This window comes from Lepidochelys kempii, chromosome 1 (genome assembly GCF_965140285.1).
Source record: "Lepidochelys kempii isolate rLepKem1 chromosome 1, rLepKem1.hap1, whole genome shotgun sequence".
Taxonomy (NCBI): Eukaryota; Metazoa; Chordata; order Testudines; family Cheloniidae; genus Lepidochelys; species Lepidochelys kempii.
The window spans coordinates 237,960,681-238,104,859 of record NC_136380.1 but is presented as its reverse complement, the minus strand read 5'-3'; the positions used below and the strand labels follow the sequence as shown (position 1 = coordinate 238,104,859).

Below are 144,179 nucleotides of genomic sequence, written 5' to 3'. Positions count from 1 at the left end.
ATGATTGGTGTAAAGAAAGTAGATAAGAAAGTGTTGTTTACTACTTCTCATAACACAAGAACTAGGGGTCACCAAATGAAATTAATAGGCAGCAGGTTTAAAACAAATAAAAGGAATTATTTCCTCACACAACGCGCAGTCAACCTATGGACCTCCTTGCTAGAGGATGTGGTGAAGGCCAAGACCATAACAGGGTTCAAACAAGAATTAGATAAATTCATGGAGGATAGGTCCATCAATGGCTATTAGCCAAGATGGGCAGAAATGGTTCCCTAGACTCTGTTTGCCAGAAGCTGGGAATGAGCGACGGGATGGATCGCTTGATGATCACCTGTTCTGTTCATTCCCTCTGGGGCACCTGGCACTGTCCACTGTCAGAAGACAGGATACTAGGCTAGATGGACCTTTGGTCTGATCCAACAGGGCCATTCTTATGTTCTTCTGATGCTTTTTCTTTCCTTTTTCCCAACTTTTTCTGACATTTTTACTATTGTGCTTTCTCCTGTTGTTTCCTCCTTGCTTCTCTTGCCAAATGTATTTTTAAAGCTATTATTTATTTGCCAACCCCAGTTCTTTCAAAAATTCCGTTGGTGTTTTTTACACAAGTATTGATTTCTAAGCATCCAAAAGATGAAGTGCAGCTGCCAGTTGCAATGTGTTTCTCTAGCTGCAGCAGTTCCTCCTTTTGAAATGGTTGACTGAGCAGGATATGACTCAGGACATGAACAAGAAGCAAATGATTTCCTTCTGTATGATTCTAAGGCTCAGCAAATACCAGGTGATTCTGCCAAAGGACCAAAGTACAAAGAACCAATTGGTTCATCTTTACACTTTCTCTGTCTCTGGGGTGGGATTTTGTCAGTGACACAGCAGTTGTTCAGCTACAGTCCCTAAGAAGTTACCAAAAATTATAGGTCAAGATCACATTTTCTTCTCTTACTATTTGAAGTCTGCTCTTAATGCCACTGTATCGGGTTGTATACTACAAATACAGGTAGGCATTTGGGGACCACTGAAGTCAATGGCCAAGCTCTCATTGAATTAATGGGAAGCAAAATGATCTCTCATATGCAAACAGTGAGTAAAATTTGTAGCAGTTTGGAGCAATATTTATTAATCACTTAGTTTGGGTGTAAGTCTATAGTCCTAACTAGTTCCAGCTAAGAAGGGGAAAACCTTTAAACCTAAAGGAGAATAAGCAAGGACTTCAATATAACTTCTGGTATATTTAAATTGTTACTAGGATATTTGATTTGGCCACAATTTATGGGTCTGTTTCTTTATTAGTGTATTTTCAACAGATTGTAAAAAGTGCCCAGAGCTTTGGATGAGTGCTCTTTAATTGTAGAATAATAAACACTCAAATAAATTAACCTGTATGTGCTGCAGTTCGACTAGGTAACATCCTCAATATTTACTACAAAAATCCCCTCAATAAAACCACATTCTTTAATATAGCCAATCACATAAAAAAGGTTTTTTTTTAAATGGTTTCCCAATTTCTAATTACATATCCCCCAAAGGCCTTGGGTTTCAACTCAAAGATCATATAACTTTCAAGAATCAGCATCCTCAACTTCTGCTCATTACTCCATTAGAACGAACTGTAGCTGCAAGGACACCAGGGTTCGGTAGCATTTTTCCATCTTACCACCTTACGATTACATAAAGAAAAACACAACGGACACATTAGCAATACATAAATCACTGCATTATGTGTCAGCCCTCCCTGGGTTGTATAATAGAATATTAATTTTATAACTGGCATCTTATTTATTTACCCTTGCCCAGAAAGTACAAACTGCTTGTAAACTCAAGGAAGTTCTTTTAATGATACATAACCTTTTAGATCTCTCCTTTGCCCAATATATTCTTCAAAGGAAGACTTGCATGTTCCTGGATTACTCTCAGACATATTGAAGAAAAGATAGAAAGTCTGTTGACCCAGAAATGAACCACATGTGCCCACTGATTTATGTACAGCCTACTCACACGCTAGTAGTCTTTAATAGAAACGGTTTTCCTGCCCCCCTTACTTTTTTGACACTTTGGACTTTTTTCATGTTCTAAATTGGAATGAAACTGAGACCTTTTGTCACTTTCACAAAACATGAGAGAGAAATCTATCTCAGGATAGCCAGATCATTAGGGCACTCACCTGAGATAGGGGCAAGCCTGATTCAAATTCCTGTTCTGCCTGATTTGGATCTGGGATTTGAATCCAGCTTTCCCACATTCCAATGGCATGCTCTAACCACTGAGCTATAGAGTCTGTCTTAATGAATATTTAATTATACAAAGTGGAACAGCTCCGGCTGGAAAGCTAGACAGACACCCATCCAGAATAGCTAATATCGTGGTCCTCTTTCATGCTCTCTCTCTCTCTCTCTCTCTCTCAATGCAAAATAGTCCACTCTGCTATCTGTGCCAGTCAGATGTTCAAATAAATCCATGTGCTTTCTTTTTGTTTAGATTGATTATTTTCTATTTTTTTCTCCTCTTTAATAAAAAAAATACATTCCAATACATTCTACGTTAATGCAACATATAAAGCCAGGTTGTGCAAATCCTATTCCTGTTGAGTCTTCTTCTCATATTCTCCCACCACAATCATAGGTTTTTCCAGGTCAATCAATCCTTCTTTGCACCTGTGGGAAGACATTCGGCAACATCAGTGTTTGATGAGCACATATTTATATGAGCTGTCCTATTAACCTTAATGGGTCTATTTGTGTAAATTCTCACCAACATGAGTAAGAGTTGCACAGTCAAGCCTTATAACTGAGATTTTGTTGCCCAAATGTGTAGAAATTCAGAGCTATGATTCCCACAGCAACCTTCATTGTGTCCTTGCTGTCATTTGCATGATAATATGACCTTAAATCCCATGATCACACAACAATTTGTGAGTTAATATGGCATAAGGCATTTCTGGAAAAGAATACAGTGTAATCATCTTATGCTTCTAAAGCACCTTGGAGCATGAAGGATCTCTACACACTTTTCCAACACACACACACACGCACACAAGAGGGAGGAGAGGGTTTATGTAGATAGATAGATAGATATGCACACAAGAGGGAGGAATATATAAATCTTCTCCTCCCTCTTGCATCACCCAGAAACAGGCACGTGCTCATCTCTTGCCTGAGTGCCTGATGTTCTTGAGGACAATGGAGATCCTGGGGATGTCCTTGTGGTAGTGCTGGATAGATGGAAATCTTCTATCCGTCCACCTGCAGCAGCTTTCTGCTCATATGAAAAAAGACAGTTGGCAGTGTCTCCACCTGGATATACACCATATACCTCTGTCAGGGTACCTTGGTTGCTTCCAGGAACAGCGCTGGCCTAAACCATGCATTGATCTAGCAAATATGGAAATATGATATTTATTGCTGTAAGGAAAGCATTACATACCCAAGGTGGAGCCAGGAACAGCTTTACTTCGAAGTAAAGGCATCTCTGAATTAGCAGAGGCAGACCAGTGAGACGCTTTTGTATAGAACAGGCTAAAACTGACCCAGCATTGTCTCATGATAATCCTGGTTCTAAAACAGCAGTTACCAACTCTAAGCCAGCAATTACTTTTCTTACAAGGACCCTGATCTTCACCCTGGCTACTTGTGATGGGTTATTGTCCCTAGCTCAAGGAATTTTACACCAGGCGACCCAGGGGACTGACAGGGTCTCTCCAAACAAGGATAGTCTCTGGGATACTCACTCTTTTCAATTCAATTGGAAGTAGTTGAAGTCCTTTGGAGCCAATACATAGTATATAGAGGCCTAATCAAAATACCCCGGCGAGGTTTGGAGGTCCCCCAAAATGGGAAAGGGCTATGTATACATGAGAATCACTGCTATGTATTTATGCACAGTACATCATATAGCTGGGTTGGCATATTGCAGATATTGGTCATTGACAGTGGGTTACAGTCATACTGATACCAGTGATTAAAAGGAGAGAGAATCACTCTTTTAGCTGCCCGGTTGGGAAACTCCCAACATAATATATTGGGTGACATTTTTTGTCCCTTTTTTCACTAGTAGAGAATTTGGCCCATTAGTTCTGTTGCTCTTTCTTCATGGTGATAAAGGTAGCAACAGTAGCAACATTGAGCTAGAAGACTTCAAACACCACATCAAAATTTACTTTCACAGCCAATACTGATAATAATATTGCACTACTAGATGATATTGCATCACTGTTAGATGTGCTATCCTTTGAATTAAACATTAAAGGGAGGTCCCTTCTTCCTGTCCCTGCTATCCATTAATCAGTTAAGAGTACCTATGACACTCCTTTAAAAGATTAAGGGATAATCCCCAATATCTTGGCCAACATTTCCTCTCTGTCAAACAGTTTTTGATTTCTTAAACTATGTATGATCTATTGCTGAGTGTATAACGACAGTCAAGTTTGCCAACACAATCACTGCACTACATTATCTAACTCATTGCTCAAAGTGCTTTGAGATACCTTGAGTATGAAAGGCCATATATCAAAACAAATTTTATTTTATTCTGTATGGTGCCTGACTTGTGCCAATACATATTCAAGAAGCTAGGTGGGGGGGGGGGACCTGTTAACTATAGTATACTAGTCTTTCTTTGTGTCTTCTCTGCACCTCTATTTTCTGATGTTTGACGTTCACACTCAGATTTGTTTCAGCAGAGTTATAACTCTGTAATGAAGCATGATAAGAAGCCACTTCGAGTTAATGACATTTAAAGACTGCCATCAAAATAACACACTGTTTAACTTTTGCACACTAATGATAAAACAAAGATTTTTATTATTATTATATTATTTTTGAAAAGACCTCCAGGACTTTTCAAGGATTATACTAATGGGTCATTTTTCAGCCCATTCTACCAGGATTACAAGTTCTTGGAGGAAAGGACCCCTTGTTGAGCTTTGGGACGTCATTGAAACATGTGATGTCATTGTAAAAAGAGTAGCACACCATGGCATTTCCTGTCTCACAACATTCAATCACTCGATCTGTATCTATCTGAACCTCATCACTGTAATGGCTTAGCAGTTTTGCCATAACATATGGATGTCTTGTTTGCAGAGGTAAGTATATTTCTTTAAATTTCATACATGCCTTTACGACCTGGTTGTACGTAAAGTTGTGAGCAAGGTAGGAATACTAATTATTTTACTTCTGTAACACTAGGTGGAGACTTTTATATTTAATGAAGTCTGTCTATATCTTGGCTAATGCTTTGTACAAGAAGGGCCAAATTCTGCTTTTAGACCCACAAATGTATTTCTCATTGGCTAGCTATACATATGTATCAAGGAGAAGAAATTCTCTCCCATTATGAAGGAGAATACTCTGATGTAAAGGAAAGAATATTTCTACATGCCATTTGATTTCGGGAAGGCTTTTGAAATATTGATAAAAGTTAGGGCTGTCAATTAATCCCAGTAAACTCATGAGAATAACGCAAAAAAATTTAACTGCAATTAAAATAATTAATCACGATTAACCACACTGTTAAACAATAGAATACCAGTTAAAATGTATTAAATATTTGTGGCTGTTTTTTCTACATTTTCAAATATATTGATTTATATTACAACACAGAATACAAAGTGTACCGTGCTTTATATTAAAAATTATTACAAATATTTGCACTGTAAAATGATAAACAAAAGAAATAGTATTTTTCAATTCACCTCATACAAGTACTGTAGTGCAATATCTTTATTGTGAAAGAGTGACTTACAAATGTAGATTTTTTTGTTACATAACTGCACTCAAAAACAAAACAATCTAAAACTTTAGACCCTACAAGTCCACTCAGTCCTACTTCTTGTTCAGTCAATTGCTAAGACAAACAAGTTTGTTTACATTTAAGGAAGATAATGCTGACTGCTTCTTATTTAAAATGTCACCTGAAAGCGAGAACAGATGTTCACATGTCACTTTTGTAGCCAGGGTCGCAAGGTATTTAGATGTCAGATATGCTAAACATTTGTATGCCTCTTCATGCTTCGGTCACCATTCCAGAAGACACGCTTCCTTGCTGATGATGCTCTTTAAAAAAATAATGCGTTAATTAAATTTGTGACTGAACCCCTTGGGGGAGAATTGTATGTCTCCTGTTCTGTTTTACCCACATTCTGCTATATATTTCATATTATAGCAGTCTCAGATGATGACCCAGCACATGTTCGTTTTAAGAACACTTTCACAGCAGATTTGACAAAACGCAAAGAAGGTACCAATGTGAGATTTCTAAGGCTAGCTACAGCACTTGACCCAAGGTTTAAGAATCTGAAGTGCCTTCCAAAATCTGAGAGGGACGAGGTGTGAAGAATGCTTTCAGGTGTCTTAAAAGAGCAACACTCTGATGCAGAAACTACAGAACCCGAACCACCAAAAAAAGAAAATCAACCTTCTGCTGCTGGCATCTGACTCAGATGATGAAAATGAACATGCGTCGGTCCGCTCTGCTTTGGATCATTATTGAGCAGAATCCATCATCAGCGTGGATGTGTGTCTTCTGGAATGGTGGTTGAAGCATGGAGGGACATATGAATCTTTAGAGCATCTGGCATATAAATATCTTGCAATGCCAGCTACAACAGTGCCATGCGAACGCTTGTTCTCACTTTCAGGTGACGTAAACAAGAAGCAGGCAACATTATCTCCTTGAAATTGTAACCAAACTTGTTTGTCTGAGTGCTTGGCTGATGTAGGACTGAGTGGACTTCTAGGTTCTAAAGTTTTACATTGTTTTATATTTGAGTGCAGTTATTTTTTGTACATAATTCTACATTTGTAAGTTCAACTTTCATTATAAAGAGATTGCACTACAGTACTTGTATGAGGTGAATTGAAAAAAACTATTTCTTTTTTTTTACAGTGCAAATATTTGTAATAAACAATAAAGTGAGCACTGTACACTTTGTATCCTGTGTTGTAATTGAAATCAATATATTTGAAAATGTAGAAATTTCCAAAAATATTTAAATAAATGGTATTCTATTAACAGTGCAATTAATCGTAATTAATTTTTTTAATCTCTTGACAGCCCTAATAAAAATTTGTGAAAGCCAGATTTGAGTCAATATTCCGAAATATGGATGATTATCCAAACCTTAGCCAAATAACATGACCCTCTTCAGGATGCAATACTGGACTGGAAAATTCTCAACAACTGGCTTTTTCATGGTATTTCAGCATATATTTTTCTGGCAATGCTGGAAGCAGGAGGGGAGAATTAAGCAAATAGGAAAATATACTGAAAAATGTAACCTTTTCAAACTTCAGGAAAAATATTTTAGCTTTAATTTGTTACAGAAGAAGGCCTCAAGCAACAAAATTCATATCCGGGTCAGATTTTGAACACCTCAAATTTTGGACAAGATTGAATTAGGGATAGGAGCAGTTTCAGTTTTTGATTTGGGTTTTGTAGTCTGCCAAACTTTGTGTGTGTTTGGATCAGAAGTCTTAGTTGGACCCATCTCGACATTTAAAACGTGTGCAAATGTCTAAGGCATTCCTGATTTTATCTGAACTAGTTCTCCCATCCCTACTTAAACTGAGGTACTGGTTTGTACTATTTGTAACAAAGGTTGTAGGAGACTTGTGTCATGTTTCTTCTACTTTCAGGTTGTCTCACTGGAAAAGGCAGACATCTATCTTGAGCTGTATTAATTGTAAGCTGAATGGATGGCCACACATCTCCAGTAACCTCTTTTTAATGTTGTCATGGGTGTCATCTCTTTTTTCCAGCTTTTTGGTTTTATTGCAGTTTTATTTTCTGTAATTTTCTTGAAATGAGAAAGATATAGTTCTGCTATGATAAATGAGATGTGAAAGCCATAGCTCAGGCACTAGTTTGTGCAAAGATTGACCACTGAATGTAAAGTATGTGGTGCTAAGAACAATTCTGATGTGATCCATTGTTGAATGTGCAATGATTCATTCTCTTTTCTTAAGCATGCTATCTTTGTCTTTGTTCATCTATCATTTGTCATGTTTCTCTATTAATGGGGAGCCAGAAAGACAAAAGCATGATCACCCACCCACCCTAAAGTTCAGTCCAGAATAAATGAAACAAATATACTGGACATAAAAATGCATACATGACAATGTACAACATAGACTACCAGCCTCCATGGTACATCAGAAAATTTTCTAGAAAGGTGATACTGAGATTGAGACCTGAACTTCACCACCGTTTGGGAGTATTTGGATCTGTGGGTTTGGTTCTGAGTCATCTTAATCATGTGTGTGTGTTTGTGTATGTATGGAAGTGTGTATCTCTATCTCTATCTATATGTAATCTTAAAGCCTGTTCATGCATTGTGTTAAGCCCTAATTGAACAAAACATTTAAACATGTGCTTTAGTCCATCCCTGGTCAGCAAATAATTTAAGCATATGCTTAAAATTAATCACTTGCTTACATTATTTGCTGAATTGTGTTCTTAGTGGTTTGGGATCTTAAGCATATGCGATAGTGGTCATATAATTATGGGCCACCCAGTTGACTAGGGCCAACTTGTTCGGGGGAACTTGTGTCTTTAGTACTGCAATTTACTGGAAACTGAAGATTCTGAAATGAAATTTTATCTATATCTATACAATGGCCCATTGAAGTAAAATTGAATTGCCATTTACTCTAATGTAAAGAAGGAGAGGGTATTGGTTATTCAGTTGATGACCCCACTGGATTAAAAACAAGACAGGTTGGTAGTGATACAGGGTAAGTGTTTTAGCCGAGGAAAAAAGGAACAGGTAAGCACATATGGGAGAGCAGCTGCTTTCAAATTTAGAAAATATCTTTGTTAATCCCTGCAGCTTTCTTGGCTTTTTTCTCTTAATTCTCTTTCTACGCAGAAAGCACTGTGAAAACCATTCTGGATTTTTTTCATTGTAATTTTCCCCAAATAGTAAATCACTTAAATTTCCACTGTAAAATGTTGGCTTTCAAAATAACCTAAATGCAGAAGCAAATAAATGTAGAGTAGTTAAACACAGTTTCAAATCATAACATGAAAAAAATCCTCCTACGTTGAAGAGATTCAGACGGTTTATTCTTTGTATGTTGATATATTTTTCCCATGTTCCCTATTGTTGCAGCAGAGTTGAAAGGAAATTTATATTCATCATCTTCGTCCCATTCCTAGTCCAAATCCAAGACCAATGTAAGGGCTTGTCTACTGTATCCACAGGATCGACGGGCAGTGATCGATCCAGAGGGTGTCGATTTATCACATCTACTTTCAACGGCCGAGAGCTCTCCCATCGACTCTGGTACTCCACCAGAGTGAGAGACACAGGCAAAGTTGACGGGGGAGAGTCAGCTGTTGACTTACCACAGTGAAGACATCGCGGTGAGTAGATCTAAGTACATCGACTTCAGCTATGTTATTCTCGTAGCTGAAGTTGCATAACCTAGATCAATTTCCCCCCCCAGTGTAGACCAGGCCTTAATGGTGTTTCTTCATCAACCTCAAGATAATCATTTTCCAATAAGAATTACTAGCATTTCTGAATAATCCGTTGTACTTTACATTTTTCAAATAATTTTACAGACATGAATTTATTAAGCTGCATAACACTTGTACAGCAGAAAACTAACCCCATTTTGAACTTCTGGCAAGTGAGTTGGAGAGGTTAAAAGAATTGCCCAAGACGGTAGAATGAGTCCACGGCAGATCCAAGGTTAGAAATTTAGAAGCTTCTTCTTTCCTAACTGTATTTTTAACCACTGATCCACATTTCATTCCTTCCTTTCTTTTTAATGGATCATAATTTTTAGGTTGAATTTACTGCAGGAGGCACTCATGAAGAAATGCCACAAGTAGCTCCCCTCTTAAGTAGCTACCATAAGGTTTATTTTGCTTTTAGTTTTTTTATGGCTTTGCAAATTAAAGTCTAGTGTCTTGCTTGAGGAATTATATCATTTTTCATTTTCATTTTAGAGTTTTTTATTACCCACTGGAATAATGAAGATAAGAGTGGTTTGAAATTTTTTACCAAAAATGGTTTTCAAAAACGGATACTTTTTTGTTTCAGTTTTTCAGTGAAAAACCAAATTTTCAGAAGAAATTTGGGGAAAATTGGATTGTTTTTCAAAATTTCTCAACATTTTTTATTTTATTATTTTATTTTATTAACACTTTCTGACCAGATTCTACTTAGAACTGATCAAAAAAACGTTCAAAACATTTTTTAACAAAAAATGGTTGTTCAACAATGTCTGTTAATGTTTCCAAAAACTGCTATTTTTGTTTGTTTTTTATTTTTTTTGCCAATTTTTTGAGGGAGGGGGTCTGTTTTTCAATGAAAAGCGAAAAAAAATCATGAAACAAAAGAATATCCTCACCAGGTCTAGCTCTAAGTAACATACCTGTTTCTGAACTGCTATAAGCAGCCCACAGAATAACCAGATGTGGGCTCATTGTTGATCTTCTTACTGAAATCCTTTTTCTTCTACATTAAAATATTTATCATGCATTACACCTTTTGTCTCTGAATAAGGAGTCATCACAGTCTTTATACTTCGCTAATTATATTCATTCTTGGCTTGTTGAGAAAACGAAAGCCTCTGACATTTCTATTTCTCTGAAGGAATGTTGCCAACTGAACATAATTTAACAGGCATTTTGAACTGTAAAGAGAATGATGGTCCAATCCTGTTCTTATGTAAGGCAACGGGACTTTTGCTATTGACTTACATGGGAGCGGGAGCAGGCACTTACATTTATTTTCCCAGGCTAAGGAATTAGCCTATAAATAAAGGCAGATTTCACATCTTATTTGCTTTCAAAGGCAGTATTTTGAGTATTTTTTTCAAAAGAGTTTAAGTAAGTTAGGAGTCTAAGTCCCATTTTCAAGGTGATTTAGACACTTAGAGTCACATTTTCAAAGGTATTTAGGTGCCAGAGATGCAGATAAGTCCTAGTGGGATTTACAAAAGCACCTAAGCAGGTTAGGTACCTAACACCCATTGATTTCAGAATTGACTGAACTCCAGTTGAATGATTGTAATCAATGGGAGTTAGACACGTAAGCTTTTGTAAAACCCACTAGGCACTTATCTGCATCTTCTGGTGCCTAAAGACCTTTACAAATACGCCCCCTAGGACTTATAGCACATCGGAATTCTTCAGGTGAGATGTGCTGTATTATATGTAAGATATTGATATCATAACATTGTGTTGTGTGGAAGAGAAGTAGTAAAACCAACTCTTTACAAACAAACAACTGCAAGCTAATTGCAAGGTTGTTGGGTTTGGAAGGGAAGGTGGGTTAGAGATTTTTGGGGGGAGAGGGGTAGGCTGTTAAGTGTTTTTAGTATAAAAGGAATCACTAATCTTGGCTTGACAGTTCAAATCTGTTTTGCAGGGCGGAAAAATCACTAGAGTTATGACTACATCTGCATTTGGCAGTTCAGTAGATCTGTATTTTTCCCTTTCTTTCAACACACAGGAGTTTAATAGCTTACCTGTAGGACAGGAAGTTTAGGTCAGGTCTTTGAAGACCTCTGTCCTATTCCAGAGAAGACCTCTATCATTATTCCAACTATGCTGACAACACAGAGCACACTGTCAAAGTCCTCTAGGTAAAACCCTTATTACATGTGTCATTAGAGGATGTTTGCCATATCTGCTTTAACACAGCAGACATTTTAAGTAGGTTACTCCATCACTTTGCCATTTTGATTATGACAACAAAATGACACCATATTGAAATGGATTTTGGAAAGAAAGGCTAACTGTCCAAAGAGGTCCATGCTCACTCTAATTAAAATTGGCTTAGGTGGCACAACCTTCATAATTCAGACTATGACTATGAAGGATATGCACGTTGAAAGTGCTCTTTGCTCATTAGTGCTATTTCTGTCAGACACTGCTATCTGCTCTTTTCTTAATGAATGCTAAGCCATCTCTTTAGAAGATTGCGCTGCTTCCCTGAACTGAAGGAACTGTCTTATTTCCTCCCAAGTTCGTTGAGAGTAAAATCAGGGAGTCACCTCTTTGACATTTCCCAACCTCTGTACTTATTTATCTCTTTGAGACCCTGTGCTCCAGAGATATCACTGTCTTAATTAAGAAGAAGGATGTGACCATGGTAAATTGACTGATTTCATTGATTAAGGACTAGCTGTACAAGTAACATTGATTTTAACAGTGGGTCTACATAAATGTAATTGTTCGAACATGGGGCTGCATAATTATGGTGATGTACAAGAATAGTTGGTTTGTCCTTTTCAACCTTCACTAACATTCTTTTGCATGATAATGCACCTCGTTCAATTAGCAGAAATCTTAAATGCTACAAAATGTCTTTTGTGAAGGCACACAGTAATCATTACAGTCTAATTTAATTTAACAGCATTGGACGGATACATCTCTTTCTTTTTCATTCTCTCATTCCATATTCTTTTCCTTTTTTCATGTCCACATAGAAACACACATGAGTACATATGAACAATCCAAGGGGAGGAGGGAAAGGCTTTTTAGCAGTGCTTACTGTGTACATGTACCTAAGTGTACATAGGTTGACCAAGATTTTCAAAAGTAACTTCTGATTTTCGACACTTCACTTTTTGGGTGCCTAACTTGAGACCCTTTAAAAGGCAGAACTCCATGAAGTCTGCAATATCTACAGCTCCAGGTTTTGCAGAAGAATTGGATCTCCCCACAAATGCTGACAAATTCTGGAGTTTGGCTGCTGAATTCACTCTTTTGTTGCAGGCAAGCCCCAACAATTTGTCTTCTGTCTTCATGCCCTTCTGGGACCTGCCTGCAGTTGCCTCTGGCTCTCCAGCATCCTCTGCAAGGAGGAATTAATTTGATTACAATAGTGATGTTGGCCTAAAGGCCCCGCACTGAACCAAGGTAGGGAGTAGAGCAATACTGAGCTAGGGAGGCCCCACCCCTGAACAGGTCAATGGAATCTTCCCAATTCAGGAAGAGGGAATGAGCTGTATGGGGCACTAAGAAGCAATGCTGATGCTGTGCTAGAAGTGGCAACAGCTTTGTGAAGGCTGCTCTAGCATCAGGGATTTGGATTCTCCCCCTCCCCCATCCTGCCTTTGGGAGTTGAAAGCCCTGACAGAGAGAGAAAGGGAGAGAGAGAGAGACTGAGAATGACTGACTGAACTGGACACTAAGAGACTAAGGTGCATTTGGGATAGCTCAGTGGTTTGAGCATTGGCCCGCTAAACCCAGGGTTGTGAGTTCAATCCTTGAGGGGGCCATTTAGGGATCTGGGGCAAAAATTGGGGATTGGTCCTGCTTTGAGCAGGGGGTTGGACTAGATGACCTCCTGAGGTCCCTTCCAACCCTGATATTATATATATATATATATATATTTGCTAAGCCAGGGACTATGCCCCAAACTGAGGAGCTCCAGATAGGTAGGAAGTGACCCAGGGTAAAATGTAATTTGTGGTAGCTCAGTAGCTGGGCTGGACACCTTGATAAACCCCTTAGGGCCTTGGGTTGGGACCCAGTGGAGTGGGTAGGCCCAGGTCCCCTATAGCCCCCCATTCCTTTGAAGTGTCTGAACTCTGGTGGGGAGCAGTCTGATTATGAGGGGATGATTGAAGCTGCAGCTGGATCCCCCTGTGGGATGACTAGATTGGCAGAAATCATATGGCCATGAGCTGACCACTCGGCAAGCTGGTCATCAAACTTTCCTGCCACAAAAGTGCACTGTTCCCTGGAGCCAAGCAACAAGAGTTTGGAGAGCCAGAGCTGGAAAGACGCTTATAGCGAGGAAGTTGGGGAGAGCATCCCAGGAACTGAGGCTCAGACAGCCAGGAATTAGAGCTGGGCCACCTGGAGCATATAACAAAAATACTCATGAATTAATATTACGTCTGTGTCAAAAATATTCATGGATGAAAAATTCATTCATGAATATTTTTGTCACTGCTTATTCTTGAGGATGGATTTTTTTTTTCTTGCAAAGTTCTCCAGGAAGTGCAGCTCCCAGGCCATTAGCTAGTAAGTAATTTGGAGCAGAGACCATCTTTTGTTCTATATTTGTACAGCCCCTAGCACAATGGGGTCCTGGTGCCTGACTGTGGTTCCTTGGTGCTATTGCAATCTAAATAAATAATGTGTCCAGGTGTCCTGGCTTAGAATCCTCTTCTTCCTTTATGTTACAGGAAAGGGGGCAGCTAGCAGCTAACTTCAGAGGCTCAGCTCTCCAGCTTTCTGAGTCACAGCTTCCATGGCGTTCTTCAGGCAATCCAGCTGGCCAGCCCACACTTCTGATTCTCTCAGCTACCTAGCTAGTTTAAGTAAACTCAGTGGATATATTTTTGTGGGTAGCAGGAAGGGCACTGTGGAGTGATAGCGGTTAACATTGCTTTGGAATTCAGGAACTTTTGCTATGGAGTTCCGTGCTGCTGTGCCACAGAACACCTGGGGCCTTGCTTAAATAGAGGAGACTTTGAGAGAGTGATGAGCACCCACCCTCTAAAATTCATTTGACTTTAAGGAGCCTCTAGTTGGGCACTCAAAAGACTGGGACACTCAAAGTTGCTAGTCACTCTTGATAGTCTTGGTTGTTGTAAAGTGGTTGCAATTAACAAAAGTTTATTTTATCTTTTTACCAGTGGGTAATGCCTCAACAGATGTTCCTTATAGTTCTAATGGGATATGCCCCTTGGAGAGGTAATCGTTCATGCTGTTAAAAGAAGTAAAATTGGTCCCAGAGCAGATGGGTTTCTGTATACCTATGATACGCGATACAGCCAAATGAGAATATGCACGCTTTAGCATTTTAGCATGTGCACAAGTGAAGTTAGGGGACACAAGGACACAAACTCCAGCACATAAACATGCATACACTCAAAAAATCATAGCCTGAATTTAGCAAGCTTGAAGACTAAACGCCCAAGAGGCTTAAATCTATAGAAATGCTCCTTCTGCTTTCTTGCATATTCATAAGTGAGTATTTCGGCAAGCAGATTGAGCAAACTAGTTTACAGAATTATTCGAGATTAGTGCTGATTCCTGTGTTCCACAACAGTGCTCTTGCAAAAAACAATGGCAAATATAAAAACCATACAACTGCGTTTACTGACCACTGCAGTATATTTTCCTGCTTTTGAGCCTTGTAAGGTAGTAAAGGTTGATGCTGGGTGCTCAGCAGGCCTGCCTCTTTGCGGTACAGATCACTCAGCTACAGAAAGACAAAAAGGTATTCAAAAAAGAAGGAGAGAATACACTTTTCATACTAGCAAGTTTCAAAGGAAATGAGCTTAATGCCAAGATTGCTCCACAACTTCAGGCAGTTCTGGTACCCCTCCCTGAGAGCTGGATCCAAAACCCTCCCATTGACTACAACGGGATTTGATTCAGGTCATAAGACACACCACAGAAGTTGCCCTAAATTTTTAATACCCGATTGCTGGAGCAATTGCAATATGCCAATTTGTTCCCTTCCACACATTCTTTCTTTTCTACAATTAACTCCTCTTTCGTGTCAGCTACTCTTGCCCTCATGTCAGCCTCTGTCTTCCTTCTTTGCCTCCATGCCATTATTTGTTCTCGTTTCTTGCAATTCTTTAGGTTTTATTGTGATTGTAAGCCCTTCAGGATGGGGACTTGTTTCCTTGAATCCTTTTGGCAGAGATTATGCACAGTTGCGGAGCTATAAAAATAATAATAGTTTACCCTGCTATTAGGGGGGGGAAAGATTTGTGGGAAGTGGACCTCTAACCTCAATCTACTGATATGAGATGGAAACATATTTTGAAAATAAGAATTTTTTAAAAAAAATTATAAATCCCATGAAAGCACTTTCCTGTTCATTAGAGCAGGGAGAAAGTTATCAGTCTGCCTTTGAGTACTGACACATAAAATATAGTCTTGTGTGTCTATGTACTAAGGCTAACCATATAGTTTTAGTTCAAAATTACTTATTTCACATTCAAGGAAACAAAAAGAAAGAACCAAAGTAAAGTCTCCATGAGAGAACAGTTTGTGTCTCTACTTTTGTACAGATACAGTAACTCTGAGGACAAAATTACCAGCCTCTCTGCAGACAGGCAGAGTTCTTAGACATTTGAAGGTGAAGGATATAGAAAACAACAGCATCACAAATTACAGCTATGCTCATACCTGTGAGTTTTCCAAGAGTCCTGTCTCACTCGGGGAGCAAACTGTGGCATTTTTATCAGCCTTTCGCAGTAGAAAAACAAAGGAGATGTTGACAGCTGGTCAAAACATTTTCAACTAAATGAAATTTCATGGAGTTGTGTTTGTTTTGACAAAGGTTTTGACTGAAAGAGCAACTCAAGCTCTGTGGCTTGGTGCTTAGGGCACTTATTAGATATGGTGGATCCAGGTTCAAATCCCTGCTCTGGAATGAAAAACTCTTCTCTCAATCCACTGAAACAAGAACTTGATCCTGAGTCTCTCACTTTCCAGGCTAGTGAGGTAACCACTAGTCCACCCCTCACCAAATGAAGGAGCCCATGTTTCAATCAGGAAATGGACATTTCAGCACAATTCTATTTTCATGAAACCGTTTGAAACATTGTTGCTCTGTAGGACATACTGTATATCAGAGAAAACTGTGAGGCTACTAATATTAAAGATTTAACCCCTATTCCCTTCAGAGTAAATTGCATTAATGGTTTAGTGGGTGGCCTTTCCTTCAGAGGAAGGAGACCAGACAGTCTGAATATAGTCTATCCACTGGAAATGTGGAACAACCATACAGCATTTCTAATGTCCCACTTCTGCTTCAATATCCTAAACCAGTTCTGTCTTTCACACCCAGAGGTGTGTTGGTACAATCACAGCAGCCAGTGGGGAATGAATAGGGTAGGGTAAGGAATAAGAATACACGGTCCATAATAGCAAAGAAAAAAATGCCTTTTTCCTTCTGGATAAATCAGCTGAAGCCAGGTAATACTGACTGGTAGCAATGAGGGATAAAGGGGAGAGCTCTCAATGCTCTCAAATGGAGATGCAGTCTATTAGGGGATAGGGTCAAACTTCAGATTGGTTTTACTTGTGACTATTACAGTTTCTAAGGGGCACATCTTAGTAGAATCTCCTTCCTTAGAGGTTTTTAAGGTCAGGCTTGACAAAGCCCTGGCTGGGATGATTTAACTGGGAATTGGTCCTGCTTCGAGCAGGGGGTTGGACTAGATGACCTTCAGGGGTCCCTTCCAACCCTGATATTCTATGATTCTATGATTGTTTTTGTTCTAATATAGAATGAAAGCCAATTTTGAACCCTCAAAAGTTGTTGTGAAATGGTATTGTCATCCTCCAGATAACTCTGGTGGCAGTTGATCCTTTAGACAAACTGTGAATTTGCCAGAGGTTAAATGAGTGATGAGCAATATAGAAACGATAACTTTTTGTCACCACTTTAATTTCTAATGTTATAACTACACCTGTAAAACCTACTTCAAGGCAACAATTAGGCAAGTTTCACTCAAACTTCCCCTCTTTGCTTTCTCTCAATGAACCAAGCCTGGTCATGTCATTGTGTGATGTAAGGAACAGAGGGACAGATGGTTATTGATCCTTGTAACAGCAGGAAAAAGGAGTAAGAAGTAAAGTAAGTTTTCAACCGTGGATCCAAACCTCACTTTCTCCTCACTATCTTCCCACCCCTCTGAGGCAGGGACATGTATGGATCCAGAAATTCCATTTGAAACTCTAGGATGAGATGTTTAGTGCTCATAGTTTGTGTAACGCTGCTCCCACTGAAATCCCACTGAAATGAAAGGCAAACAAACAACATGATTCCTAGTCTGAATTCTGTCTATTTAAGTGTCAGCCTAAATTTAATTTCTTCTGGCAGTTTACGGTTCTTTGACCCAACCCTAGTCCCCAAGCATAACTCCAACCTTTGGCCACGTCCCACAGGCCATAGGTTCTAGCATGTGAAGAAGTTGGAAATAGGATTATGAGAAGTATGTGATGATGACGCAGTGTTCATAATACTTCCAACCTGGGGGGGATTTATGGATCTGTAGCATATTATATTATTATTTCTACTAGACATGTTGGTTAATTAAAGGGAGATTGACAAATTTAAACCCCTTGTTAGTTTAAAAAAATCCTAATAATTCATTAAATTATTAAAACTCAAACTTGCTCATTTAAATTATGATTTCTGCCAGATTTTTGCACAACTTTGAGCTTTTAGTATGAGCTAGTATAATATGTGTCTGAAATGTTTAGTCTGTGTCTGAATTGCTAGATCTTTCAAGCAGAGACCAGTCCACCTTCTTATGGAATTTTGGTGTTGACTCCATAATTAAGGTTACTATTACAGTCGCTTTTAGATGCTATAGTTTGACCTTTCTACCCTTAACTTTATGAAAAAAACCCTTCTTTTCCCTGAAAATTTTTATGCTTATCTTTAGAACAAAAAACAATTTAAAGTGAAAGGGTAGCTTGCATAGGTAACTAAGATATTTTGGGATAATGGAACTTGAAAAAAACGGTAACTCTTTCTGAAAAGTCTTCAAACTTTTCTCTCAAAGTATATTTCAAAAATATGTTGGTACAAAAACTTCAAATATATAATATTTTTCAGTAAAAATAGTTCATAGGAAGATATTTATTGACTACCTTATTGGAAAATTCTGGATGTACTAGATACAAAAATTTTCATCTCTGGGAGTTATGTGAAGGTCTCAGAACATTATAACATCTAAGAGGACTTGCTGAAGTTACAAGCAACATGAAAGATGCTGCAGAGCATGTACATTCCATGAGGCAAACAGGGTAAGACAGTGAGAGTTTTCACTATAAGCTTGATATAATAATAATTATATAATATAAATTCACCTCTAGTTGTCTAAAAAAAAAATTCTCTCTGCACGAAAGTTGTTACCTGAGGTCTCTTGGCTGTGGAAAACTCTTGGGGAAAGTTTGATATAAAGAAGAAAACAAAGGATTTTCATTCTCCAAAAAGTCCTTTGATGATTTTTGTTTCTTTGTTTTGTAGTTTGTAATATTTTGGAACATCCTATCTCAAACTGAGACTCCACATTTGTTTTATTCATGAGATCTAGGTGGGGATTTTGAAAAGCACACAGCGTTGGCTTACCTCTGCTCCCGTTTCTAAATCCAAGTGTCAAACTATTTCATTACAACATAAGTAGGAGACACTTTGATCTAGATAGAACCACAGAAATGTGGGACTGGAAGGGACCTCAAGAGGTCATCTAGTCCAGTTCCCCACACTGAGGCAGGACTAAGTTTTATCTAGACTGTCCCTGATAGATATTTGTCTAATCTGTTCTTAAAAAATCTAGTGATAGAGATTCCACAACCTCCCTAGGTAATTTGATAATAAGATAAGATGTTTCAATATGCAGTAAGTACCAACAGCTCCCCTTAAAAAATTTTAAAATGAAAGAAAATGTAATAATAGAATATTTGGATTATTATCACATATCATACTATGGCATTGTTTGACATATTATGATATGTCCTATTATGCATTGCTACTATTGACATGTCATGTAATAATGTAATCATAATTTAAAAATTAGCACTGGACATAGATTTTTCGTTGGAAGTTTTTTTCCAAAGAAAAATCTTTTTTTTCACAAAACTAAAAATTTCACTTTTGCCAAAAACAAAAAACAACTTTCTGGATGGAAAAATTGAAATGACATCTCTCTGGCTGCTGCATGGTAGGACCCGGACCCTCTGATTCTTAGCTTTTCCCCCTCTGTGGTCCAGAGAGGCAGAGACCTGGAACTGAGTCTTCTGCCTAATCCATAGCCTGAAATGCTGAGCAGCCCTGCTCTCTTCGTCTTGGGCAGCTGGACAGGCAGGCTTCCAGTTGGCCAGCCTGGAAGCTGGAAACTTCTGTTTCTATTCTCCCGAAACATCATTTTTTAAAAAATCCTTTCTCATAAAAAATTTCACAGAATTGCCATTTCGTCCCAGTTTGGGATGACAATGTTTTCAGAAACACAGAATTTCATGCAGGAAAGAATTTCCATTTTCCAGCCAGCTCTCATATCAATGATAATTTAAAAAAATAAATTTCAAAACCAAAAATTTGGTTCTGATACAATATTTTGAAACAGAATTTTTTAAAGGGAATTATTTTTGAATGTCTGTTTCATGGGAAATTTCAAAAAATATTTGGTTTTATTCTGATGTGGAATAAAAACAAATTTTGAAATGTCAAAATGTCCTGCAAAACAGAAATTCTATATTTCAGCCAACTTTATTTGTAAGTAAGGAATGTGTTGAGAAAAATCTATTCTGCAGGGGAAGAAGAATTTGTCCTGTGGACTCATGTTGTTTTGATGGATGGAGGCTCTCTGTAGTTCTTATCCACACCTGAATGAGCCTGCAAAATAGTCAACCATGATTAGGCAGCAGGTGTGCTGTGAGCAATGTTTATGGTGCTGATCATAATTGTCTCTTTGTTACCCGATGCTGTCCCTGCCTGTTTGTTGTATCCATGTGTTGGCACTTGTTTTATACATTAGATTGTACCTCTTTGTGGTGGGGACTGTCTATCTGTTATATGTGTCTGCAGCCGCTATAATATGGCTCTGATCCCTGACTGGGGCTTTTAATCACTACTGCCGTACAGATAATAACAGGTAAAATGTTCTAATCATAATGATATTTTGCACTTACATACATAACAGTTTTCATTCATATAAAATTTTCATTTGTACAAAGCATGGTAAAGTACTGTATTATTATCTCCATTTTACAGCTGGCCAAACTGAAGCACAGAAAAAATTAAAGTGAGCTTGCCCAAGGTCCTACAGCAAGTGCAGTGGAAAGCCAGAAATGACCCATAGATCTCCTTACTCCCACTCCTGCTCTCTAATCACTGGCTCACAGGGGCTTTTTTGAGATTAGAGATAGACCTGGGCCAAGACGCTGGATCCTGAATTTTGAGGGAGTTTCAAATCTAAACTCTTAATTTTGCCAATGGCCTCTGTTTTACAAAACTAAAACCTCAGGGACAACATCTTCCCTCACACCACCCAGACCTGACCTTGAGAGTGGTAAGCTCCAGATCCAAACCCTGGACTCATCTCTAGTTGAGAGGTATTGGAACAAACTTGACCAATCTGTTTCAAAAATATTAGCCTGCAGTGGCTTGACAGCGAAACTCTCCATTACTATGGTAAAACAGCACAGTAATAGTAAAAGTAAAAATTTTGTTACACTGACAACTATTGAATTTCTTCCTGCACTTTAACATGTTCAATTACCAGTTTGTCCTCAAACCTACCCATATGGCAAAGGGATTTTAGACACCAGTGCTCCAGTGGGTCAACCCTGCATAATGAATCCAAGGCCAAATTGTAACCTTCATCCGACTACATGGGATTGGCAGTCAAAATCATAGATCAGGCAGAAGCCTCTGCATCAGAGATCATCAAGTAGAATTCACAGGAGGAGCTTTTTTCCTCCAATGAATAGAAAATAACAAAGACAATATGACACATTTGCAGAGACATGGCAACTCATGGGACTGTAATCATAGCGAGTGTTGATTAGGGCATTGATATTTGAAGGCTACAGCAGTGTGCTGCACATATAGTAAAAGTAAAACTCCTACAAGGGACAATGACTGTAGCTACATCCCCCACTTCTGACCCTTCCAAATGTAATTAGGTTTCCTACTGTTGTGTTTCTTATAAAACAAAGTCTTTGCTAGTTTTAAATGTAACCTATGGGCTTCTCAGATACTTATTTCCTTTGGCAGAATAGACCTGGCAAGGTGACTTTAGCGTAGTTGCATCGACCCACTGTATCCTGTGTTAAAGAATTCCCATCTATCTGCTATTGTCTAAATAAGATGCTGAGTCAGCATCTCAGTACACTATATTTATATTGACTATCGGACGTTGTTGTGATGGGGCAGGAAGGTGGGGGGTGGGTTGTCACATGCTTTTATAGTAAAGTGCAGTGGTCAAGGTTATATTGAGAAATACCTTGGGCCAAATCCTCAGCTGGTGTTAATCAATATAGCTCCATTGACTACACAAATTTATACCAACTGAGGATCTGCTTCTTTGTATTTCCTGTCTGGTCAACAATGGACTGGATTAAATTACCAGCATATCACCTGGCTTCCCTAAAAACAGGAGTGAAATCCTGGTGCCATTGAAGTCAATGGCAAAACTTCTATTGACTTCAGTAGGGGTAGGATTTTACCCAAAGTGTCTTAAATTAATGGAATTTTATGAGGCAAAACCATAGCTCTTTGTATTCTCGTTAAAAACCATGTTACGAAGAGGAAATGAAATGAAGAAGTTAAGATGTGGACCTAAACTTTTGTAAAGAGGGTTTGCTTTAAAGTAGTGTCTGGACTCAGCCCCATATTTGTACAAAATAGAGAAGATACTACGTTAAAAGGCACCCAACATTCATGTTTTGCTCTAAATATGCAGAAAGCCAGTAACTAACATTTTGATTCCTTTGGCCTCAGTAATATAACTATTGATTAAAGGTATTTCAGATAGCCTGCAAATCAAATGTGATGAATATAGGCAACAGTGGATATGAAAACAGAGTGCACTGGAATTCAGCTGCTTACATGGGCAGAACCATGGCCATAAATTGAATGAGTTTCTCCTGCCATGGCAGGATAACAATTTACTTCATTGTATCATATTGGGAAAAAAAAACCCAGAATCCTCACTGTGCTAATAAGAAATTAGAGAGCAGGTGGGCTTGTTTTGTGTTCAGGAACATAGTCCTTGCAGTATAACTAGAAAACCTTGTAGTTGGGGTGTCTTTCATCTTTTCTCCAAAACCGCTACTGAGTCAATAGTTACCACTGTAGGCATTCTGTTCAATGGTCTACATGAAAAGAGTTTGGTAGTATTAATTTAGTTCTTCATGGACAGGTGTCCACATCATAAAAGACAGTTACACATGGTGTGGGCTGATTCATTGGTGACCACCTACGGAGAGAGGTCAAGGACTGAATGGGCTATTGAGGCGAAACTGCCTTAGCACCAAAGCAGGTTTCAGGCATGTTGGCGCACTGGAGTGGGGAAGCCTGCACTGTCACTGTCCACAACATACTTGTACGGTTTAAAAACATTGGATTTCTATCACCAGGGCAGTCAACCCTTCATTTTCATCAGCAAGAAAATTCCTCGTCCGTTTTTAAAATCTTGTATGTTAATTGAATTCAGAGAGGATGATGAGATTTAGTGCCATCTATAAACACTTACTGGAAAAGACCTGGGCTCAGTTTCCATTGCCTGAAGGATGCCTGCCTGGATCAAATAACATCTCAAATGTCACTATTTCACAGTACCTGATTTTTCCCCCCTCCTCTTGCTTACTTTTTAGTTTATGGGCACGCATGCCTTCTGTGACTGTAATGTGATACTTAAGTATTCATTATGGTGAGCCTAAGGATTTTAATTTCCTTACTTGTAAATTGAGGGTCTTTTTGACTGACTGCGATGCTTTTTGAAATCTCACTTGCTAGAGTTTACTGTCATAGTGCTAGTTTTTGACATCATTATTTCCTTGATGTTGAATTTAATTTTGCCATCATTTGTATTACTTAGTGGTGTCGTGATGAGTGCCACAAGTTACTTCTTGAACCATCTTCTCTGTGTCACTTGAGATTAAGTCAAAAATAGTTTCTTGTATTCTCTAGAACTAACTGTTCCAGGAAGCAACGGTATAACAAATTGCTTCTTTAAACCTTGATCCCAAATTATATTCGACCACTTTTTAGACAGGCAGTTGGAATCACCAATTAGTTTTCATGCTAGACTTGATTGATCTCTCTCCACATGATAAACTTGATATCCTTTTTCTGATCAGGAAGATAGTAGTGTAACCCGATGACTATCTAAAATGGAAGAATTTTAGTCCTGCTATAGTCCAACACAACCTGAAATACAGAGTTGTTATGGAAGCCCCAAAAACATTTGTACTGCTATCAGTTGGGGTTTGTATCCATCCATATTCTACTAAATTGTATCTCATTAGATCAATTGTTGTTGCTTTATAATTTGTATTACAGTAGCACTTAGAAGACCCAGCCAAAATAGGTGCCACATTCTAAAAATATGGTACATACACATAGTGAAAGACAGTTCCTGCTCCAAAGAGCTCACAATAAGACAAACAACAAATGAAGAGTAAGAAAAAAAAGGTAAAACATGCAACTAAGTTCCTCTTCCCAAACAGATCCTCAGTATAGCCATTGGAAGTTGGCTAATTTCCCATAGGCTTCCCAGTATAGAGTAGTATATATACAAGTTTATCTTGAGGAGTGATTTGAAGGACAGGGAAGTGGCCTAGGAAGATCAGTTCAGAGCAGATTTTCTAGGTATAAGGGTCAGCATGGAAGGAAGCACAGAGACAGTTCTGAGAAGTGGTCAGATGGGCATCAAGACTAGATTCACTGGCAGAGTGAAGGGCCTGGTGCAGTGACACACTAAGAAAGTAAGGAGGGAGGGGCTGAGGTTTAAAGTCAAGATGGGGTGCATGCCCTCTGGCCCCACACTCATCTTGGTTTGATTATGGTGGAGAAGAGACCTTGCCAAAAAATGCCGCACCGGATATTACTCATATGCATCGAAGAACCTAGTCTTGGTAAGTGCCGAAGGGCCTCAACTCCCATTTAATTCAATGGGAGAACTTAGGGCATTGAGCCCTACCCCAGTGGGAAAACAATTGTATGGTATTTTAGTTAAGAAATAGTAAATGATCCTGTAACTGAAAACTCTGAACCAGATTCTCATCTCATTTAAAACATTTTAATCCAAAGAAACTGAGATCAGATACTGTCAGAAATAGATACACATGAGGGAACAAAGTTAAGGTTGTACATTCACCCTTGACTTCCAGGTTTCTTCACTTCAGAGCTTGTTTATTGGTAAATTTAATATTAGATTAACTAAATTTGTGTAGTTTATTATATTTATCCTACATCACACCCTGCATTATGGAGGAGGGTGGGGAGTTGGTGGAAATTGAGATAGAAAGGGTTCAGATCTAAGAAGAAGCCCTTTTTTTTTTTTTTTACATATTGCACTGTTTAAAAATAATCTATGCAGAACAAGGTTAAGAGCAGCAGGTACCTAAAAAACTGTCAAATAGCACTGTTAACTATAATAATTTATTCTATAATTTAATGTAGCCCTGACCCCGTCACAAGTTAATACACCATGAAGAACAGTGTGCAAAAACATGCTTATTAATGAATTGGAGAAATAATGTGACATTGTTTTTTGCCATGTTCCTATGAAATATCTTAATATTGGAGTTAGCAGAGCTTAGACAATTTTCACTATGTAATTATGTCTGTCCATATCATACTAACTTGTGCTGGGATTAAGGAGTTTTTAATTTTTAATTATGCTATCTGGAGGCAGTTATTTGATTTTAAGACAAAGATAATACTGGACATGAACTCTCTCTCTCTCTCTTTTTTTTTTAAAGTATTGCCAAATGAATCTTTTCATCTGGATTTCTTATATATATTACTGGTTAACAGGTAACAGATTGCACTGCTTTAACGGATTCTCTGGTTAATAGATTTGTATTTGTGAACCAACATCTGTAATTAAATTTAAATTAATTTTTTTTTAAATTAGGCTTAAAGGTTTAAAAAATAAGGGCTTTTGGTTATAAACATGCAATCCCACTGAGGCCAGTTCCTGCAATGATCTTAGAACAAAATTTGATGCAATTCTGTCTAGAATTGAATATCTTCCTTAGGTTCTTAGGAATGAGCAGAAATCCAAAGGTCTGGAGGTTCAATTCAATTCAGCTGAAGTGGAGTGACACGCATTCAAAAATGAACTGAAATTGTTTTGCTGGAGTTCCGCTTTCCAGAGAGCCAGATTGTGTGTGACACTGATTCTATAAGGAGATTGTAGATGGACAGACTGCATAACAAGGATGTGGCTGGTTGTTCCTATTGTACACGTTCACTAGCCATAGTCTTCATATACTGACATGCAGTGTGCCATTATTATAGTACACGGACTATGACAATGGCTGTGGACCAGATCTGAAGACGTGCCCATCACTAGCTTTGGGGAGCCCACCCCCATCCCTGTGTTTAAACCATGGATAAGAATTAAACTCTGGCTGCTCTGCTTTTCTCTTAGGTCTGCTAACCTGATCAGGAAATCTTGAGAAAACAATTTTTCTTCAGCTGTACATTAGTTCTTGCTTCTGATCAACTCAAAAACACAGCAACTGTACTTTGGAAAATACCTTTCCAGCCCGTACCAGAAACAGGAAGATCAGAGGAATGTGAAAATGAAAAATTAACTTTAAAATAAAATAAAATTTTCCAAACTGTTTCAGTCCACAAACAAGACTCTTTCTGGGTCAAGTTTCGGGTGAAGGAACGTAATCTTTTCTTACTGAACCTGAGTCAGTTTCACCATGTTTGAACCTCTTAGACCAAAAGAATTTTATAATTATTTTTGTAAGGGACAACCAGAGCCTTGTACCTTCATATTTCAAGAGTGACACTGTAATACTCTGTCTATGAGCATATTGTGTGTGGGTTCAGATGGCCTTCAGAATAACTCCACGATGACAGAATACATGACGAATCTACCGTATGGGCTTTACAAAAATAAAAACAAAACAAAACCACAAAAACCCAACCCCCCCAACCTTTAAATGTGATTGTATTCTAAAAAATCACTACATAAACATAGTAGTATATGGCTACATGTTAAATTCTTAGTGACTCTGTCATAAATATAAAGGGAAGGGTAAACCCCTTTGAAATCCCTCCTGGCCAGGGGAAAGCTCCTCTCACCTGTAAAGGGTTAAGAAGCTAAAGGTAACCTCGCTGGCACCTGACCAAAATGACCAATGAGGAGACAAGATACTTTCAAAAGCTGGGAGGAGGGAGAGAAACAAAGGGTCTGGGTCTGTCTGTAGTCGTCTTGGCCAGGGACAGAACAGGAATGGAGTCTTAGAACTTTTAGTAAGTAATCTAGCTAGGTATGTGTTAGATTATGATTTCTTTAAATGGCTGAGAAAAGAATTGTGCTGAATAGAATAACTATTTCTGTCTGTGTATCTTTTTTGTAACTTAAGGTTTTGCCTAGAGGGGTTCTCTATGTTTTTGAATCTAATTACCCTGTAAGATATCTACCATCCTGATTTTACAGGGGGGATTTCTTTATTTCTATTTACTTCTATTTTTTATTAAAAGTCTTCTTGTAAAACACTGAATGCTTTTTCATTGTTCTCAGATCCAAGGGTTTGGGTCTGTGGTCACCTATGCAAATTGGTGAGGCTTTTTATCCAACATTTCCCAGGAAAGGGGGGGTGCAAGTGTTGGGAGGATTGTTCATTGTTCTTAAGATCCAAGGGTCTGGGTCTGTAGTCACCTAAGCAAATTGGTGAGGCTTTTTACCAAACCTTGTCCAGGAAGTGGGGTGCAAGGTTTTGGGAAGTATTTTGGGGGGAAGGATGCGTCCAAACAGCTCTTCCCCAGTAACCAGTATTAGTTTGGTGGTGGTAGCGGCCAGTCCAAGGATAACGAGGGTAATATTTTGTACCTTGGGGAAGTTTTGACCTAAGCTGGTAAAGATAAGCTTAGGAGGTTTTTCATGCAGGTCCCCACATCTGTACCCTAGAGTTCAGAGTGGGGGAGGAACCGTGACATACTCCATTTTGAATTTCCTCATATTACAAATATTAGGAAAGTTTTGCTAATTGAGAGGCCTGAAAACTCAAGCCAAGATCTGAGAGTCAAGCTGTGTTCACTTGTGCATCATCATTCGTAATAAAGATTCCAGAGGCTAAGTTCTATCCAGTTACAGTTGTGCAACCACATTGTCTTCAGTGACAATGTACAGCTGTAACTGAGGTCAGAATTCGATCTTGCAGTTGGAATTTAATCAACAATTCTGCTGACAATGCAGTTAGCATCTCTCTCCATCTCCATTTCCATCGCTCTCTCTCTAAGTTATTTTGGCTCTGCAGTGCAGTGTGTTGTATAAATTTAAGTTTTTCAGTAAAGTCAGCATATTACACACTGATTACACACAAGTGGATCTGTTAAAAAGCTACCATTTTCAGATAGCTACTTTTCACAGTAGAAAAACACTTTATATTTGTAACTTTAGGTTTTCCACTTCCTGTTTACCTATCCCAGCATCATAGATATTAGTCTGTGGTCAATTCTGTCTAAAAATACTATCTCCCTCTCCTTATATTTCTATAAGTACAGAGTAAAACAACCATGGATATTGTACTCATTTTTATTATTTATTTTGCAAAAGCACCTTGTACTAGTCCCTTGTACTATTCCCTTGTACTAGTCATTGTGCAAATACATAATGAATATCAAAATCATTGAATCAAAGAGTTTGCAATAGTAAGGGGGAGATTTTCCAAAGTGCTTAAGGGATTTAGGAGCCTATATCCTACTGAAAGTCAATAGGACTTGTGCTTCTAAATTCCATGGGAGCTTTTGAAAATATCCACCTATGTTGTTATGTCTGCAAAGTTATTCTGGAAATCTTTCACAACCTTTGTAATCAGAATAGCACAGATTACCATTTTCTCAGATCCTGGATGTATATGTGCATTGTGGGAGCTTCAGTATAAGACAACACATATATGTGTGTGTATATATATATGAAAAAAAAAGGTAATTTCCAACAAACTTGAGAATTCCGTGTTTTGTCCTGCACTCAGATTGGAGCTGTAATCATTCCTGGAGTTCTACTCTGCATCGCCAAAGTGGACATCCGGCTGGGAAATCTCTGCCAAACAGGAGCTTTTGCTATGAGATCTCTGGACAACTGTGGAGTTGGTAAAACAGAGAGCCATTTCTGAACTTTTTTTTTCTCTTTAGAATTCTTTAGAAATATAGATCCTACTCATGGGAGAGGTTGTATGCATCCTCCGAGATGCTGAGTGCACTCAAATAGGAGGGATGATTTCACAGAATCGGGCCCTCAGAGAATAACTGAATAACCATTTTGTTGGCATGATTTTGGAATGGCTTCTTTACTCACGCAGTGCTTTATTACTCATGAGTTAATCATTCAAAACAAGTGCAGCCAAACACCGTTGTATTCAGTATAAGCCACATATTTGATAGAAAGCTCTTTTAGAAATGTTTATTTTACATAATACTTTCACGCTTTTGTTTTAAATGGACATTTCCAGCTTATTTTTCAAGAATTTCTCATTGCTCTTGGTAAGGCCAACGTCTGGATTTTGAACTCATTAAAACTTACTGAAATGTTTATAGATAAAACACAGTCCTGCAATCCCGTTCTCATCTAAATAATCCTTTCAAAATCTTTAGTTCTAGTCTCTCAAGTAAGGAATTCCAGAATTGAGCCCATAGTTTGCATAAAAAGAAGATAGTTTTTAAGCTTGTTGATGTGGTTTAAAAGTTTCCAGCAGACAGAAAGCATATTTTCTAAGAGCAGTTGGGGGAAATAATCTTTTCATTTCTAAGAGTGCCCTTTACAAGAATTTGCCCTTGCAGTCCTCAATTTAGAAGCTCACTCTATAAGTTTAACAATAACTTTTCAATGTGCTACTGCACTTTACAAAGTCACAATTTGCGTCTCTTTCTCTGTGGGTTTTAACATTTTAAAATACTATTAATGGAAATAAATTCTGAAACAGTCTTCATGGAATTAAATTGTTAAAAGTAAATGTAACTGCTTTTTACGACCTGAGACCTGAGTTCAGAGGCTTTTCCCCTTTAGCAGTTGATAATATCTCTAACAGGAGTGCAACAGGAAAGTGCACTCATGGCCCTACTAACATTTTTAAATAATCAGTTCCTGAAGGGGAAAGAGAGAAACCCAAACTTGGGCCTTGGGAGGTAAATAGATATCTCTGAAAATGCCTAGGTGGTATTACAGCTTGGGTAGAGATGAGTCATCTAGTTCAGTCCCCCGCACTCATGGCAGGACTAAGTATTATCTAGACCAGTGCTATTCAAAGTGGTGGTCCGCGGACCGGTGCCAGTCTGCGAGCCATTGGCTGCTGGTCTGCACGCACATTGGGGAAAAAAATGCCGGTCCCCCACATCAGACAGCTTGAGAAGCACTGATCTAGACTATCCCTTACAGTTGTTTGTCTAACCTGCTCATAAAAATCTCCATTATGGAGATTCCACAACCTCCCTAGGCAATTTATTCCAGTGCTTAACCACCCTGACAGTTAGGAAGTTTTTCCTAATGTGCAACCTAAACCACCCTTGCTGCAACTTAAACCCATGGCTTCTTGTCCTATCCTCAGAGGTTAAGAAGTACAATTTTTCTCCCTCCTCCTTGTAACAACTTCTTATGTACTTGAAAACTGTTATCATGTCCCCCCTCTGTCTTTTCTTCTCCAGATTAAACCTAACGTTTTCAGTCTTTCCGCATAGGTCATGTCTTCTAGACCTTTAATCTTTTCATTGCTTTTTTCTGAGCTTTTTCCAATTTGTTCACATCTTTCCTGAAATGTGGCACCCAGAACTGGACACGATAATCCAGTTGAGGCCTAATCAACATGGAGCAGAGCAGAAGAATTACTTCTCATGTCTTGCTTATAACACGCCAGCTAATACATCCCTGAATGATGTTTGCTTTTTTTTTTTTCTGCGCAACAGTTTTACACTGTTCATTCCTATTTAGTTTGCGATCAACTATGACCACGAGATCCCGTTCCGCAGCACTCCTTCCTAGGCAGTCATTTCCCATTTTGCATGTGTGCAACTGATTGTTCCTTTCTTAGTGGAGTACTTTGCATTTGTCCATGTTGAATTTCATCCTATTTACTTCAGACCATTTCTCCAGTTTGTCCAGATTATTTTGAATTTTAATCCTATCCTTCAAAGCACTTGCAACCCCTCCCAGTTTAGTATCATCCACAAACTTTATAAGCGTTTTCTCCATGACATTATCTTAATCAGTGCTTTGTTTAATAAGAATGGACTATTGAATTAAGGCCCTAAATTAAGTGGCTTGATTTTTCAGATTACTGGGCACCCATTGGGGCCAATGACAGCTGCAGGGTGTTTAGTGCTTTCAAAATTAGGCTTCTGGTTTAAGTGCCTAATTAGACTTGGAAGCCTAACTTTAGGCACCCATCTAGGAAAATCTTTCCTTGGTTTTCAAATACATTTACTTTTAACTTTTAGTTTAATCCTTTTGCTGGTGGCCTTTCGCTGGGTTTGTTGTGTGCCAATAACATTCCAGTGAGAACAGTGGACTGGGAAGATGCCTTAGTCCTTGTTACATTTGACTAGAGCAGCAGAAGTTTGCTGCCTGAACATTTCTGGAACATTTACCAGACCCCTTTCCACTGAAAGGGTTAACTGGCTTGTTGTCTGGAAGCTGGCACTGTATAGTGGGAGTTGACATTTTCACACTAATTAGAACAGACTGCGGCAGTCCCTGTGTACATGTAACTCATATTTAATTCAATGGAAATTTTGAGTGTGCATCAACTGCTGGATTGGGCCCAAAGTTTTCATTAGGCTGGATATTTTTGCTTTTGTGACATTCAGGAACAGACTTATTGAGCTGTTTAGTTTTTTCACAGCTTTAATAGAGAGAGTCTTTGGAAAGTTTTCATTAAATGCTGTATTAATATTCATGGGCCAACTTCTGAAGTCCTTAATCTGCCCATGCTCAGGCAAACCACCCACTGAGGTTGAGACTTGGCCCTATGGGCATGATCCAAAGGTCACTGACGTCTATTGAAATACTTCCATTGGTTGGAAGGGGATTTGAATAGGAGCCCATGTCATAAATATAAAGGGAAGGGTAAACCCCTTTGAAATCCCTCCTGGCCAGGGGAAAGCTCCTCTCACCTGTAAAGGGTTAAGAAGCTAAAGGTAACCTCGCTGGCACCTGACCAAAATGACCAATGAGGAGACAAGATACTTTCAAAAGCTGGGAGGAGGGAGAGAAACAAAGGGTCTGTGTCTGTCGGTAGTCGTCTTGGCCAGGGACAGAACAGGAATGGAGTCTTAGAACTTTTAGTAAGTAATCTAGCTAGGTATGTGTTAGATTATGATTTCTTTAAATGGCTGAGAAAAGAATTGTGCTGAATAGAATAACTATTTCTGTCTGTGTATCTTTTTTGTAACTTAAGGTTTTGCCTAGAGGGGTTCTCTATGTTTTTGAATCTAATTACCCTGTAAGATATCTACCATCCTGATTTTACAGGGGGGATTTCTTTATTTCTATTTACTTCTATTTTTTATTAAAAGTCTTCTTGTAAAACACTGAATGCTTTTTCATTGTTCTCAGATCCAAGGGTTTGGGTCTGTGGTCACCTATGCAAATTGGTGAGGCTTTTTATCCAACATTTCCCAGGAAAAGGGGGGTGCAAGTGTTGGGAGGATTGTTCAGTGTTCTTAAGATCCAAAGGTCTGGATCTGTAGTCACCTAAGCAAATTGGTGAGGCTTTTTACCAAACCTTGTCCAGGAAGTGGGGTGCAAGGTTTTGGGAAGTATTTTGGGGGGAAGGACGCGTCCAAACAGCTCTTCCCCAGTAACCAGTATTAGTTTGGTGGTGGTAGCGGCCAGTCCAAGGTGTAATATTTTGTACCTTGGGGAAGTTTTGACCTAAGCTGGTAAAGATAAGCTTAGGAGGTTTTTCATGCAGGTCCCCACATCTGTACCCTAGAGTTCAGAGTGGGGGAGGAACCGTGACAGCCCATGTGTCCAGGAATTCAGGGCATTTTAAAATATACCTTTGGATCATTTTAATTTCCCATCACAGTTAATATTCACAGGGCTCTTATGTATAAATACAACCTGTTTAAAAAAATATGATCACTATGAGCTAAATTCTGATGGTGAAGCACTGCTCACAGGCTTTTGAAAAGAAAATCATAGAGATGCTGTGGGGTGGAAAGTTGACTGCCCTTCCTGGCTTCCCTCAGACGAAGCAGAGTAGACATTTTAACATTATCCAAGGCAGGCATAGTACTTCATGGCTTGGCCTGTATGTGCATATAGTTTTGGCCCGATCCAGCTCCCACAGAAGTCAATAGAAATCTTTCTACTGACTTCACTGAAGCTGGATCAGGGTCATATGCCCTCCCCAAACAACTCCTCCTACTCTCACACCTATGTAAATTATTTGTTCTCTTAGGAGGAATAATCTATGTAGGGGGTAATTTATGTGGGATTGCTGCCAGGCAGAATAATGGTTCAATCAAGACTGTATTTTCAGGGTCTATGAGTGCCTGTTGTAGAGTCCAATTAGTCCATATTTGGAAGGAATCAAAAAGAAAAAGAAAAATATTTGTCCTTTCAGATGATTACATTTTAAATATAAAGAGATTGAGACGCTAAATAATCAGAGGGTGTCCTCTGCCCTAATTTCTGGAGGTTGTAAACATTCATTAATATGTGTGTTTGCTTCATTCAGCGCCCTGGAAGTGTAGAACTGCAGGCCTTACGTAGCGTTTCTTATATTTTGGTGAAAAGGTAGCTGTAGCTAACATAATGACTGTGGACTTTTATAGGGCCATAAAAATTCAAAGTGTCACTGTAAATCCCTGCTGCTGAAAATGTCGACATTTATGGCAACTTCCACAAGGGCATATTTTAAAATTATATTAAAACTTGATGCAGCAACTTTTATTTAGTGAAAAAAGCAAGATTATCAAGCAAAACATTTACTCTCAGAACAAAGGGCGTGGTGAAGGCTTTATAAAAAGGACAACAATTGAGTAGGTTTCTTTTTAAGGCAATCAGCCAGCTTTAGAAAGCACATGAGGCTCCTGTCCTGTTCATATGTAACCACTAATTGAAGAAAATCATTAATATTCACTTAAATTGCATTTAATTCAGAGTGTTAATAATTCTGCTTTGAGGGCTCAGTATCCATGTAATTGATTTGCATTGCGTCTTTATTTTTATGTGACTTCTAATGCCATAGGGCAAATGGATTGTCTGAATAGTGTTCATGTATCCATTGAGGGTCTGACCAGCTCTACGCCCCCTGTAGATTTCAACATTGCAATGGGATTCCCTTTACTTTGGTGGTTCTGCAAAAGGGGACTGCGTAGATCTGAACACAGCACCCTTCAGGTAGAGTTTGCCAACAAAGGGCAGTTACTTTCAAGAGGCCTCATCCAAAGCCCATTAGAGTCAATGGAAAGACTGCCTTTGATTTCAGTGGGCTTTGGATCAGGCCCAAAGTGTACCTCACAGGAGCTGGTGGAAGTCATTATGCAATGTGACAGAGCTGTATGATGGTATAAATCCAGGGTGTTCCTGATGATGCTCAAGATGCAGCAACTTTGGGGCTCAACACTACTTCATTTGAAGTCAATGGAAAAATGCCCATTGACTTCAGCAGGAGCTGTATCATAGGTCGGTATATCTCAAAAATCTGTGCAGAAAATATTGGGTGTTTGCTGAAAACCGTGACGCTTTTGTTTTTGCAGAGTATTAATATCAAGTGAGTTTAGGAATTGATCCTGTGCCCACTGAAGTCAATGGTAAAGCTCCCATTGATTTCACTGGGTCAGGATCAAACTCACAGGGAGTTAGGCTTTGAGGATTTGGGCCTTAGTACTGACGAAAGGTGCTGAGTTGGGAGCCCTGAAATTCTACCTGAATTCATGGGCTAAACATGGAGTGAGCACCCTGCCCTCCTTACTCTGACTTGTCCATGCTGCTGTGCCAGAGCACCTCCATCCTGAACTGGGCAATCATCTCTAGGTGTCAGAGAAGTTTAGCCTCTAGTGCTGTGCTTTTTTCATATGTAGTGAGCAGCCACATACTTTTGTTTTAGATTAAGGGAAAGAAGAAAATGAAAGCCATCCTGAGAGAGTACAGTGTGTGTCTCTCCTGCAATAGCAAGGGTGATATAAAGGAAATGGCACTTACATAGCACATATTCATATCATTCTTGGCTTTTCTGTTGGGACTGTCAACCAAGCTGCTCTGCCATTCAGTGTTAAGGGTGATGTTGCTGTGTGTGATGGTGTGATGGGGATGGTTGCTCATTGTGGTCTGGACTGAGACCACCAATTCATTGCACATAGGGCACCAAACAAACTTTAAGTAAGTAATGACTTTCAGTCCTAGGCTGCATTTGAAACAGAAGCCTCAAGATAAAATGCACCATATCCTATTCCCAGTACACTTCCCCCATCCTGTCTGACAGGCTCTCTCTACTCTTACATTATCACTAGGCATTAGCCTCTATAAACAGCTCTGGGGCTGCCCACAGAAGACAATCAATGACAGCTTATTTTATTTTCAAATACATTTTATTGAGAGTCTTGTCAGGTCAACAACACTTCTACAAGCCTATGGGGCTGATGCAAGAAGTGTCTCCAAGTCTCAGTTTTCACATGCTATGCTACGAATAATTAATTTCCATGCCCCAAAGAAAGAGCTACTGATGCATATGATCACTCAACAGTACTGGTTGCTCTAAGCCATCTTATTTCAGAGGGGAGCTTCTAAAAAGGCTGCAGGTGTGTAACAATGCCTAGTGGCATTAATACCTTGAGATACTCTAGATGGGATGTAGGAGAAGGATTTTTTTTTCTAGCAGTGGTCATAATTCGATGCATTTAAAAAAAACAGATAGCGAGAGCAAAAAGACACATGTGCCTGATACGGAATAAAAGGCCGTTTGCACCTAATATATTATAGAAAAGTTCAAAGACAGCTTAACCTTGTAAAAATGTTACCTCTGTAATGCTGCCAAGATAAGTGGCTGTATGAATTATTACTTTGACTTGCACACCTGACTTTTTCAGAAATTGTCTAACTTGTGCATTCATTAATTGGTGATTTTCATATGCCGGGCTCTTCCCTTTTCACTCAGACTCCCACTTATTAAAAACTTGTGTATCCTTCTGCCCTCAAATACATAGTATTCAGCTCTTCCATTGTCTGGTAAATGCTCCACGTTACTCATTATCTATCTTGTTGGATACACGTTACATGGAAAATGCAATGAGGGGTAGTTATGATAACCTTAAATCAGCCATTCCCAACAGGTGCTCCATGAACTACATGCTGATGGACCATGGAAAGCTCTCAGGTCACTTGTTACTGGCTCCTGTTACTTTCATTATCTTTAATAGGCCTCCAGATTTGCAAAGAACAACAGGAGGGCCTTAAAAATACAGAGGGAAACTAGAAAGAAGAGCAGCCTAGCTACTCCTGTAGGGGATGCTGCCACATTGAATGAAGTGACTACACAGGAGCCATCCTTAATGAGCGGACCACCAATAGGGGCTGGTCTTACTCAGGAGTGAGGTTCAGGGGATAAGCGAATGAGGTAACAACTCTATGTAGCTGTGGAAGCAGAGAAGCAGGTAGCCATGTGACAAACAAATTGTTGGGAACAGAATGGATGGGAAATGTAGATGAAAGAAAGAAGAAAAGGGAAGGACATAGCACTTATTGCAATAAAGAAATCTAAAAAGACCTAAATACATACCTCAATAGAGCTGAGTGAAAAATAACTGCAATCATTTTATGTTGGATGTTCCGGGCCTTAATTCAAAAAAGGCATGGCCAGTTTGTGTCAGAGTCCTACTCTCCCCGTCTCACCCCCCAACAAAAATAATTAACACTTAGCCTGAGACCAAGCATAACAATTTTCATGCAGGGTGAAGGAGATGTTGGAAAGTGGCAGCTATAATGAAAGCTAGGTTGCAACTCTGCTATAGGACGACAGTCATGGCTCCATAATAAGCTAGTCATCTCCTGCATGGTCTAAGAATTAAGATTTACTGGGTCATACCTATGGTCTGTCTAGATCGTTTTCCTGTCTGCAACAGTGGCCAGTACTAGATGCTTCAGAGGAAAGTGCAAGAAATTCTGCAGTAGACAGGCATAAGTTAATATATGCCCCACCCTCCCCTTATGGTATTATCCTAATCTCTAATAGCTAAAGTTGTCTTAAGGCTTGAGAGATAAAGTTTTATTTCCCTTCTGATACACTTTTTGTTAGCATCAGCTCTATAACTCTGGATATTCTTATAATTCATACAAACATCCAATCCTTCTTGCAATCTTGCTAAGATTCTGGACCACAACAATAGTCTATGGCAGTTTTTTCCACTGTCCAGTTATCCATTGTGCGTGAAAGTATCTATTTTTCTCAGGCTTGAATTTTCCACCTTTTAATTTAATTGAATGTCCACTTGTTTTGCGTCATCATACAGGAACAAAAGAAATCCTGATCTCCCTTCTCTTTACCATTTATTATTGTATATCCTTTTAGCACATCCCCTCTTATTTTTCCCTTTTCTGAGGTAAACAATCCTGTTCTTTTCAAATTCTCTCCATAGAAATGTTTTTTCCAATGCCCCTAATCATCCTTGTCAGCCTCCTATGAACCCTCTCTAATTCTGTTACATCACTTTAGGTGAAAGAAAAAAACATAAACCAAAGGTGAACAATTTTGCCACTGGTATAAGAAAGGAGAAGACAAACTAAAAAAGTGATAGCCCAATGGTAACATTCATCTATTATTTTAGATGCTGTCTTCTTTTCTTATATGTAATTGTTTTCAAAGAAAGACCACTCATGATATGATGGAATATAGTCACTAAGAGCCAAAGTAATTTCACTGTGGGAAGCTGCACAAGCTGATACTTTGAACATGAAATAAGAAGGCTTTGGAGAATTTGGAAAAACTGGAAGCTGATTAAATGATGAGTGGGCAATGGTTTATATCTTACCCCTTTTAGCAGTAATTCCTTGTAGCATCCCTTCACTGCAATTTGTAATTTCAGGTCCAGGTCCTGTGGTGCATTAGGGCACTTTTGCACTGCTCTGCTGGTGCAAAGCTGCCATAAAGCTGGCTTAATTGACACTAAGGATGATGCAGTGTGCAGGCATAGACGTCTAGTTGTGTACAGCTGCCATAGCGGTTCTTACACCATCACCCTCCTTTTGGCCTGTTTAGGAGGCATGGCTAAAGGAAAAGGATGTGGCCAGGGCATCCTTGCATTGTGGTGATTCCCAGCTGCCAGTACATCTCCTTGGGGGTCATTGACCCCCCCCCCCCCCCCGGTTCAAAAAGAGCGGCTTTGAGGCTCTTCAAACTTGCACTGAAGAACTGGCCCAGGATAGAGGACCCTGGGATGTAGGAAAGGGGGATGGGGCTATCAAAGGTGTCTCAAAGCCACTTTGCACTCCTCCTTAGGTCTGGTTTACACTAGAAAGTTCAGTCAATGTAAGATGCCTTACATCAACCTAGTTGTGCATGTGTCTCCACTCAAATTTGTCTCCTGCCGATATAAGCACCCTGTTACAGTGACATGGTAACATCACCTACCTGAAAGGCATTCAGCCATGGTCAACATACTGTGCTTGATGCAGTGCAAGTGTAGATGCTGCCTGACCTATCTTGACCCTAACAATCTTCCGGCAGTTGTCCCAGAATGCCCAACACTGACCACTCTGGTCACAGTTGTGAATTCTACTGCCCAGGAGTTGTGGAAACCGGAAGCCACTCTCTCCTTCCTTTAAAATACCCCATATTTTAGTGCCTTTTCCTGATTGCCCAGCTTGGAGAGCACACCTAACAACTCTCCGTTGTTGCATACAACTGCCCAGCTGATCATGCCATTTACACGTTCTAGACACTCTCCTGCCTGAAGCAGACAGGAAGTATTGGATCTCCTGGGCCTGTGAAGAGAAGAGGCTGTGCAGGCACAGCTATAGAGCAGTTATAGAAACTTGGACATCTACGAGCACAGATTTCATGGAGGATGCTGGAGAAGGGGTAAAGCAGGATCAGCAGCAGTGCTGTGTGAAAGTGAAGGAACTGCGGCAGGCATACTGAGGGCCAAGGAGTCAATCTAGTGCTGAGCAGCAGACTTGCCACTTTTGCAATGAGCTGCGTGCCATACTTGGAGGAGATCCCACCAGCACCCTGTACAGCACTGTGGATACTTCCAAGGAGCCTGAGATGCCGTGAATAGCAAAGAGGAGAATGGGGGACAAGAGACTGGGGATCCAGCTATGCTGCTAGCCAGGACTTGTTCAAGACTCCACTGCAGTCTAGCCAGTCCCAACAGCTGAGTACCAGCAAGCCCAATGCAGGGGAAGGAATCTTAGGGAAGTGTGTGGATGCCTTTTCCATTACAACATTTAAATATACAGATGGCACTTGACCCCACACTGAGAAGGACACAGCTATTGACTTCTCGTTAATTTATTCATACTAGAAGAGATAGTGGTACAATTAAAAAAGGTAGAGTTGTGCATGCAGAGCAGTTTGTTTAGGACATAGGGATGTCCTTTGACTCATCCTGAGAGATCTCAATGAAACTTCCAGGGAGGTACTCTGCAATATCTCCCTAAGGTTTCTGGGGATTGGAGTATTATTTCTTCCTCCACAGGAGGACACTTTCTCATGCCAGTCTGTGATGACGTCCGCAGACATCATTACAATAAACATGCTAGCGACATACAAGCTTTGGAGCATCTGTGTTAGCTGCTGGAGAAGCCCCATTATGTCCTGGTGCATCTTCCACTCCTTTTTCTGCTAGGACTTTCTCCTGTCCACTCTTTTTGTTTCCGTCCTGTCCAAAATATTCACCCTCCATGCCCTCTGTTCACAGTCCAATGCAGCACTGTCTTGCAGGATCTCTGAGAATTTGTCCTCCCTAGTCTTCTTCTTTCTCCCCCTTATCCTGGTCAGGTGTTCCACAGGTGTGGAGGGAAACCCCGCAACAACAGCAGCTACAGATAAACACACAGATGTATCATTGAATTTATAGGCTTCCATCAGCTGTATACCTCTGCACTGAGGTTTTTTTTTAATATTGCTTGTGTTTGGCTGTTCAAACTCAGCAGATAGCCACTCCACCTCCACCCTCCACTCTGGCAGCAACTCTTCCCTCTTAGTTTCACAGATGTTATGCATGACACAATAGGCAGCTATAACCATTAGGATATTTTTCTCACAGAGATCCAATCTTCTGAGTAAACAACACCAGCATCCCTTCAATCTACCAAAAGTACATTCAACTGCCATTCTGCACTTGCTGAGCGGATAGTTGACTCTTTCCTTAGTGCTGTTGAGGTGACCAGTGTACAGCTTCATGAGCCGGGGAGCAAGGAGTAGGCTGGGACCTCCAGGATCACTCCTGGATTTTGAAATCACTAATGGTAGTCCACCAGTCAGGAAAGAAAGTCCCTGGTTGCATCTTTCTGAACAGTCCTGTGTTTTTAAAAATGTGATCATCACGGACTTTCCCTGACCAGCCAACACTAATGTTGGTGAAGTGTCCCTGGTGATCCACCAATTCTTGCATAATGATAGGAAAGTAGCCATTTCTGCTGCTGGATTCTATGACAAGGTTGTCTGATGCCAAAATAGGGATGTGCATATCGCCTATAGCACCACTACACTTTGGGAACCCCTTTGCTGCAAATCCACCCACTGCATTCTGCACACTAATGAAAGTCATTGTCCTGCACAGCAGGAGATGATTAATAGTGTGATGTTGTCACCCAGACCAGTAAGGGGTTCTGCCACGGCCAGACTTATAACTTTGGGCCCCTTAATGCTATGCTGCTATGACACCAGTGGCCAGCCCATAAGCGTAAAGGTCTCACACTGACTTCCACCTGTCGAGTCCCTTACATGGTGACCTCAACAGCCCTTCTGGTCCCAAGTCTCCCCAGATCCATCCCCCAAGTTCTGAACTACCAGACACATGAGCTTTTCCCTTCTGGCTTGTCACTCCCAAAGGAGTGAAACCTGCCCCTCAGTTTCAGTCCACTCGGGGCTGCACACCCAACCCAAATTGCACAACAGAGACCAGATTAGGGTAAAAATTAACAAAGTTTATGTGATTGAAAAATCACAGATTCAAGGATAAAATAGTAAGAAAAAGCAAACGCAGACAAGTTACACATTAATTAAAACATAAAGACACAACCTCAGACTTTACACTTCTATATTAGCTAAATTCCCTTCTCTAATACAAGTTGCCTATTGCTTCTGAAGAGATCCCAGCTTCCCCTCTATCCTAAAGGGGATTCAGTGTTTCACGGACAGCACCCTGCTTAGCTACTGGTACTCGGTTTCTGGAGAGGTGTCACTTCAAATCCTGTCCCTTGTAACAGGGTTTGCAGTTCTTTTCTTTCTCTTAGACTATGGTAATTCATGGTGACCACAGAGCAGGGGAAAACACCCTATTGCCTTAGTTTCCCAAGAGCAGGGGTGTGGGGGGGGGAAGCGGGAGAGGGAGGTTTCTTTTCAGTTTCAGCGTCCTGTCCATCCATTAACTGTAATGGTCCATCATTGTCTTTCCCTGGGCTGTACAATGCATCCGATGAAGTGAGCTGTAGCTCACGAAAGCTTATGCTCAAATAAATTGGTTAGTCTCTAAGGTGCCACAAGTACTCCTTTTCTTTTTGCGAACACAGACTAACACGGCTGTTACTCTGAAACCTGTCGAAATGCTGGGTATGTAGAGTTAGTTTCATGTAAATAACTAGCCTGGAGATGCCTCTCTCTGCCTGATTGCCTCCCCACACTGCTGTGAGATGATGCTGTAGTTGCAACCTACTTATAATTACCATGTTCTACACATATATACATACATGATCTGTTTACGACGTAATTCCTAATGACCATCAAGTTCAGAACATTACACACTTTCATAAAAGACCTTACTTGACATATATTTATACACAATAACATTGTATATAACCAGTTGATTCGATTGCTTATTCTTTGGGGTTCAAACACCCTGCTTATCCCTTAGGGTGTTTGGACCCTGATTCTCAAAAATGGCCCTGCACGTTTGCATGATAATGGTCTCCACTGTGGCTTTTCCAACTGCAAAATAATCCCCCACTGCCTTTAGCAATCCGACTTTGCAGGCTGCCACAGAGGAATGACCACTCACTTCTCAGCTGTCAATGTAGCTCTCATTCTGGTGTCCCTGCACTGGATGGCAGGGGCAAGCTCAGCACACAGATCCAGGAATGTGGCCTTTCTCATCTGAAAGTTCTGTAGCCACTGCTCATCATCCAAACTGCAGTATGATGCAAACTCACCAGTCAGTGCTTGTCTTTTGGACCCAGAACTGGCACTCCACCATTGGCAGCTGCTCTATGAATGCCACCAACAACCTTGAATTGATTTTTCCTATATCCCGCAGCAATCTATCCTCCGTGAAATTGTTGTCCCCCCTCACCCCATTGCTGCAGTTCTTCTTGAGGCTCTCTAAATATTGGAGGATCATTCATCCAGTGCTTGCAAAACCCATGACAATAACGCAGAGCTCTGCAGTCTCCATGCTTCTGTCAAAGATGGTGGACAGAGAGAAGGGCTTCATGGATTAGTGGGATTTTTAAAAAAGGCACGAACATTTGGTATATGGGTTAATTCTGGGAAGGAGAAAGTTGCATGACGGGAACTTTACCTCTAGCTTCCAGCCAACCCTTCATGAATTGTTTCTGCCCCACCATGAATTGCAAAAATTTCCCAAAAGACAGTGCACCGGATGATGGCAAGTTGCACACTGGGATAACAACCCATTGTGCACTGCATTGTGAATCAGCACAAGCATTTCTGGTGAGTACATGCTGTGCCAGTGCAAGGAGCCAGATATGCACGTGCATGAACAATATACTGACTGCAGCGGCTTTATGCCGACATAGCATGAGTTGACAAAAGCTTGTAGTGTAGACGTGGCCTTAGCTGCATAGAGTGCTCCTAGGCTGCAGTTCAAGATCCCAATGAATGTCTTTTTTTTTATGTTTAAGAGGAGATGCTTCTGAAACTCCTTTGACATTTAGAGAAAATGGCCCACATACTCCCTCAGTTTTGAAAATAATGTGCTCCTCACTGCTTCACTTTGAAATACATATTTCAACTGGACAAGCATTCTACTTTATGCAAAAGGAGAAAAAGCTTTTAAACAAGACAGTCTTGCATCTTTCTCTTTTGAAAGCCTCTTAGTTACACGAAATGCAAAGATTTAGGAGCATGTTAACCAATAATAGTTATTCAATCCAAACTGTAAGGGTAACTTACTATGTGCACTGGAGGCTGAGATGGGATATTGTACTTGCATACATACAGAATATGGGAAACTGTTCTGCTGTTTTATGGAGCAGCAATCATATTTAGTTTAATGTCTTATAAGTCTCATAAAATGACATTAGGAAATTTTTGCTATTTGGCTGGTGAACAATCTACGCAATGGTGTTAACTCATCATAACACTACTACTTTGAATGTTCAAGCCTCATAAAATTTGGGATATAAATATGCCAGATCAACCAAATGAGATCAGAGAGCCTGTTTAGGTCCTTGGTGTAGGTTGGGTACATTTTGTACCTGCTATGGTTAGATTAAAAGTGCCAACTTTAGAGTAATGATGGGCCAGCCTCAAAACATTTGGCAGTTTAGATAACATCAAAAAGTCTGGTGCTTACCCAAAGCTTATCAGAATCTCTCTTACCTACAAGACTGGGCAGGAAGTTTAAGAAGAACTTAACCTTTCTTGAAGTATTTCTGCCCTTCTGTTTCTAAGCCTGTCCAATACCAAAATGTGCTGAGACACATGTGAAAATGAAAAGTAAGAGTAAAGAGGGAATAGGATATTATGCATTGTGATACAGCATGGCCAGAGGGCAGCAGGAGAGTACTAGAAGGGCTGAAATTGTGGAAAAGCAGCATCACTTGCACCATAACCTCAGCTGTGTGGAACACAATGCCATCCACAGCCTCAGAAACAACTCTGACATCATAGTCAAAGGCTGACAAAGGAGGTGCGGTTGTCATCATGAATAGGTCGGAATATGAACAAGAGGCTGCTCGGCAGCTCTCCAACACACTTTCTACAAGCCATTACCCTCTGATCCCACGAGGGTTACCAAAAGAAACTACACCATCTGCTCAAGAAACTCCCTGAAAAAGCAAAAGAACAAATCCGCACAGACTCACCCCTGGAACCCCGACCTGGAGTATTCTATCTGCTACCCAAGATCCATAAACCTGGAATCCTGGGCGCCCCGTCATCTCAGGCATTGGCACCCTGACAGCAGGATTGTCTGGCTATGTAGACTCCCTCCTCAGGCCCTATGCTACCAGCACTCCCAGCTACCTTCGAGACACCACTGACTTCCTGAGGAAACTACAATCCATTGGTGATCTTCCTGATAACACCATCCTGGCCACTATGGATGTAGAAGCCCTCTACACCAACGTTCCACACAAAGATGGACTACAAGCCATCAGGAACACTATCCCTGATAATGTCACGGCAAACCTGGTGGCTGAACTTTGTGACTTTGTCCTTACCCATAACTATTTCACATTTGGGGACAATGTATACCTTCAAATCAGCGGCACTGCTATGTTTTATTTCTTATTCCCTGTAGAGGGAAGAAAGTTTGCTATAGATAATTAAAGCACCTGAAGCCAATTAGAGCACCTGAAGCCAGTCACATGATAAAACCCCCTTGCTTCAATCAGACCAGCAGGAGCAGGGGCAGGGGCAGGGGCAGGGGCAGGGAATGGGAATTGTTTGAAGGAGTTGGAGCAGAGCAGAGCAGAGCAGAGTTTAGTTTAGTTTGGTTTGGAGAAGTGCTATGGCTGGCTAGAAGACCAAGACCTAGGTAAAGAGACACCTGGCTTGTGCAGAAAGAGAGGGTAGGAAGCCCCACAAGCTGAAGAGCAGGAGAGGGAAGTAGCCCAGGGGAGGGAAGCATTAGTTCAAGTGGTTTACCACTATCCCTAGGGCACCTGGGCTGGGACCCGGAGTAGAGAGCAGGCCCAGGTCCTCCCTCTCCACTACCCTTCTCTGGGTTACTAGTGGGACAGTAGACACCCTAGTTCTGGGGCAGGAAACTGCACCCTGAACACCCCCCCCCCAAGAAGAGGAAGTGTGGGACCCATCATAATTGTACCGGCAATTTGCCACATGTATGTTTGGTGTTAAATTTAATTTTTGTGTGAAAATTTAAGATGGGCCAGATCTGGTGCTAGTGTAAATCTGAGTAGGTTTACTGAAACCAGTGGAGCTATGCCAATTTACATCTGTGGAGATTTATCTAGGAATCTGTCTGTTTATCTGACTGTTCATCCCTGTTTGAATCATAGCCTTCTTTTGACACATTCAGAACTCCCATTGATATCAGTCGCCTTCTGGATAAAAGTCAGTAAGTGCATGCATTTTAATTAATAGTTCTCCTTTGATTCCTTTAGTGAACAAATGTATTTTGCTGGTTTACTTATGATAATTCTGTATGATAACAAGTTAAAAAGAATGGAAGTACCCCATAACATCAAAGGGGTCATAAGCCTGCAGTTGGGGGTGCATGTCTTTAGTTCAACAACTCTAGCTTCCTCCAACTGAACTCCTAAAGTCAGTTCACACTTCTACCTTTTCCCTGCTCATTACTGGCACTGACCCTGAAAGCAGGAGTTCTAGATTACTGAACCATCTGGAAAAGGCATGGAGAACAAGCAGTGTGAGAAGGAACAGAAGGAAATGAGGACTAAGATGTAGATAGGGGTATTGTTGAGAAGTGCCATGAAGATGTGATATTTAACTCTTTGTTGCAAAAAGTGAGGAGAAGTCATAGATTCAAAAGGTGGTGGGGGTGCAACCTGATTACAATGGCAAGAAAGGAACAAGATTTTGGGAGCAGCATTTTGAATAGACTGAAGGGGACAGATTTCAGAGTGCGGTTTGCTGATGAGAACTCACCAATACCTAGACTAGGGATTTAGCTGTAGGCAGACACGTTTGGGGAGAAGTTATCATCTGAAAAATATTAAAGAAAAACTAAAATAATGCATCACTGGTCCATAGTAATAGCAGAAATTTGCCAACAAGATAGTAATCAAACAAATGCTAGAATTACATGAAACCAAATCTCTCAATCCACCCCAACACCCATAATTGCAGTCTGAAAAAGGAGATAAACCTCTTTAGAGTGTAGTAAGAGTGGGATAAAACAATACATTTCAAACAAAGATTACAAGCATGTTTTCCACGGAAAACAAATATGTATGAAAAATAGTCTAGAAGGCTACAGAGGCTACAGCACTGAACTATTCAGAATGTAGGTTAGGGTGACCAGATAACAAGTGTGAAAAATTGGGACGGGGGTGGGAGGTAATAGGTGCCTATATAAGAAAAAGCCCGCCAGATCAGGACTGTCCCTTTAAAATCGGGACATCTTGTCATCCTAATATAGGTGTATAGCTTCCCAGGGCAGTAGTCTCCAAAGTGGGGTGCACAAGACCATCCCTGGGGGTATGCGGCAGGAGGAGTGCCGTCAGCACGGTGGCAACAGCGCTCCTGGACCTTTGATTCTTCGGCGGCATGCCGGCGGCAGCTCGGCTCTCCCCGCTCCGTCTTCGGCAGCATGCCGGCGGCAGCTCGGCTCTCCCCGCTCCGTCTTCGGCAGCATGCCGGCGGCAGCTCAGCTCTACCCGCTCCGTCTTCGGCGGCAGCTCTTCTTCTTCTTCTTCTTTTTTTTGCTTCCCTAGAGCTGGGGGTGCGTGATCCAAAAAGCTTGGTGACCACTGTCCTAGGGGACTGAGAAGAGAAAAAGTCTACAGAAAGACTTCTTCAAAATACATTGTGGTGTTTTCAGTTCTGCAGCAAATTATCTGCAATTTCCTGATGTTTTTGGACCCCAGTTTTCAAACTTGTGCAATCACATTAGATGCCCAAATCCTGCATTTGGAGGGTTAAATCAACATTTGGACCTGTGATAAGATGTAAAGACACTCTGGCTCCATGGGTTCCTGCCAGTCACATTGCTGGGCAAGGTTCTAAAAGGAAAGGGGAAACTGGTAGATAAGAGGAAGGTATGTCCTCTTTCTTCCCAGCTGGCTGAAACTGGAAAAGCCTCAAGTGGTTTTATTAATTTGTACTCTGAGCTGACTTGTTCTGGTTTTGTGTTTTTTGGAAATGAAGGAAGCCCTGAGGAAAGGGATGAGAAATGACCTGTAACAGACACATGTACTTTTCCTTCCTCGCTGGTGAGTCTGTAGACTGGCTTACAAGGCCCAAATCCTGAAATTGGCTGCCTACTCATGTAAAACCCTGGTAACGTCACTGGGCGTGGTGAGAGCTTACACAGTTCCTTCCGCATGGAACTGAGTGGAGGATGTGGGGGCATAGTGTCTAAAAAGGTTATCTGGGAACTTAAGTGCCCATTTTGAGCAGTCGCTTGTATGACTTGAGCACTTAGCTTTTATTTGCCCAGGTTTTCAAATTGAGCCCTTTAATTGTTTTTGATTGTACTTAATGAAAATATTTAGACCTTACAATTTCTTCTTGGGCATACTTTTTTTCAGTCTTCTGAACAGATTTTAAAATATTGAAGAAAAAAATAATGGCAGTTGGTTTCTAGATACTGCTTTTATTGCATATTATTTCTAATGTTAGAATTAGAAATGGGCAAACTTGTTTGGGGTAAAATAAAAATTGACCTGAGCCTTCATCTCAAACTCAGCCTTTCTGGGATTTTCAGAAAGTTTGGATTCTTATTATTATTATTTATTTTTTTATTATCCACAAGTACTGGCTCTTTCTTTTTCCTGGATGAAATAGGGTTGCCAGATGTCCAGTTTTCAATGGGAATACCCACTCCAAAAGGGACCCTGGCAGTTATGGTCAGCACTGCTGACTGAGCTGTTAAAAGTCCAGTTGGTGATGCAGGCAGGCTCCCTATCTGGCTCCGCACAGCTCATGGAAACAACATGTCCCTCCCTACATGGCTCTGCAGCTCCCATTGGCCAGGAACCCTGGCCAAAGAGAGCTACGGGGGCAGTGCCTGTGGGTGGGGGCAGTGCGCAGAGCCAGAGGGACATGCTGGCCTTCCCAGGAACCACCTGAGGTAAACCGAAGCCTGCACCCCTCAACCCCTCTTGCATCCCAAAGCCCTCATCCCTGGCTCTACCCCAAATCCCACCCCCCCAGCCAGAGCCCTCACTCCCCCCACCCCCCGAACTCCAACCCTCTGCCCCAGCTTGGCCCCCTCCTGCACCCAAACATCTCATCCCCATCCCCACCCCAGAGCCCGCACCCCAGCTGGAGCCCTCCCCACCTAACTCTAAACCCCTCAGCTGCAGCCCAGAGCCCCCTCCTGCATCCCAAAACCCTTATCCCAGAGCCCACACTCCCAGCCAGGGCCTTCACCCCTTCCCACATCCCAATCCCCTGCAGCATCCAGGAGCCCCTTCCCGCACCCCAATCCCCAGTGAAAATGAGTGAGTGAGGGAGAGCGACAGAGGGATGGGGGATGGAGTGAGCGGGGTTGGGGCCTCAGAGAAGGAGTGGGGAAGGGGTAGGGCGGGGCAAGTGTGTTTGGTTTTCTGCGATTAGAAAGTTGGCAACCCTAGGATGAAACCGAAGAGAGATGGACGGGAGGAGTTGTTCTCATGGTATTTCCAGCCCAGCTGGAAGAAGGAAAGACCAAAAATCCTAATTCCAAACTGTGATGAATTCTATCCAAGCCACCACATTTAAATTCAGTGACACTGCATGAGTGTGAAGAAAGAATATAGCCCTTTTTATGCAATTAAGAGGTTTGGATAAGGTTTGAATAAGCATCCAAAGTTCTGGGTGATTATTCATTCAGATTCTTTAAACCTCTTTTGGTTCACCAATCACAGGAAAGAATCACAAAAGTGAATTACACTAAACCAAATCTAGGCCATTTTATTTCTGAATGAGTGTGTCTGCTGAAGGATTTAATGCAGTTTAACTAATCCACTTTAAATTCACCCCTTTAGTTAATTTGGAATAACTCTCCTGAGTGTCCCCATGTAGACAAGCCCTTGTAAACTGGCGAACAATGTTGCATTTATTGCCACTTGCACAAGCTGGGTAAGCTGCCTATTAATTCTCTACCGTTTCTCACTTAGCAGCATTCTCTTCCTATAAACATAAAAGAATTAAAGATAGTATACAAAATAAAGCTTAGTTTTTTTTATCGTCAGATAAATCCTTTGCATACCGTATAATACACAAACTGGAGAAAAATAATTTTGTTTAGCCACTGACTTCTAAAAAAGATATTTAATTTACAATAACAAAATGCTTTCATGGGACAATAAATTCCACTAGAGCTGGTGAAAAACAAAATTGAAGAAAAGTGGTGTTTTTTTCAAAAGAAAAATTTTTACAGAAATGTTTTTGTTTCTTTCGGTTTTCTAATTTATTAATTTTAACAAAAATATTAAAAACCAATTTATTTCTGGAAGCTGAAACCTTTTCTGTTTTCAACACACGAAAATCTTTTGGTGTTCAGTTTTTCTTTGAAAATGCAGAAAATTTCCACACAATATGAACAAATTTGAATGTTTCAAAATTTTCATGGAAAATACTTCCTAGTTTCCAACCAGCTCTATATTCCTGTGCCAGAAGATGAGGCCATTTTGAGTTCTGCTGAGATCAGGCGACGATAAGACAAAGCTCCATGTTGCATAAGGTGGAGTATCCCATTTTAAAAGTGAATGCTCTTCCTATTTCATGCAAGGTAGAGGAATTTAGAGGTGGAGGGTCTGACTCTCTGCTGCTCTGTACTTTGTATAGTCATTTACACCAGTGAAAACTGGGTGTAAAATTATACTAAATAAGAATGGTATCTTACAGCTATTTTGTGCTTGTATAAAAGACTACCCAATGTGCAGGGCAATGGGGACTCAGGCCAGTCATTTGTAATTTACAACAATACACAACAGAAGTGAAATGTTAATTCTTCCTTTTGTTGGTGGAGGCTAACAAATATTTTATTTAAAAAAAATTGATTATTTGCAGTTTTGACACACAAATAATACTGAAATGGACTTTTTAAGATCTCTAAAATACAAACATCAAACGCAAGCCTCTATTAACAGCTTTGATCCATTATGCTTTAGTTATGTCAGCTTAAAGTTGATATCCTGTAAATGGAGGGAGGATGGATGATCATGATGTTAAAGTGCTGGGACCCAAATTCTGTGGTCTGGCTGAGTTGCGCTCAGTCTAGGAGTGCACAGGGAGGCAAAGATAGCTTTATACCATCTTTACATTCCTCTGATATTAAGGCCATCTGGAAACTAGTCTTGCCACCAGTGTAAGCCATAGTCAGGCTGCTTTAACATACGTCCGACTGCCAATGCACCCAAAGGGCTGCTTTGTTAACATGAGCATAATGGTGCCTTGACTATGTCTTCTGTTCCCTGGCATCCTCTACACCAGATGCTGCAAAGGACATGACTATACACAACTCAGGGATTCACCTTAAGCAGAAGGAATCCTGAGAGGGCGAGATGTAGAGGAGCAGATAGAGTGGACACCAGGTCCGGGCCTAAGACCGGAGGACTTCTGGATTCTATTCCTCACTCTGAAGCAGACTCCCTGTATTGCCTTGGGTGAGTCACAGACTCCCTGAGCCTTTGTTCCCCATCTGTAATATAGGGATGATATTTACTTTCCTCACCACATTGCTCTGAGGCTTAATTCATTAATGCTTGTTGAGCTTTGAGAGTCTCAGATGGAAGTTAGCACAGAAGTCACTACTGGGTTCCTACAGACCTCATTATTGCCATGATCTGTGGTCTGATCACACACCTTACAATCCTGTCTGTGAGCACCATCCGTTTTATTGTTGGCATTTACTATTTGATCAATTTTCTCTTTTCCCATTTTATTGTTTACAAATGGATCAAAAAGCAGCATGAATCATCTGAACTAGTGGTGAAAAGTTATTCTTTTGGCAAAACTCTGCCTGCTGTCATTTTTTATAGTTAAGACTTTTGCCCAAAGCCTTGAATGTCTCACCCTGACACCAGCCTGCAGTAATTAATCACTAAATAGTGATTGAGACAGTGGACCCCAAAAATTATCTTCATACTATACCATATGCTGGAGCCAGCTGCAGCTAGTATTTACAGAGAAGCAGCACAGAGGAAAACACTCTGTCTGACAGTCCCCTGCTGTGAAGTCCAAGCACAGTAAACCTCTAACAAAGGTCCATAGACAGAATGTTTGCTTGTATTGACCTTCATTACCTGAGACTGTTTGGAAGGCAAAATGTCAATGGTAATGTACTGGAATTTTAAACATTATCCTATTTTAATGAATATTTCCAGCCTCTCACACACATACAAAACTGTGGATTAGTGTAGTGAAATTTAATAATTTAACAATAACTGCAGATGAGTTTTGCTTAATTTCAACACCACTCCCCCTGAGCATCTTAGTTGGATATTAAGAACACTCTCCACCCATCCGAGTTTCATATTCTATTGAAGCCCTGGGAAAATGTCACTTATGGACTGTCACGGCGCACAGCAGCAGGGGTCCATGCGATAGATACAATAGGCCCAATTCATCCCTGCACCTGCGTTAGGGCCAGCACTGGGGCAGAGGAGAGGTGGTTTGCCCTGATTCCAGAGCTACCAGGGGCCAGTTCGCAAGTTGCGTCCCAGCTGCCATTGTTCCTATGGGCCTTCCATAGACAGGGGACAGAGCCACCCCAAACGCACCTCTGGACTCCTTCGATACATTCCCTCCCTCCTGCAACCCACCCTGGAACAGCTCCTGCTGTGCAGGGGAGGGCTTCTGCAGGGGTAGTGCAGAGCTGGCTCTGTGTCTGGAAGGGAAGGTAATGGGAGCTATTAATTTTAGGAGTGGTTGTGTGATGGTGAAAAGGGACCATGGAGTAACCATGATTCATGACCTACCTCTCTCCCAGCTTCTTCTTGTCATTTCCTACTTCCACTACTGGGCTGCACCATATCATCTTCCTCCCTGCTAAACAGGGAAGGCAAGAGAAAAACACATTCTCCTATAGCTCTACAAGCACCCTTTCCCTGGCCTCTGTGGATATTTTTCCTTTCCCCTTTCCATTCTTCTGAACTGGTGAGGAGGGGGGAAAACACCCCATACATACACACTCCCCCTACACCTCCCATGTAGGTAACTTCCCATGCAGAGAAAGAACTCCTTTGATTGTCATAGGAAAGGTGGGAGAAATCCCTTCTTGACCCGTCTCCTTTCCCTTACAGGGAGAAGTGGAGAACTGTCTCCTGATCCTCCCTCATCCATGGCCCAGCCAGTTGTCTCTGGGTGCCCGCAACATATTTAGTTGTCTGCTTTTTCCTTTTCAGGGAGAAGAAGACTTGGTGCCACCTCAAGCTAAGGAAGAATCCTTTCAGGACAGAATTTCTTGTCTCGATCACACCTAAGCTTAGTAGCATCAGGATCAGGAAATATTCTTCCCAGTCCCTCTGTACTGTGTCAGGAATGAGGGCCGGAAACAGATCCAATTTGAAGGCAGCCCCTGCAGCAGAGCCCGGCTCCAGACAACTTAATGAGCACAGCTGTCATATAGGGGGCTGTATAAGAGGCTACACTGCCTGATTGCTTGGAAGAGGCAGCAGCAAGCAGCAGCAATGGCTCAACAGTTCAATGGCTGTTCAAAGCATTTACCTATAGCTGCAATAGCTCCTGCCTTGTTACAGCGTTGGACCCAGCCTTGCCTCACTCCAGGAAGCCCAGTTCTGACTCTCGCTCCATTTCCTGACTTTGGCTCTGACCCTTGGTTCTGGCGTCTGGCCTCCGACTCTGATTCCTGGGCTCTGATTCCTGGTAACTGACTCCAGCTCTGACCCCCATGTCCCAGTCGCTGGCACTTTCAGCTATAATGGGTAGATTAATACTGTCAGGTATGGGCTAATGGGAAACCCGTTCCAGCCCCAGTCTAGGCTTGCTGAAAGCCATGCCCATATCCTGTCCTGTAAAACCAAGCCTTTTTAACCCTCTTAATTCAGGACAAAATTTGCCAACTTCAGAAGCATTTAAGCTTTTGTGGAATAATGGCATATTGTAGAATCACGGGGGAAGCTCAAATTAGAGTTGGATGCACTTTGTGGGGAAGAGTGGAACCATGAGCTTTCAAATGTCATTGTTCCTGAAGGAAGGGACTCTTAAAGAAAATCCAGTGTTGTTCAATGGTGTTCCACCTTCAGGGTTGGAAATCCATATAGACAGGCTTGGGAGGACTATATTTTTAGCAGTAAATGTTGATTTCACTGTACACACACAAACCGTTGAAAACATACTTCCATTGATAATCATCAAAATTTACAAATAGGCAAAGTAAGAAAAATGCTGCTTGAGAACTTATTATTGCCCTACCTTAAAGTGTATAAAGTGTATTGTAATGCTAGCTTTAGCGGCGGATATTTACTTAGTACGTATTGACATATGATATTGACAATTTGTGTTTTAAAGTTTATAAAGCTTTAACTTTTTGAATCTCAACATTTATTGTCATTAAATAATTATTGGCTGACCCACCCATAATTTCACAAAACTGTGAAAATGTATATAGTGAAAAATTCTTTAAAACAAACATTGATATTATTTGTCAACATATTTAAAAAAAACCCTGAATTCTGCCAAGCCTATCCATAGAATAAGTGTGATTTTTTTAAGATATCGGGTGCTCACCTGCATGAAAATACTAAAGATATTTGGGTCACACTTTACATTCTGGTCTCATTTACAAAGGGTTAATAAATGTTTAATGGATGTTGTAAGGATTAGTGATAGGCCTAATCTTTCAGCCAAAATTTTTCACCAAAAAAATGTAGATTCAGTGATACTGAAACATTTCACAAATTTAGTCTAGTTTTGTTGAACTGTTCATGTCAAATTGAATAAAAAAAAAATTCCAAAGAGTTGAAATGTTTCATTTTTAACATTTTGATTTTGCAGTTCCAAACAACTTACTTCCTTCAGTTTTATTAAATCTAAAACAATCAATCTTTTTAAATGGTCAAAATTGAAGTGAAACATTTAGCAACTGACATAATGCAGAATTTTTTCAACTTTTTGATTTGTCAAAAATCTTGTTTTCAATTTCACCCAAAACATTTTTTTTCCCCTGAACAGTCAGCAGCTAAAAAATCCATTGCTTGCACAGCTCTAATAAGGATGTTGCAGACGTGAGAAGTATGTGTCACAGATAAACACATCAGTAGACGTTTCTACAGAGGGTTATAAGCCAGGTTCTTCTAAACAACCTATTGTGATGTAGCAGTATCTAACAATTGATTAGCAATTTATTAAAACATCTATTAATCCTTCAAAATACCTTAATAAAGTACAACTGCTACTTCTTTAAAAACAAAGTATAAAAAGAAATAGCAATTGGCCTGATTTTTCTGGGATACAAGTGCAAAATGAAGTTCTCCTCTCAGGGTATTGACTCTGATATTTGGCTCTTGCTCCATGTACAATCATGTAATGTCTCAATTGATATTATCAGAAGTTCTATACACATGCAGTACATAGTTCAACAGATCAGGCCAGAGGATTGCTGGAGGACCCAAGAGGGTAGCTTCACCTTAATTACAAACAGGGACCTTTGTGCTATTATACCCAGCATGACCACATTTTCCTCTGCTGAAGTGCTGAATATTGGGTTATGTGTTTTGTTTTCCTACGGCTCCCTTGATTGACCTGCTCGAATTCCTCCATTGACTTATGCAAACATTATTTTAAAGTCTTGCTTAAAAACAGAAGAGAAAATATAAAAATTTGTTCTTCAGTTTGTTTTATGGGGGTTCACCTCTCACAGTTGTACTTGAAAATATCCAGCAAGCATTTTCAATGTATGTTTTGCTGTATCGCTCATGCATGATGTTAATGTGACACCTATATATTATAAGAGAAACAGTCTTATGCATCCAATGAAGAGAGCTGTAGCTCACAAAAGCTTATGCTCAAATAAATTTGTTAGTCTCTAAGGAGGCACAAGTACTCCTTTTCTTTTTGCGGATACAGACTAACACGGCTGCTACTCTGAAACCAGTCTTATGCAATGAACACTTACATATTTAAATAATATATGCTGTAATAGAGGAAAGCACATGTCTTTCCGTGACATACAGAAGCAAAATAAAATTTGACTAGTAACACTGTTTATCTACAGTGCATCAGTCTTTGGTCAATAAAAATGATATTTAGATCTCATTGCTATATACTGATTATATGGTATCAGATTTACCATATAAACAAACGTCAACAACTTTGTCTGTAAGGCTGAGCATATAATTATTTTTTTCTTTTTCCTATTGCACTTTCTATTCTATGACCTCAAAGCACTTTACAAACATTAAAGATTTAAGTCGATGAATGTAAACTAGTTGAAGATCTAGACCTCAGTATATGTCCTCTGAGGTAGTGAATTAACAAACTATTTTTCAGATGGAGAAAATGGGGCATGGCCAGAAATAGACCCTTGGGTTGAAATCATTCCACTAACTTCAATAGACTCAGGATTCTTCCTCAAGGTCTCCTGAGTCCTAGATCTGTACTTTAACCACAAGACTTTCCTTTGTTCACATCACTGCATTAGACAATGGTAAGTTCATGACCAACGTGTGACTCCATTGTATCTATCTTCTAACTAATACATCTGATTATAACGTTGCAGGTTACTGATTGAACTGATACATGCTGATTGAACTGATACTTTCTATCACTCTCACAAATTTCATTCTGGAAGAATCCTTTCAGGAGCTATTGATGATGGAATAAGTTGGCCCATATATGTTTGGACCATGATCCACACAGTTCCAAGCAGGCACAAGGCCCTGCCTGCATGGAATTCCTTGTAGTACCAGGGCCTTAGTTTGCTGGAAACAAGTTCTGTTTTCAGAGTTATTCCCAGAAAAATCTGTTTCGGTGATTTCAGTAAAGAACAAGGGTGTTTTAAAATTCTCTCATTATGTATTTAGAAGAGCCAACGTCAACTTTTAATATAGCGATGCAGTTCAAGCAGGCATATATATATATATATATATATATATATATATATATGTTTTGCTGTGTGCGTGTGTATACACACACACACACACTTGCATCACTATATATACCCAATTAAAAATCAAAGGAAATAGTTTCCCATAAAAAACTCTGGTGTTAAAATGGTATTAGATTTAAACTAGGAAAAGCAAAGAAAATTTAGACTTAAGGCTAAAATGTGATCCTTAACATGTCCCAGGGTGCTTCTTGATTGTAGCACATTCACCATAAAAAAAAATCTCCCACTGTTAACAGACCTCTGCAATACTGAGACACAACAGGATGCATAAAAGACGGAGTTTGAGAATTAACTCCCTATTTTCTGGCTTCTTGATGTTTTCAGGCAAACTAAATATTTTAACATAATTTTGCATGCACATAGCACAGTGGTTGGTGCTGTATAAATTCTCAATATCTCAATATTATCATGTATATCTAAACTATAGAGTGGCCATACTTAGTAAGACATACTTATTTACATCTACAAATTACACAGAATATAACTATTAATTATTCGTATTACAGTCGCAAGTAGATGCCAGCTGAGGTAAGGACCCCATTGTATATGCAGCATACCACCGCCATGAGATATAAACTGCCCTTGCCTGCAGGGGGAAGATATACATGATTTCCTGTCACAAGCAAATGGGAGCTGATGGGGAAGGCCAGGAAGTAGCTCTGTATCTAGCAGTGCATAGCTTTTGAGAGATGGGCTCATAGTCAATACTTTTTAAAGGACTCTAGTGAAAAATGAGCAAGTTATTGAGTCATAGGGGCGGGGTGGGTAATGTAAAATGTGTTAGATTACAAGGCATGTGTATCAACCATATTCAGTGAGAATAATGTGCTGAGTAGGGCCTCAATTCAGCAAAACACACAAACCTGGGACATGAGGGCATGGAATGAGGGGTGTCTATAACGTCCTTTTGTGTAGAGCAGCCACTGCATTGGGGCATGGGTTGAAAAAAAAGACAAATTATTTCTTTTCTTCCTTATTTTTTTTACCAAACCTAACAGGCATTATGTTTACCAGAAACAGACACATTTTTGGAAATATATGAAAATTGCCTAGCGAGATTTTTTTTTTTACAACTCCAACCCCTGTGCTGGGAAAATTATCAATGTTTTCCAGTAAGCCATCTAAATTTATGATGCCTGAAGATATTTTATATACCGTTTCCCAAAGTAGAAATTACAGCAGCCTTGTATTTTTGCCCTGAGGTCCTTTTCACAGTTATACATGCAGATGATCTCTAATAAATTGATTTATACTCCTGTGTTTCATGACAGAATTACTCATTATAAGAAATACCTCTCACTCTACTTAAGGGCACACGGTTTTGTAAATGCTGAGTCAGTACATGTGAGTGTTTAACAAGCCAAGCCTTGTGTTTCAAAACAGCAATATAGGTAAACACCCCCCTTTGGATGAAGTCTAATTTTACAAAACTTTTTTAAACCCAAAAGAGTCTGAGTCTGCCTGTTTGATGATAGAGTATTGTGCTATTTCCCTTCATCTTGTGAATGCCTGATTTGATTAAAGTTTGGGGCATCTCCTGAGATCTTCATAAAACTGGGGTTTACTTGGATTCAAATAAGAATCTAAATAATCTTTTGTTTAAAAAAAACTCTTCCTCTTTGGACTATGTACTCAGTTAACAATATAATGTAGAGAAATACTTAAATGTCAGCTGTGATATTCTGCATTTTTCAGGATCAATGTCATTTCTATCAAATGATCCTCATTTTGAGTGATGTTACTCATTTTAGTTCCAAGGTTACCCACATTCCACATAAAACTCTTCCCTTTCACTTTTATTTCTTAAAAACCTTTTGTAGTAGAAATTAAGACTTGTGGAACAGAGGTTATGGAAACTTGTTTATGCTAAGGGAATGAATCTCACAGCATGTTCAGTTTCCTGTATAAATGCTTTTTTGTGAGTTCTTCACTTTGGATCTTTGTTACATGTTGCATCCCACATTTGGGTCTTGGCTGGTTGAGTTATGATCAAATGTACTATTGTACCTTTTAAAATAAAATAAAGTGTTATTTTTTCCTACTTTTTTTTAACAAAAGTTGCAGAATATGGGTAACACAAGATTGTGGTGGGTGTGACTTGGTCCTGTAGGGTCTTTTGTTATAGCTTCAATCTTGTAGAGATTTACACAGAACTGAATATACACACGAGTAGTTCCACTGAATTCAGTTGGCCTACTCACATGCATAAGTCTTTACAAGACTGAGGCCTATAACATCTCTCTAGCTGTAGCATTTGTAAAGTACAAATCATTGTATTATGTACTCTAGAGTACTGATCTACCCAAGCACTTAACCATGTGAGTTGTCCTATAGAAATGAATGGAGCTCTTAACACGCTTAAGTGCTTTGCTGGATCAGGGCCTAGACCGGAGATAAAAAAGACTCTAATTTCAGGTTCTTTCTGAAACACTTTTTTCCTACCTCTGGCCTTGGCACTCTCTCTTATGGACAATTTGGAGGATTTACATATTGTTATTTAGTAGGTTTAGGGGGAAAGTTATTTTTGTTTTTGTTGTTTTCAATGAGGCAAGTGGCAGCCTAATTAGCATAGTTGACAAATTATTACAAAAACTAGATATGTGTAATTGGAAAGTGAGGTAACTGATTATACATATTTTTCATGTGAAAATTAAAGTCCAGGACTCTGCTGCCTTTGCTCATTGAGTTTAGTTTTTGCTCAGTTACACATTTTGCAGGGGTAAACAGGGTTTAATGTATACATTGGAAAGTTGCATGTTGTGTACAGTGGGTTTTCCCCCTCTCCTTTCATGGGCTTGCCTGAGAGAAATTGTGGAATGCTTTTTCTGCCAGGCAGAGTGCTCGCTCTCCCGGTTCATGGTGTGCCTCTTGCGGCTGAGAGGCCACTTCTCTATTACGAACCAGAAGAGAAAAATTGGCAAAAAGTAAGTGCCATGGGATTTTGCTAGAGTAATTACCCTAGTCTTCAATATTAATGAGCAATTAGAGCACTGTCCATGAAGCAGTCCACTGATCCTACGGCTCAAATGAGGACAGTCCTGTGGCTTTGCCATTAAGAGTTTAACTATTTGTCTAAGTGGGAAAGCCCTGGGACTGTTGTGGTTACTGTTGCTGTATCACAGGACTGCTCCAAGTCTGTCACTGAACCATAGCAAGCAGGCTCGCTGTGACATAGCGTATCTCTCGTCATTGCTTAAAGGAAGGAAGGCCAGGGAACCCAAAGTCTAATCCTGCACTAGTATTATCTGGAGGGATGGGAGAAATTCCTCCTTTAAAAAAAAAGAATATTTAGTCATTTTTAAAAAATAATTCTAGACGTTGGGTGGGATTTTCAAAAGTGCCCAAGTAACTTCGGAGCACGCGTCTTTTTATTGGGCATGTATTCCTAAATTTGGGTACGTCTACAAGGGAAAAAAAGATCTGCGGCAGTGTCTCAGATCCCAGGTCAACTAATTCAGACTCATGGGGCTTGCGCTACAAGTTTAAAAATAGCAGTGTAGATGTTCCTGCTTGGACTGGGCCCTAGGCTCTGAACACCGGCAGTGGGAGAGCAGGGTTCAGAGCCCAGGCTGTATCCCAGGCCTGAATGTCTATCTTGAGGCTACTCTAACTTGTGCCATTTGGAAATGATTCCCTAGGGAAAATAATGAATTTGAAGAATCTGGGGTTCATAAAAAGGAGATGTGCAAATATCCTCAGCATCATCGAAGTTTTATTTAGAAGAAAAATGGGGGGAAATTGAAATATTTTTGTAATTTTTTTCTCCTTATTTTCCAGCCAATTGTGCTGACGATACAGCAGCCCAAAAAACCTCAAATCTTCTCAAGGGATCTCAGATACCTTGGCCTGTTTCTTTGCCTCATCTACAGCCACAGGATAGGAATGCAGAAGTTCTTTGGACTCCAAGCTGTTCTCCTGCAACCAGCATTTCTACCAAGCTGTTTCGTTTGTGTACCAGGCAACAGAACTAGTAAGTAAACAAATAAATAATTTTTGCAATGAAAAATGGCTTTTCAACCAAAACACAAATGTTTGCAGGGAATTCTTGTTTGCTCAACATTACAGTTATTCAATTAAAAAAACAATTTTGGGGCAGGTTTTCAGTATCAGGGTTTTTGTCTTTCTACCTCTCCCTTCTCTTCCTTTATTCTGCTCCTCTGAAGGGGGGAAGTGGTGGAAAACCCTCAACATTTAAACTATTTCATGATGTTTTGAAATGAACCAAAATTCATTTTTCTCAAAAAAGAAAAATAGATCCATGAAAAATGTTGTAACAAAATACGTATTTTTGGTTTCTTTCAAAATTCTGGGCAGAAAATACTTCCTTTTTTTGATCAGCCTTACCAGATAAAGCTTGAGGAGTAAACATCTAGATTCCATGACATCAGTGTTCATGGACAGCTCTGTTCAGTTCACACAGAGTCATCAACTCTGAAAAGAAAGAAATGATATTGAAAGTACAGCAATCACAGATGATGGCAAAAATCAGTTTCCGTGACAACATGACCAGACTGTAGCATATTTTTAAAAACAAAAACAAATGAGGTTTGAAACATACCATATTGAAATAGATCCAAAAATATATTCACACATAATGTTTTCTCCTATCTTCAGTGCTTAATTGATGCTTGAATCTGAAATGGAGCACTCCCGACAATTGAGTTGTGTGTGCTTGACTCTGTGTCATAGAAATATATTTTGATATCTAGGCTACATTTCCTTTTTGCCTGTAGATAGTCAGCCACCAGGCTGAGGCTGCTCTCTGTTGATTAAACCATGTTCCACTAAAAACCTGCAGTGCAAATACATGTCAGCAGAGTATGTTCTGTGTACTGTTCCCTCTCATGTGATAAGTGGTGCATTTCCTCAATGGATGCACATTGCTTACATTTTTAGAGCTATTAAGCTGGGATAATTATGGAACAATCTAGGCAATGTTCAGTAGCCCATGCAGATGCCTGACAGGGCATGTTGTCTCTTAATTAGGAATTTGAATGCCTAATGCTTGTATATTAACTGAAATAATTGGATAGATGTTTTACATTTTCTTCAGCTTTACTGACAACTGAGCAAGAGACTGCACAAATCCACGCATCTTTCTAAACCAGCTCATTTTATTTGCACATTCTAGGTGGTCTAATGTGGTGGTTAAGTGTGGCTTTTAGGAGAATTGATTCTGTCTATTGTATAAACGTACTTTGTGATGTCTTTTAGTAAACCTAACATTTTAAATCTGGCATTTTACTGCTTCAAATAGCTGCCATGTAGTATTCAGAATAACTGCCACTCTGCACCCCTTTAGTTACTTGGAATTTAAGTTACTGGTAAATCAGTCATCATCATTATTATTATTATTATTTATTGCTAAGTGCTGACAGTGGGCTCTGCATTGTTAACAAAAAAAAAAAAAACAACAACGGGGGGGGGGGGGAGGGTTGCAATCTAAAAGCCTGATCCTGTCAACTTTACTCACACAAGTAGTTCTCATTCCCCATTCACTTCTATGGGACTGCTTCCGTGAACAAAGGGCTTCTCATAGAGTAAGGGATTGCTGGATTGAACTCTAAAGCTCGGATAAAGAAAGCAGCTCCGCATGCGTAGGCCCATGCCCCTGCACAGGGCCCTGCTGAAGCTAAGCAGGGCTGCTCGGGTTCAGGCCCTAAATGATCTGTTTTATTATTCCTGAGAGACACAATGGATGAGGTAATATATTTTATTGGAGCAACTTCTGTTGGTGAGAGAGACAAGCTCTCAGTCTCTTTTGAAAACAGAAACCACAGTCCTAACCCCATCAACACTTAGGCTATATCTACACTGGCATTGGAATGACAAAACTTTTGTCTTTCAGAGGTGTTAAAAAAAAAACAAACACCCCCCACCCCCCCGAAAGACAAAAGTTTTGCCGATGCCAAGCGCCAGCGGGCCTGCCGAGAGCAATTCCAGGACCCAGGAAGAACAGTCAATGGGTCCCCTAGAAAGGGATGGCTCAGGTTTTTGGGTGGTGCTGCACCTGCACTGGCTGGTACGCAGCAAGCTGCTGCCAGCTGCACTGCTGGGCACACTCTGCCGGCATGGCCAGGGCTTCCACATGCCTGCCTGGCTACCTTCACCACCGCTGGTACCACCCCACATGGGTGGCAGGTATGGAAGGCAGGGGGAGGCTGTGCCCCCCAACAGCTTTGCATGGCCCTGCCCATGCTTCACACCCAGGCCCCTTTCTACTTCCCGGGCTGTTCTGCTGGGGGCTCTTCCCCGCATGGCTGGGGCCCCAGATTGGGGCTGGGGTGGCTAATGGAAGCTGCCCAGCATTCCAGGGCTGGGGGGCTGTGCCACCCACTCACCCTACTGGCGTTCTTTCACCCTCCCGGCATTCCGGGGGTGTATGTGTGTGGGTGATGCCCGCTCAGCTGCCTGGCGTTCCAGGACTGGCAGCACTCGAGCAGCCTAGAGGTGTGTGGGCGGGGTGGGGGGGGGGGCGAGACGACTGGCTGCCGTGCCAGGAGGGGGGTGGGCCTCTCGCGGAGAGACAGGGCCATGGGCAGCAAGGATGGTCCTGGCCAGGGGCTAGCCTCCCTAAGCCCAGGGTTCAGCCGCCTCTACCATGGCTGTGGCACTATCCGGGGGTCCCTGGGCCCTTTTAAATCACCCAGGCCCCTGGGCAAATTGACCCCTTTCCCGCCCCCCCTCCCCCGAATTGCCTAAGCGATTGTGTGAACAGCACTTTGTTGGCAGGAGCATTCTCCTACCGACAACGCAAATGTTGCACTTTTGGGGTGGAAGTTTTTTGTCGGCAGGAGAGCTGACAAACAGCAGCTACACTGTGCGACTTTTAGCAGCATGGCTGTAGCAACACAGCCATGTCGCTAAAAGTTTTGTAGTGTAGACATAGCCTTAGACATGTGAGTAGTCCTGAGGAACCTATTCAGGTGCATAGAGTTAGATACATTTACAGGATCAGAGCCCAGTCCCACTCCCTTTGGCATCAAAGGAAGCAGGATTGGGTCCTGTATAATTAGCTTATTTAATCTTCTCTGCTATATATGTGAGGAGGTACCATGCACACCAGCATATACATTGTTTATATTTAGGATACTTGATAAATATGTGTTTATCACTATTATTAATATAAAAGCTCCTTTAAAAGCAACAAATTGCTTTCTATTAGTAATGTGCATAATGACCTATTTCCATAAACATTTTTAGTAAGAGAAATTTGAATGTGAAAAACCCTGCAGACATTTTACGGAAATTAGACTGTATTGTGCAGAAGTACATCATAGTTGTATTTTGTTGTTTAATATTTTGTTTTGAGAGGTGAATTACTTTCTTCCTGATATATAGTGTGAAAGAGGCAACCCAGTGTAGAACAAGGGAAAAATGACTCTTAATATGTTTTTCTCTTGCTAATGTTTATTCACTTGATTGACGTAAGGAAGTTTTCGCAGAAAATATACAGGTTATTTATTTATTTATTGCAGAGTCATTTAAAAATACGTGTTAGTCATTTTAAAAATGTCCCAGAAATCTAGTCATTAGGAAAAAAATAAAGAGATGTCTTTTATGGTCAAAATGATTAAAACAACCTCTGAATCTGTATCTACCTGATCTGTGTATCTCCACATGATTTCCATACCGAAATACTGGTTAAGTATGCAAAAATAATACTGTACTGAAGTTTAGAAGCTGCTTGAGAGATTTAGCCCCAGGAGTTAAATTTGCTTTAACTATGTGTTTTGGGTTGAAAGGCATGCAAGCATATCAATCAGTATTGTGTATAGCCCGAACAGCAGTGCCCTGTGTTTTGTATAGTATGTAGACCTTGCAGCAGAGGAGTTGTTATATAACTCACTTTACATTTGTTTGGTGTAAATAAGGTTTTTCTTCTTCACCAAATGGCTTTTAAATTCTGAAATACTAATTATCCATCCTGCATTCTGTAAAAATAATACACATGGAGGGTCAGATGATCATCTTATGCACATAAGCAGTTTCACTGAGGTTATGCAAGTAAAGTGGGCAACATTTGATCCTGAATTAGGTTAATAGCATCCAATGAAGTGGGCTGTAGCCCACGCAAGCTTATGCTCTAATAAATGTGTTAGTCTCTAAGGTGCCACAAGTCCTCCTGTTCTTTTTGCGGATACAGACTAACACGGCTGCTACTCTGAAACCTGTTAATAGCATAGCCACACAAACTAGGTAATAGAAGGAAATGCCAATACATCTAATGCTAAAAGACGGAGCAATTTTTCAATTCTGTGTGAAATAAATATTTTTTTCAAAAGAAACATTGAATCAAAGGTCTAGATATTACGAATTCTGAGTTCTATTCCAGTAATACTGACAAATTTTGTGAACTTGGGAAGGTCACTTAGGTACAATTTTTAAAGGGATTTAAGCTTCTAAGTCACTTAGGTACATTTTGAATTTTTTCCTATCTAGCTGTGCCTCAATTTCCCCATATGTAGAAATATGGCTCATAATTAAAGCCGGGGAAAATTTTCAGCTGAACTTCTTTTCAGTGAAAAATGCAGATTCAGTGACACCAATCTATTATGCAAGTTTGTACAATTTTCCCAAAATTCTTTGTGTTAAAAAATTACAAAAATGTTGAAACACATCTTTTTGATTTTTTGTTTCCAAGTGACATTTTGTTTCAAAAGTTCCTTCAATTTGATTTTTTAAATACATCTGAAATGTTAAACTGAACATTTTGGGGGAAAATGTTTTTGCTTCAATCCAAAACGTTATTTTTTATTTTTCAAAATTGTTATTCACACAGTTCTAATGATAATGCTTGCTCCAGCTTGTAAAACTCTCTGAGATCAATAGATAAAACATGCTACATAAGCTTTCAGCTCTATTGAAGATTTAAATATTTGTAATGCTATTGAAGAGAAAAGTATATTCTTATATTTCTAATTCTGTGTTACAAAACTGATATGTAGCAGCTATTTTTATTCCTAAATATGCATTTGCTAATTTAATGTGTTTTATTCATGTATTTGTTTCATTTAAAAATTTGAACTACATAGCTGAGTTGGAGAAATCTTAATTAAAATGGAGATTAATGAGAAGGTGTGTGAAATGTATACATTGTGGACCTGATTCAGGAAAGCACTTAAGCAGGTGCTTAACTATAAGCATGTGCCATTGATTTCAGTTGCATTGAAGCATACATTTAAGCACATGTTTAAGAGCTCGGCTAAACTGAATGCAGAGCTGGATATTACTATTACTATGGAGGACTGAACCAAGGGCACACAGGTTTTTAAGCTGTAACAAATACAGGGTTAAAGACAACCCTCCTGACATGTGGGCTCATGCAAAGTGCTGCTGAATGTCTAATCCTCCCACAACCAAGCAAGTGAGAGTAGAGGGTCCTCAGTACCTTGTAGTATCAACTCATATGTTATAGCCCTATCTTTCTCCCATTTTGGTGTGTGGTCAAGCTCCAATTGACTTTAATGGCAGCAGGATTGGCCTTTATGAAGGCAGGATTTTCTTTGCTATTTTAATTAGGCATTCATTAAACACAGAGGCAAGTACCAGTACTCTGCCATCATTATTGCTGCATGCTATACACAGTCAACAGAAAGAAAACCTTAAAAACAGCAGTAAAATGAAATCTGAGATGTTGAATTAGTCAAGTGAATTAATGTACATGATCATTTACTTACTGGTAATTTTGCTGAAAGATAGAGCAGAATGAGCCTGAAAAGTAATTCAAGGGTTTTTTTTATGTGGGGGTTGTCAAACTGTCTGGAATAGCTCACAACCATGAGTGCCTATTTTAGGGCAGCCTGTCAGAAAACAAGGGCAGACACCCCAAACTGGTGGTATGTTCTATAATTAGATTTCACCAACCCAGTAACAAATGTGAACTCTTGGATCACTATACCAGTCTTACCATGGAGTCACAGTCAGTCCCCTACTCTCCAGTCTATCTTACCACCCAGACAAACTGAACTTTGTGATAAAAGGTTACTCAAACCTAAAATCACACCACATTAGGTTTCTCCCAATCAGTCCCAACATACCACTCACTCACCCCAGATCAATTGGTACTCCAGATCTTACACCAAAGACGATGCTGGCAGCCAATTCTGTAGTAAATGAACTGCAGGTTTATTAGATAAAAAAAAAAGAATGAAAGTTATTGAGGGGTTAAAGTGGGTAAAATATATTAACAGGTAAATCACAGTTTGTAACTCTAATGATACGATAAGCTGCCAGTTTCCTGAAAGTCTTTCAGGGCTACCCAGAATAACTCTGGGGATCTCTGTCTTCTCGTTCAGTTATTCTGCCCTGCTAGAATCCAAACAGTCCAGAGAGACCGGATCTTACTTTGAACCTATATTTATATCTTCTTCTAACAGAAAACAAGCTGGCAATCTCTCTACCCACCTGGGCTTTCCCTTTGATAACAGTGAGTGAGGAATGTATTTAGTCTTTTGACCTTGGACCATATACAAAATGGCCACTTGCTTTGAAATTAGCATTTTCTGTTTAAGTCCTTAAGTCCTTCATTAGCATTTCATAAGATTTCTTTGATGGGTAATTTAGTTACAAGGTATACATAACATAAATGTTTGTTGTTACATTATAACAGAAATAGATAAGCAAGAACAATACAAGTAACGACCAATTAGTTTTCATGAAGTTTAAACACAGGACCTATTAGTTTTTGTGAAGTTTAAATCTGAATACACACATAAACATTAACAATTGTTTTGATCTACACTAATACAAGTGAATTGACCTGTGGTTCTGGGCCTGACCAGGTTTGCCAGAATCACAGCTGTACCTTATGTTGATTCTAAAAAAACAAAAAGAGTGAGAAGGCATTTAAGTTAGCATTAGAAAAAGAGAAACTGTTCAGTGCTCAGCACTTCCTCCACTTAACAGAACAAAAGTCAAGTCCTATTAATATAGTCAACTGCGCCATAGTGACTCATCAAATATTATCTGTTGTTTTATGCTTACTATTTTGTTGAAATAGAATTATGAGGTTTTGCTGACAATACTTTTGCATGGTATGCCCTTTTCCCTGAATTAACTACACCCTTCATTTTAATCCTCCTTTATCGTTTAGACACAAACACTTACATTGAGGCCAGAATGAGAAGCCACTCATAGTGAGAGAGCATGATTTTCAGCAGTTCATGTTGGTACATTAAGTCTTCTTTCCTAATCTTCCCTCCCATGTGAACAGAATAGGTATTTTTAATAATAATAAAAAGAGATAATCACTTAATGCAGAATTGTCCATTGCACCCAAATAGCAAATCCAGTTTAAATGGAAATTTACACAAAGAATTATTTATAGGAATCAATCATAATTACATTTAATGCATGCTGCAGCTGTTTATAATTGTGGTTTTCCCAAGGTTATTCCCCTCCCACCCTCCACCCCCACACACATGAAATTTGTTTCTGTGGAAATGCTTAGGAAGAATTATAAATTTCTTGTAACTGTGGTAAGGCAGACTAGATCCTGATTAGTGGATGTCACCAAAAGAAAGAGCAGGCTTTCTTTATTTGGACCTACAAAAGAGTTTTGTAGAAGCTGAATTAGTAACACCTAATAGGAGAAATATTTTCCGTGTCTATTTCCAATTCTGTTGTCTATTTACTGTTGGCTAAAACAAACTGGAGCCTTATGTTAAACTTTTAACATAAGTTAAAAGTGTAATTTTAGGGAAGAATAATTTCCAGACACTGTGGGCCAAATTGAGAAGTGATACATAAAGTGGATTTTTTTAAAAAGCTCTGCTCTAGGAATTATTTGGGGGAAGTTCTGTGGCCTGTGTTGTACAGGAGGTCAGATTAAATTATGAAATGGTCCCTTCTGGCCTTGGAATCTATGAATTTAGACTCCCTAACATTCTGACAGAACCCCTAGAGCTATTTACTCTAGAACTGTTTGAAAAATGGATTTTAAACAGTTGTAAGTTTTGACTTTTCATAAGAAAACAAAAACAAAAAATGTTAAGTTTTGACTTGAGGTGGTTTTCCAATGAAAGCAAATACTTTCTGCAAAATAAATTTGGTTAGCTGACAAACCAATTTCCATCAAAAAAATGTTTTGGCCAACTCTAATTTATACCCCTTATACTTACATGTAAGTAAGTCTTGCCTTCATCTGTAGCATGGGCTGTGGATCACTTGCTAGGATCATCAGAATATATCTCATGTAATCATTTTCCTGCCATTGGAGGGGCTTCGGGTGTTAATGCACCTCGGTCCCTCCTGTTCTCTGCCTGTGTCACACAATGGTTTAGTCTCCTGAGGGCTGTAATACTTTGGTCTAATTCTGGTTGTTGGCTTGTTGTGAGTGTGACTGGGTGGTGTTTAGTGGCTTGTCATATGCAGGAAGTCAGATTAGATGGTCTGGTGGTCACTTCTGACTTTAAATTCTGTGACTCAATGAGTATGTCTACACTGCAGTATAAGCTTAAGGTAAGTGGAACTCAAGTCTGTGGACTCTGGATTAGAGAACCTGGGGCGTGAGCATCTACATTGATTGTCAACCCTAAGTTAAGAATTTTCTAACTGGGCCCAAACCTGGGGCTCTAGCATCCACGCTGCAGTACACAAACCTGAGTCCAGCCAACCATATCCCAGATTTGCTAGCACCCTCCCAAAATGTGGTTGCTCTAGCCCTTTGTTCATGGTGCAGTGTGGAAAAACTTGACTGTTCACCAAACTTGACTCTCCAGAAGACAAAGTAAGTTGGCCTGTGGCATTGTGGGATACTTCTGGTGGACTCTCAAAGCAAGAATCCAGTGGGGCTGTGTCTATGCTGCAAAGCAATAGTCTTGAACCCTGAGTCCCAGCTTGACCCAGGCAAGGACCCTCAACCCCCCTGGGGTCCTGTGACCCTAATTCAGCATGATTTTGGGTAGACAGAAAGGGGGTTAGGCTTGAGCCTGAGATTGAACCCTGGGCTTACATTGCAGTGTAGACAAACTCTGTGACTGCAGGTCAATCTAATTTACATGCTGAGGAGCCTGAAGAAGGCATAAGTCACTGTATCCCACCAGGGCCGGCTCCAGGCACCAGCGTTCCAAGCAGGTGCTTGGGGGCGGCACTGTGAAAGGGGCGGCAGTCCGTGTGCCGGCAGGGCGGTGTCTCGTCTTTCCGTGGCAGCCTCTTTCCTCAGGCTGCCACGACGGCAATTCAGCGGCAACTTCACTCTGCAGGCTGTGCTGCGGCGGCAATTTGGTGGCAGCTTCTGTCTTCAGACGTCCTGCTTGGGGCGGCAAAAATGGTATAGCCGGCCCTGTATCCCACATTCCATTATAACTTGCACATTCTCACACATTCTTCCACCTCTTCCGCCCATAAATTAAACCATTGTAGATTTCATCACACGTGGATAGAATGGCCGTGCTTTTAAGTAGATCTAGGGGAGTCTAGCTGAAGGTGAGATGCATCATCTCATGCATCCCTTCTGCGTTGTGCTCTGTTACTCCAATTTTCAAACTGCGGTGCCTACGTTAAAACATTCTGATAGGCACTCTCCAGAGAGGGAAAGTCTAAAGCTCCAGACCTGAACTTTCCTGAGCTTTGAGGATGGTTGTAATTTAAACAACTTTGGAATGTTTTCAGTATGAGTCTATTTCTTCTAAATATGTATCTGAGCACTCACATGTGAAACTGGGTAACAAATCTCAGATGTCCAGTTAGGCACTCAAGTTTGAAAATTGGGCTCACTGTCTTTCATCAGTAACAGCCGTGTTAGTCTGTATTCACAAAAAGAAAAGGAGGACTTGTGGCACCTTAGAGACTAACCAATTTATTTGAGCATAAGCTTTCGTGAGCTACAGCTCACTTCATCGGATGCATACTGTGGAAACTGCAGAAGACATTATATACCCAGAGACCATGAAACAATACCTCCTCCCACCCCACTCTCCTGCTGGTAATAGCTTATCTAAAGTGATCACTCTCCTTACAATGTGTATGACAATCAAGTTGGGCCATTTCCAGCACAAATCCAGGTTTTCTCACCCTCTGCCCCCCCCCCACACACACACACAAACTCACTCTCCTGCTGGTAATAGCCCATCCAAAGTGACCACTCTCTTTACAATGTGTATGATAATCAAGGTGGGCCATTTCCAGCACAAATCCAGGTTTTCTCACCCCCGCCCCCCTTTTTTCCAAAAACCACACACACAAACTCACTCTCCTGCTGGTAATAGCTTATCCAAAGTGACCACTCTCATAAACACCACCCTATACCGGAAACCTACTGACCGCTATTCCTACCTACATGCCTCCAGCTTTCACCCTGACTACACCACACGATCCATTGTCTACAGCCAAGCTCTGCGATACAACCGCATTTGCTCCAACCCCTCAGACAGAGACAAACACCTACAAGATCTCTATCAAGCATTCTTACAACTACAATACCCACCTGCGGAAGTGAAGAAACAGATTGATAGAGCCAGAAGAGTTCCCAGAAGTCACCTACTACAGGACAGGCCTAACAAAGAAAATAACAGAACGCCACTAGCCGTCACCTTCAGCCCCCAACTAAAACCCCTCCACCGCATTATTAAGGACCTACAACCTATCCTGAAGGATGACCCAACACTCTCACAAATCTTGGGAGACAGGCCAGTCCTTGCCTACAGACAGCCCCCCAACCTGAAGCAAATACTCACCAACAACCACATACTACACAACAGAACCACTAACCCAGGAACCTATCCTTGCAACAAAGCCCATTGCCAACTGTGCCCACGTATCTATTCAGGGGACACCATCACAGGGCCTAATAACATCAGCCACACTATCAGAGGCTTGTTCACCTGCACATCCACCAATGTGATACATGCCATCATGTGCCAGCAATGCCCCTCTGCCATGTACATTGGTCAAACTGGACAGTCTCTACATAAAAGAATAAATGGACACAAATCAGATGTCAAGAATTATAACATTCATAAACCAGTCGGAGAACACTTCAATCTCTCTGGTCATGCAATTACAGACATGAAGGTCGCTATCTTAAAACAAAAAATCTTCAAATCCAGACTCCAGCGAGAAACTGCTGAATTGGAATTCATTTGCAAATTGGATACTATTAATTTAGGCTTAAATAGAGACTGGGAGTGGCTACGTCATTATGCAAGGTAGCCTATTTCCCCTTGTTTTTTCCTCCCTCCCTCCCCCCTCCCGACGTTCTGGTTAAACTTGGATTTATGCTGGAAATGGCCCACCTTGATTATCATACACATTGTAAGGAGAGTGGTCAGTTTGGATGAGCTATTACCAGCAGGAGAGTGAGTTTGTGTGTGTATGGGGGTGGAGGGTGAGAAAACATGGATTTGTGCTGGAAATGGCCCACCTTGATTATCATACACATTGTAAAGAGAGTGGTCACTTTGGATGGGCTATTACCAGCAGGAGAGTGAGTTTGTGTGTGGAGGGGCGGAGGGTGAGAAAACCTGGATTTGTGCTGGAAATGGCCCAGCTTGGTTGTCATACACATTGTAAGGAGAGTGATCACTTTAGATAAGCTATTACCAGCAGGAGAGTGGGGTGGGAGGAGGTATTGTTTCATGGTCTCTGTGTATATAATGTCTTCTGCGGTTTCCACAGTATGCATCCGATGAAGTGAGCTGTAGCTCATGAAAGCTTATGCTCAAATAAATTGGTTAGTCTCTAAGGTGCCACAAGTACTCCTTTTCTTTTTGTCTTTCATCAGTGTCATGAATATCATCACATCATACTGCGAAAAAAAACAGTAGCAGGATTTGTCTCAATGGTGCACAATGGAATTTTTTGAAGGTAAAGATAGTACACCACTTGGGGTGGCTTTAGTAACTCATTTCCATTTTGTTCAGAGGCACTCTACACTGTGCATCAGTCAGGAGGAGAGAATTGACACCCTCCTTCTTCTTATACATATTCCCTGGCACACAATGTTAAACTTTGATGTAGGTTATGAGTTATTCATTGTTAGAGGTTAATCTGGGGTGAAATCCTGATTAACCAATCCTCACCCAGTAGCTTGGTGCAGGGTCCCTGAAGCCCAACTGGCACACAAGCCCCACCCTACACTCTGACTGGGAGAGCTCCAAGGCTTCTCTTTGGTCCACAGCCCCTATTCAAGCCAGAGGCAGAAACAGGAAGTTGTCTGTTCAACTGGGCTTCAGCCTGCCATGAACTGCTGGTCTGGTCTGGTTTTTACCTGTTTCTGCCTTCTGATCCTGACCTCCTGCTATCTTGACTCTTGGTTGCTGACTTTTGATCTTTGGTTTGTTTCTTTATTGTGATCTCCTGGTTTTCTAACCTGGCCTGATTCCTGGTAATTCACTTCCAGACCCTTGGCCTGCACCTGATGCTAACCCATAGGCAAAGCTGCCCTGGCAGGGGACCAAGATTTCACTCGTGGACTTTTGGAACATATTTCAAATAGATAAAGAGAGATTCAAAAGATTCTGGGTAGATGTTTTTAAAACTCCTAAGGCCTAGATTTATAAAGGTACTTAGGCATTGCTGTGCTCAGTGTTGCAATATTAACTGATTTAGGAGCCTGACCTCATTTTCAAAAGGGATTTAGGACTTTAGGAGTTTAAATCCCACCAACTGTCAGGTGGTTTTTGGCTCCTAAGTATCTAAAAAACCCATTGACAGGAATATAACTCCTACCAAGTGCCTAAATCCCTTTTGAAAATGAGGGTCAGGCTCCTAAATCAGTTAGGTATTGCAACAAAAGGCCTACGTACCTTTATAAATATAGGTCTAAGTGACTTAAGAGCACAAATTCCATTGAAAATCAATGGAACTTGTGTTCCTAAATAACTCTTGAGGTTTTGAAAATCCCGTCCTCTATTTCTACAGTCTTTCAAAACTTTTGGCATAGAAACAGGGTCAGACAGTTTCCAGCTCAATCCATTTTCTTTCTATTTGTGCTTTTATTTCCTCCTGTGTCACGAGAAGCACAGAGTTTAACTATACAGCTCTGAGATACAAAATAAATAAATAACCACAGGGAGCAATAATAATGGCAATAAGCCTATAGCTGTGATACTCTAGTATTTAACATTCTGGGTCAAACTCTGCCCTGACTTACACTCCATGCAATCCCGCTGAGGGCAGTAGGATTTAATGGGGTATAAATCAGGCAGAATGAGGCTATTTTAGTGCAGGTGAAACTGCTGATGTAACTGCCCCATCTTAAGAAGACTTTTGCAAAAAGACGTAGAGACAAAGATATTTAAAAATTAGCTTGGAATGTTTTAAAAATATATATTTTTCCCCTTGTGATGTGGGTATGGACTTGCTGTTTGAAAGGGTGGGGTTAAATGAACGGGTTCACTCTATCAGTAGCTGTCTAAAATGTCTTAAAAACAAGTGCTTGGGCTGTTTCCATTGACTAGCATGCTACCTGAATTAAAAAATGGTCTGTCTAGTATATCTCTAGATACCAGCTATTAGGAACATTTCTCCTCAGCATCCATGACTGACCAATTTTATAGCAACATAAGCAATTTAGCATTGACTATAACTATAGGCAATATGCCTTGAAAAGCTAGGGATAAAATATGTGTAAAGTGCAGTTTATGGGCCTGATTTTGCTGAGTGCCGCCTCCCCTGTGACAAGCAGCCTGCAATGCAATTGATTCTGAGGAGGGGCTCAGCACTAGACTGGTAGAAAAAAGTGCCAGTTCTTTTTTGTGGGAAATTTTTTATCTAAAAAAAGGGTTCTTCTAAATTTCGTACGCAACTTTTATTTTAATAAAATGCCAAAAGAGAAAACCTGAAACTTTCTGTGTTTTAAAAATATCTTTGGCAAAATAAGTAACTAAAAACAAAATGGTGGTTTTCAGTTAAAAAAAAGTCAGCTGAACTGAATATTTTACATGAAAATTTTTCAGTTTGATTGAAAGGCCATTTTTTGTCCACAAAAAAGAGAGAGAGAGAGAAATTTAAACCATATCTACTTGACTCCTTTAGGATTTATGTAATGGATCCATTTCCAGCCAACTGATAGAGTTATTAGATGAATCCCCAGTTCCCCTTTCCCCCATTACATGCACCCACAAACTGAGATTAAAAACCTATTGTTCCCCCCCAAAATAAGCTGCCCCTTAAATTGAGTGCCAGTAGAAGTAGTAGATCCCTTATCTTCTCCAAGAGCCAACACTATAGGGCAACCTCACATAAAGACCTGCATAGCTAATACATTGCATCCCTTCTTTTGTGGGCTTCCACATTTTCCCTCTCAATTGAAAGTCAGTCTTTTTTTTCCCCCTTAGCTCACCACTCCTGAAAATTCTACTGGAGATGGATCTGCAACTTGTGCTATGTCCCTTCAGCCTTGTACATCTTCACCAGTATTGAAGTTTCTGCCACTGGAATTTATAGTAGTTGACAATTTTGTTGATGATCCATGAGGCAGAAAAAAATCCCTCTGCTCATTCTTCCACAGCTGCACCAAGGATACCAGAAGAAGATAAATTATCATAGGGCCTGCTTCTCCATTGCACTTTGTGGAGTAGTTTACACCTCTGCAAAGAAGGTTTAAAATCTTACCCAGTGAAAATGATAGCATTTTGGTACCCGCTTTGCATTAATTAATTGACTTCACACCATGCAGGGCTGTGGAGATTCAGGCCCTTATTGTCAACAAAGTTATACAAATAGCTATGTCACAGACACTTGGCGATATGTTGAGTAAGAAGGGGCCTATTTTATAAGGACACTTTTTGACCAATAGAACACTGAATTAACTATTCAAAGAGAATGTTACATTTTGTTCAGAATGTCAAAAATATTGATTTTCAATATTGCAATGTACTCAGAATTCTACAGGAAGCATCTCCTAAGTGTGTGGGGGAGGGGACTTGGAAAAATGACTCCTTTTAGTGCAACACTATATTTTGGGAATTAAAAAGAAGAAAGCTGAAGCCAGCTGTCCTGTCTTATTGAAAAATGATGCATAATGTTAGAAGAGTCAGATTCCAATAGCTGCTATAGTGAGGCCTCCTACCTGAACAATTGTAGTCCAATATTAAAATGATTGCCCCATGGGCACATGGCCAAAAATTCATGGACAGGATGCGACCCTAGGTAGAAACTTTTGCTCTCCTGTTTGTAAAAACATTAGGACAATGGACCAGACTGACCAGGAAGGTTGTGGAAGCTCCTTCACTGGAGGTTTTCAAAAGGAGGATGGATAGCCATCTGTCTTGGATGGTTTAACCACAACAAATCTGGCATCTTGGCAAGGGGTTAGACAAGATGGTCCCTTCTAAGCCTATGATTCTGTGATTCCTTGGGACCTGCAGATTTCAGCCTGCAAGTCCTCCGTGCCCAGAGCTGCAGAGGGGGATTCTTGGGAAACACCTGGAATCTGCGGTGTAGCCTGCATGTAGTTTAGACTTCAACTCCTCTGAGTTACCCAGAACATTTCTAATGCATATGACCCCTGTCACCGGAAAGAATAATACGTGTTGTGTCCTTTGTGTTGGCAGTAGGTGGTCTGACTAAGTTCTGTAGCAGTGTGAGTGTGCATCTGTGTCTGGTGCTAAATAGGGGCCTGAATTTGGCCATGTATTTAGCACTTTATGAACATTTCAGTTTAACTGGGAAAAGGGCAGTTTGCACCTCCCTGTACCAAAAGAGCTGCACTGCAGGGGGCATTCATTTCTGGCAGAGGTCAGGCTGTCTTTGTATTACTCTCCTCCATAGAGATTCTGCCAGGGGTAAGCCTTGCTTGTAGAAGCTGCCTTTTATACAGTATAAATGCATCCATACTAGGGTGTTTGTACCACTTTAACTATTTTGGTTTCTAAACCCATATATTTATAGTGCTACAAAAACTGTGGAGACAAGTCCTAAAGATACGCTTCCCTTCCCAAGCCAACCCAACCCACCTTGGGGGCTGTACTGTTTTGCTTCAGGGTCCTAACAGAGTGGGAATTATGGTGCCTTCCAACACTGTAACTCCCCTCTGGGTGGATCTTCCACTACTGGGGGTCCACAGCCATGGTTAAGCCTGGTGCTAAATCAGTTCCAGTCAGTTTGTTCTCAAACAAAAGACATTGGCAATGATTAAGAAGTTGTGGCTGTCAGTAAAGATTTTCAAATCTTTGACATGTCCCTTCAAAGAACTTGCTCTGGCTGGGACCTGTTCTCACTGAAGAGCCTGACTCTCTCAACATGTCCTCCTGAAGGAATGTCTAATCCTGGGAGCCTCTACAAAGGATCTCAGCTCATTGGGATGCCCTTCTTATCCAAGATGTTGCCCTTTGAGCGAATATAACTCTCCCCCACTCAACTATGTGCTTCTTAAAGGTGAGCATTCACTCAAAGGCCAGCATCCTCAAGGAATTTTAACATCCATTCTCAAGGAAACTTAACCCAATCTGAAAAAAAATCTGCCTTGTGGGGGACATTATAAATGTTATCAAAGAGACAGCACCTTTTGTTTGAGAGTGTCAAGGCATGGTAAATTATTTATTAATTCCCCCACACACACACACACACACATAATCCATGGAGAGGTGGTTAAAATTGAGGCACACCGAGGTTATGGGTAAAATTTTTAAAAGTGTCTAAGTGATGTAGGAGCCTAAGTCCTATTCTCGACGGAGCCAGATTTTCAAATTATTTAGGTGCCCAAAAATACAGAGGGAGTTACACACCTAGGTGCTTTTGAAAATCCAACGAGAAGCTTATTTACATCTTTAGGCACCTAAATATCTTTTAAAATCTGTCCCTTAGTGCATCCTAGGTCAGCTAGACATTTTTTAAAATGTTGCCTTAAATGACTTGTGTTCTGGTATATCTACACAGCAAAAACATAGGCTGTACAGGACTAGCATAGACCCTGGATACATACTCGGCTTTCAAGCCCACACTGGTTTTACTGTTACTGTAATCCATGCGAGCTGGATTCAAGCTAGTTTGGGTAGGCTGGCGCTCGCCCATCCACAACACTTGCTGCGTAGGCATACTCTTGTCACAGGGTGTGTCAGTAGTTAGAACAAGAATAGAAGTTAGCCATTATGATTCTCAAATCCTTTTCATAACCACTTTTTATAACTATTTGCTTTGGTTAAAGGAATATTTGAGGTAATAGCCTGTAAGACTTATTCTTTTGTGCCTTTGAGGTCTAGGATGGACAAATCTTGCTCTCCTTACTCATGTATTTCATGTGAGTACATCACATAGGATTTGGTTTTGAATTTATTTGCAAATGTTCAGCTATGGGAAACAATTTCACACACACATTTTTCTGGCAAGTAGAAATGCCCAGTGGAAATTCTTACAAATATGGCATTCTTAGCTCATCAGTAAAGGGTTCTAATTCGCATTTTAATGAGATTATTGCCTTAATAGAAGATATAAAAGATAAACTCTTTGTTTGGTGATGGACTTATTTTTCCTAAGCAGTGAAAGCTGTTCCAAAAAGTGTCCCAGTCTCGGCATATCCAAAACCAAGGATTAGCTGCAGGTACTTAGAGTTTAGAAACTGCTGAAGGGACGAAAGACCAAGGTGTTGGCTCCAGGTTAGCTCTTATGATCAACTATTCTTTTTATCTTCCCATAAGTCCACCTCTGTCTTTTGTTGGAGGGGGGGGGGGAGTGGAAAGCGGGACCAAAAAAGGAGTTTGAATGTTTTATTTCAAATAGCAGGTAGAATTCCTTAGAAGATGAGCCTGTAGCAATCAGGAAATTCAGATTAAGTGAAGCAGACTTGGGGCGGGGGGAGGATAAAGGGGGAATGGATTTATTCATGTAAAATAGAGCATTAACAGTAAACTGAGAAGGTGGTCTGTTCTGTGTTTAGACCTATACAAATTCTGCCCCCTTTTCAACACATTTTTCCCTTTGTTTATCTCCTGAGAGATGCCCACATGTGTACAATACAAAGAAGCGAGTCATAAAAGCACAGGCCTGTCAGCCTCCCTGAGGACCAATTAATGGTGTTCCAAATCTTGTGGGCAGGCAGATAAAAAGGATACAGAGAGAGAAGGGGAGGTAGATGAATACTCAACTAGAGCTAGGCAGGTTTTTTTAGATGTTGGTAGGAACTTCTTTAGGTATTCTTATCTAACTTATTGGGATTTGGCTTTCTCTCGCTTGCTTCTATGGTCCCCTGGTCATAACAGAAACATAAGGAAAAGTAACACATCAAAATATCAATTAGGCTTTCATCCAAACCAATAACAGCATGATTCCAGTTTGGAGAGAGGAGAGAAAAAAGGCCATTTAGAATTTTCCTGTCCCTCCTTTCATATATTGGCAGTTTTATTGATAGGTTCTTGAGTTTATATTACTATTTGTATCTCCAAGCTGGATATTTCTCTGAATGCAATGGGCTTTGTAGTGCAACCTTTTACTCCAATCTCACCCCCCTATGAGTCCAAAGGCCTTTGAACAGCAACCGAGTGGTACTTTGAAATCAGGAGTTGAAAGTGTTTGACATGGAAAGGGGAGCATGAAAGTCTTGCTCTTTGAACCTTTTCTTTGCAAAATCCCACAGAAAGTACAGGCAGGACAATAATGGACAGACTGTGGGCTCTCTGGGTGAAGAGGGGATATGTGGTAATGAGGTTTTAAGTGTTTCAGCAGCCGTTCTATCCTTGCTGTTGCCAGTGAATTAAATCTGCCTCAAGATAGCACTGAAAATTTTAGATAGCTATAGATACTCCCCAATTTAATTAACTGCTTGCTAAACTTCTATAGAGGAAATTGTGCTGATGGAAATGAGAGAGAATGGTCAAAATTATCCTTAGGTTGCGACTTACCTGAAGTAGATCACTTGTATTTATTTGTTTTGTTTTCTAATTAAATGAAGCCAGATGTTCAGGTAAATACAGGTTATTGCATCAAAGATTGGATTCAGACTTTTCCAGGCTCACTTGCAAGCTCACTGTCTCTAAACTGTTAGGGTCAGAAGGGTGAATTAGTAAACCTGTCAGCCGCTAAGATTTGCTTCAGTTGTTTTACCTGAATGTGAGACCACTTAGAGGAGAGAGAGAGATTTTGATTCCCAGAAATAAAATGTCTAATTTAAGTGCTTATTTATATTTAAGAAAAGAGGATTTACCAGACTAGATTACCAATCCTTGAGATCCAGGATCTTGCCTTTAAGTCTTCAGAGAAAGGCAAGAAAAAAACAAACAAAAACCTGCCACAATCTTGTACCTGGGAAGAAAATTTCCTTCCCAAACTATATAGCAATCATTTTACACTCTCAAGCATGACATTTCATCACCATTATCTTAGCTTGGATGACTGTACAGATGTCGTTTGGTCATGAAATGTATCCAGCCCTTTTTAAAATCCAGCCACGAGTATCTGATTTGATGTCCTCCTGCAGCAGTTAGTTTCACAGGTTGGCTATATTTTGTGAGAGAGATTTCCTTTTATTAGTTATCATTTTAGCCTGGCAAAGACCTGTGATAAGAGAACTAAAAACACTGGTGGGATCAAAGTCATTAAAAGTGAAAGTGGAAATACGTTAACCAATGAAAACGCCAGATTGCTTTGAAAGGCTTATGAATCAAGAGAATCCAAGTGAATCATGCCATCTGATAAAATCAAATCAGGGTTTGCAGGCACCAGTGCTAAAAGTTGGAGAAGCACTGAACAACATGATAAATAAGAAACCTCTTAGTCCTGATACCAGCAGACGTATGGATGTGCCTGGGGCAAGTAGGCGTGAAAATATGTACATGTTAACACAACTATTTAATTTCATCATAAGGTCTGAGAAGATGCCTGGAGAAAGAACACATTAGTACCAACATTTAAGAGAAAATGAGACATACAAGACTGTAGTAACTATTGCAGTATTAAACTCATGAGACACATTATGAAGATCTGGGAGAAAATTATTGATAAGAGACTACAAAGAGAAGTTAAGGTCAGTGACAATCGGTCTGGATTCTTGCCAGGGAAATCAACAATGGATGCAATCTTCACATTAAAATTGCTTGTGGAAAAAATATAGAGAAAAGAGGAAAACCCTATGCATAGTATTCATTGATGTTGAGAAAGCTTATGACCATTTTCTGAGAAAAAGTCATTTGACAGAGTATGAGAATGAAACAGATATCTGAACGCTATATCAGACTCATCCAGGATGTGTATAAGAGTGCTGTTACCACCGTTAGAAGACTTTGTGGAGAAAATTAACAGTTTCTAGTAAGAGTCGAAGTACTAGGGGGCTTAGCACTACGCCCCTTTTCATTCACATTGGTCCTAGATGCACTCACAGAAAACATTCAGCGAGTGAGACCCGGTACATGCTTTTTGCAGATGACGTAGTGCTCGTGTGGAGGAGGGAAAAGGAAGAAGATTTAGCAGGATAGAGGTACATACTTGAAAGAAATGGCATGAAAATCAGTAGAAATAGATCAGAGTATATCATATGTAGATTCGACTATGTCTTGAAGAAAGACGACAAGTCTCTGAATCTGAGGGGCCAGCCACTACCAAAGATGCAGAAGTTCAGGTACCTAGGTTCAATAATATAGAATAATGGTGAACCCAACAATGAACTTATAAGCAGACCAGGAAAGTCATGGATTAAATGGAAAGAAGTGAGTGGAGTGATCTGCAACAGGAGAATGCCTATTAGTAAAAGTAAAATCTACAAGACGGTAATCAGGCTTGCACTTTCTTATGACTCTGAATGCTGGGCACTGAAGAAGAGATAGGAGCAGATCATGACAGTGGAAATTAAACTGTTAAGATGGATGCTTGGAGTTACAAAGATGAACCATGTTCAGAATACATGAATTAAGGGAAGTGTGACAGTGGTACCAATTGTAGAATAGCTGAAGGAATCCAGGCTTAGATGGTTTGGGCCCATGAAAGGAAGAATGGAAGAATATACAGGAAACAGAGTGTTACATTTATAAGTGGAGGGTAAGACAAGACCCAAAACTAGATGGATGGATGTTATACAAAAGGAAATGATTAGTTGCAGAGTTTCCGAGGAACTGATATGTTGGTGGCACTGGAATGGAGAAGAAGTCTTCAAAGAACCGACCTCTCATAGATGGGACTAAGTCTAGAAGAAGAAGAAAAAGTTATCAATTTAGCCACTGTAAGAGAGAGAGTTGAATGAAAACTCATCATCCACAAATTCCTGAACCCACTCTTGCTCTTATCTGTTCTCTAATCTATGTACATTCTTATGACATATGCTGCACCCCACACTCTGGGATGTTATAAATGTGAATCTGGAACGAGATCCAGATTTGGAAAATGCTCCCTACCTCTAAAACAGGTTAAATCAAAATCTTGCATCCAAGCACTCAGTGTCTGAAATCTGGATCCAGATCTGAATATTGCATCTGGAGCCCATTGAGAGTCTGATTTAGCTCTTCATTATTTTAAATACGTTAATCTAGTCTAGTGCAATAATCATCATCATCATACTTTTCATTGGGGGTACTTGTTTCAACCAGCACTATGTTCAAGTGCACTAGAGAACCGTTACTGTGCACCAACAGGGGCTCCACAGACCAATTAATGTGCAACACATTAGTGCACTTTCGAAATCACTCTCCCTCCCCCCATAGAGCCCATTACTCCACCATGTAGACAAGCCCTAAGACCCTGAACCTCCAATGAGCTTTGCACAGGCAGACTCCTATATCCACATAGACCCTCACTGACTTCATGGGAACACCACACGAGTGCACGGTCCACATGTGTGTAGCTTCTTGCAGGACTGGAGCCTAAGAGCCTGAGAGGCAGGTAAAAAAAAATATTATCTCCATTTGGAGCTGTCCTTTGAGAGCCCATGTACATGAGCAAGCCTAAGATAAGGATTAGAAAGGTAAAAGAGAATCTTGGCTTCCATTTAAAAAAAATGGTTCTAGCCCATTTCTTTGCAAAGTTAGCCTTAAAATGTTAAGTAATACAAACCTATGAAAACCAACCTCTAGAACTGAAAGGTTGATGCTGATTACAGATAAAAGCTGCCCATGGGTGGCTTTTGGGGACAGATCTCTCTATTAATTTAAAAGGACCCTATATCAGTTGTTGGCTATGAAAAAGCAGTGCTGTTCCGGTTGTACTTAGAGCACTAGAGGTTCCACGTTCTCCCTACGAGCCAACTGCATGCTGAGCAGCCAGTATGGTTTCTGGTCACAAGGAGGTGCACAGTTCAAAAGCAGGAGAAGCAGTGGTGCTCTTGTCTAATGGACTAGGACAAGAGACTGTTATGTTGTAATCCTAGTGCTGATAATAACTTCCTCTGTGGCCTTAGTCAAATCACTTAACATTTCGGCCTTAGATTCTCTAGCTGTTAACTGGGGCTAATAATGCTTACTTACCTCATAGGCGTGAGTATATTCATAAAGTAATTAGTGTTTGTAAAATTATCTATATATAACTTTCTCTCTCTCTGATATTAATATCTATCTATCTGTCTATATGACACACACACATACAAACCGACCATCCCACCTAAACACACAGCAGTTCTCTAGTGCCCAAACAAAGCTTATTTGATTAGATGACTATTCAGGAACTTTTTATTCCAAGGTTTTATAAGCCTGAAATATAATTTATATTCAGAATGTAGTGCTTTCTTTTTGTAAGGAGAACCAAAGTAACTACATATTACTGCATTTAAAGTGACAGAATTAAGCCTAATAACCCTAATTCCTCACACAATCACTTTTGACTTTGGAATGCTTCATTTTTCAGTGGTTTTCTCAAATGAGTTCATTCCTTGACATGTTTAAAATCTGAACACTTGAAAATGAAATGACCAGAAATATATCTGTGATAGTATTCTTTAAATCATGTATATTTGGCATTTAAATAATGAAGGATACATAATAACTTTCAATGAATTGCAATAATAGCAACAGTGTTTCATGCAGTATTTACCATCAAGATGAAGGACTGAGTAAAAAAGAACTAAGAAAATGTAATAAGACGTGAATTCTGCTTGTTGAACATATTCACATGAAGACTAGAGTATGAAGGAACATAGCTGTTTCTAATTACCTCATTGGATGTATGGAGATACACTTCTGTCTCTGATTCGTATAGTTTCCATCAAAAGATCTCAAAGCTCTTTACAAAAATTAATGAAATAATCAGAACATTGTTATTATCCCCATATTGCAGATGAACAAACTGAGACACACATAAGTTAATGTTGGGGCTGGTCAAAAATATTTTTTTCCATGGAAAAATTATATTTTTCGTGGAACTTTGAAAACTAGAAAAATTCACTGAAAATTTTCAATTTGGAAATGGTGCGGCAGTGCCTCTTGGGATTTGTAGTTTGGGTACTTCAAGCTCCCATTCTCCTTTATAGGCCAGACTCCCTGTAGGATTACATTTTCCATGATACACTATGATCTCACCTCCTGTATGGAGAAGATGCAGAGCATCATGACAGTCCCCAGCTATGGTGCATCATGGCAGATGTAATCTGGCTGGGGAGCTTGGCTCAGAGAGGACAATGGGGACATATGGCAACTGAACTGCAAGTCCCATAGAGCATCACAGTGGCATTTCCAAATAAAAATATTTTGGGTTTGGTTTAAATATTTCCATTTCTGGGCATTCTGTTTTTCAACAAAAAATTGAACTTTTCCACAGAAAACAGACATATTTTCCATGAAAATGTGTTTAGTCAAATTTTCAAACCAGACTTTGGGTGCATCATTTTCAGAGTGTCCAATTTAAGATATCTAAGATGTCTCAAAATGGACACCTAAAATTAGACTCAGTTTTTCACAGGCATTCTCTAATACCCAGATTTTTAAAGATATTTAGGAGTTGCTGCACTTAGCATCACAATACTTAGATGATCGAGGAGCCTAAATCTCATTTTCAAAAGTGCTTTAGGAGTCTAAATCCCATTGATTGTATATAGCTGTGACAGCCCCATATCCTCTATGGACTGACCAGTGGGTTCTACGTTTTCAGGGAATGAGGCAGGCCTGGCTCATCTTCAAATGCAAGGAGAGAGGTACTATAGGATCTGAGCTCTGCAATACTCAGACTGTGCAAGGACCCCCAAATTCTGCCCTCATCCATGCTCTTGGTTCTGCTGCTAAGGAACACCCTGCATCTGCTTGTATTGTGTACCTGAAAAGTGACTTGATAACGTAGTACAGTTATAAGTTGTGTGACAGGAATTGGTTGGTGATGAAGAACTTGCATGGGAGTGTCCTCCATAGGAAATTCTTTTTAAAATGTGCAACACTTGGCACAACATCCTAAAAGTTTGCACTTCATTTGATGATCTCCAGGGATCAATGTCATCTCCCTCACAGCTGCTTTAGCAGTTTCCAAGGGGAGGTGTACACTCCATCAGAGGCAGAGTAATCACCAAATCTCTCTTCATTTGAGTTGCAGACTTGTAACAAGGGGCTCCCAAGAGCCCCCTGCAGCACATCTTTGGACTAGTTTTAAATGTCCCAAGCAATGGGACTTCCACCCATTGGATGCTGTACATTCCACGTCCCTTTGGGGACTTGTTCTGCAGTCCTACAGATCTCACTGTCAGGAAGATTTTTCTTGGTATTAATTTAGCTTAAATTTTCTCTTGCTTGTCTATATCTAATTACTGCTAGTTAAACCCCTGTCTCCCACCCTATATCATTCCTCTCCATCCTTGACACAAGACTAAGGATACATATGGATTTTAGCATATATCCTCCTTTAATTACCTCCTAGTTGAACCATACATATTTAGCTCTTTTTATCTTTCCTCATATGTAAATTTCTCTAGTCCCCTGGCCATTTTTATTTCTCTTCTCTGAACTCCATCCAGTTTGTCAATAACTTTCTGCTAATTATATGCCCAGAACTAAATGCAAGTTTCCATGTGCTGTTGCACCAAAGCCGGATAGATTTTCAAAATAGGTCATCCTACCATCCTCACCAATCAGAGGCAGATTTTCAAAAGTTTTTTGGATGTTGAGATCTTTTGGAAATCTGGTCCTAAGTATCATAAAAAGAGGTGCTGGTTAAGGAGCAATTTTGAAAATATTTGTTTCAGTGTCTCAAGGGGCCAGGGGCTCCTTTGGAAATCTGGCTCCAGTTGTGGGGTCTGAGAACTTGGAAACTGTCCTAGATCTCTTTGGGAAACCTGTACCTGTGATGGGGTGAATAAACCCTATTCAGCAACAGCCACTAGGGAATTAATGGACAGAGTCGCTACCTCCCCAGCTGTGGTTAATTGGTTGACCAGCAACAGCTAGGTTAAGAGGTTGCAGCCCAGGCAGAAAGGGGTGGCTGCTAGAGAGGCTGAGGTCTATGCTGAGTTAGCAGCACTATCAGGAAGCTGCCAAGGAGCAGGACCTGAAGTTCCCTGAGAACTGAGGTGAGATTGCAGGGAGCTGAAACCACAGCCTAAGTGGGCTGGAGTCCAGTCTTCCTAGGGTTCTGCTACCATGCTGGGGAGGATTTGAGGAGAAGGAGAGTTGTGCTGAAAGGCATGTCTACGCTGCACAAACTCAATCTCAAATCTCAGAGCCTGGGTCAGCTGATGGTCATGCTATGGGGCTAAAAATAGCAGTGTAGACATTCCTGTTTGGGCTCTAAGACCCCCTCACCCTTGCTGGGATTCAGAGACCGGGCTCCGGCCGAAGCAGGAATGTCTACATTGCTATTTTTAGGCCCATGTTGGGGGCCCTGCAACCCCAACAGGTGACCCAGGTTCTGAGACTCACTATTGTGGGTCTTTTTTGGCTTGGTTTGTTGTTTGCAATGCAGACATACCCTTAGGAAACAAGCTGTTAAAGAGCCAGTGTGTTTTCAAGAGACCTGAGTACAGGTAAGAGAGTTAAGTTCTCTCTGTCTGATAAAGGAAAAATAACTTGTCCCTTTTCCACATTTTCCATTTCCAACTCAAGTAATTTCAAATCTGTAGGATCCATTAAACTGACTTCCTGTGTGTTACTTTGAATATAAACCCTCTAGCCTTCACAGAAGAGAGGTAAACTCATTTTTTGTGGGGCTGCTGTTCACCATTAAAGCAATACCAAAAGTACCCAGAAGGCCAAGCAAAAGAGAAATTTTATTTCTGACTCATGCACCACCTTACTGTGTATAGATGGTGAGTAATGTTATATTAACATGTTTTTGTGATTAAAATGCCATTTTTGTCAAAATCACAACATTTCAAAAACTATTGATTTTTAACAAATATTAATGTAGGAATAAAAATTCTAAATGGGGGGAATTTGGAAAACTTTTGTTTTGGGGAGTTCTGAAATTTTGTTCTGAATATTTTTTTACATTATTATGTCATATTACAAGATGATAAGTTGAAATACTTCTATTTCAAAAGTCAATAAGGGCAGCTGTTACTTAGTACTCATTGAGACACTTTATCTTTTTTGGTTCAGTGTTTCTGCTTTTTGCATTGTAATGAAACAGATTGACACTGTCATGTTATGAAATAATTTAAAAACTAATACAAAAATTAAAGAAAAAGCCATAAAATAAATTTTTGAAACAATTGGTTTTAGAAATTTCCCATTAACAGGAAATTTCCAAAATATTTGTTTTCACTCTGATATGGACCAAAACCAAATTCTGATGTCAAAATTTCCTGTGAACCAGAAATTCCAGGTGTTGGCCAACTCTAATACCCTGTTCTTCTGCAGTACAGACAGTGTAATTATTTTTATTTTCACAGGACCCGATCATGCAATTGTTCCATACAAAAAATGCACAGGAAAAGTGTGGCATTTCCCTTTCTAATAGCTAACCTGTACAGGGGAAAAGTGACTGATTCACATTTTACATTAAGGCCCCTTTTACACTGTGAATGCAAATTACATTTCCACCCACCTTAAGGTCCTTCTATTGCTATCACCTGTAGCTGGAGTTGGAGAAACCTGTGCTTTGGTGCTGAAGGCCCTGGGTTCAGCCCTTGTTGGTAACTTATGTGGGGTTTGTTCTGCAAAGCATTCCTATTGAACTCAGTTGCAGGATCAGGTTTGTCATAGAGTTAAATCTTGCACCTAGACTGTGTTGTGTGTAGCAGAACAGATGTTGGTAGAACAGAGCAAATAATTTAGCAATAATAATATTTTTTTATTCAACTTTTTCTGTTTATGAATGATCTATAGAACTGGTTTGTTTGTTTTTTTTTAATTGAGAAACCGCTTCTTTTTTTCTAAGTGATTTTTACACCTGTCAGGGTTCCCACCCCACTCTGAACTCCAGGGTGCAGATGTGGGGACCCGCATGAAAGACCCCCTAAGCTTATTTCTACCCCCTTAAGTTAAAACTTCCCCAAGGCACAAATTCTTAGCTCTTGGAGGGTACGCTGCCACCACCAAGTGATTTAACAAAGAATTAAGGAAAAGACCTTTTGGAGTTCCTATTCCCCCCAAGCCCTTATACCCCGTTTCCTGGGGAGGCTTGAGAATAATATCCTAACCAATTGGTTACAAAGTGATCACAGACCCAAACCCCTAGGTCTTAGGACAATAGAGAAATCAGTCAGGTTCTTTAAAAGAAGGATTTTATTTAAAAAAACAGGTCAAAATCACCTCTGTAAAATCAGGATGAAAAATAACTTTACAAGGTAACAAAAGATTCAAAAACACAACAGAACTTCCTTTAGGCATAGTTTCAAAGTTACAAAAAACAGGAATAAACCTCCCTCCAGCAAAGGAAAAATTCACAGGCAGAACAAAGGATAATCTAATACGCCTTGCCTGGCTTTTACTTACAATTTTTGTAATATGAGAGACTTTTAGGATGCTTTACAGGAGAAGGAGTTTTCTGACCTGATGCTTCTCTGCTTCCCAAGAGAACACACAAAACAAAGCCTTCTCCCATCCCCCCAGAGTTGAAAGTATCATCTTTCCCTATTGGTCCTTTTGGTCAGGTACCAACCAGGTTATTTGAGCTTCTTAACCCATTACAGGTAAGGAGGAATTCTAGGCTACCCTTAGCTGTATGGTTATGACCACACCAAAAAATAAAAAAGTTCTTTCAAAATCTATCTTTTGTATCTTAGAAATGTAGAGGTGGAAGAGACCTCAAGAGGTCATCCTGTCCAGCCCCTCCCATGCTTCTTAAGTATACCTAGACCAGGATTAAATATACCTAGACCATCCCTGACAAGCGTTTGTCTAACTTGTTCTTAAAATCTCCAATGAAGATGATTCCTCAGCCTCCTGTCCCAGTGTTTATTATTAGGAAGTTATTACCAAAATCTAACCTAAATTGCCCTTATTGCAAACTAAGATGTTAACGTCTTGTTCTACCCTGGGTGGCCATGGAGAACAATTGTGAACCATTATCTTTATAACAGCCTTTTATGTATTTGAAGACTGTTATCATGTCCCTCCTCAGCCTTCTCTTCTCTACATTATACATGCCCAATTCTTTCAACTTCTCATTGTAGGTCAGGTTTTCTACATCTCATGTCATTTTTTGGTGGCATTTTTCTCCTCCCTCGAATTTTATCCCTAACTTTCTTACAGTATAATGCTTTCTGTTCTTCCACACAAAAAGTGAAACTCAAATGTCTGGTTTTCAGAAACCAATTTTTTTTTACCAACAACCCCCCCCACACACACACACACTTTTTCAGTTTTCAATAATTAAAAACCCTTTAAAATGGTATGGTTTGAATCATCTCTGTTTGTTTGCTTTTAAAAGCTATTTGTCACATAATTTCTATGTACTATTTTTGGCCTCTGACTTGTAGCTCTTTGCAAGATTTCAGTGTTTAGATTTCAGTCTTTTTGGATAGGATGCAGAGGTCACACACGATATATTGTTTCCTCACTGGATGAGAACAGTACTTGAACCAGGTTTACAGTACATATACTCACATGTACCAGTTTGAATTTGCTATTCACAAGTATTCTGCAATATTAGTTTAGAATTTGCTGTTTCAACAAACATGGAAAGTAAACACTGCCAAAGTGTATTTGTTTAAAAATAGTTGCAGAAAACGTTCTGTAGCTTTTCCCTTTTCCCTTCACCTATTGTGGCTGGTGAGGGTCAGCAAACCCACAAATGCTGCTGGTCACAGCAGAATTACACAGGAGGAGTTGGACTGGAGGGACAATCAGTGGGTTGCAGCCTTCTGGTTCTTTGGGGCTTGATTATGCCTGCACATAAGTAATTTTGCAAGGCCAAGCTTTAGTGTAATCGTTTGCAAGGTCAGGTGCTCGAAAAGAAGAAGCATGCACCTCTGTTTGCCAAGCTTGCAAAGGCCTTATATTCAAGTCTGTAACATTTCTCTGTGTGTAACATTATAAATTCTGAATGTCCCATCTAATCAATTTGAAAACTTCAGAGAATGTTCCAGGCCTCAATGGCCAAAGCCCTATTAATTCTGGGGGAAATCAGAACACTGAAAGGGAGAAAATGAGAAATCCATGAAGCCCCTAGCAGGTCTTTAGCTCAGCCAGAGCCTCAAGCACCTCTGCAATTGTCTATAGATCAAACAACTGATATAAAAATACCACATTGCATCTCTGCTCATCCTTCCAAAACTTTAACATGGTGATATCCTGAATGAGTTAAATTCCAAACAAATAATAATGGTGGTGATGGAAAGAGGGAATGGGGGCATGCACACAGCCCCAATGCTGGAGGAGAGATGGTGGATCCTGGTGTGGAGTGGGGAGAGAATGGGGCGCACACAGAACCCTTAGCAAGGAGGAGACTTAAGGATCCCGGCAGAGGGGCATGCAGAGCTCTTGGCATGGGGAAAAGATGGGATTTGGGGGCACACAAAGCCTGTGCCATGGGAGTAGGGGGAATGGATGGCATGGGAGGGAAGTGAGAATGGTGGTGCACACAGAGCTGCTGATAGGGGAGAAGAAAAATGGTGACCTTGATATGGAGAGAATTGAGTGGAGTTGCAGGGAGTCCCTGAAATAGTTGAATGAGAAGATGGCACACAGGAAGTGGAGTGGGGGGACAGGGATGCAAGGAGTCCCTGATGTATGCAACAAACTGCAAAACATGCTATCCTGTAGTTAGTACATGGTAAGGATGATAGTCTATGTGCAAACTGGCTAGGCTTTATAGTGTTCAATCTACTTTCCCTTCATGCTGGGTTAGCATAAGAGTAAGTTCAATTCTCTTGAGCACCAAGTTGAAATTCTGCTTGTCTTCTTTCTGGGGACCAGGGGGGAGGGGAGAGCCTCACCCATGTATCTGCATAGCAGAGGGCAGAATCTGGACCATGCGCTTTTTGTTGTTGTTGTTTTAAGAATAAAATATTGGTTTATGATGTAGAAGTTCCTCATTATATACTCTGACAAACCATTTTGGCCCCCAGCAGAATTCCTTTAAATATTTCGCTTAATAATCTTGGTATTTCATTGTCTTGGGGTTTTCTGTTTGTCTTGTTTAGGGCTTTAAAAAAAACAAACAACAAATTGCATTTTTTTTTTTAAAGATCAGGTTAAATAATCTGTCTCCTCTTCCACTCTACCAGTAAATATTCACTAGGCTGTTATAAAAAAAAAAAAAAACTTTGATGTACCTAATAGAGCCATTCTGTTAAATCAGTTAAATACTGCATGTATTCATAATTTTTAAAAAGGGATATTGTTTACCCAGAAGACTGGAAAGTTTCTAAAAAGAGTTTCTCCAGTGCATCATGTAAATATGTATTTAGGACAAGTGCTCTGTGTTCAGTATTTAAATATATATATATATATATCCTTCTGAAAATCTCTTTGAAAAGTTATTGCACACGTCCACTGCAGCAGTGCAGTTTTAAATATTAATATCTCCGCTATTTCCATTTTCAAATGTTTCAGTTTGGTTAGAACTTACTGTGGCTGAGGGGCTCTACCAGTGCTTGAACTTCAGATAATACCTATGTTGAACTTCAGATAATAAGTGAGGCCTCAAAGGCTTGTGCACACTAGGGCTACTTGTGTGTAAAGTGACACGGGCTAAAATCTTTTCAGGATCAGGGCCTTAGTTTTATTATGTGAACCTAAACACTATACCCAAGGCTAGTAAAGAATCTTTCTTAGGGAAGAAGTGAAAGATGGCTATCTGCCTGTCTCTTCCAAGATTTGCACATCAAGGAGAGTCTCCATGTTTGGATTTCCTTCTCCACCCTGCATGGAAGGGGCTCATCTCTCTCCTCTCTACAGCACCAACCCACCTCCTCCAGATCCTGCAGAGACTGCTTCCAGCGTCCACAGCCCCTGGGGAGGGCAGGGGCTGATAATGATAAGCTAGAAGGGGCTTGCATTGTTCACCCCTTCTGCAACATTTAGATTTCTGAGGCTTTGTCTTTTCCACAGAGCTCCACCCAATGAGTTCATAGGCTGCTCTGTGTAGAGGGGAGGCCTTAGTAGAGCAGCTCCAGTGGAGTCAAACTGAAAGGGAGTGCGGAAGAAGAGGGAGCCAGGGGTAGAGGTGCTCTTGCATATATGGCTGTGGGCTCCCACAAATTTCTCAGGATCTGTGGAGACCTACCAGGTGTGGGTTTAGACATAAGCTGGCCAGGAAACTGAATTCCACTTCTACGAAAACAAATTCATCCTGAATTGAGACGAAAAGCCAAAATATCTACGTTTTTCTTGGAAGTTGAAATTCTATAATATTTAGTTTCAGAAACACTGAAATTTTCTAGCAGGGGGAATGTGTTGCTGTTTCTGAAACGAAATATGCTCCCTAGGATCATGGGAGCCCGCGTGGGTTCTCCAGCAAGCAGGCTGTTGAGGAGCCAGAGGTGAGCTCTCTGGCAGGAAACCAGGCAGGTGTCAGAATCTGCCTGGCTTCCATTGGAAGCTTCATCAAACTCATCACATTTCTGTGGAATGTCTCGAGTTTGATTTGTAATTTTCTAACAGAAAAATATTCCACCAGAAAATTTACAACCAACTCTAGTGTAGGCCTCGTGATCCTGTAAGAGAATAGGGAGAGCGTGATACCTTCCCTTCTAGAGTGGAAAGACTGGAACTCTGCTTTGTCCTTTCATAGACCATGAATGGTGGGGAGACTACTCCCCTGTACTGTGCATCCCTTAAAGGCCAGGCAGAGTCTTCTTAGGAGAATAATTCCCAACTTGCTTAGGTGAAATGAAGTCCTCTATAAGGAGATATATAGGCACTGGGACTGTGCTTTGGGTTTTGGTTTAGATTTTTATGATCTTGTTTGGTTGGTGATTCAAAATTGTTTGAGTGGTAACTATAGTCAATAATTACTAATACTAAGAGTTGGGGGTGGGGAGAATCAAGACTGATTCTCCCTTGTATTACACCCTGTGTAGTCATTCACACCTGTGTAAAATACAACCAAATCAAAATACTGTAGTAATGTTTTATGCTGACTCTGCACAGGTGTAATTGATGATGCAAAGTGTGAGGCGATGGAGAGTCAGGCTCATGGGGGAGGCATAGCTCAGTGGTTCAAGCATTGGCCTGCTAAACCCAGGGTTGTGAGTTCAATCCTCGAGGGGGCAAAAATTGGGGACTGGTCCTGCTTTGAGCAGGGGGTTGGACTAGATGACCTCCTGATGTCCCTTCCAACCCTGATATTCTATGATTCATTGTGCATAGAGATTTGTTTTCTCAAGGAATATCAATAGCTGACAAGAACAAATCAACTGCCTTTTAAAATGTCTAATTGCACTGTATTGGTGGAAGACACCTTTTAAAATATACTTTAGGTTTTATAGGGTGTTTGTTTGGGTGGTTTTAGGCTTTTTTTAAAAATTCTGGATTGCTTTGATTGATGGACACAGCAGGTGGAGGGTTCACCCTTTTCTCTTTGCCCCTGCAGGAGAACCATCTTTTTCTCTTTTCATTTGTTTTTGGTGGTGGTGGTTCTGACTAAAGATGATCTTCCACTAGAAAGTTTAGACAGAGATCTGAAGTCCTTCCAAGTTTAGGGCTTTGGAGATCCAAGCTTTTGATGTGTCCCATCTCTAATTTTGTCAGATATAAGCACATATGTAGAGTGGATTGAAACTGATTTTTTTTTTTTTACTCCAGCAAATACTTATGCAGCAGTGGTAGCCATTTTGTTATTGTAGCAAACGCTCAAGATGCAAAGAGACATCTATTTTTTTTCTTTCTTGCATCATTTTTGTACTCTTGAGAGCCCTCTGTGGTGTAGGTAGAGTTGGGTTGGAAAATTGTGTCTTCCTTTGAAATTTCCTTTGATGGAGATGTTCTGACCTGATGGAGGTATAGGTAAGATAAAAGTAACTGTACTGTACCTTCAAATGGAAAGGATCTCCATTCCTACTGCCACTTTCAGTATCCTAGAGTATCATATCATAAAATAGAAAATATTACTGAACTAGTCACTGTACTCTCTCTTCCCTCTCCCCTTCCCCAGTGACAAATCCTTGGTAATTATCACAGCCCTCCTGAGCTCACTGCAGCTATGCTGAATTTTTAGACCACTTGAGAACTAACACACACGTACGTGTACAACCCCTCACAGAGAGATTACATTTCATCATTAGTTCTATTTCTTGTTTTTCCTTAATCTGAAACAAAATATATCTAAAATGAAGAAAAAATATGTATTTTTATTCTTTGTGTATGGCAAAGTGTAACCCCCTTCAGTCCACTGATGTTCAGCATTTACTGAAATTTTCTCACTGAACTGCGGTGTTGACTTAAGGCCAAATCCGCCATTCACATGTAAAAAATCACCAAATGGAAGGTATAAGCAATAGAGAAGTGGCCATATCGTCCATGTGTTATTGGGTTTTTTTGGGGGGCAAGGGGGGAGCGGGGGTTGAGAGCAGTTAGTTGGAGTGTGGAAAAATTTAGTGGTAATACCCTAATGGTGGATCCATGGGACATTCAAAGTCCAGTTTTGTGGATCTTGGGCCATTGGTATGCAGTCTTGTTGTTCTCCCTGACCTTTCTTCCCAATAACAGTTCCAGCAAAATTGTGCAAGACTGCCATTCCAAGTTGTACATGTATACCCTATTCCTGTGCAGAATTCTGTGCCATTGGGCATGTGCATAATTAATATGCCACGCGCATAATTCTTTTCCCTGCAGAAAATCACTTCTGCTGGAAAGCTTGCTGCAGTTCTACTTTTTGCCACCAGCAGACACTGTGGTGCTAGAACAGAGCAGCTGCTCCCAGGGGGAGCTTCCCCAGCTGCCGATAGGCTGTTTGCCTGACAGTGCCGTGCCTATGGGGCCAGGTCAAGAGACAGGGGATGTGGGAGGACAGACAGCATGGGGCTAGGGGGTCACAGACTGGGGTTCCTAAGGGCTGTTAGGGAAGGACAGACGGGGGCAGGGACTGAATGGGAGTGGAGGAGCTGGGCCACATGAGGACGGGGGAGGGAGTGCAGGGCCACATGGGGGGATAGGGAGGGTGGCTGAGTGGGGGCATGGAGATATATGGGGACAGGGAGGGGGTGCAGGAACTCATGGGGATGGGGGCAGAGGGCTGGCTGAGGGGGTGCAGGGACATGGGGATGGCTGAATGGGATGCATGGACAGATAGGGATGGAGGAGTGGGTGTCTGAGTGGGGGTGGAGGGACACATGGGGATGGGAGGTTCAAGGACACATGGGGAGAGGGGCTGACTGTATTGGAGAGGCTAGGGGTCAGCCAGGTCTACATGGGGAAGTTTCCTAACAATCCCTCCCTGCTCCCCCCAAAAAACCTGCTCAATATTTCTCCCACCCACACCCAATAACCCTCCAAGTTCACTCCCAGGCTCCTTCCCTCGCTTTCAGCTCCTCCTTTACCCTGACTCCCCCAAGCCTTTGCACTACTTCTGTGGGGGGAGGAATACGGTTCTGTATTTTAGTTTAAATGAATTACTCAAAGTTCTATATTTATATGCATAGTAAGGAATCTATTTGACAAAAAACATTTCCTGAATCTTTTTCATTGTCTGTATTGTTACAGGCATATGTGCTGATTGGTATTTTGAAATAAATTACTGAAATAATTGAAACTGGTGTGATTATACTATGTTATTTTTGACAAATAAAATATGCAGAATTTTTAATTTTTTGCTGTAGAATTTTTAATTTTTTGGCACAGAATTCCCCCAGATATTACCCCCTGTAGTGTTTAGTGCCACAGACAGGAGGCTATTAATAATCTGAGAAATAGTAAATTCCATTGCATTAGGCTGCTATGAGAGGGGAAGACCTGTTCCCTGACTTCTCACCAACCTCCTTCTAGCTATACTAGCCCACTGGTGGAGTAGATCTCTGCTCACTGGCTAGGGAGTAGGAAGGCTGTTTCTCATTAGCTATATTTTTCCTGCAAATCACCCTGCTATACTCTACATTTTTGCTCTTCTCCCAATCCCCACTATCTCATGCAGTTGAAGGGAGAACTTGGACCTTGCCTTCCAAGAGACTGTCATTCCAGACTCCTTGTGCTGTCTGCTGCCTATTACGTATCTAAACTTTCATATTCAATATAAACATGTCCTGTAAGCATGAGGATGGTTCTCCTGCTTGACACCCTGGGTATTACATTATGTTTTTCTTAAAATTTGTAAAATTATTAGGGAAAATGTTTATCCTTAATGGTATTATTCCATTGAAATGAAGATAAATATTAACTTGATTTCCAGTGCATGACAAATATGGGTTTATGGGGGTGGGAAAAATTCAGAATCAAACTAATAATCCTGAACTCCTCCCAGGAACTGTGGCACCATCTATCTTCAGAAGAAGTAGGACTGAGTCTCTGAGTCTAGGATCTAATCCATATCTGAACTTTCCCAAACTTCAGGGGAAAGGGTATTGAATTCCTGAGTCCACTTCAGGTTGGGCCTCTCTAGGTGATGAATCCGTATGCATCTGATGAAGTGAGCTGTAGCTCACGAAAGCTTATGCTCAAATAAATTGGTTAGTCTCTAAGGTGCCACAAGTACTCCTTTTCTTTTTGCGAATACAGACTAACACGGCTGTTACTCTGAAATAGGTGATGAATGTATAACAATTTGGTACCAGGCCAGAATCCAAACTCTGTGAAGACAGGAGGTTCAAATTACGTTTCGTAATGCAGCCCCAGTGTTAACTGGCAGCCCCCAAGCTTTGGAAAAGTTCAGAACCAGATTCAAGATTTTCATTTCAGTTTATTCCCCAGAGTTTTTTGTCTCTAGGTGTAAGAGACCAATCCTTTTAAGATGACAAAGCCAGAAGGGGAGTGGGTGCTACAATGTTTATGGCAGGCGTTCTCCACGTTTGATAAGTTGTGTTACTTAATAGGTTTCTTGTAAAATAGACCCAGTGGGCCAGATCCTCAGCTGGTGTAAACCTGGCAGCATTACAATCAGTGGAGCTACACCAGTTTACTTACTAGCAGGTGAATCTAGCACAATGGTTCTTGCCTCCTGGTTGGATGCAATAAAAAATCTGTGTGTGAATGCTCGTTTTGATGTATTTAGCTTGTTCTACAACACTGCTTCACCTGCTACCTGGTGTTTATAATTGTAAATAAAAACTGAAAATGGGCCTGAGCTGCAAAGAGCACACGTGGATCCAAAATTTCACACAGTCCAAGGCTCTTCAGATCCAGATTTTTGGCTTGGACCTGTATCTATTTAGAGATAGAACTGGTCATTTTGGATCAAACAAAACATTTTTTAGATTTCCATTTTGCTGAAAAAAAGTCAAACAATTTGTCCACATAATCTTCATTTGCTCTTTCTTTAAAATTAATAGTAGCAGTAACTGCACCAGTGTAGCTACATCACTGTTTTCTTGTCCACTGTGACGTACCAATGTAAGGAGGGATGGTCTTGTGGTTAGGGTTCTAATCTAGAATTTGGGAGGCCTGGATTCAAGTCCCTGCCCTACCTCAGAATTTCTGTGTGACCTTGGACAAGTCTCTTAGGATTTCTGTGCCTCAGTTCCCTCATCCATAAAATGGGGATAATAGCACTTCCCTACCTCTCAGGGTGTTCAGAGAATAAATGAGATCATGAGGCACTTAAATAAAGTGATAATGGGCACCATATAAGTACCTAAGATAGGGAGAGTTTGGTTTGGTTTCTGCAGATCGGTGCTAAATGCCTCATCCCAGGTTTTGCAACCAATTGGTAATAAGCAATGCTTGTTAAGCACCTAGGGTGATGCATCCGAGCACAAACAAAACTTTGATTATGTGTTGTAAGTTTCAGGTCTTCCATTCAATACATTTTTGCCTAGTATAGATAGGGCCTCTGATTTTGCTTGTAGTTGGATTTTCTGTTCACATACCTAAATGTTTATTTTCCAGCCACTTCATTCACATTGCATGTTTCTTTGTTCTGGTGATGATTTCAATCATTAATTTTTACCATGGGGACTATTAATAATGCTCTTAGTGTCTTGGGGTCTTAACATTTTCATAGCCCTTTAAACCTTTATCGTTGTTTTTACAATTGATATTTCAAATGTGCAGTCCTCTCTTGTGGCTTGTCATGCATCTAGTTGTGTTCTCCTCTGAAAGAGGAATCAACAGTAATGTCAAGAAGGTGATGGAGACTGCTTAAACACAAACATATTGCCCTGTTTATCCAGTTTATCAATCTTGGTTTTTAACCTTAGCTGTTGCAAGTAGCCATAGGATATATTAAATCATTTCAGGGGAATGTTATACACTTACGACACTAGTTCAGATCCAGATCTGGTTGATCATGGTTGAATATTGTTTCCATCTGATGGTAAATCTTTGCAAGTGGATAGGGGTTGTCTGACCAGATATATAGTAAAAAACCTCTCTATTAACACGTGAAGGTTGCCTTGAAGATCCATGGGGGCCTGCTCCCAGAACTATTCCACTCAATGACAAAACTATTTATTTCAGTGGAAATAGAATCAGGCTTCTGTTGACAATGAAGATGGCAGTGTATCTCATTGTTATCAGTACTTTATTTAATTTAGAATGTAATTTACCATTGGTTGACTGGTTCTATGGGACACATGCCTCATTTAAAGTATTCTACTCTGAAAACTGGCATTGTTAAAAGGCATAAGGATGCAGGTTTATTCTCTCACAATTATCCCTGTATAAAATGTTTACAAGTCAAACTCCCCACCCCAAATGCCTGTGCCACAAAGTCAAACTGGACTCTGAAAGGCTCTTTCCATTTTACAAATCATCTATCAACAATGAGGTTCTACAGGCTAATTTGTGCCCCCAGTGACACCTGTATAATTCCATTTTCTGCTTCATTATAATATTACTAGTGGAAGCATGCTAACCTCCTTGCATTCAATGGTTTTATTGAGGTCTAGATTTGAAAACATGCTGTCAAAGGTGCCCAACATGAAGCAGAATCCAGCTTCTTCATTCAGTCCTAGATGAGCTGGTTCTGCTGTATTAGCAGGATTAAAAAGGAGTATTCCCAATCTGATAAATGCCCAAGGATTTTTTTTCTGAAAAAAAGAACAACAAGACAGGCTAGCTAGCTTAGGTGCCTGTACATGAATACAAGAAGCCTGGGAAACGAGCAGGAAGAATTGGAAGTCCTGGCACAGTCAAGGAACTATGATGTGATGGGAATAACAGAGACTTGATGGAGTAACTCGCGTGACTGGAGCACTGTCATGGATGGGTATAAACTGTTCAGGAAGGCCAGGCAGGGGAGAAAAGGTGGAGGAGTTGCACTGTATGTAAGAGAGCAGTATGATTGCTCAGAGCTCCAGTATGAACCTGGAGAAAAGCCTGTTGAGTCTTTGGGTTAAGTTTAGAGGCAAGAGCAACAAGGGTGATGTTGTGATGGGTGTCTGCTATAGACCACCAGACCAGATGATGAGTGAGACGAGACTTTCTTCAGACAACTAACAGAAGTTTCCAGATCAGAGGCCCTGGTTCTCATGGGGGACTTCAATCACACTGGCATCTGCTGGAAGAGCAATACAGCAGTGCACAGATAATCCCAGGAAGTTTTTGGAGTGTGTTGGTGTGATGCTCAGAGCAATACCCTACACCCCCATGTTCATCTTTATAAAATGATTGTGTGGTATCCAATGCAAAATTTGTCATATTGGGTGTCTTTGGAAGGCTCATGATGCACTGAGCATTGTTGTTACAGTAATGTTATAGGTTATAATTTCATGTATGTAATTATGAGGCTGAAAATCTATCCTCACGGCTTAATATAAGCCCAAGCAAAAACTCTCCAAGAGCAGAGGGGCAGTTCACACCTCATCAGGGCAGGTATGGGACAGACCCAGCCCAGCCTCACAGGAACAAAGGACGCTGGCCTAGGCAGCAACAAAGGATCTGTTAGGCTCAAGAGAGGGTCACCCCCCTTCCTTTGGTCACTTTGGAACTGTGATGAGGTAATGCTCACCTGACTCTGAAGGGGAGGAGTGGGCAAAGTGAAGAGGGAAGAAAGGACATGATAAAAGGGAGAGACATTTGCCATGCTCTTCCTCTCTCTTCCCCCTACATCTACAGACACCACACCAAGTGACTGAAGCGCTGATCAAAGGGGAGAGCCTGGCTGAAGGGCAACCAGCCAGCTGGTGGTGAGAAGCATCTGAGTTTGTAAGGGCATTGAAAGTGTTTAAGATCAGCTTAGAATGTGTTTTGCTTTTATTTCATTTGACCAAATCTGACTTATACTTAGATTTTAAGTGATTATAAGTCAATCTTTAAAGCTAATAAATTTGTTTGTTTGTTTTACCTGAAGCAGCCCATTTGGTTTGAAGCGTGTCAGAGACTCCTCTTGGGATAACAAGCCAGGTACATATCAATTTATTTGTTAAACTGATGAACTCATAACTTACAGGGTCCAGCGGGCATAACTGAGCTCTGCAAGATGGAGGTTCCTCGGGTTGTGTCTGGGACTGGAAATATTGGCTAGTGTCATTCAGTTGCACAATCCAAGGAGCAGCTTACGTGCCAGAGGCTGTGCATGAACAGCCCAGGAGTGGGAGTTCTCACATCAGAGCAGGGTAAGGCTGACTCCTAGAGTCAAGGATTGGCATGCCCTAGCAGATCTGCAGTCCAAACAACACCAAGGGGAACTTCACAGTTGGGGATAACTTCCTGGTGCGAGTGTTGGAGGAACCAACTATGGGCCAGGCTCCTACGGACCTGCTGCTCACAAACTGGGAAGAATTGGTAGGGGAAGTAGAAGTGTGTGGCAACCTGGGCATCAGTGACCATGAGGTGGTTGAGTTCAGGATCCTGACAAAAGGAAGAAAAGAGAGCAGAAGAATATGGACCCTGGACTTAAGAAAAGCAGACTTTGACACCCTCCAGGATGGGCAGGATCCCCTGGGATGCCAATATGATGGGGAAAGGTGTCCAGGAGAGCTGGCTGTATTTTAAAGAAGCCTTATTGAGGGCACAGGAACAAACCATCCTGATGTGCAGAAAGAATAGTAAATATGGCAGGCCACCAGCTTAGCGTAACAGAGGAATCTTCGTTGAGCTTAAATACAAAAAGGAAGCTTACAAGAAGTAGAAACTTGGACAGATGACTAGGGAGGACTATAAATATATTGCTTGAGCATGCAGGGGTGTAAACAGGAAGGCCAAAACGCAATTGGAGTTGCAGCTAGCAAGGGATGTGAAGGGTAACAAGAAGAGTTTCCAAAGGTATGTTAGCAACAAGAAGGCGGCCAGGGAAAGTGTGGGCCCCTTACTGAATGGGGGCAACCTAGTGACAGATGATGTGGAAAAAGCTGAAGTACTCAATGCTTTTTTTACCTCAGTCTTCAGACAAAGTAAACTCCCAGACTGCTGCTCTGGGCAGCACAGTATGGGGAGGAGGTGAGCAGCTCTCAGTGGTGAAAGAACAGGTTAAGAACTATTTAGAAAATCTGGACATACACAAGTCCATGGGTCTGGATGCAATGCATCCGAGGGGGCTGAGGGAGTTGGCTGATGTGATTGCAGAGCTATTGGCCATTATCTTTGAAAACTTGTGATTGGGGGAGATCACAGATGGTTGGAAAAAGGCAAATATAGTGCCCATCTTTAAAAAAGGGAAGAAGGAGAATCCAGGGAATTAGACCAGTCAGCCTCACCTCAGTCCCCGGAAAAATCATGGAGCAGGTCCTCACGGAATCCATTTTCAAGCACTTGGAGGAGAGGAAGGTGATCAGGAACAGTCAACATGGATTCACCAAGGGCAAGTCATGCCTGACCAATCTGATTGCCTTCTATGATGAGATAACTGGCTCTGTGGATATGGGGAAAGCGGTGGACGTGATATACCTTGACTTTAGCAAAGCTTTTGATACAATCTCCCACAGTATTCTGGCAAGCAAGTTAAAGAAGTATGGATTGGATGAATGGACAATAAGGGGTATAGAAAGCTGGCTAGATTGTTGGGCTCAACGGATAGTGATCAACAGTTTGATGTCTAGTTGGCCACTGCTATCAAGCGGAGTGCCCCAGGGGTTGGTCCTGGGGCTGGGTTTGTTCAACATCTTCATTAATGATCTGGATGATGGGATGGATTGCACTCTCAGCAAATTTGCAGATGATACTAAGCTGGAGGGAGAAGTAGATACGCTGGAGGGTAGGGGATAGGGATAGTGACCTAGACAAATTGGAGGACTGGGCCAAAAGAAATCTGATGAGGTTCAACAAGGCCAAGTGCAGAGTCCTGCACTTAGGACAGAAGAATCCCATGCACTGTTACGGGATGGGGACTGACTGGCTAAGTGGGAGTTCTGCAGAAAAGGTCCTGGGGATTATAGTAGATGAGAAGCTGGATATGAGTCAACAGTGTACTCTTGTTGCCAAGAAGGTTAATGTCATATTGGGCTGCATTAGTAGGAGTATTGCCAGCAGATCGAGGGATGTGATTATTCCCCTCTATTCGGCACTAGTGAGGCCACATCTGGAGTACTGTGTCCAGTGTTGGGCCCCCACACTACAGAAAGGATGTGGACAAATTGGAGAGAGTCCAGTGGAGGGCAACGGAAAAGATTAGGAGGCTGGGGCACATGACTTATGAGGAGAAGCTGAGGGAACTGGCCTTATTTAGTCTGCAGAAGAGAAGAGTGAGGAGGGCGATTTGATAGCAGCCTTCAATTACCTGAAGGGGGGGTTCCCAAGTGCTCGGCTGTTCTCAGTGGTGGCAGATGACAGAACAAAGTTGAAGTGTGGGAGGTCTAGGTTGGATATTAGGAAACACTATTTCACTAGGAGGGTGGTGAAGCACTGGAATGGGTTACCTAGGGAAGTGGTGGAATCTCCATCCTTAGAGGTTTTTAAGGTCAGGCTTGTCAAAGCCCTGGCTGGGATGATTTAGGTGGGGTTGGCCCTGCTTTGAGCTGGGGGTTGGACTAGATGCCCTCCTGAGGTTTTTTCCAACCCTAATCTTCTATGATTCTATGAGAGGACTTTTATTAAATGAAACACTCAACAAAGTGTGCAGTTCACTTTGAAAACATGTCTAGTCCTCAGCCACAAAAAAGCCACACATTTTGTACAAAACAAAAAGCTTCTCATTCTCTAAATAAAACAAATATACAATACTAGTGTGTCTAGTTAGGCCTACCACTCATTTGTACCTGGATTCAGATACCAATACACTTTTACAAACTTGACTGGTCAGTGCACTGTAACAGATTCTGAAAAACCGATGAAGTGAGCTGTAGCTCACGAAAGCTTATGCTCAAATAAATTTGTTAGTCTCTAAGGTGCCACAAGTACTCCTCTTTTTTTTTTTTTTTTTTTTTTTTTGCGAATACAGACTAACATGGCTGCTACTCTGAAACCTGAAAAACCAATGTAAATGGAGTTTAAAAACACAGTACAATTAACTACACTTAGTTTACTGGACAGGTATGTAGATCTTAGAAAAATTAGAAAGGCTGAATTCAAAATTTTGCTCTCTGCCATGATTTTGCATCACTTTGATGCAAAGATTAATGATAAAATACTCTCCTCAAGCATAGGTTTGAGATAGAAATCTTGTTCTTCAATTTTAGATCTTGCATATCAGCTATATTTTGACTTCAGCTTCCAATTCTGGGCTCAGCCTATGACGTTTGTATGTGAATCAGTCATGCTGGCAAAGTAATGGAAAGGTTCCATACCTTCTGAGTCATTTTTCACTGTTCTTGTGCAGTTTCAGTTCTTTGTTGTTAATTAGATCAAGCCAGCTTTCCAGTGAGACTGTAACTGTAGTGTCAGCAGCCTGCAATCTGTCAAGTCCCCCTAAAATCTCTTTCAATTGCGATTGTAGGTTTAGTGCTTCTTTATAAAGTCCCTTGGATAAAATGCCTGCTGTGTTTTGACAAAGTTCTTAACATGCTTGGTGTAAATTTCAACCATTGCACATGTAGAGACATTTTCCTGAGGGACCCAGCAAGTACCCTTAGGAGTGCGGTATTTGGGGCATCCATTATCCATTTTCAATCAACCTATCATAAGACTAGATGATGATGGTTGTGGAAGAACTTTTGTATTTCCACAATGTTCTTTAGAGTCTGTATTCAGTGTTGCTTCTTTCTCAGCAATGTTTATATGTGCTGAAGTCTGGGATAACTGTATTTGAGAAATTCTCTCATCTTTTTTTTATTTTTATTGTTTACATAAACAGCAAGGATCTTCTTTTTGTGCTCTTTGCTTCCTTCTTGAATGGCATCTTCAAACTCCTCAGATGCAATATACTACCAATTTTCTTTTCAAACATAGAATCAGTAGCATTAAGAAAGCACTTAAATGATTGTAATTACATTTTAATCACAATGGTGGAACCAAAAAGTCTCACTTGCAGAATCACCAGACTTGCCAATGTTCTGCTCTTCCATTTCAATAAAGAAAATTTAATTCAATAGACAATTTAACTTTGAAGAACCTGAAAGTCCTTTTCTGTGCTCTTTAAATGAGCCTGAATCCTTTTATTCTTGTTACTTAACCATATATAATGCTTACATTTTACTTTAGATTAATTATCTCTTCTCCCTTACTTCAGTCCACTCAATAGCCTGTTTTTTAACATCCCTTTTGAGAAACACCATGTTGAGTGAATAAACTGAGATATGGAAATCCCTGAACACAAATCATCCTTTTGAATTGTGACTAGGAGTAGAGCTGACTGGAAAATGTTTTCTTCATTTTCACGAGAATTTTCTCTGTGTGTGCGAGAGAGAGAAATCAAATTGAAATATTTTAACCGAAAAAAGTTTTGATTTGGAAATGCTGCTGCGGTGCCTTGTGGGAGTTGTAGTTTGGTGCCTCATGCTCCCAAATCTCCTCTATAGGCCTAACTCCCTGGTCCGACTGTATCTCCTATGATACACCTGAGTCTTGGGAGAGGAGAGGAAGTGCATCAGGTGCAAGCCCACTCCATACAGAAGAATGGGGACATGAGGCAACTGAACTACTACCAGGGGGCACTATGGTGGCATATCTGAATGGAAATATCTCAGATGTTTGGCCCCAAACTGAAAACTTCGGCGTTTTCAGGCATTGAGTTTTTTGATTAATCAAAAATTTCCTGCTTTCCACAGATATTTTTCATGAAAAACTGCTTAGTTGAAAACACAATTTTCCATTGGAAAACCAGTATCAATGTATAACTTTTCTAGACATCCTTAATTAGGAGCTATCACCTTTACAACTTGTTAGAAATGAGAATCCACCTAGTCATTCCAGTCTTTCAGCTTCCAGTGAAATGTGATTCCCTTACTAGATTTACCCCTTTCTTCAGTAGCTCAACTCATTCCTTTTCCCCTGTAGGCTTTTACATGGTGCTATAATTTATTTCTTAACAGACATAGCAAGAATCTTGATGTTTAATCACTTGATGTTTAATCAACTTTTTAAAAGTTAGTTTTCATTCACAGATTGCAATAAGAGCCTAATGTTTCTAGAATCAAAACCTTTCAAAGATACATTATGTTCACAGGTTTCAGAGTAACAGCCGTGTTAGTCTGTATTCGCAAAAAGAAAAGGAGTACTTGTGGCACCTTAGAGACTAACCAATTTATTTGAGCATGAGCTTTCGTGAGCTACAGCTCACTTCATTGGATGCATACTGTGGAAACTACAGAAGACATTATATACACACAGAGACCATGAAACAATACCTCCTCCCACCCCACTCTCCTGCTGGTAATAGCTTATCTAAAGTGATCATCAAGTTGGGCCATTTCCAGCACAAATCCAGGTTTTCTCACCCTCCACCCCCCCCAAGGAGAGTGAGTTAGTGAGTTTGGGGGGGGGGGGCGGAGGGTGAGAACCTGGATTTGTGCTGGAAATGGCCCAACTTGATGATCACTTTAGATAAGCTATTACCAGCAGGAGAGTGGGGTGGGAGGAGGTATTGTTTCATGATCTCTGTGTATATATAATGTCTTCTGCAGTTTCCACAGTATGCATCCAATGAAGTGAGCTGTAGCTCATGAAAGCTCATGCTCAAATAAATTGGTTAGTCTCTAAGGTGCCACAAGTACTCCTTTTCTTATTATGTTCACAGACACTTCAGAACATCATACAAGTTCAAAATATGAAGGGGGGAAAAAAGCTGGATGCTCTGTCCTCTTCACCTCTCCCTGCCCACAAACAAACATGCTTCTCACAACCCTGATGGCAGTCCGGACTTGTGTCTCACTATTTTAAGTATATTAATAGATTTTTTAAGGCCAGAAGGGCCCACTGTGATCGTCTAGTCTCCCTTCGTGACACTGGCGATAGAACTTCTCCAAATTACTTTCTAGAGCAGATCTGTTAGAAAAAACATCCAATCTTCATTTTAAAAATTGCTAGTGATATAACCCTGATTGCACAAAGGAACCTATTTAAAGAAAAAAAAGAGACCTTGTTCAACAGTCACTTTGCAGAGTAGAATTGCACTTTGTTTTCCAGTTTTTATTCTTACAGTCATTCACCGTATCCATGAATCTTCTGTTTGAAACATATTTCTATGGGGTTTTTTTATCCCAAATTAACCCTAATGTCATCCTTGCTTATCATCTTAGGTTATGTATTACCATTGAAACACTTGAAAGTGTTGCAGCTACCTCTAGCTTCTCACTTAATTCAAGCAGCAGGTTTGCAGCTCTGCATAGTATTTTGCTCCAGTTCAGTATGGGGTAGACCTCATTTTTTTTTTTGCATTACTTTAGTGCATAAGAGCCCTAGTCATGAGCCAGGACCCCACTGTGCTAAGGGCTACACGAATACAGAATGAAAAATACTCTGTCAGACAAAACACAATCCAGTTGTTAAGGTGCGAACCTGGGACTTGGGAAACTCACATTCAGTTCCTTGTACTGCTATAGACTCCTTAAGTCTGCTTAACCAAGTCACTTAGGCCCAGATCCTCAAAGGTATTGAGGTGCTGAACTCACATTGATTTGTAGCATAGACCAGCACTCCATGTCTTATGATGCACCATGCTCTCACCTATTGGTGAGGTGAGGTAGTGTATTATAGGAGTCTCATGCTGATGATTGCTTTCAATGGGAATTAGGCGCATAAATACTTCTGAGAATCTGGGTCTCAGTTTTCCATATGTATAATGGGCATACTACTTTCCTATCTCACAGGGGTTTGGCGGAGAAATACATTTATTAAATAGTGTATGGTGCTTAGATGGTAATTGGGTCATATAAGTATTTAAGACAGAAGAAAGTACTAGCATATGCAGATATAGATGAATGAATATAGCTAAAAACCATTAGTCTTGTGAATAAAATCCACCAATTCATGTTGCTGGTGTTTGTGAGCCATTTTATTGTTTGTCAGGAATTTTCAGCTAAGCCAGCTTTCATTCACAAGAATGTTTTTGTAAAACAAATGCATCAGAAATGCCAGCAAAAATATTTATGTAATCATATTCACCAGCAGTGTTCTTTCAGCCTATTACAAAAAACTTTTTTTTTCAAATTTTATTTGCAAAAGACTTTAACTGAACAATTTTAGGTAACACATGGAACAGTTTGACAGTAATATGCCAACAGAAAAAGATCCTTCATGTCCCACTAAGACATGATATTGCATAGCTTAACATACATACCACAGGTGCCTGATCACACAGTGCAAATAATGAATAGCAAGTACTCAGTGACCAGTTTGTAAACAAAATATAGGCTAACATTTGTTTGCACAACTATTCACTGAATAATTGTGACTACCTAAAAAAATAAAAATTTGCAACTAGTGTTTCGATAATTCAGAAGCAGAAAAAAGGGTGAAATTAATCACAGTGAATAAGATGACAAGCTGCACTCCATCTACTCATTCCTCTTAGTTTCTAATGCTTAGGATCTGTTGCTTTCAATTATAGGACCTGTAGCTAGAATCCAAAACTTAGGTGGTCAACAGGCATCAGTAAAGAACCAGTTAATTTTTTAAAATGTACTTTCCCCTAGTCAACATATGGCATTTCTTTCAGGGGATGGGCCTACAGAGTTAAATGCTGAGTGAACTTTTAAGAAGTCTAATTTCATGATCCCTCGTCGTAGCTCCAGTCCTGCATTCATTGTGAACCCAACATTCCCACTGACTTCACCAGGAGAGACTGAATGGAAGAAAAAATACCAGATTGGACTCAACATTTGTTACACTCCCACCTAAAATAGTAAGGGAGTTTTGACCTCACTTCAGGCTATAAAGTCATGTAGGATTATTTTTCCTTTTTGAAGTTGGTTTAGATCGATTATAGGGCTGTTTTTGCTTCCTCTGTAAAATCAGGTATTGGCCATAGCTGGAGGCAAATTGTTAAGACAAGGTGTCTGATCAGCTATGACAAATTGTGTATTTCTTGAAATGGCTTGATTTGGGGAGAGCCCCACTTCCTCCCCTTATTCTATTTATAAATAACATAAAATACACTACCAATGTTAAAAACTGTTGTTTTTTTCCTTTCTAATCCTTTTTGTTTTTCTTTCTTAAATTCAGTGAATGAGATCATGTCTCTCTAACCCCTGCACACTGTGCGGGAAGGTGATAAGTCATGGAGAAATGACCTATACTATGACTTACAAAGTGGTATTAAAAAAAACATACAAGATATTCTTCCTATTGTCAAGTATCCAGGCTTATAACAAAACTGTATTGTCCCCCTGCATTCTGTTCATTCTGACAAGTTTGTATGTCTGGCCGTCTATCTAATGGAGTGCACAGTTCATGAAGTGTTTGGTCATACTAGAAGTCAAAGAGCTCTCTTAAGCACAGGACCTTCACTGAACCAACTTCTTATAAAATTTCTACTGACAAGACTGCAGGGCTTGAGAGAGTATTGGCTACTAACAGCACAGTTTAAAATGACTTTACTGCACAACTGTTGCGGTTTTGTTTTGTTAACCATTGACAAGTGGAATCTGTGAATGCTTAACAAACCCCTTTTTTGTCAGCCACAGGAATGTATTGCAAACAGGTTTTGTTTGATATTTACAAGAAATCTCCCCTTGGTTTCCGTAACAAGACACATATATGCAAATCCACCACCTGATCCTTCAAATTATATTCCCTGAATCAGTAAGTAGTATAATAAAACTGCGTTAATTTACATTTCACCTATCTGCATATCCTATAATTCTCACACTAAGAACAATGGTTTCTTTCTCATTTCTCAGCAAAGATTTAATAGCCGACACAGTGCTTGTGTGAGGTCTCACGTTACTAAGACTTAATTACTTTTATAAAATATATTACTGAACATTTACGATTATACTGCAGTGTAAAGTATGGGTGTAAATAATTAAATCTAAACTGTATTTGTCAAATGAATGTTTTGTGATGCAGAAGCCTTGGTTTTGTGAGTGTTGGGGAAACTGAGTCACAAGTCCACCCAATTGCCTTTATTTATACAATTTCAGACAGAATTACTGTCACTTACTATGTCTGGACACACATTTACACCAGACAAGTAATAACAGATTAGATGCAATTGGTATATGGGCCCAAGTTACCACATTCTGGGGCACCTAGCCGTCCTTCCACTTTCCACAACAGTCGTCACCTTTTCCGATCCCTTGATCTGGTCCTTCAGTCCGATCCTTCGGTTTCTGGTCCAGTGTTTCTCCAGTTTTGGCTCATGTTCGCTTAGGTCTTTTATACATTGCTACATTATAGATTAAGTAATCTTTATTCATTTGGCTTTTAAGCAGGCCTGCCAATGGGGACACAACAGGGGCAATTGCCCAGGGGCCCAGGGCATTTAAAAGGGCCCAGGTGGGCAACAGGGCTCCTAGGCATGCACTTGGTGGTGGCGAAGGCAGCCGGGCGGGCATGTGGAAGCCCTGGCCATCAGAGGCGCTGAGATTCTAATCTGCCGGGGAGTGCTCCCCCTGGCTCTGCCCAAGCCCCACCCCCAAGGCGCGCCCCAACCCTGTTTCTTCCCACCCCCAATCTGCCCCAACTCTTCCCGCCCCGTCCCTTCCCTGCCCAGTTCCACCCCCTCCTCCAGGCAAGCTGCGCCCTCCCTTCCTTCCTCGCCCCCCCCCCCCCCACACACACACACACCCAGGGCCTCCAGATGCTGTGAAACAGCTGATCTGCAGTAGGCACTGGGAGGGAGGGAGGGAGGGGGAGGCGTTGATCAGTGGGGCTGGCCAGCAGGCAGGAGGCGCTGGGGAGGAGGGGGAGGAGGGAGAGGCGTTGATAGGGCGGCTGCTGGTGGGTGCTTAGCACTCACCTTTTTTTTTTTTTTTTTTTCCCACGGATGCTCCACCCCTACAGCACCCACGGAGTCGGCGCCTATCCTGGCTGTGCCGGAAGAGCACGCCCAGCAGCGCAGCTGGCAGCAGCTCGCTGGGCACCAGCCTGCCCAGGGGCAGCACTGCCCAAATATCCGGCGCACCGCATCCATGGCTTGTGCCTGCACCAGCTCTGTGCCCATGTGGTGACACCGCACCGGGCCAGCAGCAGTGTGAGGCCCTGCTCCAGCCCACCCTGCCCGAATCAAACCTCAGCCATCCCTTTCTAGGCGGCCCATGGATCTTTCTGCCCTGGGGCCCAGAATTGCTGTCGGCCGGCCTGCTTTTAACACATCAGCCCTTTTGGTTTTTTTGTAACCTGTACATTATGCATGTGCAAGTTTCAATTACCCAATTTCTGCATTTTGCTTGCAGCGGTTTTGCAGTTTCTGGATCATGTCATTTTACGTCACGCAAGCTCTGGGTTTTCCCAGAAAAAGTTATTTATTGTTTTACCTCAAAACATCCAGCACACTAAGTTACCTTTGTTCTGTCAGCAATAACATCATTTTAAGCAGCTCAGTAATTCTATGTAAAAGACCACACTTCTGCCAGCAAGGCCTTGGCATAAGTGTTACCTCATCTGTACTCCTCACTGTCTACAATTACAAATCATTAAAGTGTAACTAACAAAGCTTTTAATTTTACCATTTAGCAATCCTTCATTTTTATATTTCAGTGCCATAAATCAGTATATGTTATCCCCTTAATCTATTTGGGGAGGGGTGTTTGAAGAGAACGCTATGATTCTGTAATGTCAACATTTCTTATTTTCTTTAAAGGGGGGTTTTTCATTCAAAGCCCAGTTTTATTTGTGAATCATCACAAGGAAACGCTATGAGAAGTTTTCCTGTGAATTCATTTTGAGGAGTAACTCCATTTTAAACGTTGGTATTCGTTTGCTTTTAATGGTATGCCAACGTGTGTGTTCGCTTGTTCTTCAGTTTAACAAATTCTGTCATCTACAATGGATCTTCCAGTGCAAAATTTTCACAAGTGTCTAAATGACTTAGGCTCTCAAGAGACTTGAGGTACAGCTACACTGTGGTTTTAAAACCCGCGGCAGCTCTGAGAGCCTGGGTCTACAGACTTGGACTTGTGCTACAATGCCAGCAACAGCACTGTAGGTGTTGTGGCTTGGGCTGGAGCTTGAGCTCTGAAGCCCACCATTTTCCCTGGGCTTCAGAGACCAAGCTCCAGCCCGTACCCATATGTCTATGCAGATGTTTTAGAGCCGTATCGTGAGCCTCAGTCTAGAGAGCTGGGCTCTGGGACTCACTGCTTCAGGTTTGAAAATGCAATATAGACATACCCTTAGACTACTTTTAAAATTTTTACCCCCAGTCTATAGGACAAATTAGGGAGGCTTTGCTGCAATAAGAACACAGCTACAGGCTATCGTTCTAGTACTGCAGAAAACCAAATTAAGTTAAAGGGGCCTGTGCATTTTGGTCCCAGCTCACTAGGGCGGTTACACATGTGTAAAGTTAACATTTGCGTAATTGTTCTCCTGAACAGAGATGGCTACCATGTGCTTAAGTGCTTTCCTGAATTAGATCCTGAGAACTTCGTATGTCATATATTGCACTGCACCTTCAGCTGCTTTCCTTGGGCCTTGAAGCTCTGCTTTATCTTAGCCACAGCCTATTGCCATTCTGTAGCCCATCCACACTGGCTGGCGTGCTCCAGCACCCTTTTTTCCCCCCCAGCAGCTGGGCCCATTCTCTAGTTGCTTCCATTCGCTGTACTGGCTGTATACATACCTATTGGTGTTAGTTTGCCCCTCACTCACCACCATGCTGTTGGTGACAGCCCTTATTCTCTTGTCTGTAGATGGTAGAGAGGTACTTCGAAAGAGTTTTATGCACACTACTGATGATGACGATAATATGAACTTAAACAGAATTTGACATAGTAAAATCTCAAACCATTTTATAATGATAGGTAAGCAGTCAGTGACTAGCCCAAGGTCCCATACTGAATCCATGACAGAATTGGGACTAAAAACTTGTTCATTATAGGTTCTTATACCAAGTTCACCGTAGTAGCGAAGCACCTTCCGGTAGTGTGTTAAGCAACGTGACTGCACATCTGCCACATGTTGGTTGTTCTCTCATCCTTGCCCCAGAGGGAGAATCTGACGTCATCACTAGGTCATACCTTGCCTCCCTGCTTTGGTGGATGCAGGTAGCAGATCACCATATGTGATTTTTCTCTGCCCTGGATGCAGCAGGATCACATGGGAAATTTTGTGGGAATTTCCAAATATTATGGGTTTTTTTGTTTTAATTCAGAATGACAACGAATTTTGAAATGTCGTCAGCATTTCTCCACAGAGACCAGCTCTTTTATAAACCTAAATAAAACTGCATTCTGTGTGTGCGCATGCATGCTCTGATTTTTTTTTTTTTTTTGTTCTCTCACCAATGAATAGAGTTTAACGAAACTTTGCCAATTTTGCACTGAATTTGTCAGCACTCCATTTGGTCATCCTAAGCATAAGGAATGTCCCAATGGTATGAAATCATAAAAACCAGAACTGATGGTAAAAGATCATGGAAACCCATGCATAGTTTAGTGATTTGGGGAATCAGTCCACATACAACTTATGAAATCCAGTTGATTTTTAAGAAATTGATGAATCAGTGAATGCCTTAGTGAATATGGAGTCAGCCATATGGTAGCAGGCTGGCACAAATCTCTTCCAGACCAGGGAAACCAGAGAGTCATTAACCTGAATGAATTCCATTGTAATGTGAGCCCTTTAAGACAACAGGATGGCAGAAGCCTGGGGACCAGTTTGACCACATCTGACTATATGCAGTGTGTTTGGAGCAGTGGAATTTCTCCAGGCAAAGGAACAAAGAGATGAGGTGTCGGTACAACCCTTTAAAAACACAGAGGCTGAGTCTAGCAGAGAGACTAAGTTTTTAGGTTTTAACTATGTATTCTGTATTGACTTCTGTTGGAACCATGCAGTGAAATCCCCATTCATTGCTTTGAAAATGTACCCCTTAGTGTTTGATGTCACTTGCTGAGATATAAAGCACTGATCCCAGGACCAAATCCATGGCAGGCTGCACTGTGCTATGTGCTGAAATTCTGTAAAGTAAAACTGTAACTTAAAATGACAAATCAAAGGCATTCGGAATGAAGGCTACTAAGATGTTCTTTCCTGGTCCCATATCATGATGGCCGACCGTCCAAAACTATGTGAAGGTTTTTTTCTTTCTTTCTTTCTTTTCTTTCTTGTCCTCTTTCCTAATTGGAATATATCTTGTTTTTCAATAATAGAAGATAGTCAGTCAGTTTTTTAGAGCTGAAAATTAATTTATGGACACTGCTTGATTGTAGGCATCAGAATATGTTTGTCTTTTACTGTTTTCTGTGTACCAGTTCACAATGTATTCCAAGGGTTAAATGATGCTCCTATGCTTTCTACCCCTGTGAGCACATACAAACTCAGCCCACTTATTGCCAAGACAACAAATATAGCAGCTCTGCTGCTCAAGGTGGGGTGGGGAGCGCAGGACTCTGCTAACGTATCTGCACTGCAGAACCTTATGCCAGAGCACCACACTCCAAGGCAGAGTGGAAGGTGGCTGGGGGGGGGGGGGAGGAGTGAGGGACAGGTCATGTGGATTTGTGGTGTCAGACCCCTCAGATGACACACAGGAGTGCCAGTGCCTTGGAATCTATTAATCTAATTTTGAGCTCTCTGGGCCAGGAGTTGTCTTTTTATCACTTATTTGTACAGCACCTAGCACACTGTGGATCTGATCATTGATTGGGGAATCCAGAAGCTACTGTCATACAAATAATTCATAATAAACATTTCTACTGTGCCATTTGGAGAAACTATCTTGAGTAACTGCAGGTTTTATAATTCTATTTTAATTGCTGTGGATTTAAAAAAGCCCTTCCAAATCACACACTTTACGTAATTCAGTGTTAAAAAATGTTTGCTTCTGGGCTGACAATTTGTGTACAAATCAAAACAACGGAGTTAAAGCTGCTGCTCTCCTGTAACCTTTGTAGTGTTGCTTACTGGGTGTCTGTACAATAAAGTCTGATGCTCTGGTCAGAATTACAAACATTTGTAGAAAAGTAATTTTGAGTAGAATTAAAATGACCTCCTGTACTGTAAAGGGCAGTGGAGAAGGAGGAAAGAGGAAAGGGAAAAGAAAGAGTAAATTGGTACATTCCTATTCTTTGTTATTTTAATCAGACTGCTGTGCAGAATGAGACACGAGTTAATACTTTGTTGCTAGTAATGAACAATTCCCACGAGTAAGGGTGTTGTCGCAGGTGCCCTAGACAAACTCCTCTATGTATCCCAATATTCATTCTCTACCCTCAGCTCTCATACAAGTCAATACAAGTTAAAAGGAAGCTTAGCTCCCCACAGAATTTTGCCCTTTTGAAGCTGCCACATGATGTTCTAGAGGTGGCTGCACATCAGTGTTGATTTATGTTTTTATCAACTTTGTGGGATGAAAGAATAAAATACATTATCAAATGTATTTTGGTTTGGCTTTGGCTTTGGGATGAAAGAATAAAATACATTATCAAAACTTTGAGATCTTTTTTGATTTTACCTATTTTGTCTGCTCCTTTCCAGTCCTAGTTTTGTCTCAGCTGCAAGTGCCACATGAATACCCTTTCTTGCTTTATTTTACTATTTCCATTTCTGGTGTAAACCATAAAAATGCACTGGGGCCTGTCGTACTAGTTGTGAAGATTTTCAGCCACTAGTCCCGAGGAGCACTGGGGTTATATAACAAGGAGATAAAGGTCTGTGTAAACAGGAAATAAAGGCAGTTTGGCATTCATCCTGATACCAAAAAGAAAAGGAGTACTTGTGGCACCTTAGAGACTAACCAATTTATTTGAGCATAAGCTTTCGTGAGCTAGAGCTCACTTCATCGGATGCATAGCTTATGCTCAAATAAATTGGTTAGTCTCTAAGGTGCCACAAGTACTCCTTTTCTTTTTGCGAATACAGACTAACACGGCTGTTACTCTGAAACCTGCCATCCTGATACCAATATTCTGGGTCTCTGTAATCTCTACAGGGCTCAGAAATATTTATCTACAATGTTCATTTCACATTCTCAAAGATCCGGGTTTGCTTTGAGTTCATGAGGATGCATTGCTTTATTTCAACCAGCTTGGCCCATCCCAAGATTTGACTAGAACACCACTCTAAAGACAGAAGACAGGCTATCAGACCTTTTACTTAGAGACAGGCACAACTGCAACCCCAAATAAAAAAATCCTGATATTTGTTAGGGTCCTAAATCTGAATCTACACTCTGTACACTATTGCAGATCTATCTTAATCGTGTCACAAACAAAACAAAACATCCTGAGCTTTGGATTGATTGAATGATTTATTTATTTTTATTTATGAAATTCAAGTTAACACAAGGACTCTTATGTCTTGGCCCAGCACCTAGCTCTGTAGGACCTATTCCTGGTCCGTATGTGTGTAAATAAACCAGTGAAACTCAGTCAAAACTACCAACCTTAATGCAAGTTCACGGTAAGGATTGCAAACCTCAGGGAATGTGGCCCAAATTTCAGATTTGCAAAAAGATGAGTTTTGTCTAGTTTCAGTCTTCATTACTAAAATTTACACAGCCCTAGTAATAACCCCACAAGTTGACTCAAGCATTGTATTATTAGGCTAATCTGTTTTTAACAGCTAACTGAAAATCAGTTCTGGAGGGGAGAGGAGAAAGAGGAACAAGATTTGAGTCTTGTTTTATTCTCCCGTCTGACCTAGAAGTTTTATATAGTTTCAAAGGTGTTCACTTACCTATTTATTCTTCATAATAGCAAAGTGCCATCTGATATCTTCTGTTCAGTGTTGTCATGAACACATTATGAATCGTTGCAACATCCACAGACTAAATCATAGCATGTTAATGAATTCCTGCAGTGCTTTTGCATTTATGCTGACACCCAGTGGCTGCCCAGCATAACTACACGCTACTTTGTGCAGTGTACAACGTCCTCATTACCAATGAAATAATAAAGCTACAGCAGCAGTTCCAAAGAAGTCTAAGACCCTTGGCAGTGAGGATGTCTGTGCTTCTTTTCTTCAGTCACCTGTTTCAGTAAACAAACACTCAAGTAAAAGGGGGGAACGTCCCATTTGAAGTATACGGGAACCAACCCCTTGGAGCTCTTTGATCATTTGAATCTGGATCCAGACCTATCATGTGCAAATGGGCCAAATGAAAAGATGGGATGAGAAGATCTCTTCGTTTTTCATGAGAGGGGAAGTAAGGAAGGAATGGTTTTGTGATTGCAAAAAGCAGTTGACCACAAACTGATTTTTCACAGTACAAAATGCCTCCATTACCGCCACTCCCCAAATCTACGTTTTCATGTATTGTTAAAAAAACAACAAACTTCAAACAGCTTCAGTTCTCTATAAAATAAGGCAATTTTACTATAGCAATAAATATCACTCCCTGTCAAGTGTAAGTATTGACCTCCAGATATTAAAGCTGATATCAATATTCTCCTTTGGGCTGAATCCTGGAGTCCTTACTCCGTCTTTACGCTGGCAAAATTCCTACTAAAGTAAAGGAGCTATGATTAAAGATTACAAGACTGGCCTGTTTAAAAATCAGTCCTTTCTGCTTTAAAGATCAGATCCTGCAACTAGATCCACACTGGCATACTCCGTGCCCTAGGACAGAGCTCCAATGACTTGCAGAATCTGTCCCTGTAAGTGTAAATAGATCATAGGGAAAGAGCTAAGTCCTACTCCAGTAATATGCTGCACAATAACAGCCTGTCTTTAAGCTCAGCAAAAGCATAGTATATGGCATTCTGTCAATACACCTGAGCACCCAAATATATTAAATGTAGTAAAGCATAAAATAATAAAGTAAAACTGAGCCAATGTTAAACAGAAACAAAATATCCAAATGGCAATTCCGAGGCTAAACAGTGCAGAGAGTTTTCAGGCACAAGGAATGATCCTACATATCACGTGTTTAAGTACTTTTTTCCGGGAGCCATACAGTAAACAGATAGCACTAACAAAGTCAAATATTAATAACCAAGAACTACACATCTCCAAATCCCCTTCCCCCAACCAGCAAAACCCATAGAAATTTACACTGACCAAAGCAAATAGAAAATAAAAGTCAAACCACTTAAATGGTTGACATTTAGGGATAGAACCAAACACCCTTTCCATCCTCTTGAATTATCTAAGTTATAACATTAACAGAAAATAAATACACATTGAAATGGACTAACTCAAGATCGTGACATCCAGGTGGTGAGAAGTTATAATAAAAAGGTTTTAGAACATATCAGGAAGAATTTTTTAGAGTGTCTGTTGACAGATAAGATCATTTTAATGTTTTGTCCCAGTCTAAGTGAGGTGCTGAGCTTTGACTAACCAGGGTAGCATTCTCAATGTAATAGAGTACAAGCAGCATGTTTACCACTGTCCCAACTCTGTGTCTCATTTCTTGGGGGGATGTAAAAAGATACCGTTTGCAGAGGAATGGAAAAAAATATGAGAAGGTTGAAGGAGGGGAGATGACCCAAAACCTGATTATTTTATTATTATTATTTTTTTAATAAAATAAAAAAAATCATTCCACATTTGTCTCTGCATTTCTGGGTTCAAGTTGGCATCAAGTAGATGTGCCAAAATTGTGCAAGGAAAATGGTGACGGTGGCACCACCCAGCCAAAACACAAAGAGGTTACTGAAGATCTTGTGAGAAAGTCTGTTCACAAATAATGTCCCTTAGACACTAGAGACTGGCTAAATTCTGAATATCTAATCTGAATGAAATATCCCAAACCATTTAAGGTTTCCTGCTTTTGCTAGGAATCCCTTTCCTATAAAATTTGTCCTGTCTAACTCATCTCTCTTTCCTCCATCCAGCTCTTTCTTATAGCACCTAATGCTTACTCCTGGCCCAGATGACAAAGAAATCTGCAACCAGACCCCACCCTTCTGCTTTCTCAGTTGTCTTTGTGTTTAGATCCTGCCACAAAGCCTTCCTGTGAAAATTCCAGTAACTGCCCCCAAATCCTCACAGCTGGTGCCCTGAATAGTGCATAAGAGAGACTGGGCAACTTTTGATCTTTCTGCCCCCATGCCTTTTAATTGAAACATATAGGCTTGGCTGAAAGAGAGTCCAGATCTGAACCATTTCCTGGTTTGCACATTCAGCCTCTTGCCACCACAATTTAATATCTTCTTTTAGCTCAGCCCACCTTTACAGATGTGGGAGCAGTACACTCTCACCATACATTCCTGTCTGTGGCTTGTCCCTCCATTAAGACCAGCCTAGTCAAATCCCTGTATTCAATGTTCTACCATCTAGTTGGTGGTCGGCCTTTAGGTCACACTGACCTTGGTTGTGTTTGTATAATTTTCTTTGCATTCTTTCACTGTTTGCCTTGTGCAGTGTGCCCACCACCGTGATCTTGTGAAATCACGGCATGGGATTGGCCCCAATTAAAAAGATTACAATTTAATGTACATTTAATTTATAGTATAGGGTTTAAATCTTATGAAGGTTAGGCTGCGAGCCCTCAGATACAACTGAGAAACTGTTTCATTTTGTGTTTTACTTTATTTTAGGTGTGGCTGAAACAGATTTTTTTAAAAAAATGGGTAACTCTTAACAAAGAGCTGTTAATTTACCAATAAGTAATGCAATAATTGTACCGGTTGTTGGTACTCACTGATAACGCCGATGTTAGTTCACGTAGCTGAGAGCACAGCCTTTATACATAGAGGCTCTAAGAGAAAAGGGAGAGTTTCTGACCAGATCTGTCTTTGAACTATTTTTTAAATATGTCTGATGTCACTCTGAGTCTGCCTGTGAGAGGGGCAGCTTTCTTTCAAAGTCGAGTGAAAGAATCACGCAAGTAGTTCGACAAACAGGTGCCTATGTTTTTGCGAAAGGGTGCTAAGTTTTGTTGATGAGGCAAGAACTCTCCTTTCTGTCCATCTCCTCCTTAAGACTGAAGAGAATTTTTTGAGCCATCTTGACTTGGGGTCCCAGCATTTGTGTGTGTGTGGGGGGGGGGAAGGCTGGATTGCTCTGGTACACTGGGTGCTCCTATCACTGTCTATATTATTCAGGGGGGAGAGATTTATGTTACAATTCATTAATCATTCAAAAGCAGCTAGCTAATAAATGAAAACCAAACACCGATGTGCCAGATACACACAGGTTTATGTATGCCCCAACTCCATGTATGGAGTACATGCCACTTGCTAATCTGTATTGTGATACAGGAGCTGTTCGTGAGAGTATATCCAGAGCAGAGTTAAGAAGTATTTTCTTTGTCACTTTTACCTGCTCATTCACTATTATTGTTCAGCTTCCATGCTGGAGCATTGGCAGTATGTGCTTGGTCACCTAAGTTGAATGGTATTGATCTACTCCTTCACTGAATGAGTGTAAACTTTTAAACAGAAGAACAAATAGTGACAAACAATTCTCTTTGTCATGCACAAACACACTACTTCATCTGCAAATATGAGTTTTCATCTGGGGTGAAATTCACCCTGCTACAGAGTGCCAGAATAAGGCTGATGCATGCATAAATTCCACTTAAGACCTATGTTGAGGGCTTAAGTGGAACTTTTGTTGTGCTAGCTCTCTATGCAGAAGAGAATTTTACCCATTATGAGTAGCTGTTTGCTAACCGATCATGCTAGCAATCACAGATTTGTGTGGAAGCTTGCAAATAGCAAAAATAGGAGCAGTATAAAGTTTAAACTGAACAGCCATTCAAAATTCAATTGAATATCCATGAACATTGTTTCTACAGTTTTCAGCCAACTCTAGTTTGATTTTGCTTATATTTCCTGCTTTATATATGCAAATACCACAGACTTTTGACACTTCCACTTCTAGTCTTGACCAGTAATGATAAAACAAAAGAGCAATTAGAATTTGCATATGCAACAGTGTGCTTATTAGTTCGAAAATCTGTCCCTATAGCACTAAATGACTGGTGAAACCAAGTGTGGAAGGGAACTGGAAAAAGCAACTTTCACTTTTGTGATAACTTGCTGTTCAGTCCGGAAATAGTATATATACTGTTCATTTGACTAATATAATAGATTGTGCTCTACTTTTCCTGACATGACTGAGATGCATGGTTGAACTGAATGTATATTATTTCAGAGATAAATCAACAGAGAATCTGTGTTCTGGGTTACATTGCTCAGGCAAATTATAAGTAATTATAATGGTCATTTACATTCTATGGAAATTCATTTATTCAGATGGATCCCAAAGCACTTTATAGATTAGTAAAAGGAATCATTAAACTGCAGCTACCTTTTGTGGAACACAGCAGCTGTTTAACATTCTACAGCAATGCTACACAGAAATTTGGGGTAAGCAGTGAATAGTATCTTATCTCAGTGATTCTCCTACTGCAGTCCATGGACCACCAGTGACCGATGCAGGCCTTTCTCCAGCCTGCAGATTTTTAGCTAGATCCTCATATGGATGCATGTGAGCACAGCTTATTAAGAGCCTGATCTAAAGTTCATAGAAGTCTATGGAAAGATACCCACTGACTTCACTGGGCTTTGGATCAGGTTCTAAGTTCCTTTAATTTCAAAGAAACTATTTGCAGATGTAAAAGATCACAAGATTTGGCCTTCACTAACAATGTGCATGTTACACAGCATGTATACACTATATAAACTGTAGCTCAGAAATGTTTTGATTGTAAATAAAGAAGGGGTAGAGGGAGAGTGAAATTATGAGATCTAGGGTCCTTATAAATTGTCAATGTGCTCGTCTCAGAAAGCATGGTCCAGATGCCTGGAGCAGCAGAGGAAAATGCTTTTGATGCAACAGCAGTGCCACTATGAAGAGACAGAGGACAGGTGAGTGATGGCCTAGCAGTGAGATCAGGAAAGAGAGCAGAGAATGATAAGGTCCATGAAGAAGGAGAAACAGTAGTTCTGTAGTTCTTTTTCTAAGTTAAGCAATTTGCCCAAGTACTATAGGCAGTACCTAGGAACAGTCAGACAAATTAGAGACCTCTTCTCATGATGTCTGTTGCTATAGGTGCAGCTACAAATATAGCAAGCGTGCTTACTCAAAACATATACCACATCTCCCCTTTGAAACCCTTTTGATTTTATTATACTTGCATCTAAGTTACTAATTTTTCTACTCTGATATCGGTTCTAACAAATCTGAAAGGCTGATGGCATTATCTCACCTGTAATACCTGTGAGTGTTTGTATATAAGTACATTGCCCTTCTGTCAAAATGATCAGTCAACTTTAAGTACCTCTCTGATTTTGGAAGTTAAAATGCTCTGGAGGCTGTAGATGAAAGGTCAGAGTGGGAGCTGGCTGGGAACTCTCAGTTGCTTCTCCAGGGTCCCTTTGTCTTTGGAACACTTACAATGTAGAAGTTACTGCTGGAAATGGCAGTTTTCCTTCAGGAAGTGGCCTAGCAGAAATATCCATGGAGGTTACCTAAACAACTACTGTAGCAAGTTAGCTATTAGTTGACAACTTCCTTATTTTTCATGTCTGAGCTGGGAGTTTTATGTCATTCCTCTTTGGTGGACACAGGACTATAAACTGGTCATCTTTGTCTCTCGAAAGTGAGTAGTTTCTCTGCAGATCTCCTATTCAGAGGTTTCCCCTTATCCTTGAATGGCTGGCTTTGTGTCACTTTGTATGTTAACCCAGGCAAGTTGATCTATTCCTGAGTGCTGCAAAATGGTAAAAGGTTTCCTCAGTACAGTGCAGGAGGAGTAAAGGCAATGCTACAAAAGAACACTAAAGGGAGCTTAGGGAAGATGGCAGCACAAGAAGAATAAGATGAGGTATGAATTGGCAGTTTAAGCATACTGAGTACACGCTTACATTCGACAAAATAGGACATCATGGCAATGAGGCAGGTATATAAGTAGTGTGTTATTTAATAGTTATTCAATTTTCTACCGTTTCCTCCCTCCACTCCCCTTTGTAAATTTAACAGGAGTTCTGTAGATGGTCATTACGGAAAGCTGTCTAGATTACCAAACCCGGGGGGTGAAAAGGCTAATTCTGTTTTCACACATATCTGAATCAGTTTATCCATTCCTGTTTTAATGGTGCCTCAAACTCAGTTGGGTCTGTTAGGCACTACTGTAATATAGATTAATAATAGTACAGTTCCTCCTCCACCTTCAACCTCCCAAAGAGAGGGATTTCAGCTGAGATACTCCAAAGCTTTCCTTTGGCCATTGTGACTTTGTTGAGACTATCCACTATCTACTTTGGTGAGACTATCCACTATCTACTGCTATCTACTTCAGGTACACGCTTTGCTCTAGAAATGGGGGCACTCTCCTTTTACTGCAGCTTGTGAGATTATGCAACTGAAGGCACCATTGTTTTCTGAAGGCTAAAAATCAATGGAAGGCTCCTTAAAAAAAAAGTACAGCCTATTCTCAAACAATGTCAGAGAAAGTCCTCTCTTTATAGTTTGAGTTGTAGAAAGTCAGAAGTGTCCTACTTAGAAGTTAAAAAAAGAAGAAGAAACTTCAGGCACAGACATGGAAAGGAAAAGTTGAAATACAAATCAAGGTTTAATGGTCCTTCTAGTAGCTGTCTTTTGTTTTTACAGTGTGAGCCATTAAAATGCTGGGCATCCAAGCTCATCCATCTCAAGGTGCCTCCGATAACTATGGTATCTTACTATATTCTTGTGGGATGGCAAATATTGAGTTTTAATGCCATCCATTGTAAACTGTAAGGTGATATTTTCAAAGCTGCCCAAGAGATCCTTACTTATAATGGAAAACAGGCATCCAAACCCCTTGGGCAGCTTTGAAAAGCTCAGCCTAAAGTTTTAGAACACAAAATTTCTATCCATTTAAAGAATGCTTTAAATTAGGAGTAATTCTGGAACATATGGGTTCTACTATTTTCTCCAAAGACTATTTTCTATTTATGCATTTCATAAATAGGGTTGGGTGATACTTTGCATTTTTAGGTTCCAGGGGTTTGTACACAATTTGTTTGCTTTATGGAGGCTTGTCTAGTGCTGTGGTACAGTAAGGAGCAGCAAGAGCAGGATTCTAACAAGGTAACTGGTTAAATAAAGATAACCCAGAAGTGATACAGAACAGTCAGCACTCCTTCTAAGTACAGTGAGACACCCAGTGTTAATTCTTTCAAGGTCTGATCCAGTATTCATTGAAGTAAATGAAAGAACTAATATTGACTTGAGTGTGCATTGGACCAGATCCTCTGGGCCCAGATCCTCAAAGAGGGGTGTGCGGGTGGGTGTAAATACCTTTGAGGATCTGGGCCTTATTGCCTTCTGGCACAGTTTTTACCCACTGAGTTGCACTTCTGGGATCCAACAAAGAGAAACACTACTTAGTGAAAACCATGCAAAACTAGAGACTGAAAGCTGAGTTTGGGCTCAACTGAGAATAGGGTCCCATTGAAGTCTCCCAAAAGATTAATGAACTTCACTCTATGTTCTATATAGGTTGTTATACTTCAGTAATCACTGTAATATCTGGTTTCAGAGGAACAGCTGTGTTAGTCTGTATTCGCAAAAAGAAAAGGAGTACTTGTGGCACCTTAGAGACTAACCAATTTATTTGAGCATGAGCTTTCGTGAGCTCACGAAAGCTCATGCTCAAATAAATTGGTTAGTCTCTAAGGTGCCACAAGTACTCCTTTTCTTTTTACTGTAATATCTGAGTACCTTTCAGTAGTATGTTAAGCAAAGTGATTACACATCTGTCTCATGATGCTTGGTCTCTCATCCTCTCCCCAGAAGAAGCGTACACAGTGGAGTGTCTTGTTTTGGAAATATATGATGGTTGGTTGGTTGGTTTTAAAATATGTACCTGTTGCTATGTGTATATTAGAGAAGGCAAGGTCAAAGCAATGTGCCTTGCCCTTGGAGCCAAAGGTGCTGAGGTTTGTGATGACCCTATTTCTTTAGGGAAATCATTCCACAGCCTCAGACTAGCCCCTGAGAAAACTCTCTCAGAAAAGCTTTACTCTTACTGTTGAGAACAGTTGATTCCTGGGTTTATGAAGGATTACAGTACAGGAGTCTAAAAAGGCAGCAGTATGTTGCCAAAGAAAACTCATGGTGTTTGGGTTTGAACAGGCTCCAATTTCTATCCTCAACAGTTCATCGGGATCCTAATTTAATGTTGATTATTGCTTTAGATTACTGAGCTGGGAGTGCAAAATGTTTAATACACTGTATTTAAATAATTTTTCACAAAGTAAACTTTTGATTTTGCCTCACTGTATCCCTGTCAATTTAAATTCATGTTTTAATTTTTATATCAGATAATAGTTCATTTCATTGTTTCTAAAAAAACACTAACCTGAAAGCTTCCCGGAAATCTAACATCTCTTAATAGTCTTTGCAAGTAGAATTGCTTACTGCAATTTAAATATTCAAAGGGCTTTATTTTAAAGTTAATATTGTTTATAGGAAGCAAATGCAAATAAGTGGTTAAAACCTTTTGGTATTAGATCATTAAAAATCCATTCTTGACTTCCTGCCCACAACTACATCTTTTTTCAGACCTGTCACCCATTTCATTTAAGCACTTAGCTCTTTCCTAATGAATGAATTGGCATTTCATATTACCTTATTATCCTATAAAGCAAAATGCATACTCAATAACATTAACGGTAATTTCTCATAAAGACACATTATTGATCTGGGTGCTACCTGTAAGCATTGAAAATTGCATCCTGCACACAGAGCCTTTCACATCTGGGCCTGAAGAATTAAAGAAAAATTAAATTTGACAGCAGTAAATTCACAGGCACAATCTAGGCACCAATTTATATGCAAAATGAAATGCTTTATGAAAATTTCCTCTATTTTCTCACGGAGATTTGGGAAAAAAGATTTCACTAGATGCTTCTTTCTCTAATATCCCTCTACTTAAATATTATACTGCAGTCACTGCAGACTCCCTTTGATGTATAAATAATCAAGTTAAATTATGTGCAGCAAGGAGACTAGTGCTCTGCCATTCTTATTTTACAAAGTAATTTCTACCCTAGAGGGTCAAATTTCCCTGACAAATTCTTAATTACTATGTTGCAACAGAAGCAGAATCTATTTGTGCATAAATCCTGGGCATTCCCATGTGGTAAGTAACTAATATTACCAACCATTTCACTTGGCCTGTTCACTGAACTCCATAATTAGATAATACTTTTGATGATGGTACATTTGAAGTCTTAATCCATTTAATTTTTTATGAGATTTTTTTTATTTTAATAGGGATATGTTAGTGACCGCTGCCTATTTAAAAATCATTAAAATTCTGTCCACAGCAGTAATAAAGATTAAAGATTACTAATATGGCATTCATAACCTTGCTGGTTTTCTAGAAATCCGGGGCTTAAGGTAAATGTTAAAGGTCATTTAATATGTTAGTCACTAATTATAATCCTGGGTAGTAGGTTCCTTTTCTAATTATCCTGGTATAAAAGTTCTATTGTTTGGGTCTATACTTCTGATTTTTCTATTTGGTTTTTCGTGTGGATGAGTAATCCTGGAATTAAGCTTCCGACCATTGATGAAAGTAGGTAATGCACAATGATTAACTGGATAAAAGCATACGTTTGAAAGCTGCAGAATATCTCACCTTGAAGTTACTTACAAAAGATACAACATCCCTTTTCTAGTAGAAATAAAGCAGAAAGGTCATTGCAAAGATTAACACCTTTTTATTTTAGTATCAAACATTGACAAATAAGATAAAGGCCTCCAGAGCATGTTGAGAAGAAAGCAGGAGCAACTAGAGACAAAAACGGGAGTTGGGAGAATTTGAAAAGAGCAATCATCTCCCTGAATTCAGGAAAGCACTTAAACATATGCTTAACTGGATAAGGATGGATTTAAGCATGTGCTTAAATGTTTTCCTGAAATGGGGCTTAGTTCTGCAGTAAACTACTCCTCAGAGATTCAAACAAACTTGACCTGCTTACGTTCATACAAAAACTTGGTCTTTCCCTTCTGCTCACCTGTTATCTTCCTGCCCAGTGGCAGGTCACCTGTGATTGACAAAAAGCCCTAGGTAGTTTTGCCTGTGAGGTACATTTTATTATCTGTATGATTTCTCTTCTGGTACCACCCAAATGCCCAATCTGGGGCTCATTGTCTATACAACCACATAGGCATCTTCCCTACTCCACAGAGTTTACATACTGAGGCCCCAGTGCAGGAAAGCACTTAAACCTATTCAGGACTGCACTTACCATTTCGTACGTCCCATTGAGTTAAATGGGATGCTTTCCGTAATCGGGGTTTACGGCTCTGATCCTGCAACTGGCTCTGTCTGGGAAGGTCATTGTGCCTGCTGGGAGTCCCGCTGAACTCAATGGAGGCACCAATGATCGGCCTGCATATTGCAGGACAGGGGCCTGAGACTAGATGCCTTAAGTGAGTGCACTACACAATAGGAGGAAAAGAGTAAGGGAAGACAAAAATAACAGCAATTGGAACCTGAAAGGTATCTAGCCACTTAACTCCCACTAAAATCAATGGGAGTTGGGCTCTGAAGTAACTTTGAGGCTCTGGGCCCAGGTGCCTTAACCCGAGTACACAAAAAATGGAGATAAAGATAATAATGGCAGAATTTTCACTATCTGAACATGGCAATATTCAGCTCACTTCAGTATAGGGGCACTGTGATATTGATTTAGTTAATTCTCATAAAGCATTTTGGTGATAACACAGAACATAAGAACGGCCATACTGGGTCAAACCAATTGTCCATTTGCCCAGTATCCTCTCTTCTAATAGTGGCCAATGTCAGATGCTTCAGAGGGAATGAACAAAACAGGGCAATTATCACATGATCCATCCCCTGTCATCCACTCCCAGTTTCTGGCAGTTAGAGGCTTAGGACACCCAGAGCATGGGGTTGCATCCCTGACCATCTCGGCTACTAGCCATTGATGGACTTATGAACGTATCTAATTCTTTTTTAAACCCAGTTATTTTTTTTCTCTTTAGAGCATCCCCTGGCAATGAGTTCCACAGGTTGACTGTGCACTGTGTGAAGACATACTTCCTTTTGTTTGTTTTAAACATTCTGCCTATAAATTTCATTGGGTGACCCCTGATTCTTGTGTTATGTGAAGGAGTAAACAACACTTTCTCCACACCATTTATGACTTTATAGACCTCTATCAGATCCTCATTTAGTTGTCTCTTTCCCAAGCTGAAAAGTCCCAGCCTTTTTAATCTCTCCTCATATGGAAGCTGTTCCATACCCCTAATCATTTTTGTTGTCCTTTTCCAGTTCTAATATATCTTTTTTTTTTCTTTGAGATGGGGAGACCAGAACTGCATGCAGCATTCAAGGTGTGGCATACCATGGCTTTACATAGTGGCATTATGATATTTTCTCTCTTACTATCTATCCCTTTCCTAACGGTTCCTAACATTGTGTTAGCTTTTTTGACTGTTGCTACACATTGAGCAGATATTTTCAACTGATTACTTACACACACACACACACATACACTCTCACAAAGGATATTTCTAAACTGTTGTATTAATTTAGATGGAATATACAGGCCCAAAGAATCAAAGGTGTTGACAGGACCATGTCACCATCCAACATTAAACAGTTTTAAAGAGGGTTTGTCATTTGGTTTACAGAGACCTCCACCTCCTTATTACCCTAGCAAATACACCATTAAAAATCCTTTTGACCTTTTAGATACAGAAAAGAAGGGAAAAAACAATTTAAGGATTAGCAATGTAAAGTATTAAATAAGGCTTTCATTTTAACAACATGTTGGGACACAATCAGAAAGGCTAAGGCACAAAATAATTTACACCTAGCAAGGGACAGAAAAGGTAGTAATAAGAGGTTCTTTAAATACATTAGGAGCAAGAGAAAAATAAAGGGAAATGTAGGTCTTCTATTTAGCAGGGAAGGAGAGCTAATAACTGATGTCATCACAAAGCTGAGGTGTTTAATGCCTATTTTCCTTCAGTCTTTATTAAAAAGGTTAATGGTGACCAGATACTCAACACAATAAATATTATCAATGAGGGGGAAGGAATGCAGGCAAAAGTAACTATCTGAAGCTATATTGGAAATGTTAGCAATTATTTTGGAGAACTCCTGGAGGAGGGATGAGGACCCGGAAGACTGGAGAAGGGCAAGCATAGTACCTATCTTTAAAAAAGGAACCAAAGAGTACCTGGGGAATTCTAGACAGTCAGCGTCACTTTGATACCTGGAAAGATACTGGAACAAATTATTAAATAATCAATATGTAAGCACCTAGAGGATAATAGGGTTATAAGGATCAGATAGCGTGGAATTGTAAGAACTAACCATGACAAACCAACCTAATTTTCTTCTTTGACAGGGTTACTGGCCTACTGGACAGGTGGGAAGCAGTAGTCAGAATATATCTTGACTTTAGTAAGGCTTTTAACATAGTGCCACATGGTATTCTCAAAAATAAATGAGGGAAGTGTGGTCTAGATGAAATTGCTATAAGGCAGGTGCCCAACTGGATGAAAGACCATACTCAAAGAGTGGTTATCAATGGTTCACTGTCAATCTGGGTGAGACATATCTAGTGGAGACTCACAGGGGTCAGTCCTGGGTCCAATATTCAGTATATCTCATTAATTACTTGAATAATGGAGTAGAGAATATCCTTATAAAATTTGCAAATGACAAAAGCTGGGAGCGGTTGCAAGCACTTTGGAGGATTAGAATTCAAAACAACCTTGACAAATTGGAGAACTGGTCTGAAATGAACAAGATTAGATTCAATAAAAAATAAGTGCAAAGTACTTCACTTCGGAAGGAAAAATCAAATGCACAACTACAAAATGGGGAATAACTGGTTAGGAGGGCTGAGAAGGACCACAATGTGATGCAGTTGCACAAAAGGCTAATCTAATTCTGGATTGTTAGACATGGTAGGTAACTGTCCCACTCTGTTTGGGAGTATTGGGGCCTCAGCTGGAGTACTGTGTCCAATTCTCGGCACCACATTTTAGAAAAGATTGGAGAGAGTTCAGAGGAAAGCAACCAAACGATAAGAGGTTTAGAAAACTTAACCCCTGAGGAAAGGTTAAAAAAACTGGACATGTTTAGTCTTGAGAAAAGAACACTGAGTGGGGATCTGATACCAGTCTTCAAATATATTAAGTGCTTTTATAAAGAGGACTGTGATCAATTGTTCTCCAGGTCCACTGAAGTTTAGAACAAGAAGTAATGGCTGTAATCTGCAGCAAGAAGGATTTAGATTAGATATTAAGAAAATCTTTCTAATTTAAAGAGTAGTTTTATATCTGGAATAGGCTTCCAACAAAAGTTGTGGAATCTCCATCACTGGAAGTTTTAAAGAATAAGTTAGACGAACACGGGTCAGGGATCATCTACTGGGATCAGATACTTAGTCCTGTCTCAGTGCACAGGGCTTGGCTAAATGACCTCTTGAGGTCCCTTCCAGCCCTATATTTCTGTGGCCCCATGATCCCATATTCCCTTTTCCTTTAGCGAGAGAGAGTTTTTAGATGTACCTGCCCCTTCCCCCTCCTTGTTTCATAGTCTCTTAGATGGTATCAAAGATGGTAATTTAAAGGCCTTTTGAGGAAAAGGGAAGAAGTTAGTTGAGTTGGGCTGGAACTCTTGTTATTGTGTTGTTGTTAAAATCTGATCCTGTTTCCCAGAAGCCAAAACAAGACAAAAATACAAAAAAGGGAGGGGAAAAGAATAGCAAAGATAGAAAATATATCTTCTGTGTCTGGTGTTGACTCTCACTTGCAACCTCACTGCTGTAAAAACACAGACACAGCAATTGTTTTCCCAGCTACTCTGAGACCTGGGAAACTTGTACCAGAACTGGGCTATTTAGGGTATTGTTTTTAACTGCCTCTTTCTGGTCACAGGCATACAGCAGTGTTGCAAAATATGCAGTCTTGGCTGTCTAAACCAGATTCTTACTAGACAAAAGGAAAAAGGAGAGAGAGATAGGAAAGAGAAAAACTAAGGTTGGAAAGGAAAAGGACTCATATCTCCTACAATGGAGGAGGAGTAGAAAGCCCACCATGATGCCAGCTGGGGATGCCCACTCTCCTTATACTGGGTGTACTCCCACAAGGCCTTCCCAAGAATCACATCCTTTCTCAGCCAAAGCAACATAAAGGAGTAATAGTATAATTAAGAATTTAGATCATAAAGTCGTGCTGCTGTGCCCACTGTTTAGACCCTAAAGAATCAAGGCTTGCCAAGATTTACATGCTTCCTCATATCTTCCATTATTGTAGAGGATGGAGGAAGAGAGAGCTTAAATTAAATGTTTTTTATCATCACTTGATGGTCCACCTGGTGGCCCCATAGGTGTAAATAGGAGCCTGGAGTTCATGAGACTGGGGAAGAAACACTACACTAAATAATGATGAAGCACTGTGGAGATTTTCAGTGCTCTCAAAATCTTCTATCCACTTCCACTTGTGGGTGGACCAGAGGTTGTGGATTGGCTTGCAATATGACCTTCTTCAGTGCAATGGCATTGCTTAATGACCTCCATAGAAACCGTTTTATATTGCCCAACAAACATATGTGCAATATTTCTGTGATTTATTCCTGAATAGTTCTATATTTCTGAGTTTATGTACCAAAACATGTACTTGAATTTGGGCAGAGGTTGAGTGTGTAGCCTTGTGAAATTCTACCCACCAACTAACCTGAGGCAAGGAATGTTTCTGATGAGCTAAAAACTAACAGTAGATTTTACACTATTGGCATCTCCTTGGGAAGAATGAGAGAGCAGGTTTTGTGCCTGGGCTGATGAATTTTCATAACAATTTTTCATGTTTGGCAGGAATTAAGGACATAACACATAAGTATGCTATTTTTTCCATGACTTTCTTCCCACAACCAGCCTCTTTAAATACTTTAAGCAGAGTCAGAGGGTAGACCCCTTTAAAATATTCAGAATGCTGCTTTAATCGAGGAAATAGGTTCTCACCACACACACAACTTTCTGTCCCCTATTTTCAATAATTCTTTTTACAGCCAATAATGTGATGTGGGGAACATGATAATCTACTTTAAGTAAGTGGCATTCTCACCTTGCTCTAACACAGCACAGTACACATAGACTAGATATAGTCCCCTATCTCTGGGGCTTTTGTTATTATTATCTTAAATAAAAATAAGTTTCCTAGCAGAGTTTGCTCCTAAGTTTGGATGTTTCTAGGTACTTTAGTGCACCTTATGGCTAATAGGACATACTTGATCTAGTTGCCAGCATGAGCCAGCAAAATCTGTTCTGTATCTTGGTACAAGATCTTGGAAAATAACATCTTGTTACATCTTCCTATACTTTTCCCTGCTTCCTGTCCTGGCAAAATTGTCATAGAAGTTTACTCACCCAGGCACAAAACCTATTTGGCCACTCATGGTAGTTAAACATGGGTCTTGAAATTGGTGGGGTTGCATTGGTATAACTGAATAGAAAATGTCCCACAGCCTTCAGGTTTACTTCAAGTAAACAGTGATACATGCTAGGAACTATCAAAATATAAAACATGTCTGTGTCATGTGCATTCCTGTCACATGAGAACAGCCATAGCATGGAAAGGAATAAATATTTGTAACCAAATAACCATGTTAAGAGGAGGCATGGTAATGAGCACCACCATGAGGAAAAGTGGACAGATTTCAAGGGGGGGGGATTAGAGATTGGGATGCATGGTAAACTATAGAGATGAGCCTGAACCAAACCCCTTGACACTCATACACTTGAGGTATTTGAAATCTAGGTCTAGATTTCACCATATTACTTTTAGTAAAACTAGCTTTAAAATGGGGATGGAAACCTTGTAATGAAAAAAAAAAATCCTGGTTTTGGATTTGAAATTTTGAAATGGTCAATGTAAAGCTTTTAAAAATTGATGGACTCAGAATGGTCAAAACCCTGGAAAAATTTAGTTGAACGTTTGGCCTCCCCCTCCCTTTGAATTATGATATGCCAAAAAAATTGACCAGCCCTACTTTTTAGTACATCTTCCTCTGTGAAATTGTTTTCTCTTATAAATTTCCTCTTCAGTGACCCTGTGTGTATGTATATATTGCACTTCCAAACACTTTGTGGGGCTAAATTATGCCATTAATTGCCAGAGCTAAACCTGGAAGATGGAGAAAACACTGGAGCCAGGTATACACTGGTTACCAGATCTATCCTGCTGGTGCAGAACAGAGTGGCTAGGAAAAAGTTCGGGATTGCTTGAACATAATAACTATGTGAGGCTCCTTGCAAATGCAGTAATGTGTTCCTCTTGCCAGCATGTGTACTCTTCCCCACTCTTTATGTGCTAGCTAAGGTTGTGAGCCCCTTTCCCTTCAGACTGTGGACCAATGGCAGGCACAAGAGTCTTCCAATTACCATTCTTGTGTTCTCGGTAGATATCCTGTCCTACTGCAGTGCAGGTACAGTATAGGAAGTCAGTGAGAAGTGCCTCTTTACCACAAAGAGCAGGATTTGTCTTATATAGTTTATATCCAGATTGGAACATGTAAAGAGTGAAGTTCAGTATATGAACATTTCTAGTTTTTTATAAAAAAATGAAAATTGTTGCACATTTAAAGAAACAGTTGCCCTAGAAAGGTAGTAAATACAAAGTGCATTCTATTGCATGTTTATCACAAAAATGAGGAATGCCAATTGGCATAGACTCCTACTAAATTTAGTCTACTCTTCTGCCAGGGGATCTATCCTTTGTGTACTAGGACCCATCTTCAAATTGTATTTAAACAGTTAATTTGGGGTCTGATATAATGTTAAAATTCCTATTGACTTCAACAGGAATAGCATCTGGTCCCTATTCCACATCCAAAATTATTGACATCCACATATGAGACTATGACTTGTCAAGTCCTCTGTTTCTCTCTGCACATCCATTTAGGAAGATAAGATTTGCCATACTGGCATAGTGGTTCAGACCCATGCTCTGTCTTCAACAGTGGCCAGTGCCAGAGTTCAAACAGGAAGGTACAAGATACCAATAGTAGGTAAATGTGTGTAGTTGTTCACCATGAAGGTCTCAGCATAATCCCAATGAGCTATAGATTGATTTAAACCCTGAAGCATGAGATTTTTATCCCTTCCACAATGTGTTGTTTGCATTTAGAGTTGTAATTCTGGATATTCTTATAATCCATATAAACATCCATTCTGTTTCAGAATCTTACTAGGTATTGGCCTCAGTGACATCCTGTGGCAATGAGTTCCACAGTCTAATTAGGCACCAAGGGGGGGAAGTATTTCCTTTAATCGGTTTTGAATGTACCAGTCTTTAATTTCTGGTTTCAGAGTTGCAGCCGTGCTAGTCTGTATCCGCAAAAAGAAAAGGAGTACTTGTGGCACCTTAGAGACTAACAAATTTATTTGAGTATAAGCTTTTGTGAGCTAAAGCTTATGCTCAAATAAATTTGTTAGTCTCTGAGGTGCCACAAGTACTCCTTTTCTTTAATTTCCCTAACTGTCCCCTTTTTTCTTGTTTTATGAGAAAGGGAGAACAGAAGCTCCTGACTTACCTTCACTAAACCATTACTTTTATATACATATCACCTTTTAAAAAAACCTGTTTTAAACATTTTTGAAATACAATCATTTTGAAAACCTTAATTAAAACTTTGAAAAATATACAAAACCTCCAAATGATCATTTATAATTGTTTCAGCACTAACAGTGTACCTGGAGAGCAGGAGCTCCTCTAATCGCAGATCTAATTCCAACTTCTTCAAGTCTCAAATGTTTTCTATAGAGCTAACTTGGGACTTTAGACATAGCCCTATTCCAGGGATGTTGCATAACCTGCACTTTCCCAGCAATAGCCTTGGGAGGCATTGTGACTCAGACACACCCTCTGGGGTCATAATCCCTACTCTGCTTCCTCATTGCTCTGGGGTGAGTGTAGTTACTGGCCACTGGCCTATACCAGCAGCAAATTGCAATGCCCTCAGCATTATCTCAACTACACTGGCCAGTGCATGTGGGGATGAGGGGAGGAGCTATACTATGCATAGGGGAATAAATGGGATGATAGCCCCTATCTACTCCTACATGCCTAGACAGGAGGTCTGCCTCAGTTTTCCATCCATAAAATAAGGATGAAATTACTTGTTTTGCTGCAGTGTCATGAGGGTTAATTTAGTGTTCATAATACCTTTTGGATACAAAGTGCTAAGTATTATTCATATGCAAAGAACTGAAAAGTGTGTGTGTATGTTTAAGTAAGAGTCACCCCTTCACTTTTGATTTGTGTTTATTTTTACATCTGGAGCAAATCAGTAAACATATTTGAGAGAGAAAACACCTGATGGGATATTGTGCTGCATGGGAAAAAAAACAGTTATCTTAGGTATAAGCAGATGTTAAAGAATTAAGGATGATTTTAAATAACAGAGGGACCTTTCTGCTTAGAAATACCAATATACCTACCCATACTTTTTTTTTATTATTGCTGTCTTCTCTTTCAGCTAACCTTTGAGTGAGAGAAACTTCTGCTGATGTCAAATGACCAGGAGGACATTAACAACTGATTTTGGTGCCTGTCGGGTGCCGTTGGGTATGTCTCCCCATTACCAAGCTGGCTTTCCTCACTACTGCCACTGACCTTGCAAACAGCTCCGACAGAGGTCGGAATGGATTCATTGATCAGCTAGGCCAAGCATATGACAGTCTGTGCCTTAATTGAATCCCAAAAGGGGGCAGACTGGGTTTTTATTACAGAGGCCAGACGATAGCACTCATTAAAAGCTCCACAGACTGTGTAGTTTACTAATTAGTTTATTATACAGACACCTTGACGATGGGCAAAGTTGTCATTTTGCCCTTTATCGCACAGGGGATGTTGTTAAAAGTTTAATCAGCTAACACTGACCAACTCAGCTTGGCAGGCTGTGGATGGTCATTACTGAGGTCACCCCTGCTGTAGCAATTCTGACAGGGTCACAGCATGCACCTCCAATAAAAAAAGCGTTACGTAAGGTAAGAGTGCACCTGAAAGGGAACCAGGAAAAGAGATTTGCTCAGCAGGGAGTAGAAAACAGATGGACTGTTAGGACAAGTGAATCCTGTTACAGTTTCTCTTTACCTACATTGTTTAACATATGCTTTTTGGAAATATGGGGAGCACTGAGCTATTTCTTTGATATGTTCATTAGACCTCAAGATAGCCTGAACCAACTGGAGTATTGTCAGATACTGAATACTGCAGGGTAGGAGGAAGCAGGGGTGATTTTGCTACTCCAGCAATACTTAACCACCCAAACGATGGGAGGGTTCATCTGCAATGTTTGTGGGAATTTGCAGTAGAAAAACATCGGAAGAGAGCATTGTAAGCTTGCCTCTCAAGCTACTCCAGTTCTCTCCTTCTCTCCCCCACGTTACAGGCAGTTCCCCTAATGTTTTACGAATGTCTTCAGTTGTGGCAATAAGTTATAATTTTGGGAAGTATTTTTTTTAATCAAGAGGTTGTTATTAATTATTTGTGTTACCACAGCACTTGTAAGTCCCAGCAGAGTGCAAAGACACCTTGTGTTAGGTTCTGTATAAATGTATTGTAAGAGGCAGCCCCTCTCCCAAAGAGCAGACAGTGTGAATAGACAAGATGGACAGAGTGACAGGGGAAAAAGAGGGGAAGTGACGTGCCCACAGTCACCCAGCAGGTCAGTGGTAGGGCTGGGAATAGAGCCCAGTTCTCTTGACCTGCAGTTCACTGCTCTAGCCACTAAACTACGCTCTCTCTCTCTCTCTCTCTCTCTCTCTCTCTCTCTCTTTCTCTCTTTTTTTCTCACAAAACAGGGAAATCTCCAGGTAAAATCCCATCCAAATTCCTGAGCAGCAACTTGAAAGAAACAAAGTACAGACAACCTCAATGGGGAAACTGTCTGAGTTTATCTCCAAGCCCCAGGGTTTACAGGGATAGGATACTTTTATTATTATTTATATTGTTGTATCACCTAGATGTCCTAACTAAGATCAGGATCCAATTATACAACTACTAGAACTCATGGTGTACAAATACACAGTAAGAATCTAGTTCCTGCTCCAGTTTGGAGATGCAGACCATTCTACAGAAACACCCAGTCAACGTGGAAGTGTTTAATAAAGTTGGTTAGTTTTTTACCTTAGTAACAGGTCTTCGTATATTAATTCATGGTTCGAAGTGATCTAGGACACAACAAGCTGAATATAACTGTAGCCTGGCATTGCCAGCAAAGCACTGTCTGTATTCTCTGTCTGTACACTAGCTTAGGGGCTCTCATTTCATATATCATTCACAACTCGAGGCAATAGTTCCACAACATCAGTACATATTCTTAATACAAAGAGAAAAAATAAAAAGAATTGCTATGCCGTGTATGTTTCTCTTTGGGAGCTAGATAAATGTGTAAGCTGCACTATCTTAGACGCCCCTCTGAATTTAGTCCTTTGGGTCTGTACATATACAGTGGATGGAATTCGAGTCCTGCGTGGGACTTTTTTTTTTTTTTTTAAATCCAGCTCCTGTCCCGCCCTGCAATATCCACTCCCACCCGATCCCACATTGTTTCTTTAATTTTTATCCTACTCCCACCCACAAAAACCTTTGGTCCCACAAATCCTGCAAGACAGATTCCCCCATGCTACAAAAATAAAATAAAATAAAATAAAATAAAAATGGACGGTTAAAATATTATATATATATATATATATATATATATATATATATATATATATATATATATATATATATATATATATAAATGGAATTCAGACACAAATTTTACCACTAAAAGAATAAAACGAATCTTGCTTAAACCATGTAAAAATACTTTAACTCCTGTTATAATAGCTATCAAATCTCTTTCTATCCCTTTCTTAAATTTAAGTATTAAAACCCTTATTTAAAAAAAAAGAAACTTGCTTTACATTGCTGACATTCTATTTATGACAAATTGACTAAATCTTCATGTTTTCCCGCAAATTACCACAGTCTGTTTCTTTGCCCACCGAGTTCTGCCCGCAACAAAGTACATTTTACTGGCTCCTGCTATTATGGCAGTGGGTCCGCCGGGACCTGCAAGATCCCAGAACCCTTGTAGGACTCTAGATGGAATACTGGCACAATTGAAGTGAATGGGAATTTTGGCACAACTGTTTAGGACAGGACTAGAGGAAGAATATCGGGCCAGACCCTCAGCTTGTACTAATCAGTGTAGCTCCATGACTTTAATTTCCACCATCTGAGAATCTGATCCAAGCATTTGAAACTGCAGAGTGAATTTAGACAGGAAGGATGTGTTACACACACAGGAATCTGGCCAGGGCACGTCGGAACGTCTGGGCTAACAACGGGGTCTTGCATTACTAATATTAAATCAGCTCACACCGTCCTTTATTATCCTCCTTCTATGCATGGGGAAACTGAGGCACCAAGTGATGTAGCTTACCCAGAGTCACAGTAAATTGGTGGCAGAGCAGGGAGAGAACTTAGGAGTCCTGACTTCCATTCCTGCAATTTAGATGTCACTGTTACAGTATCTGCAGTGCTACAAAACAAACCGACAATAGGACCCAAGCACCACAAGACTAACACAAAATGGAAATACCAGTCACTGAAATGAAAGTCAGGGTTTGGGTTAGGGTTAACCTCCACCCCACAAATCCTAGCCCCAAGAAATAAGACAAATGACTCACTGTGAACAAAGAAAAGGAGTACTTGTGGCACCTTAGAGACTAACCAATTTATTTGAGCATGAGCTTTCGTGAGCTACAGCTCACTTCATCAGATGTTTACCGTGGAAACTGCAGCAGACTTTATATACACACAGAAATCATGAAACAATACCTCCTCCCACCCCACTGTCCTGCTGGTAATAGCTTATCTAAAGTGATCAACAGGTGGGCCATTTCCAGCACAAATCCAGCTTTTCTCACCCTCCACCCCCCCACACAAATTCACTCTCCTGCTGGTGCTAGCCCATCCAAAGTGACAACTCTTTACATAATCAAGTCGGGCTATTTCCTGCATAGATCAAGGTTTTCTCACATCCCCCCCACCCCCATACACACACAAACTCACTCTCCTGCTGGTAATAGCTCATCTAAACTGACCATTCTCCAGGTTTAAATCCAAGTTAAACCAGAACATCTGGGGGGGGGGAGTAGGAAAAAACAAGAGGAAACAGGCTACCTTGCATAATGACTTAGCCACTCCCAGTCTCTATTTAAGCCTAAATTAATAGTATCCAATTTGCAAATGAATTCCAATTCAGCAGTTTCTCGCTGGAGTCTGGATTTGAAGTTTTTTTGTTTTAAGATAGCGACCTTCATGTCTGTGATTGCGTGACCAGAGAGATTGAAGTGTTCTCCGACTGGTTTATGAATGTTATAATTCTTGACATCTGATTTGTGTCCATTTATTCTTTTACGTAGAGACTGTCCAGTTTGACCAATGTACATGGCAGAGGGGCATTGCTGGCACATGATGGCATAGATCACATTGGTGGATGTGCAGGTGAACGAGCCTCTGATAGTGTGGCTGATGTTATTAGGCCCTGTGATGGTGTCCCCTGAATAGATATGTGGGCACAATTGGCAACGGGCTTTGTTGCAAGGATAAGTTCCTGGGTTAGTGGTTCTGTTGTGTGGTATGTGGTTGTTGGTGAGTATTTGCTTCAGGTTGCGGGGCTGTCTGTAGGCAAGGACTGGCCTGTCTCCCAAGACTTGTGAGAGTGTTGGGTCATCCTTTAGGATAGGTTGTAGATCCTTAATAATGCGTTGGAGGGGTTTTAGTTGGGGGCTGAAGGTGACGGCTAGTGGCGTTCTGTTATTTTCTTTGTTAGGCCTGTCCTGTAGTAGGTAACTTCTGGGAACTCTTCTGGCTCTATCAATCTGTTTCTTTGCTTCTGCAGGTGGGTATTGTAGTTGTAAGAAAGCTTGACAGAGATCTTGTAGGTGTTTGTCTCTGTCTGAGGGGTTGGAGCAAATGCGGTTGTATCGCAGAGCTTGGCTCCTCAGGCCCTACGCTACCAGCACTCCCAGCTACCTTCGAGACACCACTGACTTCCTGAGGAAACTTCAATCCATAGGTGATCTTCCTGATAACACCATCCTGGCTACTATGGATGTAGAAGCCCTCTACACCAACATTCCACACAAAGATGGACTACAAGCCGTCAAGAACACTATCCCCGATAATGTCACGGCTAACCTGGTGGCTGAACTTTGTGACTTTGTCCTTACCCATAACTATTTCACATTTGGGGACAATGTATACCTTCAGATCAGCGGCACTGCTATGGGTACCCGCATGGCCCCACAGTATGCCAACATTTTTATGGCTGATTTAGAACAACGCTTCCTCAGCTCTCGTCCCCTAAAGCCCCTACTCTACTTGCGCTATATTGATGACATCTTCATCATCTGGACCCATGGAAAAGAAGCCCTTGAGGAATTCCACCATGATTTCAACAATTTCCATCCCACCACCAACCTCAGCCTGGTCCAGTCCACACAAGAGATCCACTTCCTGGACACTACAGTGCTAATAAACAATGGCCACATAAACACCACCCTATACCGTAAACCTACTGACCGCTATTCCTACCTGCATGCCTCCAGCTTTCACCCTGACCACACCACACGATCCATCGTCTACAGCCAAGCTCTGCGATACAACCGCAATATAGTGTTTCAAGTCTTTAACTATCTGCCATGTTCCTCTTCAGAGATGGTTGCATTTCAGTGGGGTGAAAGCTGAGTGATAATGAAAAAATCAGAAAATGCTCATTTGACTAACTTGAAACATTATGCAGGAATATATACATTTTGTCAACATTTTCAATGAAAAATTATCAAAATAGGTTCAAAACATTGTGTTTTGACATGACATGGTAGTCAAAATATTTTCACTTTTTATGATGTTATAAATGAATGATAAATTATAGTATAATAACAAAAAGTTGAGTTGATACAGTTTAAACAAAATGCGTTTGACCTTAGGCAAACTACATGGTTTCAACCTTATCAAAATGAAATGATTCAATAAGATCAAAACAAAATGTCATTTCAGTTTTTCTGAAACAAAATTTTTCAATTTCTTTCCATGGGAAATTTTGAAATTTAATCTTTTTGTTCCAATTCAGGATGAACAGAAAAATTAAGTTCTGGAATTTCCCATAGAATGGGAGTTCCAGGCTCTGACCATCTCTAGTGTGTATAGCTATTCCTATACTGTAGTCATTTGTGTAACCCATCTGTCAGATTGATCTTGGCAACAAAAAGGGTTGGGTGCAATACACATAGTATTTTTCTTGGCAAACACCAAATCAGTTCAACCCCTCACCCCCCAAAACCTGAGAAAACTAAACACATCATCTCTGAGTCATCTTAACAAACAGAACATCCCCACTTGCAGGAACTCCAAGACTCTGCACAAGACAAATTTTCATTAGGGGAAAGGGAACATAGCCAAACTTGGGAAAACACAGCAACAGAACATATGTGCAAATGAAAAGTAAAATACTCTCCCCCTTCCTATAACTTTGGCAGTAGTCCATCTAACTCTCTTCCCCCCTGATGGCGAGAACATCCCATAGATTATGATCCCTTAGCCATGCCTCCTCAGCTATCCACCAAATCCCACTGATGGTTTGGACAAGCAGTAGTTTTTCAGGTCAGTCTCCAGGGAGCTGCTTGCCTAGTCCCAACTGGAGGTACCACAATCTAACCCATTTTATTGATTCAGCTTTATTAAGGCACTAGCTAGGCAAGGCCTGTCCAGAGTCCTTTCAGCTCGACTGCTGTCTTCTGTATCATATCTCACTGCCTTTCACAACAAAGTTCTCATGGAAGGAGAGCCAAGAGCCCTTAGAATCTTGAGCAGAGTCCTGACTACTTAGAAACAAACTCTTTGCCATTCTTCCCCCCAGAATCCAAACGCATGTACATTTATGGTGACTTCCCAAGTGTCACTCAATGAATTGTGGGTAGGTAGGCTATGCAAACTAAGCTTAATATGGTAGGGTTTTTTTCCTTTTAACCAATAGACAGGGTAGAGAACTCTTGCATTTTTGGAGCTGCTGGCCATAAGTCTTACATTTGAAAGCAGCTTTGGCTGGTTGGGTTTGAAATGTTTCATATAAACATGAGATGGTATTATATAATCTATTTAAGTTGATGTGGAGGTAGGTACAGTTGAGAAGAGGTTCACCTCTGTTTTGTTCTTAAATTCTATGTTACTGCATTTGATTATTTCTCAGAAAATCTATTACCAAAGTGAAAGGTTAAAGTGAAAACTACCTCTGTGAACAGAGGCCTGGTCTACACTAAAAAGTTATATGGCATAACTACATCAGTCAGAAGTATGAACAAACCACACCCCTGCCCGACGTAGCTATGCCAACGTCCACACCAGTGTAGAACACTTGTGCTGAGCTAACGTCACTGCTCGGAGAGGTGGTGGTCTGTAGTGTAAACATACCCAGAGTAAGACTGGTGCTTTAATTCCTCAGAAGTGGATCATCCATTAGGATAGAGTGGGTGAAATTCACATGAATAATGATTGAAATGAGAAAAGTATTTCTAGTAATTAGTGAAAGCAATATAAAAGAGAGGGTGTAAATTATGCCCTGATTTAGGCCTCAGTTCAGCAAAGTACTTAAGCACATGCATATCTTTAAGCACGGGTCATCCCTTTGTCCTCAGTGGGACATATCGCATGCTTAAAGTTAAGCCATGCTTAAGTACCTTGCTGAATTGAGGCCATAGCATATCACAGTTAATGAAACAATTTAATACAACAGAAACAATATTTTTAGGGCTGTCAATTAATTGCTGTTAATGCTGCGATTAACTGAAAGCAAAATTAATGTGTTAATCGCATTCCTGTGGGTGAGATGGGAGGCATCCACAGCAGGGGGCTGAAGCCTCAGACAGCAGCTCTGTGAGTGGCGGAGAGCTGAAGCAGCCCTAGCCCACAGCTCTGGAACTGGCAGAGGGGCTGGAGGAGCCCCAGTCTGCAGCTTCCTGGGCTGCAGGGGTGGGGGCTAGAGGCAGAGGTGGATTAGGATTTTGGGGGTCCCTGGGCCAGAGCAAGTGGGGGGCCTCTCCCTACCCCTTCCACCTGCAGTCCCCCCTTGACCCCTATGGCACTCCTGCTAGGGAGCAGAGTTGGGATGTGAGGGCTTGCCCCACTCCACCCACCCAGCACTCCTGCAAGGGAGTGGAGTCGGGGTATGGGGGCTTCCCCCCTCCCCAGCAGGAGCACCGGGTGGGTGGAGCAGGTCAGAGCGTGGGGGTGCCCATTTTTCTGGAGCCCCCCAATTGGCCAGGGCCCCTGGGCACGCGCCCCGTTGGCCCAGTGGCTAATCTGCCACTGGCTGGAGGAGCCCCAGCCCACAGCTTCCTGGGTTGTAGGAGGACTGGAGCAACTCCAGACCACAGATGCTTGAGCAGTGGGTGGGGGAGCTGGAGCCTGCGCCCCAAGCCCCACACCCCTAGAGGGGCTGACGCCCTGAGCCCTGAGCGGGGCTGAAGCCCTCACCCCGAGGGAGGCTGAAGCCCTGAGTGGAGCGGAATCCCAGATCCCCCAGTCCTGACCCTATATTTGAAAATATAGGACCCCCCCCAACATTTAAATAAATGGTATTCTAATATTGTTTAACAGTGCAATTAAACCTGTGATTAATTGCAATTAATTTTTTAATCGCTCGAGATCCCTAAATATTTCGTTTAATTTCTTTCTAACCTCCATGATATAAGCACATCAGCCCTCTCTCCACTAGGAAAAATAATTCACCATCAGTGCAGCTTTTTCCTATTGGTAACGCCAATGGGGGCTTTATCATAGACAGGGATCAGGCCACACACCATGTAACCCTATGGTATGTTACTTTAAGTCACAAAAGTCAGCCTTGCTCTTGGAACCGTTTCCAAGGTCTAGATAGCATGGATGACAGGCTCATCCGGAACGTGAACAGTGAACAAACAAAGGCTGCAGTCCTGCACTGTGCACAGTCTTGCACCCTTCTGGAACCAAATGGGCCTCTGTTCAGATACAGGGGCCATCTGTGTGGCACTCAGTGAGGGATACAGGAGAGTGAACTGCCTTCCTATCCCCCGAGGTGATGCTTTCAATGGCACATTTTTCTGATTCCTCTCACTAAACCTAAATTCAGTTACTTTTTTGGGTAATTATACTCACAATGTCAGGTTTTTTATACCCCTGCATTTTAGAAAGCTCTTGGGCTAATTTTAAATATATATAATTTTGAAGAAAGAGAAGTAAAACTGGGATGCTAAGTTTCAGCCTGAAGCAAATATTTATGGCCAAGTTTTTCAACTAAACATTTATAGAATGAAAATGCTGACTCACCTTTCTGTCATGTTGTTGCTATAATACAAATAACCCAGGAAAGTTATAAGGGGCCACAGAGGCCCTGTGATCTGTAGAAGCTAGTGTGTCCATGGAGAATGATGCAGTTCCACAGCACCACAAAGTGTAAGGAAGAAAGGAACTTGGTTGAGGATTCATTCACATGAAAAAACCTTTCATGGGAGTTTCTATAATGCTTCATCTTGAACAAGTATGCGGAGACTAACGCTGGATGACTGTATAATAAGGCTCACTGGCTCTCTGATAGAAACTTTCATAAAGGAAAAAGTTACTGATGAAAGTAGACGGGGGGTTTTGTGTGTGCGTGTTTTGTGTGCAACTTGAGGTTTCATCTGGTTGTCAGTGCCTATAGAATGAGGGACAACAGGGGAGCAGGCCTCCAACCTGAACTCCCTGTGCTCTCTTCCTGAAAGTGAAGGAAGAGCATCAAAGAGAATGAGAGTGACAGACTATCTAACTGAAAGGTATTGTATATTTTTGCTTTAGGTCACAGCCATGGCTGGCATCACAGAGCAAAATCTTTCTAATTTAACATTTATGAACTCCTTATTTCCAGGGTTCAGTTGTGGAAGGTTTGGAAACTTGGGGTGATAGTACAGGGTAACATAGTCATTCTTAGTCTTTGCTTTTGGCCAGTCTAAAACTTCCCTGTTATGGCTGAATGCTGAATGTTCTTTTATTACAGCTCCTATTTTTCTTTTAGCTAGGGCTGGGTGAATAATGGATTTTTGGTTCATCTGCAGTTCCAATAAATTAAAAAAAAAGTTTTGGGTCAACCCAAAACCAAATATTTTGGTGAATCAAATTTTAAAAAAAATGTTTTGAGTCAAACAAAAGTTTTATTCAACCCAAGACGAAATATTGTGTTTAGATATTGAGTGGTCGATTTAAAAAAAAAAAGAAAAAAAGACAACCCTCACATAAATTTGAAGAAAAAATTTCATTTAGAAACTCTTTCAAACCAAAAATTGGAAATGTTTAGTTCTGACTCTTTCAAAACAGATTATTTCAACTTTTTTTTTTCAGTTGGGGTGGAGGGGGCAGTTTCTACATGAACAATTTGGCAAAACCGACACATTTGCAGGACATTTTGGTGTCACCAAGTCTGCCTTCCCCAAAAAAATTTTGGCCAAACATTTTCCCAATTCTAGTCTTAACCTGTTTTCTTCTCTGCTCAGTCTGAAAAAGCAAAAGAATTTGCCATGCCACCAAGTTTGCACCAATCCATTCCAAAGTTTCAGATACATACTTACTTCATTTATAAGAGCCACTACATCATGACATACACCTGGGCATAGAGAAACCAGGAATGAAGGATTTATGAATAGTTCCCACTGACTGCAGCA

At 40.5% G+C, this 144,179-nt stretch overlaps 1 long non-coding RNA gene across 1 annotated transcript; it reads left to right on the top strand.

Annotated features, from left to right (window-relative positions):
- The first annotated feature begins 59,533 nt into the window (after positions 1–59,533).
- Positions 59,534–135,326, top strand: LOC140906228 (uncharacterized). Its single transcript, XR_012157048.1, has 3 exons — positions 59,534–59,765; positions 133,928–134,016; positions 135,255–135,326. It is a non-coding gene; the product is annotated as an uncharacterized LOC140906228 (long non-coding RNA).
- The last annotated feature ends 8,853 nt before the right edge of the window (positions 135,327–144,179 follow it).